Genomic DNA, 138,154 nt, shown 5'->3' with positions numbered 1-138,154 from the left:
GGTGTAAAATTGCCTTGTACAATATAGGAACAACCTAATTCGCTAGAAAAACAGGATAACAAAGGGCAGGTCAAAAGGATTACAATAAAAAATAGTCACAATCGGTGAAAAATGCTATGAAAAAAGAATGCATGGCATCCTTTCAAAATTTTCAAGTTTGGAAACTAAATGTTAAGCCTTCCTCTTTGAGTGCCAGATACAAGGGTTTAAGATACACGCAATGATATCTTTAAAAAGTGGAAATCAAAATTCGGTCCATAAAGAATATATGATAAATGTATTTGAAGGGTACATGATAATGTCTGAAGGGTACAAAGTGGAAAAAGAAAGTGGAATGCAATTGATGGAATACATTTTAACTCTGCACATTATCAAAGGAAATAATACCATCTATGTTTCATTCAAAGTTACTTTTCCACATTTTCCGAAATAATAAGTTTAGGAATTCATGGAATATATATTAATTCCTATCAAAGCCCCACTGTCCCTATTAGTGATCTTATTGGCAGGAATACATTTACATTTGCTGCAATTGTTCTGACAAATTTAATATCAGTGTACAATTACAGTAGGTCATCTGTAGTTTAAATCGAGGGGTCAAACATTTTTGTGGTGGTCTTATTTTAATCACTTTATCTTCTACTAATTAATGTGCTTAACACAGTACAGTACATTAAAAAATATGGTAACATAGTAAGCCTGTGCTTGATAGTTGATCAATTAGGCAGATGGTGGGAAATGTAATTCTAAATGTAAGTCAGTATTACCGTGTACTGTGCCCAAATTTGAGCTGCTTTGTTTTTCGATAATCCAGAAACAAGTTCTCTAGGTTCCTTTGTAAACAAACCATTACAATGAGATTGCAATAATGACTAAGGGATAGGATTCACTGCATGACCTGAGCATATCCATACATATGTCTGCATAGTCCTTCACATATTCTTCTATTTAATATAGAGCAGTTGTTTGCAACCCCTAAATTGTGAATGAATCATCCATACGATCTGTACATGCTGGATAAATTTGTCATCTGTAACAAATCCTTCATCTTGTCCAAACCTTTCCTCTAATTTCAGATTTTAAGCAGAACTAGGGGACACATTCAAAATTCAGGTACAACTCAGTGCTGTAACTTACAAGGTAGTCGCTGTTGTTATCTACAAATTGCTCCTGTGTGTACGTATCTTGTACCCCCTTGTACAAAACATACCTAATTCAGATTACTGTGATTATCTGGATTTGTTAGTTTTCATTTAAAATATTCAGTATTAGCTTGAAATGTCAAAGGACACTGTATGGCAAAAATGTGTCCTCAAGAGGTATGAATTTTAAAAGCAGAGTAAGTGGGTTTTAGGTAATTACAACGTTTGGAGTGCAGTCTGTTTTGTTAAACGCAGTTTTGTTCAGAGAGCTGCAGCACATGCTTATATTGTTTGGAATTGGAACCCGCCAGTCTGACACTTGGTTAATTAAGAAAGGATTACACTTAATCTTACTGAAAAACAGTGCATACCTACACATCTAGAATGCCTGTCTTTTGTATCATAGAATTAGGCTTTCAATCTATGTAGCCAATGTTTAACTACTGTGTAGTTACCATGGTCTTAATGTACCTGTATTTTGAGTGTATTATGGTATGTTTTTTTATTGCTCTTTGAATTTCCTATAAATTCCTTTTAGTTCTATTAATTTCTAAGTGTTGCATGCCACCGCCACTCCCCTGCCCCCATGAATTTATTTTATTTTTATTTATGAGAATTTATAGCAATGAATATATAAATGCTAAAACAAATGAACTTTTTGACATGTAATTTCATTATTTTTGATTCTACTTTCAGATTCATATGTATATTTTTTTATAGAGACAGTACGGAGTGAGTCCTCCATAATGTTACTTTAAGAAAACCTTGTAAGACTCCCTGAAAAGGGGACTTGTGTCAACTTCATTTTCTTGCCCAATCTCCTTACTTGGTTCCTATCCTATGGTGTGATCATTCTCTAGTATTGTTATTCTTATTTATGCCCACAAGGCTCAAGAATAGGAGAAACAACAGGGGATGGCCATTCCTTTTGGTACATACATCAATACATACTGTAATACTAAGCCGTTTCAGAAAGCAAAATTGCTTCTCTATTAAACTTCCTGGCAATCAACTTTGGACAACCTTTTCAGATTTTATTTTCCTGGATGTTTTTTTTAACTTGGCCAATGGCAATCTTAATAGAACCTACAACAGAGATTGTACTGTACATTGTAGGATATGGAACCAGGGAGAAATGAAACAACAGGAATGGGCAGATAATGGAAATTAGTCCTCAGAGATGGTACAGTATACTTAGTGTGAGGCCCTTTTCATAAAGCATTGGCATGTACTGAAATTTAGTGCATCCCAGCTCTTTATGAAGATCTGCCCAATATGATACTACCAAGTACACTAATTTAAATTCCAACGCAGAAGAGATTAGGCAAACCTTATTAGCTAAGATTTCTACATTTGTGAGTGCATCTCTAGGTACCATCTCACCTTTGTTATGACTATTAATATTATATTGTTCTTAGCATTTTATACTGTTCCTATTTATACCAAAATGAACTCTTTTTTGCTTAAGTAATATAAATCCCAATAGCCATGCTGTAAAAATATTGAAACACTGTAAGATCAAGGTATATATGTGTATATGTTTAGTAAAAAAAAAAACAAAAACAAAAAATACATTTTTTAAAGACTCGCTTGTTGAGCTTGATTATTTTCTTCATTACAGATCGTCGTAGGGGTCCTCATCAAAAGCCATAACAGCTTACTGACAAGCCAGTTTTACTGATATGTACAATCAGAACATTAGAAAGACCACAGATAAGAAGAGACCTTTCAGCTCACTTTGTGCTCAATTATTTCTCTTTCTTTACCACCACCACCACCTCCAAAACAGGAGAATTTAGAGCAGTCAGTCAAACCTAAACTTGTATATCTTTGGAAGGTGGGAGGAAGCCAAGCATCTGATGGAAACCCACGCAAACCTCTCTTCTTCTAGTTTGATTTGTACAATGAAAAAATGTTGAGGTGAGTATTTTAAAACAAGCTCACACTGGGTAGCTTGCTTGAGGTGGCAGTGAAGGAGCTGGACTTTAACTGAACCTCTGATGCCACAGCTTTTTTTTACATCTGTAGCACACAGGCGATTTATTTCCACTTCTGAACTGTCAACGTGCTGTAACATCTCCCTCTGCTCATTGGAGCAGCTACATCAGGGAACTGAGATTGCAGAGTGTTGCCTCCCTAACCCTCCCCTCAGGTATAACAACACATTTCACGCCTTGGAGCTGAGAAAGGACTCATTACTCACCAGAAATAACCTCTTTTGTGCAGCCTGTGGAATTTTACAGACAAAATGTGAAACTAAGAAAATTGCAGTTCATGTGCGATATTCACTACAATGCCAATTAATCACAAATAATGATAAAAATAGCAACCTGCAGACAGAGAAAGCACTTGCCAAGAATGTGTTTAAATGTTTTGAGAGTGTTTTAAAGTTATCGTGAAAAACCAACCCTTGTACAACAAATTTTAACAGGGAACTTCAGCCATACAGTATATTGGTAGAGGCACCAGCACATACAGTAGATAGATGAACAAATAAATTAGCAGATATTCTTAGATAGGTAGCCATCCATTCATTTTGTAACCATATTTGTCCAATTCTGGTCCAGGGCAGAGACAAGGCCTATCGCGCCAAGCAACGGCCATGGGATGGGGGATGGGGTACATCCCTGGATGGGATGCTGTTACCATGGCAGGGCACAGACACACTCACTCCAGGTCCAATCAATCTGCTGTACCAGTGTGGCTTTGATCTGTGGGAGCAAACCAGGGCACCATGACAAAACCCATGCGAACATAGGGAAAACATACAAACTCCATGCCGATAGCACCCCAGGTCTGGAATTGAACCCTCGGCCCCTGCGCTGGGAGAGATCAATGCTAACCACTGCATCACTGTGCTGCCAATAGATTAATACACCCTACTTAAATACACTTGACAAATGCTTATGGGATTTAACATTCCATAGGGGTCACCATCTGTCATTGAGACAGAAACTCTTTAATGAAGCAACCTCTTTCAAGATTAGCAGATTGTGAATCTGTGCTGATAATCAATCAGCGATGTGCAATGCTTATAAGGTATTGAAAGGCAACTATAAATACCTCCCTTAGAGCTGCATCTAGAAGTTGCCTATCAGCCAGTTGAATTCATACATTTTCCCAAAATGTGGTTTGCTTCCCACTTTGCGATTTCTCAGGGTGAAATTAACCTTTACATTGTAGCTCGTGCAAGCTTACTTGAACCTCATGAGTGAGAATAATTAATCAAAATCACTGGTGGAATACTATATATATCACTGTCTTAATAAGATTGAGTTGCTCTAAAAACTCCCAGAGTCTCATTTGATTTTTTCTTATTAAAGGGAATGATGAGAAGAGAGTAAAATCCCAAATGGCAAACAATCATGTCTGGGATATTAAGACACCATCTTGCTTGATTTGGCAGTGTCTATGAAGAAGGATTCCCCTTCCAGCTTCCCTTAAGCATATCCAATGCCATTTACAAGCAAAATGCACACAGCCCTACAACATCTGCAAACAGTATTTTTTTTTCATTTCCCTTCTGTGCCTTTGAGCCTAATTTGTTTTACAGGGACTGAAAATCAACAGTCAGCTGTGGAGCCTGCTGAGAGGCTCTCTCAAATTCACTTGGAGAGCTCTTCCATTTATAACGAACAATGCTAATAGCTCCTAGATTTCATGCATCACAGTTGAAGAGTTGTCGTAGTACTACCCATTGAGATATGTCACCTAACATTAAGGTCAAGGAGGGCAGACCATGACCTAGAAGGTGACTGAAATATATTTCTTCCATGTTTGACATTTAGATTTCCCTGCTTCAGGCACGTCTTAGTAGTCATTGGCAACCCAAGCCAGTCTCTTTGTGGAAAGCCCGGGTTAAATATGCGTTTTGTTCCTTGTTGTTTAAAAGAGAAAAAGCCACTCAACATGAATGGTGGTGCTTTGAGTTATAGGACTGAGCAGGAGACGTGAGGAATCTGCCCACCTACAGTACAGTAGGTGCCTGTGGCATGAGATAATCTGGCAGGAGTGTTTCTAGGTCACATGTCCTTTGCATGCAAGGTACGTTACTTTACGATATCTGAGTCCTTGATGGGATTGCTTTGTGATACCTAAAGCATCTAAAATGAACTTCTTGATTTTACTTTTAAATGCTGGATGCAAATTATGTTGAAACATCTTTTAGTAATTATTGCCTGAAATCTGCCACAAGAACAAGGACAGTACAATTAGTTTTGCACCCCTCCCCATACACACATACTGTAGGACACAGGCACCACACTTATTACTTTCTCTGCAGATATATTCCCTTTTAGGGTTCAGTGAAAGGGGCAAAAAGGTAAGTATATGTCAATGTCTATCTTTAGATCTTTTTCAGTTTTCATTCTTTCAGAGAAAAAAAAATTGTAAAATCAAGTACACTTCATTTCTGTTCTTTACATTTAAAAAAATGCTTTGGTAATCGCTGAGATGGTAATAAATGCTTAACATAACTTAAAATGTTGCTAGGCGCTTTGAACAAAGATAATGTCCACAGGATTATTTGCAGAAAAAAATATTAAATACTGTTTTGTATGTCAATACATTACACCCCCATATCCTACTGTATGGACCATATGCTGCATATGTTAATATGTTGATATATGAATCGATACTATTGTACAATTGTGTTGTGTTATATGAAACAAAACGAGAAATACCCACCCCCAGACCCCACACAAATAAATTAAGATTCAGTACATTTATCTAGAAATAAAAAATGGGAGCATGTAAAAAAGGAAGGGTCAAAGGATTTAAGCATTTTAAAACAAGAATGTAGTGTATATGACAAGACGGCAAAGCTCGTAAAAATTTGTGTAAAGCATGCACAGTATCTCTGAATTGAAGGAGCAATATACATCATTTATATTTGTGTCCTAATTACTGAAATTAAAATGTAAATCCTAACCTTTAAAGCAGGCACAGTGGCAGAAAGGTACACAGATTTCACACCACAGTATACACACTACTGTTAAATCCTTACATTGTCACTTCATTTCAATGTCTCCCCTTCTCTACAAAGAAGGCAAAGCAGAAGAGAAATCAGTACATAATCACAGTTTATTCTCTGTGAAGACTTGTAAACTGCCAATGTAGTTTTTAACATACAAGTGAATTGTAAAGCAGACAGGCAATCCTTAGTAGGCTCTCATGTCTTAAAAGAAGCATGAAATACTCAAAGGCCCATAAGGCAAAAACACATAAAACCATCGTATTGCAAAGGCCTGCTGCAGATGACCCTTGAGAAGAAAAAGGGCAAGCCATAACAAACAATTTTCTACATATTGCCTTGTCATACTATTGTAAAGGCAGACAGACAGGAAAGAAACAACAATAAAAAACAGAGAGCAAGGATTCTCCTTCCATCCATTTACCTCGTGCTGTCACCATGGTTACGCTGCCAGAGGCTTGGTGCTCTGTCAGGCCAAAATGGCACTGCAGTAGGGAGAGCACAGTGAGCTCACAACATGAATGTGTTGTTGTGCTCTCCCGGCATTGTCAAGACATGGCATTTTCTGACTGCGTGGCCCAGCATGTTTAGTCTGCCAGCATTCAAAAAGCCTTCTCAAATGTGTGAAAATAATTATGCTGCATTCGGTAATGCAGGGTAGGACTCTAATTGGAGTGTGATGCTGCTGTACATCTCGAGTTTTGTTTCTCTGTACAGTACATCAGCTGTGACCTGCAATTAGAACACAGTATTCTAACACGCTATCATCAGCTGTGCTGTCCGTCCCTTCGTACAGTATTTGCCAGTGTTACTGACCTCTAATCTCTTACTCTCTGTCTTTCCCACTCTCTCAGTACAATAAGGCAGAATGAGCATTTTCCACATTTAGATTAAAGGCTCACTGTGCTAAAGTGATCTTGTACAGTGATTACCTATTTGTGTGGATTAAAACTAAACTCTAATACTGCCAAAATTATATGCATTGACTTTCTATGCACACTAATCACACACATCTTGTTTGAAATACCATAATGATACAACTCATTCTTAGTCTTAAGTATACTATTGTGCACAGGACCTTTAGTGTGTTAGTATTGCATAGATGGAAAGACTTTGCATATGTCATTTTTTTTGCACGATGGTGCAAAAGAAAAACAATTAATCATGATTACTGAGTCCAATAATCTTACAAAATGCTTTCAGTCTCAGTTACTGTCATTAGAGCTTGATGAATAAAAGTTTAAGCAGTTTAGAGCACTGCACATTGCACATTAGCGGGAAAGTGGTATGGCTGTTAAGACTGCTGCCACATGGCTCTTGGGTCCTGGGCTCCATTCCAGCCTGTTTCTTCTTCTGTGACGAGTGTGCATGTTCTCCCTATAGCTCTTCCAAATTGTCCGTGGCCCTGTGTTGGGCTGATGTCTTGTTCAAGTTTATAGCATTCTTGTACTCTCAGTCCAGCCTTGTACCCTGTAATTCCATTATAGGCTCCAGGTTGCTGCATTTCTCTACGGCATGAGACACTTTCTGATTGGAAGTTAATAAACATGCCCCCTGACCTGTCTGCCCTCTCACACCTTATCAGGAAAATAAAGGTTTCAATAATAGTAAGAACTTGTTAAGGTAATTATGTTCCTTCACCTTGTCACTCCTCTTTGCTAAAATGTCCAGAGTTAAAAGTTGTATTTGTTGCTGGTGCTGAGTTCCTCACCAGAATGGAAGAATACTTTCTGTTAATATCAAAAGTCAAATTAATTCCAGATACTGGGGTGTGTTGGTCACTTTTTTGTTTTTGTGGGCCAAATTATTAATGTACAAGTTTATGAAACAGGCGGCTCTGTTAGGTGCACTGTTTGGCAGTAGCCATTTGGCAGCACACTGTTTCAACTCAAACATAATTTGTTTGTGATTGATAAATCATTCGATGACCAATCAACTGAATTGTAATTAACAAACAGTCAGGTAAGGTGATTAAGGAGAACCAGAAAAAACAATAGTTATCTAGCATTGTGTATGCACAATCCTATGGTAATCTCCCAGGTTTTTACAAAGTAAAAGTGCACCCCTGCTTTAACAATAATCTGATCAAAATAAGTGGGGGTGCTTGAGCACTTACAGGTACAGCACACACAGAGCTGGTGCATATGATTCGAGGTATGAGCGTGTGTTCAGCAGAGCAAGTCACTGTAAAAAGCAAAGCAAGTGAACTGAACACCATAGAAATGCAATCACAGGTTATTGTACACACTGCTAAATTAGAATAAATTAGGGTATCTGCTACAACAGTCATGTTCTTTTCTTTTCATACATCTGGAGTTTTTGAAGACCTTAATGCCTCAGAGCTGGTCACGTAATGTATGAACTCACTAAAGAAGGCCTTACAAGTGGGACAGGAAGTAATGCTACACCTTAATAGATGAGTATGAATAATTGCGCAGAGGCTCAAGGAAAGAGTTGGGGTGAAAGGGTTAGATTTCAGTGTAACACGAGTAGCATTGGGCTGGGTGCTAGCTTCCATTCAGGCCAGTTGGAAAGCAATCAACTTGACATTCAATTCAGTAACAAAGTAACTGATCTAAAATTGGGCCAGGTTCAGGAGGGAGAAATGTTATTGCACAAGACCACAACCCTGGAAACTGAGGGCTCAAACCCAGGCTAATGCAGTTTATAGGATACATTTTACAGCCCTTGGGGATGTTTAACAAAGATTTCTTTTATAAAATAATTAATTAATAATAATAATAATAATTGCTTACACTTATATAGCGCTTTTCTGGACACTCCACTCAAAGCGCTTTACAGGTAATGGGGACTCCCCTCCACCACCACCAAGGTGCAGCATCCAAAATTTGATTCTACACATCTCCTCTTTCCATAATAGGTACTCCATCAAACATCTCCTCTTACACCTTTGTTTTGAAGGTTTAGCAGATGATGTTAAGCTAGGTAATGCAATTTTAGCAAAGCAGAGAAATAAAATATACAATTCCCTGGCAGAATAAAAATAGCACCTATTACGTATACACTGTACTGTATTTTACAAAAGGCTCGGGTTTGTGCTGTTACTGTATGAATTGCTTATTAAGTATTTCGCATGAATCTGAAAGTGGAAATGATTGTTTTTGAAAATATATTTAGCGAGATTTAAAATATATTTAGCGAGCAAGCACTATCAGGCTGGTGAAATGGGTGACAGGGGAATTGATCTATTGTGAATGTTAGAAGAGGGATAAAGTCTGGGTTGGCATCACATTTTAAATACTTAATTTATCCACCTACCTCTGCTTTCTCACTAAATATCTGGGTATAGTATGAAACACAAGTGTCCCCTCTTTCTCATGAGCAAGTCCTACCACATTCGCCTTAACAGTATAAATAAGTTAGCTGTGTTATATGTATAATTATATATCATGAGTGCTCAATTTATTCTACAGTTCCAGTGCACCACTGTAGGCAAAAATAACAATAAAAATGTCTAAAATAAGTTTTAGGTTCAGTATGGTGAATTAAGTTTTTCAACATTTAAAAACATTTCCTCGGTTTGGAACTACAGTATTTTTCAGCTGCTTGCATTGAAAGCTTCTGCAGGCCGGTGGACACATTAGAACCTGTAGCTGATGTTAATGATAACAATTTTTATTTAAAGCCAAGCACAGGGAACTTGGGACCTGTTTTATCAGCCATGCACGACCATGTAATAGACAATTATCATAATTTTCCTGTTTTCCACTTGAACTTTTTTTCTCTTCGCTTACACTGCCAGTATAATAATTTCTCACTAGGCCCCCTGTTGATAACTGTATTTCTAGGACATATGCAGTGTCCTCTGAATTTATTCATATCCTAGATGAAATAGGAACACCAAACAAATCAAATAGCAGAAGGATTTACAGATTGGATAATACGTTTTCTTTAAAAAATCAAAAAATGTTCTACGGTAACTTTAACAGAATTACAGAGAACTTATCAGTATTACTACAAGTCATATTTGGCATAACGTCCAGAAACACAAAGGTTACATTTGCCTACACAAAGCTCATCTGACCTCAAGACATTATGCCAGTTGTCATTTAAATGATGTTTATTGAGTCTCAGTCCCTTCTTTTTGATGTTCGACCCCGAAGAGGCCTTTTCCTTGCAACCTAGATAAGAATGTCACATTCATGTAAGTGAAATTGAATGGTATTTTTGACACTTTGTATACTGAACATGGTACTGTGTATTGGGGATTTTCATCTATTGTCTTTGGATTTCTGATTGCCTAGTAAAACAGTTGTTTTATAACCTCTATTGGCAAAATACACTTGCGTCCTCTTTCTGGCATAGAGACCACTATACCAGTAGCTTAAAAAGTTTTAATAATGGACACAAAAGTGGAAAGTGATAGAAACAGCCATTCTCCAGCTTGTGGACTGTCATTTGTCTGCTGTCTTTGAAGTTCTCACTGGCCTTAGCCATATGATGCATGCTACTAGTGAGTGTGTTACCTCCTTTTTTTAACCCAGGGAAACAGGAAGCCTTTTGCATTCCAAATGCTTCCATTCTATTTCCACAGAACAGATTGTTACTATGGATTTGTTTTTCTTTATTTTTATTTCAAAGAATGCATAGATGATTTTCATGATCTATATTGCTTTGCTTTGTACAGCGTTAGCATGATTACAATTTAAAGACACATTAACCATTCATTAACTATTTCTGCTATTTTACATCATATTATTTAATCCTATTTCCCTGGTGGTATGAAGAAACCTGTAGGGCACTGTAGAATGTCAGTTTTATATTTTTATTTGATAAGCAAAGTGTGCGATATAAAGTGAAGGCACAGAATAGGTTTAAGGATGTTTAAGACTACAGTTGGTCTGAGTGCAGGACAAGGTGGTAATTCCAAAGAAACTGCCAAGAATCTACCAAGGTAAACTTGGATGACTAACTGGATTAACATTGTTGGCTAATTATTAGGTTCTACTAAATAAATTGTGAGAATGTATTTGTGAAGTGTCCTCTTTTAATTATTTTACAATTGATGATACAGCTACGATGACACTCCTAATGTTTAGGCATGGCGCCAGCATGTGTCATTCATTAGCTTATGGTGTTTTAGATCCACAAAGGCACCTCAGTGTCCTCTGGAAAAACACCTTCAATTAATTAATGAAACACTGCCAAGTATGGTCATTTTAGTGCCTGCTCTGCATTGTTCATTAGTTTCCAGAAAAGCTGAACTGAAATGCAAAAAAAGTTACAAAAATAAACTTACACTCTGCAGTAACAAACAAAAGCAACTCAGATTGAGGCAGAAACTGGAACAATTTCTGGGTTTTTCTTTGTAGTTTAACCCCTGTTCTAGTTTAAGTAATCACAATCTGATTAGTTATCCACAGCCAAGGCATTTTAAAAATTTTTCTGACTGTATTTCTGTGGTATTTGATTAAGTGATATGTTAGTTTCTTGCTGCTGGACAACAGCATGAAAGAATTTAACACATGTACACTAAGTGCCAACAACATTACAAATCACACAAGAATAGCATGCATTCGGTATGCATTCCATATTTAAAATGTTTTCAGCTAATCCCGTCCCATCCTTCTAGTAAGACTGGCATCAATTGAGGCTGTGATGACAGTAAAGTATTCTGGGGTTGCATATGCAGTTCTGTTTGATTATTCTGGATGGGGAAGGTAATGGAAGTCAGTTTCCTGCTCCTCTAGACAGCCAGATGTTGCTACTGAGAGTCTATTCAATTAACAGTGGGTTCCTAATATACTGTCCAGTGTCCATCTACAACATGTCCATAGGACAATTTAAACATTTTCACATTTTTTAATAAAATATTTAGTCATATTCTAATGTACATGTGTTTTATCAAAATGTACTTTAGTAAAAGGTAAAAAGTATAGTTTCAGCATCATTTATTGTCATTGATCCTATATAATTTAAATGTTTGACATATTCTCTCTGATTACTTTTATGGCGATAGAGTTACCAGGTTCCGTGACCACAAAATGATTAACAGCCTCTTAGATGTGGGCTGCCATGTCATAACATGCTTTTTATGCATCTATCCATTTTCTAACTGCTTCTCCCAATTCAGGGTTTGCAAGTGACCCAGAGACAAGCAATGGGCGCAAGGCAGGGTACACCCTGGATGGGACACCAGTGGATCGCAGGGCAGACGCATAGACACAGACAAGCACACATTCACATCTAGGGAAACTTTCCCAGGGGCCAATTAACCTACTAATTTGTTTTATGACTGTGGAGGGAAACCAGAACACTCTGAGGAAATCCACATGAACATGGGAGAACTCCACTCCAGGATTTCAGGTCTAGAACTGAACACTGGGCCCCAGCACCACAACACTGCAACACAGGGCTGCCTACATGATAATGATGATTAACACTACAAGGGAGGCTTCTAGATATGCAAAGGTAGTGAATGAATTCATGGTGTCACCAAAAATCATCTTTAAAACTCACAAGAGAGTAACATTTATGTTCTAATCACTACATTGACATTCGACATTGAAATATTTATAATTTTCTAATTAGACAGCTACAATTCTTTATATTTTCTTTTTATTTACATGGAAAACTATTGTCTTTTATAAAAGGAGGTAAGTAATTATGACTAAACGAGTTTCATATTTATGTACATTTTAGTCTAATTACAGCTAAAAATGGACGTACCATGTGATTGGATGAACCGCACCAGTTCTCCTTTTATTGCTGCTACAAATTGTTAATTCCTGAAGTTGATTGAATTTCTTAATGAATATCGGATCTTCTGTGATTCATGCTTGTTCTAATATGATACAGCTGCAATGCAGTGACCTTAAAATCACAACAGTAATTATGACTGATAATTATTATAATCTGGTTTGGAAGATTAAATAATATAGTATCAAAGGATAAGAAGGAAGTTCAAATACATTACTGAGAGTCCATAAAGAAATTAGAGTCCACAATCATGAGAAAATGGTGGGTGCAAATTATTCGTTATGATGCCCGGTAATGATCACTTTAAATTATAATGCATCATCATTGCTGCAGCAGAGTTTAGACAGCCCAGACATGGCCAGCTGAAGTCACATGGTCAGATTCATTGTAAGAGTTCAATTTATCAGAGTTCAATTTATTTGTCATATGCACAAGTACAATGAAATGCTTACTTGCACGTATGCTCATAGGCATTCCTTTATTGCTATAACACTTTGATGCACATAAGACAAAACAACAAAAAGCATAACCGATTTTTTATTTTAACACACAGATGTCATGCTTGCTTTGCAGAAAATCGACCTGTTTCATGGATTTTGGATGAAAACAGATTAGAGACACAGACAGTGTAATGCTTTAAATCTGGAGTGCAAGTACATTGCTGCACTTATACCACATCTCTCTTTGTGAAGGCCAACAAGGCAGAATGTAATAAAATATCTTATTAAATAAAAGCAGAAATAAGAGAAATTGGGTTTTTTAAAACAAACAATTATCCCATCATTTATATATAACATTCAATCTCTGCATTCGGGCCCCTCATTACCGACTGATCTCTGAGGTCTTAATCTGCACAGTCCAGCCTTTTAATGTGGGGAGTAACTGTAAAAGTATGAGCCCCCTCTTAGCTCTGCACCAAACAGACATTGGTCTTTTACTTCCAAGTCACGACATTACTGAGACATATGCTATTGTGCTACAGATTCAGGCTGCCTTTGCTGGCTCAACTCAGATAATGAGGTCCTTAGCAAGGGAGATCTTAATACCCTATACTTAGAGTAGTAATACCATAACAGTTACCATAACAAACTAATTCTACCTTATGGAACCTGTTACACTTGTAATGGCTTATAACAAATTCACGAAATTCCTTTCTCTTTCTCAAAATAAAATACTCTTTGAGAAATAAGAGTAAATAACAAGCTGTTTTATTTTAAGACCTTAATTTAAGAAATTTAAGGCCTTGTTGATATTGCAATAATTGTTATTTCTTCTTTGTGATTAAACACACAAAAAAACCTAGACCTGTCAGGAACATGGAATCTCTCTCTGAAGGGGAGCTGTAAAGGATTTGGGTTGAAGAGAATCCGTCAGAACAAAGTGGTCTGTCGGATTCTGCTTGTCTCCTCATACTAGCGTGCAGGAGCCTTAACCAGGATGGCTGGATTCGTAGTGACGGATGTCTCAGTCCTAAACCAGGGAGAGAATGCAAGTATTGTGCTCTGGGGTAGAGTCTGTCTTTTCTCTTCTGCCTCTCCAATTCAGTTTGGGTCTACAGTTCGTCTGTGTGGAGCACCCCAGGGCAGTCAGCCTGCCCTCTCACTCCTGCTAATAAAGTACTGGGTGGATCATTAATCCTATCATGCACAATACTACCAGACAGCAACTTCACCATTAACAGAATGTGAGTGTGGCCTCTTATTATCCTGTCCTTAAATGGATCCTTCTATTTAATGATAATAATTTCTTCCACTTATATAACGCTGTTCTGGACACTCCACTCAAAGCGCTTTACAGGTAATGGGGACTCCCCTCCACCACCACCAATGTGCAGCCCCCACCTTGATAAGGCGACAGCAGCCATAGTGCGCCAGAACACTCACCACACATCAGCTCTCAGTGGGGAGGAGAGCAGAGTAATGAAGACAATTCATAGATGGGGATTATTAAGAGGCCATGAATGGTAAGGGCCAATGGGAAATTTGGCCGGGACGCCGGGGTTTCACCCCTACTCTTTTCGAAAACGCCCTGGAATTTTTAATGACCACGGAGAGTCAGGACCTCAGTTTTACATCTCATCCGAAGGACGGCGCCTGTTTACAGTATAGTGTCCCCGTCACTATACTGGGGCATTAGGACCCACACAGACCGGAGACCGCAGGGTGAGCGCCCCCTGCTGGCCCCACTAACACCTCTTCCAGCAGCAACCTTAGTTTTTCCCCAGGAGGTCTCCCATCCAGGTACTGACCAGGCTCACACCTGCTTAGCTTCAATGGGTTGCCAGTTGTGTTTATCCTCCTTAAAATGCAGACAGGAAAGGTTTTCTTATGTCCACCATCATAATATCACTAAGCTAAAGCCAATCCTTTCTTTAGATCTATATACAGAACTTACATATCTTTTCAGTTTTGGAATGACCATACTACAGGGAGTGTGAGTGTTAAAGGAGGACATTCTGACATCATACACTTCTTTTGCCAAAGTCTGTATGATTGCTTATTGAATCATTTTACCTTTTTAAAAACGTGCAAATTAATTATGGAATTTGGAATCCTCTACAAATGTTACCAGTTGCAGCTAACTTTTTAATGTTCATTTTTTTGTGCTTTGATCAAGTATTGGAAGGAAGAAAATACTTAAAGATGTACTTATTTTATTTCTGCGAGTTAGTTAAGCTTGGCATGTCCTCCGTTTTATATAAAATAATGAAATGTTAATCAAGCCCAGATATCCAGGTCTTTTTTTCTTTTCTGGCAGTAATAACGTCAATGGGTTGTTGGAGACTGGACTTTCCAGACTATGTTGACATGCCTAGTGATAGAGTTCTCTGGACTGAAGCAAAAGCAATGGAACTTTATCCTAATGGAAGAGTCTGTTCTGCAGCAGTGTTGACAGACAAGTGCATTCACCCAAAGTTCAGCAAACATCGAAATCTGGATTGATGAGAGATGGACATTCAAAGGGTTTCTCACAGTAACGTTCTCCATGGCAGCTGCCCCCTTTCCATTCAGTGGGAAAGCACGACAGCGCTAGCCTGTTAAAGGTCATCTCTGTTTGCTGCTCTTTGTTGTCATCAGTGCCGTGGATTAATGCTTTATTGATTGTTTGATTTAAAAAACATGTGACCCAGGGGTTGTGGACGTAAATTGAAGAACAGGACACAAAGTCATTCAAACTTTTGAGTGAATACAATTACCAACTGTGGGGATCATTTCTGAAAGCACCTTGCAAGTGCTTTTAAAACTTATCACAGCAGGAACATTTTTCACATGTGGTGTTGTAGAAGCCTAGAGTAAATGCCAAGGTATGTGCTCAGCTGGAACTAGCTTGGTTAGGTCAATCTTCAGCTGTAGCATTTTTAATAGTTGCTAATTGGGCTCAATTAAACAAATACCATTGTTGTCATATCTCAGCCTTTATGCAGAAATAAAGACATTACTGAAACTCCAGCTGTTAAATCCCCCAAATGTGACATAGAAATTTAGTTTCGCATATAAACACCTTTAAACTACTGAAAATACTGCATTTATAGATTAATAACTGTACAGTATGTACGTGTACACTAGACTGTGAATTATAATAAAGGTTTTCAGACTGGAATGCAAACAGTTATTGTATGTGCAAAAGACTAAATGGTTAGGCCCAACAGAAAAAAAATTGAGAAGCAAAAAAAAACATTGGGAAGCCTTTATGTTGCAGGGATATACTTGCAGTACATAGTCATCAGATACTGGCTACTGCTGTGTTCTGAGCATTTTCACCATTTTCAACATTTCGAACTAACAAAATAAAAACACACAACATAGGAATGTAAGAAACAAACTTCAAATTCTGACCACAAATTTCTCTTTTCTGTAATGTGATGCAGACGTATGCTAAAAGGTTACGTTAACAGCTGAGAGAGAGCATCACAAATCCTGTGCCTTGGAAGAGTCCAGATGTGAAGGCTGGTGGTGAGCACGGATCAGGGTGATGGAGCAGATGGCCTTCTTTGTCACTCCAGGCATGAATCCTCAGCTTGTATCATGGGTACAGGCCTGGGACCCGAAGCTGATTGGCTACTGTTTCGATGCCGAGATTAATATCTGACAGGCTCTGTAGAACAGCAGTCTGTTTGCTTATGAGTTAAAGGTGACGAATGGAGAGGAACATCGCCTGGTGGTCTTTTTTATGCATTTATGTGCAACAGGGAAAGATAATTGTGCTGTGTTTAACTCGGGGAGACCGGGAAGCACTGCCAGTAAAGGTTACTGTAGTTCACGGGAAGACTGGAAGGCATTTTACTTAGTGGGATTAACCAGGAAGGCACTTTTAAGAACTAAAGGTTCTCTGATTAGAGCTTGAGGATTGGAACACATTTTGCCTTCATTGTTAGATTTGCAAGATGGAGAGGCAATATGGTATAGGGGTTCCTGTTGTGGTACTAAGAGGTAATACTGTTTAACTGTAAAGGTGGTTGGAGATACATTTTGGATGATCTTCAGAGAGACCATCAGTAGAGATTACATCTCATCAATTATGCATGTGGATCAGGGACATAACAAATCAAAGTGTTTTAGGACAGTAGATTATCTGCTGTAGGATGTTGGGAGGGGTGACAGATGACAACTAGAGGCGTCTCAAGGACCGAGATGAGAGATTAAAATACAAGGCTTGTCTTTTTTTTCTCCACAGATTGATTGGCGGGTTAACTGCAGCTTGGATTAACTGCAGAACTTCAAATGTCTTTAAAGGTTACGTCGCAATCTCCCTCAGTCACTGTGAATAAAAAGCTTGTTCTTTTTAATACGTGCAATCGAGAACTGTGACGCAAATATAAAGGTACTTTTAAACTGCCGGTCATCAGGTTTGACATTAGACATCAGACACCAGACACACGTGCATTACAGGTTATCACAGTATGTTGTCTGCAATTAAAAACCCAAAGTTGTTGGGAGAAAAATCAGTCAAGGCCTCTCTGGCAGAATTTGTAAGCTTTAATGGCAGACTTCATTACAGATGTTCCAGATGTTGCAGAGTTTAGCTTTTTTTCCTATGATGATAAGGTTTCCTTCTGCACAAAATTACATTCTGCCTGCCAGACAGAGAGTAATGGGAAGACTGTTTGATAAGCTCCTTCATATCAGTCATCACATTCTTTTTAAAAATAACTCATTTACATTTAAAAAGAAAAGAGGATTATTTATGAATTGTCCACATAAAATGAACTACAAGATAAGAAGTGAATACATCACTCTATATACTCCTTAATACTAGTACAATAATGTGAAGTTAGAAATGGTTTCTCAGTCTTTTCTCAAAACACTTGCTACAGCACTGCTGCAACCATCAAAACACTTTCCAGTAAACTTTTCTAAACTTTCGCTATTTCATACTTTTTTACATCTTACTTGGGGAAAAGAAGTCATCAAAAATGGGAAAAACACAGTTCAGAGAAAACTGTTTTTATGATTGCAAGAAGGACTTAGATTTAGGATTGCCATCAGAAATAATGGACACCTTTAGATAGAAAAGGATTTTGAAATTTCTCTGATACTGAAAAAAACAACTGCTAATCCTCAGTTAAATTGGTTGATGGTTGTCTTGAAGCGTCCTGACAATAAAACAGTCAATAAAAATAAGTAAACATAATTAACATCACTTGTTTGTCATTATTGTTTACATTTTATTTTACATGTTATATTAATAAGAATTAATTACCTTGGCTCTTGCCCCTGATCAGACTGAGAGACACTGTTCAGTACAAATTACAGCAATAGATTACTATGCAGCCCATAATAAGAAGGAAACTTTAAGAAATGGTGACATCGTAAGTCATTGGTCAATAATTGCAAAGGGGCAGTTTAATTTTTGAATTTTATAAATGAACAATATCATAATGACACATAACGATTAATTTGCAAAAATCAAGTGCTTGTTTTTTTCGTTGATGACCTCCAGTTTCAGAGCAACTTGAAAATTCCAACTTGGCTCAAGGTATCTGAAGAGTATTCACTGCTCTGACTAAAAGGTGGTAAGGAATGGTCAAAAGAAACAAATGCATTGTGGGATTAGACAAAAGATAATCCATGAGTTGGCATTGATCAAACAATGCTTACAACTGTCTTCTGTCTTCCCATGCCCTATGAAAAACTGGACACAGCTCTGAATAAACATTAGGGTACTGTATATCATGTGAACCAGACCTAGGTCATAAGCACCCAACTTATTTTAGTTTCTGAGATCCCCAGAATCTCCACATCATTATAATGAAAGGCTTTAATGAACTGTAGCTGTGTTTTTTAGCCAAATTCTGCGGTAGCCTTAAAGCCCCCAGAGAACTGCATGTGAATGGAACATGAACAAGATGGTAACTGACTTCATCTTATCACAGGAGACACCCAGCTGTGTAAATTAACACCAAAGTTGTCTAGTTGATAAGACAACTCCACAAATGTGTCAATCTTTGTTTTGCTTTTGATGGTTTAGCAATCAGTCCAAATACTCAGCTGAACAATCTCAAGGTCAATTTTGACTCAAACATTTGCATTCAAAGGTATTGTTCACAGTGCTCTGAATGTGTCAATTTTCATCTTTGCAACACTGTGCATACCTATACACTTCTCTCCCAGGATGATGCAGAAAGGCTAATGTATGCTTTTGTCTTGTCCAGGTTTGATCATTGTAATGCAGCGCTTACTGGCGTAGCCCAGTGTTTTTAACAAGTTGCAGCTGAATTCAGCTGTTTGGATTTTAACGAAAACTAAAACACATACACATGCATTGCCTCTTTTAAGCTTTTAGGTAAGCTTAAGATTCAAATACTGTAATTGCATCAGAGAACTGTTAACCCACTAACTGTTAACTGTCATATTTACAGTACATGTCTTTTGCACTTTTTGACCTTCTTCTTTCAATTCCCAATATAAGGCACTTAACATTTGAAGATGGTACTTTCTGTTCTGTTGCTTCAAGATTAAGGACTCTCAGCCCATATCAGATTTTGTCATTAGTCAGCACTTTCAAATCTTGTCTCAAAACTCAATACTCAACCTTTTAAATCTGTTGAATTTTGTTATTTGGGGATCTTTTGTCTTGAGATGAATGAAAGGCACTATTTAAAACACAGGCTGTTTTTAATATAAGTAGTTGCTTTATTGAACCCAGTTGTGGGTTAGGCAATGGAAGGAGTGAAAATTCAGTCTGTAGCTTTCTATATATTGACCACTGCAGCATGCAGCCAGGCATGCTGACTCACAGAGCTGTAACTCCAGCGATATGCCACTTTCAACACTTTCTGCTTCTGGCATCTTGTTGCCCTTTTTTTTTATCAAAATCCCCACACTGCATGCATGTTTTGACTCAAAACTATCTGACTGCCCTATCAGCATTCCTACTTTCTCCTTCCTTTCAACACTTCAAAAGATCTTTCAACTCTGCATGTGTTTTAATTAGTAAAACATGCAACATTCCACTTCATCACAGAATGCCTGCGGGTTGCTGGAATTGTGAAATTCATGCTATATGTGCAATAAAGGCCCTGATGTACTGAAAAGAACAGTGCAACTAAATAACCAGAGTGGCAAAAAAGAAATAAACCTTAAACATTATTGCTACTTGTTTCATGTAAGAAACCCTAGGCTCAAAATAACATCACCTTCTTTGCTACTGCTAATATAATAGCTAATTATAATTTCTTCAGCATTACCTTTTAGCTATGATTACTGCATGCTGTGAGCTGTTACCTACACATGTTAACAAGATATATATAATAGGAGATATATAAAATATTCTGCTATAGTCCTGTTCGCACTATTAATGTCTACAGAAAGAAAGTAATTACTGTACACTTTATTCCTAGTGATGTGTTTAAATAAAAATGTAATCCAGTGAAATTAGTATTGTATTAATGAAGTCCATTATCTGTATTTTATTTTCAGTACATACAGTATCATGCTAATTGCATGCGCTCTATGTCAGTTTTTGATCCTTGTTATTCTAATAGCTTTTTTTCAACCTCTGTATAGGTCAAAACCTATTTTTGTATATGCTGACGAACAGAAGCAAACACAGCAACAGAGAAGGAAAAAGGTGAAGAGATCAGTGTTGCATAAATGGAAAGAAAGGACAGTTCAAATTAAGCTTATTAAGCAATTAACATAATTTAACAGCCCTTAAGAAAGTCAGAAAGCCATCTTTCCTTACGTGTTGCGAGCCTTTTGGTTTTAAAATAGCATGTGATATCTGATAGCAGATTGGTATCTGTTTGGAGGTTTTCAGATTTTTTCAGGGATTCTCAAGGGATTTCTATTTCCATGCAGTCAGGCTAACTGAATTAAATACAATTACACTGCATGCAGCATTAACAGAAAATGTCGCAAGAGATGATTGGAGTCTGTCTCCAGTATTGCCAGCTCTCTGAAGTGTTACAAGGTAAAAGAACATTAAACAGCTTTTAATATAATATTGACCTGGCCATGTATTTGTGAAGTCAAAAATAAATGCAAAAGTCATAATTTAATAGGACAGACAGAACACAGAAAAATAATAATTTTGTGTAGAATTTATATGAGGCTCTGTTTCTGGAAACACTACATTTCTTCAGGGAGTCTTGTGAAAATGATCAGTGACGGTCTTCTGTATTAAAGTAGTTGTTTCTTGTCCTTTTAAAAAAACACACACACAGTCACCATGACACAGGGCTTCATGTCCTTGCGCTGGCGCATTCATGGATGAAGCTGAATTTCTTTTCGTCACTTGTAGGCTTTTATTGCTTTAGAGGAATGACAAACTGAACAAGCTTAGCTTGACCTTAATACAATTTGTATTCCTTCAGGATCCCAGTTTTACTTGGTAATGCAATAACTAAGTATCTCAGGAAATAATTTAAATGCAGAAAGAAACCACAGTAACAGACACACCACATATGGTATATCCATCCAAGGCAGGATATACCCTGGACAAAATACCAGTCCATGACAGGGCACACACTGACAGAAACACAAACGGGCGCAGACTCACAGTAGGGCCAGCTTTCCCAGAAGCCAATTAACGCACCAGTACTGTATGTCTTTGAACTATGGAAGAAACACACACAAACATGAGGGAGAGTATACAAAACTCTTTGTGGATGGCACCCCAGGAAATGAATTTGAGCTCTCCACTGTTTGCATTTTACTTTTTGTATTTCCAGAATGTTCAAAACTGAGACTTTAACAAGAATTGGTTATTTAAATATTAAGTGAGAACATGTATGGGTCCTGGGCAAAAATGTTACCTGAAAAAAACAGAACAAATAAAAGAACAAAGTGAAAAATAAGTAATTCTTCCTTTATTGTTTCTTTACATAACTATTATTGCTTTTCCTTGGGTCTTTTTTTTCAGATTTAAAAATGTTTCTGACTCTGGAAAAATACTTGGAAATACTCTGGGAAATTATCCCCTCTTGTGGTAAGAGTGATAATTACAACTTTCATCCCTATGACAGAGGGGTTAAGTAAAAGTATGATTTTTAATAGTTATAAAAGTATTAGCTCTGACAAGTAACTAAACAAAAAAAAATCGTGTCACACACAGATACAACATTCTTATATGACGAATTAAAAAAAAGGAATTCTTGAGTTAACTTCATTGACCTAAACTGCTATTCGATAATAAGACATTTAAATCCCATATAACAGAATAAAAAATATAAAATTGTATCAGAACGAGCATTAAATTAACAGATCAGCAGGGTGCACAAAGCACTTTATTAATGTCTGTTTTACGTGCAGTTCATTCTGTATAATATGCCCGATTAAAATAGATTTCAGAAACTTCAGATTCGGTGTTTTAGAATGTCGGTAAATCACAAGGCGATGCAATTATCTGGGATTGTGCAGTTGGTAATTCGAAACGTTATATCCCATAACTTTATAAGTTTATATCCTCATTAATCATGCATAGCACTAGAGCTGTGTGTATAGCAAGACTAGCGAGAAGTCTTCACTCAACTGTCACCTGGTTGGGACCCAACTTTTACCCAGACCCTGACCTGAAAATGCACGGAGAGAATTCACCCCTAAAAACGAGTGCATTTTGACCTCCGGACACTAGGTGTCCCCAGAGGAGATTAACATCTTTATAAGGCGATTCCCTATGTTTTGGTCATGTGCTTTGAGGTTGACAGGAAGCCTTGTTGGAAGTTCACAGGCACAAGGAAGCGCATATGCGTGCTGCTGTTTGCTAGTAATGCCGACATCTAAGGGAGGAGAACACCGTGAAACAGAAAGCTGAAAAAAAACAAACACTGAGGATTCAGACACCCCGCTGACAGCTAGCTGCCATTTAGCTCTGACAAAAAGCCAAGGACAGCAGCCCGATGTCAGACCATGTTGGTTGCCTAATTCACCTTACGTGACAGTTTCAGTGACAACCTTGTCTAAACCGCTGTGCACTGCCTGTGCGTGAAATTGAACTCCCTTCTTGTGGAAAGTAGTTAAAGGGCGGACCATTGGCTGAATCCCAAAGAGAAAAGGTTTTTTTTTTCTTTACCTGAGCTGGCGTGTCCTGACAGTTTGCCTGCTCTGTCCTCTCGGGACTCATGTTTCTCCCCATCCACGGGTGATCTTAAGAGCTACGCCTGAAGGAAACGCTCACCAAAATGGTAAGTTTCACATTCGTTTGTTGGGACAGTTCATTGAACCCGGCGGACGGCAGAAACTTGGCGTCTCTGGCCGTGCTTGCGTTTTTCAAAACGTACGTTTATTTAACGATCATGTTGCTACCAAGACGGGTTTCGGGTTTTACGAGTATGTTATAACGTTAGAAAATGCTGTTGACGTCTGGTGTCTTTGCTTATTTACATGGTAGCAAATACTAACGCAATTACCCACGTGTAGAACAGCCGTTTATTTTTGTTGGAAGCCATACTCGGATAAGATTTATGGGCTCCTATAGTTAAGGAAAACGAACATACCAGTTCTCACGTTTATGTTCCAGACATGCTTGCGTAAGATCGGGACAGCCTAGTTTTTCTACATCTGGCGTTTGAACACGCTAGTCGAGTACTGCCCATTTTGCTCTCTAAAGTTCAAAACTGTCGTATTACAATAGTCAAGGAATTCAGTCCAGCAACATACATGACTGCCTACGAAGTGAGCAACAAGTAATTGTCACCTCAGAGTTCCAGAAAAATCCGGGAGGTGTATTGAAATTGCATTAATTTGTCTCCAGGGTTGCAAAGCTTGACCATCATCCCAATACAAGTAATTCTGCTCAGCTGTAGCTATTGAGAGTTACTAGCCAATATCAGCATTTGCAAGAGGCTTATGCACGTACAGTAGTGTACTGTATATCTGGATAAGAAAACGAGGCAACCGTGCAAAAAAGTGACAGGCATACCAAATATACAAGTTAGAGGCAGTTTTGTAAAGAAAAGATTTTAAATCATCCGAACTTGCACAGTTCATAAAAAATGATTTGTGAAAAGTTGTGAAGGTTAATGAAAACGCTATGTAAGGACAAAGGTGCTGAATTCACTCTTTTTGTTTAACAGGTTGTTTTGCAGAACACTGGAGGGTATCCTGTAGTGTTTTTGTATGTTCACATTGCTGCACATTTCTTGAGAAAAGCTTAGCTGTAGCACACACTTTCCTCTTAACCTGGGTGCTTTGTAACAGGCTTGAGTTTAACATTGCATTAGGAACTGAGGACGAAGGTGGCGTGTCTTGGCCCAGGGAGAAGTAAAACGTCTCTCTAACTTGTTTAGAAATCCATAGAAACTGAAATATGACACTCAGGGCTGTTTGTGATCTTAAGTGTCTCTTCTATTCCTAGATTTTAGAGGGTGACTTGGAGAGCGATCGCTGAATCCCTGCTCTTCTACCTCCCATCACCCACACACCCCTTTTTCCAGTCCCTGGAATCTCACCATGTTGGAAGGTTTGGTTGCCTGGGTACTCAACACCTACTTGGGCAAATATGTCAGCAACCTAAACACTGACCAGCTCTCCATTGCTCTACTCAAAGGTACAGTTGTTTTCAGCTTTGTATTTTTGAGTTAACACAAAAAAAAATGTCAGAGTTTTCTTTTTAGGTGGCTCTTGTTATAAGCTGGTCCTCTATGTCTTAGTCAATTACTTGTCTTAATTTATGTATTATTTACTGAAATCAAAATTGTTAAAAAAAGCAAAATAATTCCATAATAAAAATGAGTTTTATATGTTTGCATGTGCATTGCTCCACTAGGTAAATTAGGTAAATTGCAATGTTAAACCATTTAGATTGTAGGGTGTGATTGGATTGCTTCCTGTTTTTATGTCTGGTACTGTATGTTTCTTCTTGTTTCTGTTTCTTTCAAGTTAATAACTCACAAAAAGCAATGGTGTGATGTGGTATATCAAAGACCTGTTTTCTGTTTCCATGTTTTCTCTAAAGAAATCCCAACTCTAATAAATATGATTCAGTCGATAATGGAATCTGGTATGTGGAGGTTTAAGGCCTCATTAGAAGAGATTACTTAAAAAATGGAGTACTACAGTTTTTGAAACCTGTTACAACATAAAGTGTTTAAATAGTGTGTTGTAAAAGCTATATCTAAATCTCTAGTTACAAACAGGTATGGTCATGTCAGCACTGATGAGTATAGTTGATTTGCAGTGGTGCAGTCACACTGTGGTGAATGTTTGTATGGATCATAGTTTCTTTTTTTTAATCACTTCAAATGTAATTTTAATGGACCAGCAAAGAGAGGTTATGAGAGACTGGACATTCAGGAAGGAAACCAGGTCACTGTTGAAAGTGTTCAGCTTAAGTGTGTGGTGCTTAGTCCAGGTTGTGGGTGTCTGCTTTTGACACAGCTGGTGTAAGGAAGAGTTCAGGTGTGGCTCCGCAGTTGTCTGTGAGAGCCTGTATTTGCATTTGCTGAGAGTGTTGCTTGAATCTTTCTTTTATCTTGCAGGGGCAGTTGAATTGGAAAACCTTCCCCTTCGAAAGGATGCTCTTAGAGAGTTTGATCTACCTTTCGAGGTCAAAGCAGGTATGTTGATCTTTAATTTACCCCCCCCCCCCACTTCATACTGCTTCCAGCGATTCATAAATCAGGCTGATAGTGATCGTCTTGTTCAGTTCAGTTTAGTGATAATGTTTCAAGTGCAGCAGCTGACCTCAGATAGGTTACAAAAACCGTTAAGTTTTTCTAGGGAAGTACAGTAGCTGTGTGGCCTAGCAATGAATGCCTAGGATTCAGTAAATCATTTATCATCTGTGCCTAAAACATCAAGCGATGAGAACAGGAAAACAATCAATAAGATATTTCCTACCAAACAGAGAAAAAATGAAAAATTGCAGTAAAATGAGTTGAATGTTTTATATGTTTCCTTTTGTATTGTCAATTTTTAGTATGTTCTATTTAATATTTCACTATTACTGGACTAGCAGAACATGTAAAATTGTCTGTGCAGATAATTAAAATCTCACAGGTCAGCTTGGCAGCATTGTTATACACTCAGGAGTGTGCCTGCCTGGATGCTTTAGAAAGACCAATAATTGAGATTTGGTCTTCTTTAACTAATAGACCTCTAATAGGTTCTTTGTTTCTCATTGATGGTATGGCACATCATTTTATAGGTCTCTGGGTGTATTTACTGTAATTAATCATTCTGATTTGTGCCCTTAACTTTAAGCCCTAATTGTAGATCCTCATCACTCACACTCCTAAACACACAAAAACAAACTGACAGATGTTGTATTTCAGAAATTTGTGGAGGCATTAAGCAAAAATATTCCCAAAGCATGATGTTTTCTCATGTTTAAGCAAAGCCAGAACAGGAGACCAGTAATACATTATCTTTAAGGAAGTTTTGCAATACTGAAAAGTGAAAATTGTGCTGCTTTCCTAACGCATGAGAGGCAGGTGAGAGCTACAGGCAGTTATAAAACTGTAACACAAGTAAGCAGGGCACTTGATTTCTAAAACCCTCCCTGTGCTTCTTGCATGACATTCTTCTGGACTACACTAGTGATAGTTTTCTATCTGGTTTGTACTGTGGTACAAAGTTAATCGTCCAGAAGAAATGACACAGAATGTGTGTCTACTATTCTCCTAGGCTCTTGTAAAAGGCTGTTTCAGATTTGAATTTAGCATGAGCGTATCTGTAGCTGTCAACAAATCACAGTTTTGAGATTTTGAATCTGTAATGGTATTCTCACCCTGGGTGTCCTACAGGTTTCATTGGGAAGATCACCCTCCAGATCCCATTCTACCGCCCTCACAGTGACCCCTGGGTCATCTGCATGTCCCAGCTGCACCTGATCGTTGGCCCAGCCCACCCACAGGAGTATGATGAGGAGAGGGAGCGAGAGGCTGAGCGGGAGTACAAGAGGAAGCTGCTCCAGGCCCTGGAGGAGAAATGGAAGGTGAGAAGAGACCCAACACAAGGGGAAAGCGAGCAGGAAGGGCTGACAGGCAGGGATTAGACAATGAACAAAATTAAATGAAACAGTACAGAAACTAAATGTATTCTAAAAAATATCTGACCTTTCCCCTTTTGAATATGTGACCAGTTCCGTCATGTTGAATGTAGCAAGGCATGGTTTTATTTGGGAAAAACCCTTGGTTCTGGGGACAGTCTGGTTTAAATTGAGATTAGGTGGACTGAAATAATGATGCAAGTGTAGTTTCCATTTTACATGTGTATATATATATAGTATGTACTGTCTGATACATTCTGTGATTTGTTCAAGCCGTTTCATTCATGTCAGCAGCATGCTTTTGCTTCCTGATGGTCTAGTAGAAATCTGAACTTTGGGGCTGAAGCTGGAGGGCATTGGTGGGGACTGGCATGCTATAAATGCAAAAGAAACAGAAGACATTGTTTGGTAATGAGGGCATTCAGTGAAAGAGCAACTGGGAAATGATCAAGGTGAAATTTGTCAAGAAGCACTGATTTTATCATCTCAAGTAATACACTTTGTGTCCTATGCCAACAGAGCGAATGCCAACAGAAAGGAGAGTCCTACTGGTATTCAGTCACTGCATCTGTGGTTACTAGAATTGTGGAGAACATTGAGGTATGTAATGAGAGGCACTGCTGTATCATAATCACTAACATAACAAAGCAAAAGTGAAAATGGACCTCAATTAATTTTGTATTATTAGTGAGGTGTAGTTTGTACTTTATCACATGCGTGGTCATTATTAATGAGGTTTGGTATATAAAGGCCTTTCAAAGTGTTAGTGGGAGTTAGTGGGAGGATTTAGGAAGAAGCCTGGGAGAGACTACTTTCTTGAGTTGAGTATTAATAGAGAAGGGAGGATCTTTTTCAAGAGTCTTTTAAGTGACACATCCAGCATTAATTGTGTGATAAAGCCTCCTGCACTGACATATGAACTCATATCCATACAGTCACCTTATTGAAGGGTTGGTTTGTCACACAGTGTATTTACATTTTATCTTTATAGCTGAAGATACAAGGTGTTCACCTGAGATTTGAGGATGAGTCTTCCAACCCAGAGAAACCTTTTGCCTTTGGTGTGTGCATTAAGAGTGTATCAGCACAGAATGCAACCAAAGAACCGGTAAGAGGGGAGTGCTGGACTCAGAGCCTGGGCTTGCCAGAACTCTAGTTCCAAAGTTAATGATTTGATCTTAATTTCTCAATTTGCAAATGCGACATTAAAGTTTTTCAAATGTAATTGAGCAAATAAGCTGACAGAAGCACACACATTAAAATAGAACATTCTTTATGAAAAACAATTCTTTGAGTGTGATTCCAAGGCAGCAATTAATTTTTATGAAAGATTAGATTAGCATAGTACTTTCAGACAGTGGATAAAATTATAGAAGTTAAAGTGCAGTGCTGATGTCATTAAACGTAGCAGTTTATGATGATAAATTATCATGTGGATCAAGGTAAATTTAAACTATTTTTAACATTTAAAAATTGGATGTTTATAGATACTGTATATCATAAGCAAGAGAGGTGACTCAACAGACTTATCCCTTCTCTTCTCATACAAACATGCTGAGCATGAGATACTCAGACTGGTAGCTGTAGCTAACATTCCATAGTGCTCCGGTCTAACAGGCCATTCAACAATGTGAAGCACCATGCTTATTGAATGCACCCTTGTATTTTGTAGAAAAAACTCAACACGGTAAAGATTCTAGCACTGTTTATGCTGGTTTGCGCTAATATTTGATGTGATAAGGTCACAATTGTGGTTGTCCATGAAAGTATTTTTTAAAGCCACTGACATTGAAAAAAATGTCTAAAATCGACTTAGCGTGGTAGAGCTATGCATCAGTGCTTCATTCATACCTTTTTTAACAGTGTTATTTTCCATACAGTAGCAGAAAGAACACACAATGTCAACATACAAAAAGAGAAAAGTGTCAAAATAAATAGGTTTTTAAGATAAGACGTCTGACTATTCTGTTACCCTTTCTGTAATATCACTGATGATAAACAGTTGTGAGTTTATCAGTGGTCAAACCTGAACAAGAGCACATTTGTGATAGAGGGGGTCTGGAGCAGTCTTTTGGAACTGCTGATACAGTATCACTTACTCTTTTTACAAATTTAAGGAAATTTAGCTGGCAAGCTGGGTTTTTAGTGAATTGAAAATAAAGATCCCAGATTCCAGTCAGGACTGTAACCAAATTTCTCTGATTATGTGTCCTATATAATGATAACTGGGAGGGAACTGAAAGACCTTGTAGTCAGTGGTGAAGTAGGTCAGCTACAAGGTAAGAGCAGTGTCCTCAGGCACCCAGAAGATTCTGCGATTATAAAATTGGATGCGATGATAAAAAAGGATGATGGAAATCCAGGGAGTGCACAGGCCCAAATCATAAGCATTTATTGCAGACCACTTTGAATGAAGTACTGAATTATTAGTGTTGCTGAGGAGGTACTGATTGAGGCCAAGCTCTGGAGATTGATTAGATCTGTACTCACCTTATTCCTTTCATTCTCATTGATTTGTGTGGTGGTTATAAAAGAAAGTTGAATTATAAATTATAATGACCAAAATGTATTTCAACTAAAATATCTTGAAATGGTTGTCACTGTTATTGCCTTCTTTTCTCTTAGGCCCAGAAGTTGCTGCGACAGAAGCGGCTGGAGATTGAGGAGTTCAGTGTGTACTGGGACACCGAATGCGTCATGCTGGGTGACCTGCCTCCATCAGAGATTCAGGTAGAACATGCAGCTTTAGGCATTGAGCTGGCATGACAAGAACCTTGCCACTGCATAGTTTTGACTACAGCTTGAAATGCTTAAAAGCAAGACGTGGTGTTCATGTGAAGGTTCGTGTGTCTTGCTCCTGGTGATATGGAATGTGACTGTGCGACCTTTAGCCATGCGAAATGAGATTTTGCCCCATTTACCATCCAGGAGGCGATGGCCAAATGCATGCAGAGCCGTGAGCACCAGTACGTCTTTGAGCCTGTGTGTGCCTCAGCTCTGCTTAGAAGAAATGCTTCCAAAGAACCCCTGCGTTCCCGTCACAACCCACGCATCGAAGGCCAGGTCCAGCTGGAACCTCTGTCCCTCCGTCTTTCGCAGGTAGGCGGCATTCCCTAAAGGGCTGGGTTCCAGTCCTCTTTCTCTTCTGTGTGTTGGTTTGGATTTTCTCCACTGTAACTAGTTGTGACTGGACTCTAGTCTCCAGATGGTGCTGTGAAGTCAGTGACAGTGTTATTCCTTCTCTGTATGCCCTCCCCACCAGTTTTCAGCTGGGTCTTGGGGTCAGTTTGAACAGTGAGCATCTACATAAACAGTGGTCAGATCTAGTTCTTGAAAGCTACTGGATCTTAAATACCAAATTTTGCTTTTTTACTTGGTCTTTGTGCAGCTGAGCATTTAAAGAGCCTTGTAAAAGCTGTAAGATTCATGTCTTCGATGCTAAATTTTAGACACTCCTGAAGTAAGTAAAACAAGATCAACAAGATGAAGTATTATCACTGAGAGTGTGTTGTGACCAAAAGTGAAACATAAAATAATGTAATTTAGGGAAGTAGATTCCAGTTAGAGGGTCTAGGAATTACTCAGTCACCTCAGTTGCATGCATAAGGAGGCCCATGTTTCTCTTCTTAGGTACAATACCAGCACCAAAAGTAAAACATAAAATAATGTAATTTAGGGAAGTAGATTCCAGTTAGAGGGTCTAGGTATTACTCAGATCACCTCAGTTGCATGCATAAGGAGGCACATGTTTCTTTTTTTAGGTGCAATACCAGCAGATCATGGCTTTCCTCAAGGAACTTGACCGGAGAGAAAGAGAGGTGCTGTTTCGCAAATGGAAGCCTAAAGTCCCAGTGATGGGGAAGTGAGTTCATCCTTTCAATTTAGTATTTTCTGTAGCACTATCTGTACATATAAAACATAAACAGTCAGCCCATAAACATTTTATCGTTGTGTTAAGGATCTGACTAAGTAAGCCTCATGAAGTCTAAATTTGTGTTTATTTTCTGCTTTTACTCATTCTGTATTTCTTTGTTGCGTAAGACGGCTAAACGTATTTCTGTCACTGAAGTATTCTGTGAAAGATGTTTTAGTGACACGAAAAGGCATTAATTGGGAAAAATATATTGTCATCAGCACAAAATGAACATTTTCTTTCATCTTATCACAATAAATGCCCTTATCAGTGCAGTGCATTTAAGATCACTTTACTGGCCATATACAATTTCTTGTATTAGGAATTTGTCTTTTCGGATACCCCAACCTGCTCTCCATGAGACACACAGACAGGGAGAGAAGCTTGGGGTCAGAGCGCAGGGTCAGACATTTATACAGTGTCCCTGGAGCAGCTGGGGTGAAGGGCCTTGCTCAGGGGCCCAACGGAGTAGGATTCCTCTGCTGGCGGGATACAAACTGGCAACCTTCCAGCCACAGGCGCAGATCCTTAGCCACTGAGCCACCGCACTGCCCTTTGCAGTATACTATAGCATTACAACAACAGATAAGGGATTTATATGCAAAATATTTAACATCCAGGAAGCCAGGCTGTTCCAGGTGATGTCAATAATGACTTCATTTGTATTGTCGGGGTACATTATAATTGTCTGTGTGCAGCTGCCGGGAATGGTGGTTGTTTGCCATCAATGCCAACTTAAGTGAGATCCGGGAACAAAGGCGTCGCAGTAACTGGGACTTCGCCCTGCGGCGGGCACGGGATGCCCAGCTGTACACCAACCTGTACTTCCAGAGGCTGAAGGGAGTCAGTCTGAGCACCGAGGAGGAGGTATGATTCCAGAGCTTGGGTCCCTTATATAGGGTGAGTCAGCTAATGTAGCCACTTGTTTCAAAATAAACAACAAAACCAAAAGGTTTTCTATTGATAGCAGTGTGGGTTGCTTTCATTTGATGCTTTCATCCAAAACTACTTACATTTCTACCAGTTCATACAAGTGGGCATTTTACTGAAGCTACCTTTACTAATGTAAAGGAAAAAGTAACAGGTTTGTTCCATGCTGAAATGAGAAGAAAGGAAATACAATGTTTCGGCTGTGGAGCTTTCTTCAGGAGCCTTCACACACCTGAAGAAGGCTCCACTGCCGAAACATTGTGTTTCCTTTCTTCTCTTTTCAGCATGGAATAAACCTATTACTTGTTCCTTTGCAGCCTACGCATGCTGATGCAGCTACCCACCTGAACTACCTTTACTGATGTATGTTGCTTAAGCATCCAACATCAGTTCTCCACCCAGGATTTGAACTTACACCCTCCTAATTCTGAGTCTAGAGTGCTATCCCATTCTCCAGAATGCATAAACTCAACAGTGTTATTCACACATGCACACATAGCATGATATTTTCCTCAAGTGGTTACGTTTTGCTGACTCAACCCTGCATTAGAGGAGCTGAAGGAGGTGCAAGCTTGCATGCTTATATTGTTGGTCTGTTCAGATATTTTTCCCATTAAATCTGCACTATGTGACCATGGGGTTTGTGTTTGTGGTGAATGACAGTTCACATAAAAGATTGCATCAGTGAGGTTAGTGGTGACATAATGCTTCCATGTTCTGATTTGTAAGTATGCAAGTTTTTTTTTTTCTTAACACTGGTGCATTCTTTTCATGATGTATTTGACTGAACAGGCCAGATTACTTCACATGCAGCATTCATGTAAAAAGCATAGCAGGACTTTTTATGGTAAATATTGAAGACTGGTGCACAGTTTGTTCTAAATCATGTGCACTGACTTGTCATTGTGCAGGAGGAATTGGAGCGGGTGGAGAATGAGCAGAGCCTGGAAGAGCTTAAGTGCTTGCGAGAGATTGTCCATGACCGCTTCCGCAAGCAAGAAGAGATAGCAGAGGCAAGCTGGAATACATTGGGTACTTTGGTGATTCAGGGAGTATGTCCATCATGGACTTTGAGCCAAGTTCTGTAAATGGAAAATCTAATAATATAGTTTGTAGCATAAAATGTGGACATAATGTGGACAAAATGTGGACATAGGGCTACAGGAATTGCCAAGTTGAGAAAACAGCTTATAATTATTTCTTACTAATAATTATTATTAAGCACAAGCCTCGAATATGCATAATTGTGTCTTTTTATGTTTACAATATAATCCCAACTACATAGGGAATGCAATTTTGATTTATGTGAATTAACAATTTAAGCATTAACCATTTCAAATTGGGAACTGACTTCGAAAGCAATTATGATGTATAGATTATGTACTGTGTAGTTAGCTTCCAGAATACAGGGAACAAATCACAACATTATAGCTGAACAGCAGGGGAGAAGTGACATGGAGTGCTACTAACCATGTTTTTCCTTTCAACACAGAGCGTGCGGGAGTCCATCTCTGAGCCTCCCAGCCGGTCTCCTTCTGGATCCATCCCCAAGAGTGGCAGCACAGGCATGATCCAGTACCTGCAGTCCTGGTTTCCAGGGTGGGGTGGCTGGTATGGCGAGTCTCAGAGTCCTGAGCCAGGCGTGGAGGGCCAGGGCGTGGTGCCTGAAGGGCTGCTTCCTGGCCAAGAGACGTGGGACATATTGGGTGAGAGATAGCATTGGGTACAGGGGTGTAAAATCTGGCTGGGGTAACCTCTTTTCAGTGTTCCATTTGCTTTATTGATAGCACAATTGCTGAATCCATTTTGAATTAACTGACCAAATAAATGTTTGAGTTTTTAATATAGATGCTTTTTTTTATTTTCAAGCACATAAGAACAGTTTCAAACGATATTAAGCCCTTCGTTGCATACAGTTTCTAGTAGATAATGAGACAATTTAAACACTTGGCCCTTTCAGAAGTATCCTCTTCTATGCCAGTGTTTCTAATTGTGTAGTTTATAGTTTGTTCTTTTGATACCAAAATCCTTCACTTGACTAAATTAAACATCTGCCATATATTTGCACAATCAAATTTTATTGAGATATTTCTGATTTTGTTTGCTGCTTCTACAGTACTTACCAGTCCTCCTAATATATCATTAGAAAATTTGAGTTTACGAACCAGGAACTTGGTTCAGTTGCAAATTATATTTTTCAGCAGATACAGAAGAACTCTTTGACCCTCTCGAAGACTCCCAAACCCTGAACAGTGTCACTCGGAGGGACCATCTCTTTGCACGGTTGGACTTCCTGCTGGAGAAGGGAGAGATAACCCTTCTCCACCGGGACAGGAGGAGCCTCTTGCCCCAGGAAACTGGATTCATCCAGTTGGAGTTTTCAGGTATACAGCTGAAACTGAAGCTCCGTTTCAAACATGCACCCTAATCCTGTAAACTGATATCTTTGTCTCACAGCCCCAGTAGACTCCTCAATCGCTAGAACCCTGCTTCAGTCCAGTTGCATATGGCTTCTCTGACAATCCCATCTCAATCCTTGCAACCAAAGCTTATCAGGGTCTAGAACCCTATATGTTCATAATGCCTAAAAGTAGTACTATTTTCTAAAGAATATCTTATTTGTATGATTAATGTGTGGCCAGCAGGCCAGTGTGGCCTCATGTACTCATTGTGCCCATGTTTGAGAAATATGAACCCTGAACCATTTTAAATGTTCCCCGAAGTGCTTACTAATATGCATTTTTAACTAATTCAGAGTACTCAATTCACATTTTTATGATTGCACATGGTGCATTTGAGAGCTTGACAGATTGTGTCCTTTCAGGGGTGAAGATTGGAGTGGAGTCTCTTCCTCGCACTGAGTCCTCACTGCTTTCCGTTAAGCTTGAGGGGCTGTTTCTCAGAGACCTTGCCACTCAGGGCACCATCTTCCCTTTCCTCGTGTCCCCTAAGCAGGTGAGAGCAGTGAGCAGGAGGAAGGTGGCATGCTAGCTAATTATTTGTAGAGCTATGCTCGGTCCACAGTACATTGCATTATAACTATGCGTTAATTACGGTGCATCTTCATGGAGATTACAGAATAGTATCAGATGAGCTATAGTATCTGCCAGTGAGTAAAAGTATCACTTTGCATCTTTCATTACACAAAGATGTAATTCCATAAGTATTCGGTCTAGTTACACACAGCTTCTCATTGTTTTTTATTCTAATTAATTTTTATTTTTATGCTTTGTTATTTATTCTTGCTCAACATGTTCTTCAGAAGAAATCCAAGGGAACATTTAAGAATCTGAACAAAGGAGGTGTTCATTCACATTTCTGAGTTAAAGTACATGAGGCATGCCAAATCTGAAAAACATGTTCAATGTTATTTGTGTGCCAAATGTCTTGATAGTTCAAAACATGATTGAATAATCCTTATATATAGTCCTCAATCAGTTTAAAACCGGCTTAAGAATATATGACTGATTCCATATACTCTGTTAGTTTTAAAAATATGAAGTAATTCTTTATATTTTCAGGCGTTTTTTAATATTTTTCTAAAACTACTAAAATATTTTAGTATGATTATAAATGTTACTGCTTATAACAATAAAAAACTTTAACAGCATTTTTGAGGTTTATTTTAAATTGAAGTTCTTTTGACCATTTTTACCATTCTTAGAACAAGGTTGTTGGGGCATTCAATCAACCGTTTGGCCCAGCTAGTGGTTCAGATGTTTCTGTGTCAGGTAAGACTGTTATGTTGTATTCATTGCAAAGCACATTCATTTTTTCTTCCTGAAGTCAAATTAGTTGCAGTGAGGTAGTTGCAGGACTTCATATCTAATTCTTCCTTGCAGAACAAGTCCATGATAGCTAAAATATTCTTGTTATTCATAAAATTGGAAATTTGAAAGTGCTTAAAAGAAGAGACCCCGTAGACCTAAAAAACGTTTTGAAACTTGGACGTGACTCGTTGTGTAGATTTGACATGACATTCTCCTTTATCCTTGCATTTTATTTTATTTTATTTTATATGGAGTTACTTTTGCAAGAAAAATCTTTAACATTGTGTTACTTACCATTGCAGTTTGCAAATCTCACAGTTTTCCTTGAAATGAAAAAATAAACTTTCTGTAAAGTTAACATTCCGGTACGGTTCACACGGAGAACACAAGAAGTCACACTTTTTTCAATTTTATTTGCTGTGTTTACAAAGAAAGATACACTCTTCCAAACAATGATGTGCTTGTGAAGAAAAGGAAATCGAGATTAAATTGTAGGTAAGCCACTGATGTTAACCGTTTCCTTATCCCATTCTATAGTTTGATTCATTGCCTGCTTTATTCTGTTATGTTCTCAGCCCCAGATGTGGAGACTGCAACGCCCCCTGTCTTTGAAATGATTTATGAGCGCAACCCAGCAAGAAACAACTTTGAGAGGCGCCTTGAGGTCACCACTAGTCCTCTTAACATCATCTACAACCCACAGGCAATCAAGAAGGTTGCTGACTTTTTCTACAAAGGTCGAGTCCACACTTCAGGTACAGTAGGTCCATACGCTAAGGCTCGGGATGAGATACCAGAAATTCTGGATTTAAGTCCTTATAAAATGTTTCAAATAAATAATTGCATTTATATATGGTTTCCCCATCACTGTGTTTTATCCCAAAATGTGCTGAAGAAGATGACAACAAAGTAATGGTACTTTCAGGGAAAGACATTTCTTTCTCACATAGAACATTGCAACCATTCATATCAAGAAGTGAAACACATGCAAGAAAATAAATGTCGATTGACTTACATTTTCATTCAGACATGTAGAGGCAGCACTTCTAGAATTTGGATTAAAATGTATTATGTATCATGTAAGATGCCTGTCTGTCCTGTAATGCAATTTTCTTTAACTAGTTAACTTCCTATTGTATCAAGAGGTCCTCTGATCATTTTAGTGCCTCACAGGTAATGCACTATGCATCATAAACTTGGACATTTTCTATAAAGACATAAGGCATTTGTTTCTTATTGTTTGCATGATAGCTACTCGTTTTACTCTTCCCAGGATTTGGATATCAGTCTGAGTTGGAGCTCAGAGTAGCAGAGGCAGCCAGGAGGCAGTACAACAAGCTGAAAATGCAAACAAAAGCTGAGATCCGGCAGACAATTGATCAACTCCTTGTGGGAGAGTTTATCGTAAGGCAGCTCTCCTAATTGTATTTTACTTAAACAGGATAATATTTATTCCTTGCATTTATATAGATTGATATGGCTTCTTTATAGAGCTCTGTTTTGATTTTGGACAGTTCTTTGGATAAGCGCAGAGACACATCTGTTTTTCTGGGTATAAAAGTATTTATAAGATGCTGCTTACAACAGACCTTCAGTGCAGTCAAGTATGAGTTCATTCATTTAATGCTGGATACAAAAAAATAATTTAGCTACAAATGTAATTTGTAGACAAATTTGATGTTTTTGACAAGTGGGTCAGCAGCTTGCAGGTATTTTTCCTTTGATTATGCTGTAATTCTAGGGAATAATAAATTTGGCTTTCAAGATATGACTAATTAGATGTACTGTGTTAAACTGCAGCAGCTCTGTGCTTTTGTGACTAAAAAAATAGAAATGAATGAGCATAATGCCACAACTAAAATATGTAAGAACAAAAGACTTAAACAAAACAAATCTCATAATAGTAACTGCACATCTCTCGGGTGAGTGCTATGCTTCCGTGGTAAATTAAGGGGTCTCCTTCTGTTTGATGTATTAATTTGTTTTGGGGGTTAGCTTAAGGCTGTTGCTGTCTAATTAAGAGAGAGTGTTACACCCACAGTGTATACTTCTCCTTTATAGTTCTAGCAGTTATCTTCAGGTTCACTGTATCTGTTTAATTTTAATGATCGAGGTGGTAGTTCAATCCTCATTCATCAGCCACCAAGGTTTCAGCAAGTAAGCAGAGTACTCTCAGTTGAGTTTTTTACAGAAGCAATTAAGGCGAGACCACTAATAAATCTTGTATGTTTAGAGTCTCCTTTGGCTTTGACATTTTATCATTTAGTGCTGCTGTTTTGTACCTCTGCCTCATCAAACACACACACATTTATGGCCTTAACCCTGAATTGATTGGGCTTTGCATAGTATGTTGTGGCTGTTCTGATTTCTGATCTTATTTCTCCTTGTAGGAAAATAGTAAGCGCTGGACCCTGAAGCTGGATATATGTGCTCCTCAGGTGATCTTTCCTGATGATTTCCAGTCCAAAGACCCCATGTTGGTTGTAGTGGATTTGGGGAGAATTCTTCTCACCAACTCACAAGGTACCAGACTGTTAGCTTTTCTTTTCTTTTTGTAGTGTGTATTTTAGGTACTGCTTTTACACATCACTCAGAATTGTAAAATCTCTTTTCTAGTCATTTAAAAAAGATGAGTAGAAAGTACAGTGCCTTGCAAAAGTATTCAGATACTTGCAGTCTTTACATTTTGTTGCTTTAAAGCTTGACACTTTGAAATTAGCCATTTATGTTTGTTACATCAACAACACACTTCCAAGCAAAACAAAAAAAGACAAGTATATACTTAACTAATATGAACGAAAAATGGATTACATCAGTATTCAAACCCTGTACTGTGACAAACCTAAATTAGTGGTTCTTATGATTTAATAATAAAAACAGTTGTTTCTGTTAGATTCTTTAGTTGAGTAGTAAATTTCAAGCAAAAATGAATGAATACTAGAGAGCTTTCAAAGAAAGTCAAGGATAAGGTTATTGAAAAACACAGATCAAGAGAAGCTTACAATAAAGTCTCTGAATACATGAACACAGTCTTCTTAATTATCTAGGAATGGGAGGTGCATTATACCACCCAGACACTGCCTACATCAGACCTGAGCAACCTCCAACCTAAGCAACTGGGCGGGAACATTGAACTATAGAGCTTAATGTTTGAGTTGGGAGAAAATATGGATCATTTAACTATTGAGGACACTTACACTTATTCAGGAAACTTACCTCAATTTCCTCATAGAGATTGCAAAAAGTATTTAGGTGATATTGCAGATGTATAGTAAGGAGTTTTCTTGCCAGATGAGACAGAATTTTGTAACCCCTGGAAGTCTTCAGTTTGATCATTTAGGTGTTGAATATAAAAATTAAGTTATAAAATGTGTATGCAGCATTTTGAGATTTCTCAGAATGGAACACCATAGAAAGAGCTTGAATGCTTTTTCAAGGCACTGTATTCTGTTTTGATTTTATAAAGCATAGCTATATAATAATGGAAAAGAAGAGCATTTGCAAGGTTTATTCTTTCTGCTGCTTTTCTTTCCCTTTTTTCCCCCATATAGAAGACCTCAAAACAAAGTCGAGGACAACCCCAATGGAAGGAGAGGAGTTTAGTGACGATGAGTACCAGACACCTTTAGCTACACCCCCAGGATCTCCTCCCCCTGAGCCAGAAATAGAGGTCAAAGATGAAGACAAAAGTCCTGACCACTCCACGTTGGAACTGGCTGAGAAAATTCCTCCATATTGTTGGAACCTGTATGAGAAATACTCCCTGTCTTTTTTAGACCTTCAAATTATGGTTGGTCATTACAAGGACAATTGGAAGCACCTACAGGAGAGTGAGGTAGGGCCCACACATGTGGTGGAGAAATTCAACGTCTTACTACAGCTTGAACAGCGGCTTCGCTACACTTCAGATCCTCAGCTTCCTGGGGCTGTGCTATCAGGAACCCTCCCTGATCTCAAAGTGCATATCAACCTGGAGAAGGTGGCAGCCCTTCGGAGTTGTCTGGCCCGTTTGAACAGTCCAGAGACACACGAAATAGGTTCAGCAAAGACTGGAGACAGCAATAAGTCTTCCGATCCTTTGTTTTTGCGTCACGAGAGAATCTTCCAGAAGGATGAAAACCAGTGGAAGATGCAGGGATCAACCAAGAACCTTACCCAGAGCGTCATGACTCTTGAGCAGCACACCAGAGAAGTCCTGGTGGAGTCTAGACTTCTCCTTGCTGAGTTCAACATCAACTATATGCAGCTAGGTGTGGAGAGTGGTGGCCGTTACATCTCTGTTTTAAAAGTCTTTGGAACTAATGCCCACTTTGTGAAGCGGCCCTATGATGCTGAAGTCTCTCTCACTGTCCATGGACTCCTCTTGGTGGACACCCTCCAAACATACGGCTCTGATTTTGACCTCTTGGTGGCTTCTCACAAACATCTCAGCTTTGATGTCCCCACTGGCATCCTCCGGGAGAGTCAGCCACAGTCCCCTGTTACCCCTGACTCAAAAGCACCTGATTCATCTGCTTTTCATGGTAGCTTCCCTCCTAGCGTCTCCTTTGATAAGATCTCTCCTCTTCCTTCTGTCTTTAAGAACGAGGAAGCTCTCATCAAATTGGAGTACCAATTTGTTAGTTCCGACTGCCCATCTATGAACCTGGACAGTTCCCTTCAAGTGACCACCGTGCAAGTAAACAACCTTGATATCATCTTAAATCCAGAGACGATGGTGGAGCTTCTTAAATTCCTCCAGAAGTCGTTTCCCAGAGAGAAGGAGGAAAACAACTGGAGTTCTTCTGCTCAGCAACAGTTACCTCAGCCTCATATTGATGGTATGTGTCCAGAAGAGGTCTTCCAGTCTACATATGACCAGAACACAGAGGTGACTGTGGAGATTCACAGGCTGAATGTACTGCTCCTCCGTACTGTGATCACGGGTGCCGTGTTAGGTGGAGAGAAGAAAGGGATGAAGATTGCCACAGCTAGTGTGAATGGGACAAAAGTGAATGTCTCCATGGGAGGCCGACTAGATGTCAATGGGTCCCTTGGATCCCTGCAGCTGGTGGATTTGACTCAGGAAGGTGGCAAAAGTCAATTTGTAATCAGCATTGGAAATGTGGAAAATGCTTCTAATTTGCCAGCGATGGATTTCATTGACGTTGCTGGCACACCCTCGGAAGCCTTGAGGTTTCATCTTCTGGAAAGGACACGGGAAGAGTGCTCACTTGAGCTTCAGATGGCATCCTTGCACTACAACCATTCTGCCAAGTTCCTCAAGGAGCTCAGTCTGTCTGCCAATGAGGTGGAGGACAACTTCCGCTCCATGTTGAAGAGTGCAGCCTCTAAAGTGTCCACTGTGCTAGTCTCCAAAACTGCAGAGTACAGTGGCATGGTCTCTCTTTTTGAGACCCCGTTGAAGAAGACCAGAGGGAGCTTCCCTTTTGAAGACGATGAACTTGAGGAAACCGAGGAGGAGCCCAAATTGGATGCCTTCACTGTCAAGCTTATTCTCAATGTCAGTATTGATTCCCCTGTGGTTTCCATTCCACGAAAGCCGGGCCACTCAGAGCTTTTGGTGGGACACTTAGGGAGCATCACCATCCGGAACTTTGTGGCTGGTCAAGACAGCTCAGAGGGAAACAGGCTACAGGTAGAAGTTAGAGACATTAGGCTTTACTCTCTTAACACCAGCCACCTGGACTTGCGTAAGGCTCCTTGTGGTGACCGAAGCCTGTCTTCCAGCTCACCTTCCCACAATGGCAGTATCAATCAGGAGGAGCCTCAGTTCACCCGCCATGACTTTTTTGAGTCACTGAACCGTGGAAAAGGTGAGCAATCTGATACAGATATATATCTGAGATATATCACACACACCAAGTGCTATGTGATTGATTGATATTACACAGATAACATAGAATACATTAATAATGTATGGGTAGAAATGCTTTATGATGGAATGCGAGAGATTTAATTTGCATTGATCCTGTCTAAATTGCTTTGCAGCCTTTCACATATTGAAAGACACCACCATCCAATTCACCCTAGAGAAAGTCCCCATTGATGAAGACTCGCAACTTTCCTTCCTGTCCTCTGAAGAGTCCTTTCGTAGCACAGGCCTGCTAAAAATAGAGGGGAAATTTGTCAATACTGTGCAGGTAAACTGGCATTTCCCTCTATAAGTGGATGTATTATTTGTTTTTCTTGCTCAGTGTACCTTTTCCATTTCATGAAAGTCTGTTACTTCTGTAAACTTAGCTTTGATAGTTTTCTATAACATATTACACGTAAGAGCTGAGGAGAGCTCTGTCTGTACCTAATGACTGACAGTAGTTTTTTGTAATTTGTAATGCCTTGCTGTGATGTCACCCATACGTACTGCATTTCTGTCTTCAGGGATCAACTAAAGTGCATTCTTGACATTTTTCACTTTAAAAAGTAAATTAGCAATTTTGGATTCCTTCCATTTTATCATTGGTCTATTCTACTTATCCTCACTTTTGTAAAATTAATGAGCATTGAGATTCCACATCTCAGAGGGGGTCTCTGTTCGGTATATGTTTCAGTCTATTTCTACTGTATTTAATGTGTCTTTATTACTGGAATTCACTTAAACCCTACTGCTTCATTTTTATTGTCTTTCCTCTTTAAAGACCTGATTTAGTCTCAGCAGTCTGTTGCTGATACTTGCCACTAATAGCGCCAATCATCTGAGAATAGAAATTATGTGCAGGTGTGTTTGATAAGCATATCTTTTTCTACCAAATTAAATTAAGCTCGAAACTGTAGCATGTTACAGCCATGCACATCTTCTTGTTGGTATTATTGAAATGTATCTTGTAATGTTAATCAATTCCTTTCTCTCTCACAAGGTGGCACTAATGCATTGCTCTTCTGATTTCCAAGCTGTGCTTGGCAGTCAAAGCTGATTTGTAGGAAAGCATGAGGCTCTTAATTTTATTCCCTTCAGGTCTGAAAGATAGTATTGATTAGTCCAGCATTGTGTAGTATTGTTGTGAAATAGCTGTGTGCTCATTAAATATTTTAATGACAGCAAATATACATAAATCATATTCAACATGTTTTGTAAATGGAGAACAGTGATTAGGCCATTCCTACCATTCCATAAATGAGGTAAATATGTGACATAATTCTTTTCTCTTAAACGTTTTGAGGTACTTTTGAATTAGCTCTACAAGTTTAAAGAGAATCCTAGTTTCTAGTCCATCTGACTACATGCTGGTCTTTTTTCTGTGCACCTGAGTTTCTGCTTTGCAAAATACAAAGCAGCTGCATAGTACTGGTGTGCAAATGAAGTGAATGGAACCAGTCAAAAGTATTCTGTACAGCTGAATACATATTTCCATGTTTTAACAAAAAGGCGAGGGTCACCCAGCAAGTAATGTAAATTATTTTTTAAATAATTAAAGGAAATGGATGCAACTTGTGGTGCTGTAAGATTAAACTTCCCCACTTCTTGTTGCTGAGTGTTGAAATATTCCTTCAGAGTCCTTCAAAAATTGTTAGTTGTCGTATTTTGAAACCTTTCTGAGTGACCCTCGTGTTACTAATCTACATCAGTGATTCGTAATTCATTCTCGAGAGCAGAGGAACCTATAGATACTAATCCACAAAAGCTTAACTGAGTTTATTCGTCTCCTATTAATTCCTTCAGCATTTTTCCAGGTGCAAAGTCCCAAATCACGATATTTGTTTGGTAAAGAGGGAGATTTTATGTTGCGAGGTCACGTCACAATAATATTCTTCCATATCCTCCTACCAGGTGTCACTTGCGAAGCCTGTTTACGAGCAGGTCCTCCAGACCTTGGACAATCTCACCTTCACTGAGGACCATCGAGCGACGCCCAGCCAGCCCCCCACCCCTCCGCCCCCCACGCCTTCCTGCTCCAAACCGCTTCGCTTTCCTGACCCCCAAGGGGGGCTCTTTGCACGAGACCCCCCCTCCACAGGCCTATCCTATTCCTCCTTGTCCACCCCCACGCCTCTCCGACCTCTCTCGCCTCCCAGGCAGCCCCCCTCCTTCACACAGATCAGGGCCACCTTCCGGGTGGCACAACTCCAAGTGCAGCTGAGCGCCGACCTCAGTCGGGGATCCCAGGGGCTAGTCAGCCTCCGCTTTCAGGACTTGGAAGGAGAGTTTACTAAAGATCACCCCCAATCCTTGGCTGTGCAGCTGACCTTACGCTCTCTGCTGATGGAAGATCTTTTGGAACCCAACCCCGATTCCAAATACAAACATCTCATGGTATCCCGGGGAGCCCCAAAACCCTCTACCTTCAGTCCCAAGGAGTACCTCTCGCAGTCTTGCCCATCACCTTCCAATGCTCAGTTCCCAGACATGCCGCGCTCCCTTCCAGCCCAGATGGAAGAGGCCCAGAATGTGTTCCAGTTCTACCAGAGGCACCCCAGCACCCCAGCCTCTGGGACAAGAAAGAATAAGGAGACTCGGGCTTGTCCGTGCACCCCACCACCCTCCCCCTCCCGCAACACTCCTTCCCCCCATCCTGAGCCTCCCTTTGATGACTCGCTGGTCCACATTAACATCCTTCTGGTGGACAGGCACCATCCAGAGTTCCAGAGCCGCTATGGGAGCATTGGTCGCAGTGTGGACGTGGACTTCAACTGCTTGGACGTCCTCATCACCCTGCAGACCTGGGTGGTCATCCTGGATTTCTTTGGTATCGGCTCCACCGCCAACAACCACGCCCTGAAAGTGCCAGCTTTTTCCCCCCAGCCCATGCCTGGGCATCCTCTGTTCTGCCCCTACTCTACAGCTCCCTGCGAGGAAGTATCCACTGATGATGAGGAGGAAGTGGAGAAGAAGATTAACACCAAGGTGGATCTAAAGGTAATGAACTGAATCCAACTTAAAAGATGAGAATTTGGTCACACATTAAGAAATATTGATTACCTCCGGGTTTCTTGTTTAGGTCCACGCACTCTCACTTGTCCTGAACAAGAAGACCAATGAGCTTGCCAAGGCCAGTGTCTCCAAACTGTCTGCCCACCTGGAAATGATTGGTACATAATTTATTTCTGCTGTTTTCTTATATTCATTACAGTTGATTACAGTTGATTTTGTTCTGAAACACTCAAGGAAACAAGATCTTTTTACTTTTGTTGTTTTTATTTGCAGTAATATCCTGCCTGAAGAGAACTTTGTAGTTTGCTTATGCAGACTACAAATACCAAATACGGTGTAGTCTTGACATTCATGAGGTTCCATTGCAGAAAACCTTCCTGAATATCCAAATTTGCACATCAACAAGTCCACTCCTATACCGTTGCATTATGTACTAAAGTATATAATATGTGCGTAAAAGACATAACTCACCCTTATGGGATTATTGAAGCAATAATATGTTTGTTTTGTGTTAATTTAAATAACTTTGATTCGAGGAAACAATAGTAATCAAAAACTCATAGTAATCAGCTGAAATAAAAATGAATCCTTTCTCTACATCCAGCCTGCACTTTTTTGCTCTGCCTCCATGATTATACACTGCACTGAAATGAAACGGGCAATAAAACTGTCAGAGAGCCTGTAAAGTTGTCTCCAGCCTGTCGTTCCCCATAACACTGACGCAATCGGGAGTGTTTGTTGAAAGATAAAAACGAGACCGTGCTGAGCTGCGAATGCTGGGGTAGTGGGTACTTGGGCAGGGGGCAGGGAGATGCTCACTCACTAGTTGGGTTCGTCTTATAATCCTAGTCTGTTGTGCCACTAATTCAAAAGATGTACGATAAGATCACTTTATTGGCCATATACAATTTCCTGTATTAGGAATTTGTCTTTTCGCATACCCCAACTTGCTCTACATGAGACACACAGACAGGGAGAGAAGCTTGGGGTCAGAACGCAGGGTCAGCCATTTATATGGTGCCCCTGGAGCAGTTAGGGTTAAGGGCCTTGCTCAGGGGCCCAACGCAGCAGGATTCCTCTGCCGGCCGCTGGATACGCAGATCCTTAGCCAACCTTCAGCTCAGTTTCATCCCGCTCTCTTCTTCATCCATTCAAGACCCGTCGGCTTATTTGAATTGCAAATAAGTAAATTTGAGAATGTTAAATTTGCAGATGTCGAGGCCCTACTGTATATAAATACTCACATACAGCACATATGTAGCTTTCAATTGCATTATCAAAGGACAGCGAGTTACTCCTGCCAGTTACTCTCGTTTTGCCTTAGGACGGATGACACATGGCACAAGTTAAGCTTAAACTGATATCCGATTTGATGTCTCTGTTGTCCTCCATGCCCCAGGCCTGAGGACACCTTGTGGTAGCAGCCCTATTTTGTATGTTGCAGATGGAGACCTGGTGCTGCAGGGGAGTCTGGGAAGCCTGTCTCTGAGTGACTTGACTCCTCATGGGGATTTGTACAGGGAGCGCTTCACTACGCGAGGGGGCGAGGCACTCGTCTTCGACATCTACAAGTAATTCTCTCGAACTTGCATTTAATAATGGTTTGCAGTTAAGAACTAACACAGTCATGATGCTCCTAATATCTGACTGTTCTTTTAAACTTTGGGTGTGAGTTGTTATGAGTTGGATATGAGTTCCCACAACACAGGGGAATATTTGCCTATAACATTATTCAAAATCTTTGAATATGGGGAAGCGACACTGCCCTTTTTTATCCCAGTCTTTCCATAATTTTTCCTCTATGTTTTAACTGATTTGTACCATATGGTGCAGAAGCACTATTCTTTCTCTCTTAAGCAATTCGGAAGGCTGGGATTCTTGACTTTGAAAGAACTTTAAATCCGACTGGGGCTCGACAATTAAAAAAATGCAAAGAGTTAGTTCAAGTTTATTTTTTCTCCAAGAAGCTTCTGTGTGCAAAAGTGTTATTATTTTGGAGAAAATCACAAAAACAAAATTAGCAGCAATCCTCATGAATTTTTACAGCTGGAATTTGCATGTGTTGATTGAAGAGCAGATTGTGTTTATTCCATGTCGAGTACAGATGGGTAACAAACATGAGTTTCGGCAGTTGTTAACATGGGGGTGTGTGGTGAAGCTTAGTTAAATAAGAGGCCTTTTCAACAGAGATCCAAGGATCTCCTAGGCTGGCTGATGGGTTTGCACTGGTGGATACTGAGAAAATGCTACTCTTTGTTTCATAGGTATGGAGATCCCGACCCCTATCTGCAGCGAGAGTGTGATATGAAAGTGTGCTTGCAGATGGCATCAGTACAGTACGTCCACACCCAGCGCTTCCAGGCTGAGGTGGTGGCTTTCATCCAACACTTCACTCAGCTGCAAGATGTCCTTGGCAGGCAGAGAGCAGCAGTGGAAGGCCAGGCTGTACGTACCCACACCACAGGATTCTATTTAGAATCAAATGCGTTTTGCAAAGACCAGTTCCTACATGAAGAAGCTCAGTTCTGGGTCAGCATAGTGAAAAGATTTTTTTTTAAAGAAAATATATTTAAGCTCTTCTCCAGCACGGGTACGCCCAATGCAGATTTGATTATGCACGGAAAAATCAATAGGAAAAAATATCCGTTGAATGGGAAAAATCTGGCTACGTGCAGTCATGTGCACTAATGTGCATTAATGTTTATTAATTTGCCATATGAACAGTATGTGTTTTATGCTTTTATTATACAATATTTTTATTACATTTTTATTTCCTTTACTGTTCAGTATAGGTAGTGCCAAAAATCGTATGTGTTTATGTTGGAATTGACGGATGACTTTACATGGCTTCATTTCTGTATCCCTATTAATTACATCAGGTCAAGTTTCTCCAACACAGATTTGACTTACAATACACTTCGGAGGAACATAAGCCCTGTGTTGGACACGGGTCAACTGTATTTACGATCTCCAGTTATGAGCCGTGTCCCTCTTTAACAGTACCATTGTGCCTGCAAGAGCACAGAGGAGGCCTTAATGGTCAGTGTTGCTAGGACTTGAGAGAGCGATGACTGACTAATCCCAACCAACCCTCTACTGCACGTAGCCAATTGTATCACTCAGAAGTCTGAGGAAACTGGGATGAGCTCTGGCTTGATGAGTTGTTATGATTCTGATATAAATTTACCTTTACCGATAGCCTAGCTCAGGCTCCAACTGGTGCTGCCTGGATTAAAGGTGCAATCAATATTCCAAATGTGTGCTTTTGCTAATGGAAGCATTTGGGATGTTGTTTTTTCCACCTTGTCACTTCTCTTCTGCTCTATCTAAGACTGTCGGTCTCTCATACATACTGTAGGCAAACAGCATAAACTGAGCTCAGAGCCATGTCAAACACTTCTTTAATATGAGCTAAGCTTGTTGCATATTTCTAAAGTGGACATAGGGCTTAATATTTCACAGGCTTATTATTTATAGGGATGGGATTAATCCCCAGTCACTGCGTGAAACGGTGATTTATAGTCATTCAGTTCCAGCTTTATATGGGGTCTATAAACCTCAAGTAATGTGGAAGATTTAGAGTGAGGAATTAGCTTGTTGATATAAGTCCTTTCTCCCTTTAGTAACATGTGAATGAGACGGTTATCCATGAAGACAGATAAATCTTACCAGGAGCTCTCAGAGTGAAATATTACTAACAGGCCAAAGTCTGGAGTAACCATTTATATGTGTACCCCAAAATCTTCTACTGACAGTACTAAAGACCTGGCTTTAAGCAGTTCAGCACTGTCCCCTGTTAAACATACATCAGTTCACCCTCCTACAGACACACAACAAAAGTGTTAACCCTTTAAAAAGCAGCTTGTCTCATTAAAATGTTATTTTTTAATTTGATTGTAATTTGCAACTTAGTAGCTTTGTATTTTCAAGTATGAAAGAGAAGATGTAAAGACGTGATGTACATTAAGGAAACAGTTTTTTTTTCCATAAAAATATGCTGTAGTTTTAATATCTGTGCAAGACTGAAAGCTTTCTATGGTACATTTCCTGTGAGTCAGCTATAAGGCGCTTACCACAAGATTTACTGTAGCATATTTTCTGCCTGCATAAGATCTTACAACTTAGGATTGCACAGCAAAATGTTTCCTAATTCCTTGTTATCATAATGTCTGTTTATTTTTTACACTTTTACTGATATGATTTGTATACTGTCCCTTAAAACCAAATTCCGATGACACAGAGCCTCTTGCTTAATAGTTTTGAATTTGTGCATTATGGTCTTTCCGGAAGGTAATCTGTATATATTATTTTCAACAAAAGCTTTAATTATTCCCTTCTAGCCTTGGTTTGGTTTTTAAGAGTTTCAGATGTGATTGAAACTAAATCGCAGTTGGAATGTTCAGTCCTCACTTAGTTGATGCAGTTCTGAAACATGAGAAGATTAGGCAGGCTTATGTCCTGAAAGCAATCCAGGCTGATCTGTGAAATGGGTCACTTTCCCGGCCTTTGACAAGGCTTTTTAATATCTGTGCTCCAGATTTTAATGTGCTTTGACCTAAAAAACAAATTATGCTATCTGTAAAAACAAAAACAGTCTTATAAATGCTTAAGCAGATGCATGACCATGAGAGTCATCAGACATCAAGTCATGGTTGTAATGGTCATGGTCAAGTCAAGAGCAAAATGAGATAAGAAAACTAGATTTTACCAAATGTAAAGCTGTTTACCAGTTTGTCCTGGATATTTTGAATTGCATATTTCATTTTTTGAGGAAGGAAAGTGGCAGTGTTTTGTAGCGTTGGTCCAAACAGGCTTTTTATTATAATGGCACAGTGATGCATTGAATGTCATGAAAATACCATATTCTTGTGTATTTCTTTCATAACTGCAGTTGTGCAGGCCTTCTCTGGCTTGTACTAACATACTTGATTGGCATGGTGAGGAAAACATCTATTGCATGCTTATAACACAAAGAGGAAAGCATCAGATCACAGATAACTGGTTTGATTCCAGAGAAGCTTATTGCGCCATGAAACCCACGGCTTTTTAAAGGAATCTCATCAACTCCGTTTTAACCATTTTCAGCCATCGGGGTTTGAAGATTTGTCTTTGATTTTTAGTTTCAAAGCCGATGGTAGTTCATCTTCTGCCTTTCTTCTTCTGAAAAAAAGAAACCCCCCTTTCTCCCCGTCTGTCCCCGTGCCAGGTGCGCGAGCGGCCGCAGCGTGCCAGCCGGGTGCTGCTGGACATTCAGGCAGGCGCCCCCGTGCTCCTGATCCCGGAGAGTGCCCGCTCACCCCGGCTCATCGTGGCCAACCTGGGCCAGCTGCGGGTGCGCAACCGCTTCCTCCGGGCCGGCTCCCGGGGCACCTTCTCCCTGCGAGACAAGGTAGAGAAACTGACCATGGTCCATGCCTTTTTCCCCTCTCTGGTGAGTCCTGCCTTCCTCCTTCCTGCTCGGCGGCTTGTCCGCACCTCCGCTGCCTGGCGTGCTGTGCCTCTGCATCTTCCTCTTGGATTAGCAAGCTTCTGGCCTCACTCACCAGTTCTCTGTGAAAGCTCTTATCTGTGATTAAGCCTCTCTGGATCGCCAGGTTTGGTGTTCCTGTTGAGGCAGCAGAGAAATGTGTGTTGTTGAAATTAGAACGGCAAGGAGAGAACATTAAGGACAGATGGTTCCTTCCTGTGTAGGGAATAACAGTAACAGTTTTTATTTCAAATTCTTATTTTAGTTCAGATGCTCTGACCTCATTTTTATTAGAACATTTCTGTATTGGAACACAAGTAAAACATTCTTTGTCATTCAAAGATTTGTATAAATCATGCATATCTGGAGTCATGTCAAAACTGATTGGTACAGAATGCTTTTTGGTTTTAAGTTACATTTTGATTGTGGCTACTTTTTTATTTTTTCATTTATTTTCCTTATATATTTTACTTCCATTCTTGTATCAGTTGGTGCCAGGTATCATGTTATTCTCCCCTCTCAAAAGTAAATTCGTTTTTTTCAAATACATATATCAACCATGTACGGAATGACAATAAGTGATCCCTTGTTATGTTTTTTTTTTTTCATTTCTAACCATGACAACACCATTTTTGTTGAAGAATTTGATTTTGCATGCACATTCCTACAAGGATCCTGTCCATTTCAAGGTACCAGGGCATGGTTTAGTGTGTAATATTTGACATTTGTGGTGTCACTTTTGATTTCTGAATGAAAGGCATTGTATCGTGGTCACCTTCCTTCAGAAGAGTGGGTTTCTTCTTGCTTTCCATGTGAAATACACTCAGTTAGTGTGGCTTATGGCTGCCGTTGTTCCAACTTCTGCAACAGTGATCTCCTTGGTATTGGACTGCCAGATGTACATCATGAAAAACCCCACTGACATATGCAATGGGATGTATAGAACAGTAAATTATAAACACCGCATTTCACCTCTTCCATTAAGTGTTCTGTGTATTGTTTTCTTTTATAAGTCATTTTCAGTCCTATTCTTACTATTCCAATAGGTATAAGTCATTGATTGCAAATATATTTTTCAAATTTACTCCATACAGAAGCTCCAAGGCCTATTAGTAAAGCTTGTACATGTTTATAACGTTGATGTACTTCTGTAGCTCATTTATCTTAGTCTTATTACAGAGGTTATTTCATTTTTCTTTTTGCTGGGATAGTTGTCAAGGATAGTAATCATCCGATTCATAAGGAAGAACCTTGCAGAACACACATTTTAGCCAAATGCAGCAGGCAAGAATTGAAATCGCTAGGAAACACGAAACACATTTCCTTCGATACTGTGAGACAGTATGATTCTTGCTAATGATTTGTTGAGAGTATTTACTTCCTTGTGACAAAAGCTGCACATATCGTAAAAAGACAGAAACAAGTTTCTTCTTCTACGTTAATCTTAGTATGAGGTATGTTGTTAGCATAGAGAAAACAAATGGTTTCAAAACAGTTGAAAATTATTTCATCACTTACATTTTAAATGCCTTGACATTTTTGCTTATTTATTATTTCCAAAATTCATCACAGGGTTTGTCAGGCTTTTTCAAGAATCCCAGATGGTATAGGTTTTATTTTAATAAACTGCTTTATTTTCAGCTAAGTATTGTTTGCCTAGCCATACAGCATAATTCAGTATTGATTTAAATACAAAATAAATAGCTACTGAAGTTCTGCATGGTGTGTATTTGTTTTGATTTTGCATTTCTGGAATGGTTTTGTCATTTAACAGCAGAACTGATCTGTAAAACTACAGGATTAAAATGTAATATTCTGCTTTCATTGAGTCTTCTGATACAGTACTTCACCAGATTTAGAGAGGATGTACAGTACATCAACATAATTTCTCTAACTGCATATAAACGTTGCTGTGCAGAGGCACAGCATGGTATTGGGTATGATAAATATAATTTTGGAAGGTTGATGTGTTCTCATCTGGTGTTCTTTGGGGAGTGACACTAATGAACTGTACATAGGATAACTGCAGTGTTTCCTGATACTTCATTTTATTTTCAGTTACTTTTTTATTTGATTATATATTATCGACCAAGATGTCACCCAGATTCCTCTATTAAATAAAATAAGTATTTTATATATAAATGAAAGAGTATTTAATAAACGAGCACTCTTCAGCTCCTCATTGTTGAGGCTTTTTTTTTGGTTGAATAAAGGGTTAAAGTATAAATTTAAACAGTCTTCCTAAATTCATAGCTAACTAAGTCTACACAAAAAAAAAGCATCTTATAACTTGGTAAATGATATTGGCTGCTGAATTGCGTTGGTGCTCTCGTGGAGGGCGTGCTATGGTGAGTTAGGAGTGTCTGTCTGTGGCGCAGGATCGAGAGAAGAACCCTGAGAAGGCGGGTAGTGAGGAGGGCCCCGCCAGCAAGGCTGGAGGGCCACGCAGCTACAGTAGTGTGGGCTCCAGCTTCTCACTGGGCCTGGGGCGAATGCCTGAGGTTGAAGTTCCAGAGAGTCCGGGTGAGTTCTGTGCATGTTCCTTTTTTGTGTTTGCTACTAATATCATAATGACAGCGAGTACTAATACAAAATGCTTAGTTCTCTGACTACTGTTCTTATTAGAGAGTTGGTCAGTCCTGTTTTAGTGACTTACAGTTCAGGGTGCAAATGTTTTCTATTTATGTCTTGTCATATTAAGTCAGGAATGTAAAATTTTACCCTAGGAGCTTGTTAAGATCATGCTTTCATTCAAAAAGGTCTCTGTTTTTTTCCTTAAATAAGTGACATGAAGAAGTAGTAAACTGGTTTGTGACTTTTGGGACCTGATGATTCAACGATGCCTAGTAAATTCTACTGTACTGTGGTCTTCCAGAATCAGGCCTGGTCACTGCTTATCTACACGTGTTGGCCAAAATATTGGGAGTCTTTGCAAGCAGCAGAAACAGTTTGAGTTGGATATAACATGTAATTCATAAGATTCTGAAATGTTTGCCCAGTCTCATTCCATTATTCAGTCATGGTCATAGTCATTTAATTAAGGTTAAATGACGGTGTGTGGAAAACAATTTCCCTTAGACTTGAGAGGCTTGAGATCTGGAGGTGTTTTGGTGTCGGAATGTGTCTGATAGGCTTAATGCCAGCCATCCATTGCCTGCCTCTACGAATCAGTTCATTTGACTGGGAAGTATGCTGACCAGTGAGCGTGTGATTATAACAGCTGTAAACTGTAAAACTAGTTTGCTCCCTTTTAATAGAAGATTCATCTAAGTCTTATACTCTCTTGTGAATTAACAGTTGTCCCTGGTTTCCTCCTGTTTGTTCTCAGAGGACTATGTCTGTCTGTTGGACTGTATTGCGCTGGACCTGCAAGAGATGGACATCTTTGCAGCAGAGCGTCTGTCTCGAGAGGTGTGGGAGAGCAAGGAGCACCCAGACACTGACCTGCTCTTCCATTCCTACGCTGTGCGCCGCACCGGGGGCAACCTGCTGAAGGACCGCTGCCAGCTGAAGCTGCAAGTGGAGAGAAACCTGGACAAGTGAGTGGCCAGCCTCCTCAGCTCTAGAACTCCTAGAGCCAGGTGTCCCCCGACATCCATGCACACCATTTCATCAAAGGGTGCAGATAGATGTCAGAACTTTGGCCTGTGATGATCTAAACAACTTCTGCTCTCTTCTTTGCCATGTGGCAGGGAGCTAAGCCATGCTGTGCCAGACATGTCCATCCACGGCAGTCTGTCCTCTGTCCACTGCTCCCTTGACCTGGAGAGATACCGGCTTATCCGTGGACTGCTGGAGAACAACCTCGGAGAGCCTGTGGAGGAGTTCCTCAGACCCTACAACCTGCAGGACCCTAGCACCTATGTAAGAAAGCTGTTCAAGCCTCTATGCACAAATCTGCTGCCTCTCAAAGAAACAAGGTGCAAGTAGAGATCTATAGACATGCCTGTACACAGTTAGAGGGGATAGGTGTCAAAGTGTTAAAAGGTGATGTTTTCTCATGTTCCCCTGCAGCAGGACAGAGTAGGTTTGTTGTCTATCTGGACTGTCAGTTGAACCTGGGTCCTAACTGTGTACACTACGTAAACGCACACAAGTTATAGCACAAGGAGAAGCAGCTCATCATACACACTAGGAGACTTTAATACAACCTCTGTCCTTAGTTCCCTTACATCTGTCTTCCAGGTGTGACCCTCTAGCCATACCAGAACCCACCCATACAGGGTACAACAAAGAGTTAGCCTCTTCATAATCACCACATGACCCCAGGCCACTGTTCTTCGTTGTGGTAGTAAAACAGAAATTTAATTTTAGAGGGTTTAAAGCAGTTGATTTAAACTAATTAAGTGTTTAACAGAAAGGAAACCTACCCTTGCAGATTAGCTGTAACAATATATTAGCCTACTAACCTCTTTCTTACTTCTTATTGCAGACAAAGACATCCTTGTTAGATATTTTTCTCTTTTGTAAGTGGTGGCCACAAAGAGGTCATAAGATGTCAACCACAGGAGTCTTGATATAAAGGCTACTATTGATTTACCAAGCTTTTCAGCATGCCTAATAAAATTGCTAGGACTTCACGTCTTATCCTTCCCAGTATTTAATTATGTGATCTCACTGTATCACTTGATTAGAATCTGAGATGTCCAAGCTCAGTTTTGCTAGGAAGCTTTAAAATTAGGATTTTGTGCATTTAAGTGCTGTAGCAAAATAGAAAGAACTAGTAGTACCTAGAATCAGGTGTAGAGAAGTGCATTTTTTATTTTGGATTTAATTAAATGTACATTAGTCTATGCTGTACATAACAAAGATCTTTAAGCTCTTCATAAACACCGAGGCCTTCTGATATAATACACCAACGTACCAAATCTTTAGAGAATACCCTTAATAGCAGGCCAACACCCCTCCAGCTGTGGCTTGAGCTACAACGTTTTGTATCTGAAAGGACATAAGGAGCCACACTGGTTTTCTCAAAAGATATCAAATATGTTCATGTGGTTTAGCATTAGTGTCTTGTGCTGCAGGTTGCTGGATGCTTTTAATTTGTCACCAACTGCCCGAAAACCCTTGGGGCTCTCTGAATTGACACATTAGCTAGGCATGCTGATGTCTTACAAGAGCCTCATTATTCATCAGGCAGGCCCCTTGTGAAATCTTCTCTGTTAGTCTTCTTTCCCATAAGGTGTCAAAAGCAAGTACTGTCATGCAGACTGATATTGAAAGAAAGCAACAATTCATGTTGTAAAACAGTGCGTTTAAATCTAAATATAAATCAGAATAGTAATAACTAAAAACTAAAGTATTTGATTAATTCAGTCTGTTCCCTGCTCAGATTCTCTCTCTCTATGTCTGCCTCTTTTCTTCCCTCCCTTCTGTCGCCTAGACGGTGCTTAGCGGAGAAGTGTTTACTGGGTTGTCACTTCTAGTCGACATGATGAACGTCAGTCTGGAGTTGCTTGATACATCTGATAGTGCTGGCAACACCCGCCCACTCGCCAGGTACCTTGTTCTTCATTTTTATTATTAGACAACAGAACTGTGCCTCTTTTTTTCCCCATTGGGTTCATGTTTTAAAGTGTGTACAGTAATTCCTGATATCTTATGAGCTCAATAATGTCCAGATCCCACATTAAATATTTTTTAAATTTGTAGGGTACTTGGTGAAAATCAGGTTTAGTTGTAAAATGTGTACTTCACATTTTAGTTCATAAAATGCATGTGACATTGTCATTTGTTCTTTTTGGCCTTGCTCTCAGTATTTGCTCCGTCAAGCAAAGAAACACCTGTCTGTTAGGAATCATATGCTGGAAGTAAATTATTATTTAAAATCAGTGACCAAAAATCGTTATTTTCTTAAGACCAGTGTTGAAGAGTCTTCTGAAAATCTGTTCCTGTTGGCTTGAATAGAAACAGTAGTGTAAGTTGAAACAAGTCTAACATAATATAAAGATGTCAAATAATTAATACTGGGAGAAAGAGATATGTTGGCTATTGTGTAACTTTTTTATAAGTTTTATACAAAGTCAGTCTTCTGATTGGCATGTTCTGCAGGTTTGACTTCATGAAATCCAAGCTGCTCTTTGAAAGCTTCTCCAATGGGACCAAGTCTGTGAACTTGGTGTCTCACTCTCTCTTGGCGTACGACACACGCTGCAGAGGGCACGGCACCAGCACAGCTCAGAAACAAAACGTCTTTGAATGCATCCTCCAGCCCTCCAAAGCTGGCACCAACCGAGCCTCCCTTCAGATGGAACTGCACTTCAGGTGCTCTGGGCACTTTGATTAGATTATTTGAGCAACATTAAAGTTTTCAACGAATGCTCTCAATATTTCAAGAATACGTAAGACCATGAACAACATCTCTTATGCATAACATATGTGGAAGACCATGTAAGACAGAAGCCTCTCAATATAATATGATTTAGGAAAATTAAAAAGAATAATTGCATTGCTTTGGTTCAATATTTTGAATTCAGTGATCGTTTTAAACCTTATGCTTTAAAGTAGTGTCTGAAAATATTTTGTTAAAGATACTGGAAGATTAACACAGTCCATTATAAATAAATACAAAGAAATGTTTGTTTTAGAGCAAGATAATTTAGTATTAAAAATGGCCAATAAAATTAACAGCAGTCTGTTTAAATATGTTATGATATCTATTTGGAACATTACATTCTTTTAGTTTTTAAATCACGGGTTGCTGCTTTCTTAGTTTGGTTATATTATTTTTCCATTGAAGCAGTGGGTTTTTAATATTTTTATTACATTTTATTATATTGTTTATTTTATTGAAAAGGAGGCTTTGCAAACTTTCTCTCCAGGTCTACCCGAGACTCCTCCTGTTTCACAGTGGTCCTCAACAACCTGCGCGTCTTCCTCATCTTTGACTGGTTGAAGCTGGTCAGGGACTTCCTGCGCACCCCTGGGGAGAAAAGTGCCGCTCCCCCCCGCCAGCGCTGGCCCAGCGGCAGCAGTGACCCCGGAGGAGCAGGTGCCGTCATGCCCAAGACGGTGAAGACTGGGGTGGTGACCAAGCGCTCCACCGTGCCCATCACTCAGGAGCACTACTTTGAGGTCAAGATCAATGTGACAGGTAGGATAGGAGCCCTGGAACACAGCTCAGCCCATTGCATTACAATTCAGTCCTCACCTTCCCTGTACAGGCAGAGGTGAAGAAATGAATTGGGTGACAATGAATTCTGATTAAATTGTGCCATAAATTACAGATCCTGACATAAAGAGGACTGCATGGACCTGCATGTTTTTGCTTTTTTGTTCATGTGCAACTACAACTACAGCTGAATTCTTGTGTCTGGAATCTGAGATTTCTAGTGCTTTGGTATTTAAAAGATAAATTGGTTAGGTCACTACAAGTTCGGTTCGCATTGCTAATGTTGTGATAACTTTTAATCTTTGTTGGTGCTGAGAATCACCTCAGTCTTTCCTATAAAATATCCATCTATATAAATGGGTGAAAATTTATATTTTCCCCCATTTTTCACCCATAAATTATGACAGAAGCATCAGACAAATGAAATGATTAATGACTAAATGAATTAGTAGTATGTTTTTTTAGCAAGGATGGTTTAACCTCAATCTAAAAACCAAAGAACATTTTTTTAATTTGTAAATATCAGAAGAACTTATGTTTTTCAGATCCTAGCTGCATCTGGATATTGTGCAACTTAAGAATATTTATGTTTCAGGGACGGAGTTTGTGGTAGTGGAGGACTCCTCTTGCCTGGACACCAATGCCATTATCCTGAAAGGCACAACTGTCCTGACTTATAAGCCCCGGCTGTCTGATCGCCCCTTCTCTGGCAGCCTGGCAGGTATTGAGGTGAGTTGGTTTGACAGTAGAAAGTGCCTAATGAATAAACTAATCAATTCATTAACTAATTATTGATGAGGTGTGCTGTCAAGGTTCCTAATGCTCCTACAGTGACTCTGACCATGAAAAGCTAAATACCTTCGTTAGGAACTTGCGTTTGGATTTTTGCATCAAGAATCAATAGTAAAGATAAATGACTTGTTGTTGTACAAATTTCAAACATATTCTCCGTCATAATAAATACTAGACTTATACTAAACATGATATTTCACGTTAACAATATTCCTGCTGTGCTTATATGTGATTATGAGTTATCACAGCAAAAGAGCAATAATAAATCATAGAAAAATAGCTTGGCAGTTATTGGCAGAGGTTCAGGAGGTATGTGCTATGGCGTAGTTTTAACACAGGGACAGTACTGTTCCTCATCAAAACAGGCCCTTTGTATGATAATATCTACTTCTGCGGATCCCTGCATGGCCCTGTCCCTCCCCCTGTGCAGGTGTTCTCATGTCGGCTGGGCAGCGAGCAGGAGACGGCGCTGTCAATCATAGACCCCGTCAATGTGCAGGTAGAGCTGTCTGGAAGCCCCAACTATCAGAGCAGCTCGGGGCTCCTGGATGCTTTCAACACGGACGACTTCCCTCCACTGCTCGAGGTCAGAGGGTTATCTAGGCTTGTGGGTCATGCCAGGCTTCTCGGCTTTTAGTGTTTTGCGGTTTTCATCTTTCTTTCTCTCTCTCTTTTTCCTTGGTGATGCATGGTTAAATTTTTAAATTTTCCCTCTGCTGAGTGTTGGTTAGAAGAACAAAAAAATCTAAATGATATAAAAGAGGGAAACGTGAAGAAAATATGACAAATGTTGATAAAATCAGGTCTGTTTTTTTGCATGCTTTTGTTTTATCTGCAGTGGATTCCAGGTGGGATTTAATAGTGCAGTAGAACTTACTGCTTCATTGGAAGAAAATCAGAAACAAAACGTTCCCAGCACTGCATTACCCCTTTAACACTGCCCCGTTGTTTTAATCTTTTTTACTTAGTTGCTTTTGTTTTTTTGACTATTCGTGTCAGCAGTTGTCATTGTGATGCTTCTGCGATGTTAAAGAAAAACATTAAAAAAATGTTTTTTGAGCAATACAAAATGAAGACAAATATTGAAAACATTTAAGCAATATATACTTTCATAATCCTAACTTAGTTACTGAGTACTCCATATTTTTCACTCATTTCATGTTACTTCTTGATTTCCCAAAGATCCAGTTCCCAGCCCTTGATATCCGACTCTCCTATAATGACGTCCAGCTGTTTCTGGCCATTGCCAAATCTATCCCCACCTCCGGCTCGTCAGATTCCAATGATCCTGCCCTCACCTCCAAGACGGAGACAGCCAAGGCCAGCCCGGGCCCAGCCACAAGCCAGAAGGACCTCTTCAGACACAAGACAGAGGCTTTAATTGGTATGTTTGCCGTCAGACACAACAGCGTACAGCACAACCAAGGTAAATTTACAGCATATAGGTGTTATATTGCATACAAAGCTTTATTATTCTCATTTGCTAAATTTTCAATTTGTCATTCATAATGTATGCTGCAAAACTGTTATATAGAAAGCATGACTGTGACGATATTCTCAGTAGCCAGAAAGCAGCTGCCGAGGTTTCATAAGGTGAGCTATACAGCATAATTTTTGAAAGCGTTACTGAGTGCTTGGTTAAGAGCCCTGCTTTTCTTTTTACAGAGGGCCAGCTGGCACGTTTACAGGATCTGGGCTTTAGAAGAGAAGATTGTAGGCGTGCACTCATCCAGAGTAAAGGTGAGGCCAACCTTTCTTGAAAAGACAAAGTGGGAAAGAAACTGTAGAACCAATAATTTAGTTGAGGATGTAACCCTTCAGCACATAGATTACTGTATTGCACAAAGAAATATGGTCTGATAATGCGATTCTGTTATTAGATCTTTCGTCTGGTTTAGCTTTTTTTCTCATTTTAAATGTATTTGAAAATGAGAGTGCTTGTTTTGTTTTCAGCAGTATCATTCAGTATAAACACTCTTGAGCCACAATATTCTTTAGTTATCTGTGATTTATTTGTATTTCTGAACTTAGTTAAGACTGTTGCATGTATCAGAATCGGTCGTTAAGATGTATAGGAAAAACAAAAGCTAAACAGGTGCAGTTTGTATGAATCATATGCTCTAAAAAGAATATAATGGATTTAATACAATGTGTTTTCCCATTTCAGTCAGACACAAGTTGATAATTAATGTCATAGCAACAATTATGAAAAATTGTATAATTTAATGAAGCAAAACTGAACAAAATGGAAAAGAAATCCAACTGCTATAACAAAATGGTGGAACAAAAAAAACACTAAAAATGATCGGGTGGCACAGTCTCAGATGCTGTGGATAGTCTGATTTAACTCTGCTCTAATTGGTTCCCCATGTACAGGACAGCTGGACCAGGCCGCCACATGGCTCTTGGAGAACGCAGAGGTGGTGACATCACGGCAAGGGGGCGGGGCTGACTGCGACTCTTCCAGCCACGTCGCACCGCCCCTCTCTGGGCTGGAGGTGAAGGCGGAGAGCGTGTGTATCTGCTTCATCGACGACTGTCTGGACTGCGACGTTCCGCTGGCCGAACTCACCTTCTCACGTGAGTGTGTGCTATACGGTCTATGCCTCAGTGCCTTTCGTGTCAACGAAGGACTGATCAGCACTGCGCGCATTGTCACTCGCGTCCAAATGTTTGTTGTGCAAGACGTGATTGTTGTTTGACGGACTCTTTTATTCAGTCTGTAACTAGTTAGCAAGGCACCTTGGTGAAAATAAGCTCTGAAAGCATTTCATAGCTTGTTACCAGAAGCTATGGAAGAGAAGTAAGCTTATTGTAGTAGAGAAATCACCTTAATTAAATACTTTCCCACACCATTACCTCTTACTAATATCTTCAGAATTTTTTTGAGTAGTTACCTAAGAACTTGTGAACAGATATAACAGATGAGATATACAGAAAGTTCGCTGGGCTTTGCTGTGGTGTGGATAAGAGTACAATAGGATCTGTAGCTTACAGGATTTTGGTTTATGTAAGTGGAGAATTTCTGTATCTGATTGGTTACAGCTGTGCTTTGCCATTCGCGTTACTCTTCTCTTCCCTGCAGGGCTGTATGTGTTGCAGCGTATCGGATCCAATCCTGAAGGTAGCGCCAGTTTCACAGTGTCTGGAGATTACTACAACCGTGAGCTCTCTGGTGAGACCTGTGTTGCCTTCTCTCTAATTCTGCCTAATACACAAGTCCAGACACAGACCAGTGGTCTCCGTCCTGCTGCCCACTACCCGAACCTCCTACCCTTCACAAAGCAGCTCAGTACTCTTACCATTAAGCATCACAGATCTGGTACATGTATATCTGTAGTGCAGGCCAGTAATCTTACCTCTTACCTGCCCAAGTGAACCTTTATTACACTGAAGTTGAGCATTTCTGATTACCTTTGCATCCAGATTAATGATATTAATAAACAATTACTGCGAAAATTACAGTAAAGAAATCTTACAACAATACAGCTATGATTATTAAAAGAAGAAGTGTCATTCCTATTGAAATAACTGCTAGATTTGGAAGGGGGCAAAACATTTACATGTTAAATGATCATGCTTTTAAGCTAGCCTTTTCAGAGTCCCAGTGCTTTACAGCTCTGTTGTAAATGAGATTTTGTTTCTCAGATGCTTTCCTGAACTTTTATAGCTCCCTGGTCTTCAGTCTGCAGTATATGTCTCACATCTATACTAATCTTTGCTTCCCAGGCTGGGAACCATTCATTGAACCTTGGCCTTGCTTTCTTACCTGGCAACAACAGGCTGCAGGACGCTTGCATCCATCCCGTCTGAAACTGGGAATCAGAGCCAAACCGCGACTGGACATCAACATCACCTCAGTCTTGTTAGGTATCAGGTATTCTTATCAGATCTCAGAAGTTAAACAAGGTTGTTCAGTGCAGGAATGGGAGACATCTACAGATAATCATTTTGCTGCTGTGGATCAGTAGGTAGCATCATTCCCTTTAGACCAGAATTTACAAACCAATGAAACTGTGTGGTGACAGGGGACACTATACTGTACAGAGGTGCTGTCCTTCCAATGGTTTGTAAATGCAGTAAACCAAGGCGCTGACTACTTGGCCATTAAAAGGTCTTGTGCCATTGTATGTAGGAGTAGGGGTGTTCATCCTGGTGTCCTGGCTGAACTGAACTTTGTTTTTGCACTATCCAGCATCTCCCCTTTAGTTCTACTGGTAAAGCAATTTCTCATTTCCCAAACTAATCTGCTGTACAGTGGATCTGCTGGTATAGAATGTTAGCTGTGTGTCTCCCAGGTAGAAACTGGGTCCCCAATTATATATAAAGTGATTTGGAATGAAAGGTGCTATTTAAATGCAGGGAATTATTATGTTTATTAATAATAACATTTCAGCGTCTTTCTGAAATTCAAAAGTTACATTTAAGCCTACCTTTTTCTAAAAGAAAATCATTTTAGATTAGTTTGAGGTTGTGGTGTTTTTAAACTGAAACATTAATGAGCTAGTATTTTGTACATTGGTAGTAGAGTATACTGTGAAGGACCTTTACCAGTAGTAAATAATATATTAGTTGAATTGATCTATTTAAAAATTTACTAGAAGACTTGCACTTTATAAATTTCATATGACTACCCGGGAAGACTGTATTTCCAATGAATAATTGATGCAAAGGCAGTTGTAAAATGCTAATGCTTTTATTTTCCATGAATATCAAAAATATCAAGCAAGCTGTTGAGAACCTAACCTTCTTTTTCTTAAACTAATTCATGGGGTGCATTCAGTTCTTTTCTGAAACAGAGAGCATTCAATTAAGATGTTTTGCTTTTAGACGCTGAAACTTTGACTGTTTTGTGCAGATCTGACCATAAGCTTCGCACACGTCTGTTTTATACCTCAAGCAGTGTGAAATGATACAAAGTTATTAAGTGAACGTGGCATCCATGTTTTTGTTCTGCTCTATTTTTAAAATGCTGAATCATTTTTTATCTCTTTTGTTTGTTTGATAGACCAACTGCCCTTTATAGTTAAGAGAGTATTTCAGATTTAAAAAGTTTCCCAGGTCATCTGCAGGGAGTCAAAATTAGCAACTTTCTTCTAAAATCTGGAAATGGAGTTTTTATCCCTTAAATAAACCTAAACCTACTAAAATCATTAATAGAGTAATGAATGATTATGCAGATTACTTTTCTTCGTTTGTATTATTTTCTTCCCAATGTCTTTTGTTGTTTTGCCCTTAGAGCAATACAGGACCACTAAGACTTCCTGGCTGGCTGATTACTGTAAAGAGGAAGAGAAGGGGCAGTCGGCCCAGAACTCTGCGGCCTTGTCCTGGATGGGCTCATCAGTGGACCCCCCTTCCTTCAGACAGAGTGAGTCCAAGGGATTGGAGATTGCAGGAACATTCTTGGTCTCCAAACAGCGTCCTGATGGGAGCAATGCAGTTCTCAGGTTCCATTAAAATGTTTTTTCAGCAGTAGCATTTACAATTACTGGGACAGTGCAAATGGTTGGTAGATCAAACCAGTTATGACCATCGCAGATAAATTCGATAATGGCAGTGTTGAAGTTGAACAGCTTCCAGTTGTCAGATTCTTTGTTATGTACTACATGGTAGGTTTTATTTTCTTTATGTGGGCAAGGTGGACATACCCATAAAGAATTGTGAAAGAGGTTGTGAATGAAATTTCATTCATTTGTAAACAATACCATCAGACCATTATGAAAGAAGTCAATTCATGTTTGTTCTTAAATGCTTAAAATTTCAATTTTAGTGCATGTCTTAACAATGAAGTGAGAATCATCATTCTACTGCTATACTGTACTCATATACTTAAATTATACTCTTGGGCTGTGTTCAATATGCAGAGCATAAGGCAAATATTTGAGCCTTTTCGGCAGTCTTGGGACTATTTCAGGCAATTGTGAAGAAATGGTGGCGAAAAGAAAAGATTTTGGAAAAATTGTCCTGAAAAGGAGGTGTATATCCTACTACATTAGCACCAAGGCATAATTAAAAAAGGTTGTATGGGTCAAGGTAACTTAAAATAACATCATGGGCCAGTTGAAGATATACAAGTCTTATTGTGTATATTCTTTTAGAAATATGGAAGCCAATGGCGTAGTCCTGCGTCTTATCTGACACACCTATCAAGGCAACTCTTAAGTCTGATGGTTTGAGCTGTTAAGTACCCTCAGCCCATATGCCATCCACTGGAAACTGTTTCATAATGCTCTACGCATTGAACACACCCATGGTAATTAATTTACTCATACAGCAGTGCATGGGTAAGAAAATTACCAGGTATAAATGGGTGTGGTGGGAAGGATCAATGTGTTAAATACCTACAAATTGAAAATTTTATTTTTCTGCTGACCATACGATGGATCCCTGAATTGAGTTGAAGAAAACATTTGATGCTCTAAATACAACCGTGCGTTGCTGAATTTATCTGCTTTCTTTGCTAGTGGTACTTTCTGCTAGAAACAATAATAAAACATTTGAATGATTAATCCTGCTCTAAAAACTAAAACCTCTTTCCTGCTTTTGTCCCTTTAGCCTCTAACGCTTTAACTCATGCACTACCCTGCAGGTCTTCCTCTGTGCTGACTCTGTCTTTCTCTGCTATCAGGTCTTCCACTTGTCTACCTTAGAACTAGGAGCACAGCCAGCTTGACTAACCTTGAGCAGCAGATTCATGCCAGAGGTACAGTACTGAGGACTGGCTGAGAGTCCCTTGCTCTTTAGGCATACTGTACACCCCCCCCCCAAGCTGAAAATGGTACTGAAATTCCTCAGCTGGTACAAAAAAGGAAAACATTTTCTTTATGTCTAAACCAATTCATACAAGTCAGCAAATCACCATAATAATGGGTGGTTTTAGAATTGTTATGTACTGTGGTAAAAATTTCATCCTGTGCTAACTCTTTGCAACCCATAGCATTTTTCTTAGAGGTCTCCTTTCCAAAGATGATGTAACAGTGCTACAACTCACATAACATCTGAGGTTTTCCACTCAGATCCATTTCTGAGAAAAGGCAGGAAGTACTGCACTTACTGATGTACAAATTAATGATTTGTATATTGTTTAAATATATCTCACAACAATCTATGGCGGTACACATCAGACTAGGGAAAATTTGTATTTGTCTTTAGGATAGTGGCGCACTTTAAAAAGGAACACAGGATGAAATTGAATGGCACTTTCATTCTCCTCTATAATGTGTTCAAGAAATGGTATTTCACTAAATTCAGTTTAATAGTTTCTTTTAATCTTTTTCTAGCATTTGGGTTATGGGATTTTTTTTTTTTAAGTTTCTTAACAGTTTTCGTATGCTCTGAAGTCCTTACTTTTTAATATATGTTAGAGCAGTTCTTCACCTCATCACCAAGTGCAGTTATTCATGTTGTTTGTCACATTCAAGGAGAATCCAGGTTGGTTTATGTATTGATTCCAGCATGTGGACATTTTCTGCAGTAGAAACATAATGAGGTGTGTTATAACAGTTGTGCATTCTTAATACTTGACTAAAAAATGTATATATATATATTTTAAATTAGCTAAGGTTAATTTGAAATACAATTTATGAATGTTTATTGAGGGACTTTGCCTCATATTTAGCTACACTTAATTTTAAATATCTGAGCATGAGTGGGTTAGGTGTGAGTCCTGAAGGATTGTGGGTATAGAGCTGAACAACTGTAGGTCAGAACGGAAGTTTTCTTCCTGATCATAGTTCTAGTCTTTGTAGTACAGCTTTTATTGAAAACAGATGTGATACCTTGGGCTAGGAACTTAATTTTGTATATGAACTATGATTCAAACAATTGGTACACAACACAGTGTTTTCCTGTTCTTTGATTGTGCCTTTAATCTAGGAATTCGTTGGAGCAGGCTTGGCATTATGTCATTAACCTCGTATTTTGTTTCATAACAAAGTTGGAGAATTAGATCATGTTGGGTTTTCAGATTCTTTTGACATTTTTTCTGTTGTTTTTTATTTCATTTACATTCTGAATTGGAAGGAGGGTATACCAAAGTTTGTTAATGTGAAATAAATTTGTATTTTGATGTTGATGTGAATCTATATAGTACTCCTTGTTGTTCGTTTGTAGAGCACACCGTGTTGATGTGTCCCTTGTGTCTTGATTGGATTTTCAGCGGATGTGAAAATGTCAAAGAGGAGGCAGCCATTCGTACCCTATGCTCTGCGGAACAACACTGGCTGCACCATGTGGTTCGCCACCCTCACAACCACCCCTACGAGGTGAGCCAGCATCGCATCACGGCGATGTCCTTCCTTAATCCTGATCAATGCAGTGCCCTTATTTCTCGTGTTCGCCTCCAGGGTGGCGCTGTCTCACAGTGGGAGTGTGGATTCCATCTCTGATGCACATGGGACAGGCTCAGATGACACCCATAATGTGAGCCAGTGGCGCGAAGTCCTGCCAGGAGAGGAGATTCCTTTTGTGTTTCAGGCCCGAGAAAAACTGAGACACAGGTGTGTGTGGGCAGGGACTGAACAATCGATGTGTTATTGGCATTGGGATGACAGCAGTAGGATCAGAGAGAGGGCTATGGGTGGGTGACTGGGGACAAGACTGACTGTATTTGTCCCCCTGCTCTTTCCTCCAGACACACCCATGAGCTGAAGTTGCACCAGCTGCTGGTTCGAGTTGGGGGATGGGAGCAGGTGAAGCCGGTGTCTGTGGACAAAGTCGGGGTGTTTTTCCGATATGCTGCTCCTGATCGCAACAATCCCTCCAATACGGTGAGTGTGTTGGAGTTGGATTTGAAGACGTGTTCTTAGTTTACGCACTGCAGTGCCATACTTCAGATTTTTACCTGATTTCTGCAATTCACCAATATGCTTGCTTGATTGAGCATCCATACAATATCAGTTAGAAAGCCCCAGTTCTGTATACTTTAGTTTAACTAGAGCACAGCTCGGTCTATTTTGATTTAACCTTAATACCTGCAGTTTGTACTGAATGCTCATTTTACTTAAAAGTTTATCTTTTAACCATTTAATTCAAAACTGTTAATCATTCCTAAATGGCAGCAAATTTCAATCTGCTTGTTGGAAATTTCCTTTTAAAATACTATGGCATCTGTTTCAGGTCTTACTGATTTAATAACACCTCAATTGTGCCGCGTGCCGACTCTTGTTCTTTTGCTTAATGTGAGTTATGGTTAATCTTAAGCAATTTGAGTCACATGCAATTGTCAGTTGTCAGGCTCTTGAATCGCTGCTGGTATTGAAAATCCAATAACCCAGCAATTATATATCACTTAGAATTAATTTGACAGCTTCCAGCATGCAGATGACATTGTTAGCGGATTGTGCTACAAGATGTATGGAGTCATTTGTGTCTTGGCTTTCAGAGCACCCAGCAGATAGACTGCTGCATGGAGCAGTCTTTCTATCCTGTTCAGTTCTCCTTATTGTAGGGCTGTCCTTTCTCTTCCAGGTTGGGAGCCCTGTCAGTCGAACCAATATCATTCACCCCCATGTCTACGTAAGTCCATTGTCCATCATTTACATTGCATCAGAGTGTTTCAAGAAGCCTAAGGAGAGTTATTATTCTGTATGAGTTCTGTAAATTTACACAAATGTCAGTATGGAATTGATAGTTTTTCAGGTAAAGATTTACTGAAACAAATTCTGTGCTTTTACCTAAAATAGATTTAGCCAGATGTGCGTTTTAAAGTATGTTAGTGCCCTGGTGCCACCTTCATTAGTAGAGTGTATATGGATATTAATGTATGTGGTCTGTGTCTAGTTCTCAGCTCTGCCCCCAGTGAGAGTGGTCTTCTCAATCACTATGGAAGGCAGCGCTCGCAAGGTGATCACTGTACGCTCTGCACTGATGGTTAAGAACCGACTGGAGGTTCCTATGGAGGTCCGTCTGGATAGTCCGTCAGCGCCAGATAGTGAGTTTTTGTATTACGCTTTAATGGGAGCACTTCAAGAATATGGATACTTCAAAATCCTAACAAATTCCAACATATAGGAATAACATCTAAGCATCTCGTATAGTACATTTCATTTTAGTCCAAATTACGAACACATGTATTGCCTTTTATCAAGAGAATTGTCCAAATGATATGGGTTGAATAATATATATAATCATGACAGAGCCTGTGGTGCTTCCACCCATCCTGCCTGGTGACTCCCTGGCTGTGCCTCTGCATCTGACCTCCTGGAGGCTGCAGGCCCGTCCCAAAGGCCTGGGTCTCTTCTTCTGCAAGGTGCCCATCCACTGGACCAGCGTGGAGCGGCCTGGTGAAGTCAGCAGCACCAAGAGGGAATGCCACTCTGCTGACTTTGAGGAGCACCTCAAACGTAGTTTCAGGTAAAGGCGCAGATCCTGGCTGGGCAGGGAGCTGCAGGCTTTGAACGCACACTGATGAACTGATGGATTGCCCTTGTTGGTAGGGGACAGAATTGTCCTGGGCAAGTTTGTACAAGAGAATGTTCTTCCCTCTTAGAGGGAACTGTTGATCTGTTTGCCCTAAATGTGAAGAATTTTCTCTTCTTAATGGCATGCTCAGATGTGTGTATTCTCCAGTTTTACTTGTTCAGTTTGATTTTACAACATGGTAACTTTCAGCTCTTTTTTTTGTAGTTTGAAGATCTCTTTTCCCACCGTTCTTTTTCAGGATGCCATGTAAAAAGACTTTTTTTTCCTTCTTTAAATAAACTGGTCTCACGTTCGTTCAGCTCCAGTGGGAGAATGTCTTCAAGAGTCACTTAAAGACAAAAGCGTTCCAGGTTTTAATTTTTTACGCCCACTTTCATCTGACGATTTTTCCTTCCTTCTCAGGTTCTGTGTCGTAATAAAGAAGGACAACTACCCTGACCAGCAACCTGCCAAGACGGCGTCAGGTGGCGCCAAGCAGATCTATCGCCAGCCAGGCCACACAATCTACCTGCTCCCCACTTTAGTGCTGGTAAACCTGCTGCCCTGTGATCTCATCTACTACATTAAGGGCACGCCCATCAAGGGCTCCATGAAACCTGGCAAGGAAGCTGTCCTGCATGCTGCCGACACCTCTCAGAACATTGAACTGGGTGAGGGCACTGTCCTCCTTTGGGCAATCCACAGAGCGCTCTCTAACTTGTAACCCCATGAAAGTTCTTAAATTATTCCGGTTGTGTACAATAATTTGAGCATACTGTAAAAGTTGCATTATGAGCAATAATGCTGTATCAAAGGATTTGCAAAACATACGTTTATTATTCTCTGCAAAACAGAAATGTGACTTTTTATACCCAAAGAACTGAGTCGGAGCTGTGTAGTTTTGCTATTTTAAGTATTTGTTTAACATTGGACTTTGTTGGAGAAAACATGAAACATGGTGAAAAAGATGTGTCATTGACTTTCAGATCCTAGTATATGTCTGTATGAGTTGCACATAGCTGGGTCTGCTTGGATTGTGTGCTTTGACTTTGATCTTCCAAACTGGTCTTATCATTTAGTAGTACAGTAGCTGTATGCCATCTGATACTTGCTTCACAGCTGCTAACCTCACTGTCCTCTGTCTGTTTTCAGGGGTGTTGCTGGAGAATTTTCCTGTGTGTAAGGAGTTACTGATACCTCCTGGCACCCAGAACTATGTGGTGCGAATGCGGCTGTATGATACCAGCAAACGGCTGCTGTGTCTGACCATTCGCATAGTCTTCCGTGCACAGGGGGCGCTCAAGATCCTCATATCTGCACCCTACTGGCTCATCAATAAGACTGGTATGCCACCCTTGGTGCCTCTGCAGCCTTGCCTTTAAACTACCAGCCCTAATAGAGAAATTCCATGTAACGTCGCTGTTCTTAAATTTCTGACTCATTTATGCTTCTTATGTTATTCACAAAGCTAAGAAGAATTATAAGAACCTATGCTGTTCACATAGGTGTTCTGTTTTCATAATTTGTATCTTTTGGTCTTGCTCATGCCTTACTTTGTTCTTACAATGTTTCACTCTTCAGTTTCACCTAGAACTATTTAGTTTCAGATGTTTTGAATTTCTTTCATTGCTAGGCACTGCACGGATACCTGATATGAGAGCACTGTTATTGATGCTATTGATATTTTTGTAAGATGTTAATAATAATAGCTCTTTACACTTATATAGCACTTTTCTGGGCACGCCACTTAAAGTGCTTTATGGATAATGGGGACTCCCCTCCATCACCACCAATGTGTAGCGTCCATCTGGATGATGCAGTGGCAGCCGTAGTGCTCTAGTAAACTCAACACACACCTGCTATCGGTGGGGAGGAGGACATCTCGGTCCTCTTACTGCTACTTTCTTTATTCTCCCAGGACTGCCACTCATTTTTCGCCAGGACAACGGAAAGACAGACGCAGCTGGGCAGTTTGAAGAGCATGAGATGGCACGCAGCCTCAGCCCACTACTGTTCTGTTATACTGACAAAGAGCAGCCCAGCATGTGAGTGCCCGACGCTGCTTCTCTTACAGTCTTTCTGTTGTCACCGTACTGTTTCCCTGTGTTTCTACAGAGAATGGAGCAATCTCTCATCTTTTACATGGATGTATCTGAATGTCAGTGTCTCTCTCGTGGTCACGCAGGTGTACCATGCGCATCGGGAAGGGTATTCACCCTGAAGGTGTGCCAGGATGGTGCCAGGGCTTCTCTCTGGATGGGGGAAGTGGAGTTAGAGCTGTCAAGGTTATCCAGCATGGGAACCGACCAGGACTCATCTACAACATTGGCAAGTCCCTGGGGAGCCGCTTGGCTCCATCCTATTCAGCTTTTGGTTGTGTTCTGGGCCTATAATACAAAATGGACATCCATCTGTCCAGTTCAGAACTTGCAGCAACAGGGGTTCTTATAGATGAATCGTGAAAGTCATTGGAAAGGCAATTATGAATACTCCCTGGCTGTGCCTATGCATCTGATGTCCTGGAGGCTGTGGGGCTGTTCCAAAGGCCTTGGGATTCTTCTTCTGCAAGGTGCCCATCTATTGGACCAGTGTGGAGCGGCCTGGTGAAATCAGTGTATAACAGAAATTGATGCAATTTTCATTCTGTTCCTTGATTCATTCCATTGCATTCGATAGGTCTGTAAAATTGCACGTTAACCACTTGAGACAAACAACACATCTCTGTTTAAAATATATATTGTCAAATATGGTAGGTGTAGTTTATCAAACAGTAATTATTTCGTTCAGTACATAGTAAAATAACATTGCTATAGATTTGGGGTGCCCTATTGTTACGGATACAAATGCATCTCTCGTTGTTTTTTGTTATTGAAAAAGTCTACGACCATCTTTTAAAATAGTTGTAATAATATTGAAATTCCTACACTGTAATACATTACAGTTCTCTAATAACTGAGCCTGCTGATTTTGTTGATAGAGCATCGATTGTTGGCCTTTGACACTAAGGATGTGATTTGCAGGTATCAATGTGAGGAAGGGTAAAGGTCGCTACAGAGACACCCATATTGTGACCTTTGCCCCTCGCTACCTGCTCGACAACAAGTCCTCCCACAAGCTGGCCTTCTCTCAGCGCGAGTTTGCCCGAGGAAAGGTGAGCCTTCTTAATTGAATAGGTATTTTAATAGCCTCAGGGACAAGTACTCTACAGTAGGTTTCAAGCGCAGACATTGTTTTGAGTTCTGTTTGACATTGTGTTTTGTAGGGCACCGTCAATCCCGATGGCTATATCTCTACACTTCCAGGCTCTAGCGTAGTCTTTCACTGGCCCAGGAACGACTATGACCAGCTCTTGTGCGTGCGGCTGATGGACGTCCCAAACTGCACCTGGTCTGGAGGGTTTGAAGTTAACAAACCCAAATCTTTCCATGTCAACATGAGGTAAATGCTGATTTCTCACTTAATGCACAGCACTATAGTGGTAGGCAACCTAGGCTCTTCCACTCCATTCAATGACAGAACTATTATTCAGTCATAATGTTAATTACTTAATTGATTCTTAATGACTAAATTACTGCCAATAAGAATGAAATACAAAACCTTAACCAGCCCCCTAGGTCAGCATTTTCATTTTTTAACATCCAAATGTGAACACTGACATCGCTCATTTCTCCAGTTTTGAACTGCATTTGGGATGCTCATGAATGATACTGACTGAGTGTGTAATGTATTGTGGAAATATAGCTGCTCAAAGAGGATTTTGATTTGTATTGTTTTCCATTTGGAGCAAAAGCTGACTAGCACTGATAGGATTCAGAGCTATAATTTTAAATGAATAGCGTGTGGCACTGTGGTAATCTCTGCACGTTTTTTAATCTTTTTATTTCGAAGGGACACTCTGGGAAACTGCTTCTTCCTGCGAGCAGAGATCACCCTGAAGGGGGCGACGTACCGCATCTCCTTCAGTGACACAGACCAGCTGCCCCCACCTTTTCGCATTGACAACTCATCTGAGGTCAGTTCTCCAGTTATGATGTCCCTTTCGTAGGCTACTGAAATGCAGTTTCCATATCAGCATGCTACTACAGTAAGGATTTGATCGAAATCGGTGATGTATCTGCCTGATCGACATCTGTCTATTCTGTACAAAATTCAAAAAGTTGGTTATGGTATGAAAATAGTATAGTTATCCCGGAAGTAAGTAATTAGTAATTAAAAGTATTATGTATTAGAAGTACATACACAAAAACTTCTCATTTTGAATACATTGAATGACAGAATGTAAATGTTACTGTCCCAGATGTGAATGGTGTCAAGAACAGTTTTCAGGAGTGCTCTGAACCTGTTTATAGGTGCCTATCCAGTTCTGGCAGCATGGGGTGGCTGACCTGCGCTTGCACACCGAGGTTAAGGCTGGGGCAAAGCTGGACTACGCCTGTGACGAGCCCACCCTGCCTCCCTTCCTCAGCCTCACTGTCAAGGGGGCTGGATCCTCCGAGGTCACTGCCGACATGAACAGTTTCCGGGAGTACAACAAGCTGTACTATGAGAACTTCATCTACATTGCTGCAGCCTACACGTTTTCCAAGTACGCGTCTCCTACCTTGTCATGGGACCACCCCTCCTCCACCATCTGCTAGTTATAGTGTCTAGTTGTTTGAGCAAACTTCATTAAGTTCACAGTTATGTGATGTATTACTGTACTTAGGATAAATGCATTACTCATATCTAAAGAGCAGTACTGTATGTACAGAATGATGTTGTGTTGTAATAGTATGGTTCAGGCTGGCTTCTACATTAAGCTCTTAAATCCAGAGATTGATGGGTCTATCATTCGCTGACTGTGCTGGAATCAGTGGTGCCTATTTAAAAGGAAATGGGTGGTTTTGATCAAGTATTTTGTAACAGTGAATTGATGATCCATGTTAATCTTTAAGAATTCATTTAGCCCCCAGATTATAGCAGAATCACTTCACTACTGTTAACTTCTAGCAAAGTAAATCTAAAAGAGTAATATCTGCTTTGGGTATGGCCAATGAGTCAATAGTCTGTGTCCAGTGCTTAGATGCACACTACATGTTTGTGAATGCACAGGGTTGTTTGTAACAAGCTGACATTTGGATCTTAAGGAGCCCAGAGGAAGGAAAAAGACCAGTGGGGATGAAAAGGGATATTCGCTGTGCTGAACTGGTGCTTGATGTTGAAACAAAGACCCAGAGAGTCATTCTCAAGAAAAAGGTAAAGTCCTGCACTATCCGTCTCTCTGTTTTCACACTTTGAATAACATGGTGCAGTTTTGTATTGCATATTTGTTTCTTTTGATTTTATGTCAGATTTATGTTGCCGCAGAACGTAAACACAGAAAGAGCACATTTCAAGTAGTTGCAGGAAGTCACAAACAATTTCATTCTCTCATTTATTGTCTCTCATATGCGTGCACATTCTTTCTGTCTCTCAGGAGCCTGGGAAGCGATCTCAGCTGTGGCGCATGACCGGTACCGGAATGCTGTGTCATGAAGGCTCCTCCCCCCCCCAGAGTAAACCCGCCCAGCCACGCCCCCTCGAGTCCTCCCTTGTTCTAGACATCGCCGGATTGGCCGCCGTCACCGACAACAGGTGAGGACCTACTTTACATCACCTCTCTTCGGATCTGCCTTCTCTCTTGGGTCGCACTGCGTTTCTGTGCCTTCACTTAATGCCAGGAATTGTTCAGGGTGGAAAATGGGGACAACTCCCAACTCTCGGGAGTTTTCAGATCCCGAAGAATGGGGCTCGTGAAACGTTAGTCTACCTCACCGCACTGAAAGAACCCTATCTTCTAATCTGTAATTTAAGAAGTGGAGCTTTGCAATTGTCTGCTTCATAAGGGAATGATGAAGATAAAGCTTGTTTTTACTAACCAAGTGAAATGAATAAACATGCCGGACAAGCTGTGAACAGCCTGGCTGTCTCTGTGAGAGGACTGGTATTTGGCTGCCATGGATATGGGAGAGATAAGAATGTCCCCTGTGTCCCCTGTCTCTTGGCTGTTCCAGTTACGAGCCTCTCATGTTGAGGAGACCGGATTCTCGGCGCAGCACCACCCAGACGTGGCACTTTAGCTCAGGGATGTTGACCTGTGGGCTTCCCAGACTGGTAGTGCAGGTAAGTCTCGGACCCCACCCGGCGTTTTTTTTGTCTGTCACTCTAGGCAGTCCAGATCATCTCCTTTCCCGCCCCCCAGCACAGTCACAGATTTCCGATTTTCTAGTATCTGTGGCCTTTTCTGTCTTGTCCGTGCTTTGACTGCTCTCATCTGTCTCTCAGTCTGTTCCTTTCTAACGGGTTGACTTCCGTAGGAAGTAGAGTGAATCAGAAAGGAGTGGAAACTAAGAGGGAATGCTTTTAAAATTGAGTACAAGGGGCACCTTTCCACAAAGGAATTGGAACTGGAAGAAGTTACCCAGATTCCCATATCATTTAGCTGTTAGTAGCCAAATAAGCCAGGTGAACGGCCTGCTAGTATTTCGGCCCTTTCTTCCATTATTATGCGGATCCTGTTGTCTCTCGACATCTGCATAAATTACTCCTTCCTCACTCGATCTGTAGATATTTCACCTACAGTATATACGGTATCTTGTTTGAAAAAATAGATGGGTATTTCACTGTGGAAAATAGCCAAGGAAATCGACAGAGGAAGACTGGAAATAATCATAAAATAATTTAAGTGTTAATTCACTCATATTTGAATGCTGGACATTTAGGTGTATGATATTTAATCTTTTAATGTAATATTTTCCATTTTTAGTTTTAGATTTTTATGTTTATTTAACAATGTTTTTCAGCAATATTATTTTTCAACGGAATGTGTTTTCAAGTTAAACTTTTACATTTCTGTTCCGTGAGGATGGGGAAAAAAATTAACATTAATAAAATACCTTGAAATAAGAGAAAACAATGTGTATGTGTATGCAATGTGTTGAGGAGGCCAAAGTTTCTGGTGAGCATGGAAACAGAATTAACTTTACATTAACTAAAATTAGAGCAGTTAAAGTATTACATAAATGGTTTTCACATAATGAAGGCCATAAAAATTAATATTATGTAAATATGCGATTGCCGAGTGTAGGACAATATTTTAAGGTATTTTCAACATTTTGTCACAGGTTACACATTTCATTTCTAAAGAATATTTCTGAACATTTTGAAGTAACGTTTCTCTAAAGGACATATTTGCTAAATCAATATCCTGTATTTCCCATGGATGCTGGAAAAACAAAGCTATAATTGTACTGAATTGAAATAAAACATGTTAGCGTTCTGCTTCAACAGGTTTGATCTTTTTTATCTACTCAGGTTAAGGCTGGGGTGTCAGGGCTGTATGATGGGGCAGAGGTGGTCCTGGGCCCTGATTCAGGTCTCCTTAATTTGGCCCCAGAACAGCAATTCATTAATCAGAAAATGCGACCTGGATCAGGGGTGCTGTCTGTGCAGGTTCTTCCAGATGGACCAACTCAAGTATTGCAGGTAAGTTTTAGTACTGCTGAAGTTCTGTATTAAATAAATTAAGTGGTAATGCTGTATAATTTCAGAAATAATGTTTCCAGATGACTCTTGGATTATGTTTTGTTCCAATTGTATTACATAGCTCCGTACTGAAAGCATGCATGCGTTTCGAAAATGTTCTTAATTGATGAAAATACAAGAATTACAGTATATTTTCCTGTGTATTACATGTTCAGTCTCATATTTAGTGAAATTTCAAGCATTTTGTGTGATTGTAGCTAAATCATATTTATTGTTATTTTCTTTTAACGGTCTGAACTAATAGTGTCATCGGATGTCTAACCATTAATGATATGAATATCAAACTTGCAGGTCTGTGTCTTTTAAAGCCCAGAGTTTGAATGTTTCATTTCCTTTTCAGAAATCATCCAAAAATCAGAATGTGGCCAGAAGTACCTAGTAATTAACACATTTTTCAACACAGTTCAAGTTTTGGTGATTTAATATTTGGGACAAAAGATCAGATATATGGCAGAAGAAATGCCCTGAAGGGCAGACTGAAGTGGGCTCAGCTTGATCTCTGTGGCACTGTGGTCCTAACAGCATCGATGCTGCTTTGCAGATCAGCGACTTCAACCAGCGCAGAGCAAACCGCACGCCCCCTGGTCTAGAGGAAGGTCTGGAGAGAGATACTGAGCAGCGGAGGCCCACCGAGCAGGAACTGGAGGTACAGATCACTCGGGGTGCAGCCAGTGTGCGCTCTGGGGCAGTGGTTTTGTTCTGTGTGTGTATACTTTATTTTCATACTATAAGATGAAAATAACCTAATACATATATTTGTCAAATTTCAGAGACCACTACTTGAATACTTAAATAATCCATTCACTTTGTCCTAACGAATTGCCGTATATCTCCTTTGTATATTTTTTACTGTTTAATCAAAGACAGAGTCTACGGTCATACAGTAACAGAACAGACTGGGTTAGCATGCATTTTTCCAGAGTGGCGTGAGAGTGCTTTTCTTAGTTTGTCTATGTAATCCAAAGTTGCTGTTTCCCTAGGTGGAGGTGAAGTTAGAGGAAGGGGTGGGTCTCTCTTTGGTCAACAAGCTGCCAGAGGAGCTGGTATTTGCCACATTGTCAGGCATCGATGTCCATTTCACTCGCACCACTGCAAGCCAAGTGCTGGAGCTCAATATAAATAATATCCAGGTAATAATAAATCTACTGCAGAGCTGTGATGAACATAACAAGCCTGTATCATCTCTGTATGTACTTACCTGTAAGAACTAAGTGGCTGGATACACAACACACCTTGCACTACTCAAGCAAATAATCCAGGAATATAAACACAGGATCGTAGCTCTAATCGCCTACCAATTGCAATAACATTATAACCTTGGACACATTGTGTCAACCTCACACATATTAATTTGAATTGCTATGACAGCAGTTAAGCACAGTCCTCCCTTTGATTATCAACTTGCTATGCATATCAGTTTTAAGAATGTAGATCAAGTTAACCAGTCATGCTTTTGAAGCTGGGATCTTTTAAGAATGGACTGAATATGATCCTTGGATCAATCGTCTACTGAAAACAAACAGAATAGATACGCTGACTGGCCTCCTGTCATTTTTTATATGTCTTGTGTTTCTATATTCTCATTATATGAGCAAGCCTATAGATTATATTAACATATTTCTTCCAATACTGGTGTATAGGTGTATAATACTGGCAGTAGTTTGGAAAAATGTTAACAATAACGTAAGATCGAGTTTGCCTTCACCACACAATATCCAAATATTTAAATGGCTAATACTCACATACTGCTCCACCGACACATTAAAACAAATAAAGTCTAGCTATGCTTTAGTAACTATTTTCACATATATACCAAGCGAACTCGGGCTGTGTTCCGCAAAAACAATAACTCACCAGTGGTAGTCTAGGATTCATACCATAATACCATAAGATCCTGCATTCGAAGAAAATCGACAGTATGCAATGCCACAACGTAATAGAGTGATCTATAGAAACCGTTATATTGATTTACCAGTATGTGATGTTAGAATATGTGAGCTTTTTTGAATCCTATCAGTGGTGCCTTAGAGTTTTTTTTTTATATATAGGTGGACAACCAGTTGTTGGGAACGACCCACACAGTGATATTGTGCGTCACTCCGACTCCCAGTGATATTGTAACCACCGACACTGGACCAGCCTTGCAGATTAATGCCATGAAAGTTCCAAGTAAACTACAGCTCACAGAGCTCTTCAAGGTAAAGCATGACATGAATTACATGAATTACACATGTAACTGAATAATTAATCAACAGGACGAGCTATTAAAAATACAGTGATGATGCATCCATTATAGTAATTACTGTACCTGGATGAAAAAGGTATGGATTTTTAGACATCAGTTTTACTTTTTTGAGGAATGCTTAGTTGTACCAAAATGGACATCACAAGTAAGCATTAAGTCAGTAATGAACAAGAAAAGATCCATATTAAACCCGTTTCTTAATTGTTAACTACCTCCCCCAGCATCTGATGGTGACAGCCCGCCGTTTTACAGTCATAATTGAAGAGAAACTCTTGCTGAAGTTGCTCAGTTTCTTCGGTTATGGACAGTCTGAATCAGGTATGTGGATGTCTTTTACATATGATTTTAACACAGCCTTCATTGTACACATCTCAAACTTGCAGGCACAACTAAGATTTTGTTTTTGTTTTTCCACATCTGGACAATTCCTTTGTCTTTGTGGAATAATACACAGACCTGCAGAGTCACGCAGTTAGCTTTACATTACTAAAACTGAAATAACCTTTGTCAACTTTTGACAAGGCTGTGTCTGTGCGGGGCAAGCTATCATTGATGTGACAGCTGGCCACTGCTCCATCCACCTGTCACAGTGTTGATTGCTTCAGTCACCAATTTGAAAGGAGATCTGGATCACCTGGAGACTATTTACTATATTGTTCATTTCAGGTGGTTCAGAGAGTTCTTTGCCTCTCAAGCTTTGTATTCTCTTGAGTCCCTGGCTTTGTTTTTCTCCCATGCTTAGTTACTACCTCGTTTCCGTAACACCCCTTGGCTTGGACCTCTGTGGAGTTATCTGGGTTTGGACCCTGGCTTGCCTCGATCTTGTATCGCAGACTTTCTCTTTGTGCTTGCCTGCTGTATCTTCCCTGGATCTGACCCTGTCTTTGCCCTGACTATGTTCATCAGATTTTCCCCCCTTCTGCTATGAACTGTGTCTCTTGGATTCATCTGTTTAACCCCTGCCTGCTCAAGGACTAAGTTGAACAGCACCACTTCCCTGAGCCCCTAGCCTGCTGCAGCACCTATCTGTCTGCGTAACTGTACCGCTGCTTCCCTAAGTCCCTAGACTGCTGCAGAACCCATCTGCCTTTGTGCAGCACTGCTGTGCTCTCTGTCAGCTCACTGCCTACAGTTCCCCGGTCTCATTCTTTTGTCCAGCTTTTGATTCAAGATCTTCTGCTCATCTCATTTCTCAACTGTGAAATGCATTTACGTTCAAGGCAGAATACACAGCTTTATTTTTTGAAGAATGTTTGAATGCTTGCTTCCATTTTGCAGCAGAACGTAGTCCCTTCAGAAATGAGGCTCAGGCAATACATCATTTCATGTACCTGTGAAGGAGTATACCAGCACACAGACCCCATTTTCAGGGCTTATATTCATTCACGCTTATTTTGTCTATACCACACAGAAGTGGAGAAGCTGGATGAGAATCTGTATGACAAGACAACTGAGGATGAAGGGGCTAAAAAGCACTACTACTTTGAGAACCTGAAGATCAGTCTGCCACAAGTCAAGCTGAGTGTCTTCACCTCCCACAAACTATCTCCAGAGCTTAAGGTATTTTCATTTCTGCTGGTACGGTTGATGACCGAATAGAATCCTGCTCCAATTAAAAGGAAATCCATTGTTTAACTGCAGTTTTTGCTTTTCCATTTTTTTTCCAGTTACAACTGGTAAGGCTTTATGCCTGCCACAAGGTGGTGCAAGGATTTGGTTTTCTCATTAAATCAATTTGTGAGCATGCATCATCACAATGTTTTATTTAAATATGGATGACAGTCATTTTTTGTCACTATTCCAGTTTGTAATTTATTTGTAATATTTGCTTTTTTTCTTTAAGGTCACTTGAAAATGAGTAGTGTGTTTACTTCAATTAATACTTCAGTCATACAATCCTAAGGAAGAATATTTTATGCATGTTCTGAGAGAATATTTGGTACCATTGTGATTCATTTATTTTTTCTTTATCAGTGTTCTGGAGTGTAGTAGAACACAGATTCAACCAGGGAGTGCCTGGTTCTCATAAATGAAGTTAGCACCAGTGTAAATATAAATGACTAACATTTTCAGTAGTTTTTTCAGACAGCATTTACCCATTATACCTTTTTATCAAAGCTTAAGTTTTTGCTTAATTGACTTAATGTTTGCAAGCCCTTTGGCTTTTTCTTGCAGTTTTAGCAGTATTTTATTGAAAAGAAGTACATTGTGCAAACACAGATAAAAGTGAAAGAGAAAAAAATATTTCAAAGAAGACATTTTTCAATATCACAGCAGCAAAAGAGCAGAACAGGATGGTGTCTCAGAGATAATAACAGTAAATGTTTTAGATAAAAAAAGGGAAACGGCTGATAAAGTTAGTGAATGTTTTATGCCAGTGTTTACCGAGGAAGAAATTGACAATATATTGTACCAGTTAAAGTAGTAGTAGTAAATGAGAACATTTCCGATATAGCACTCATCAATATAAGGGCAGCTAATATTTAAGTAATTATCTAGCCTAAATGATTTCCATAATATAATTCTAACTCACTTTTGTGGCAGTAAGATTCAAGGGGATAGTCTTCATGGATTTGGAAATGGCAGGGTTTATCTAAACATGTACAAGCAACAGCAATAATGGATAGGAATGTAATATGTGGTAGACTTCCAAGGTGATGCATGTGTTTGGATTATGAACAAGTTAATGGACAGGAAACAGTACAAACAAGGGGAGAATGGAGAATAGTTAAATTGGAGTGATGCCATCTGTGTCAGGACCACTGGTATTTCTAATTTATTTCAATTGCCTATATTCTTGTAATGCAGTGATGTTTGCAGATCATTCCGAAATAGGCTGATTGGCAAGCACTGTTGAGCTATAAAGGAAATCTAAAATGACTTATTTAAAACTCAAGAGTGCGCAAACAGCTGGCAGATGATCATTACAGTATAGAAGTGTAGAGTATTATATGCAGGTAGCAAAAACATAAACTATCGATTTAAGATGAATAACACAGAAACTCAAACTGTGAAAACAAACGTTTTTGTGTTGATCTAACGTTTTCCTCTCCAGCAATGTGAGGAAACAATTACAGTAAAAGGTAAAAATAGTGTTAGGATACATAGATTTAAATCAGTCATTAAGACTTATTCTGAACTAACAGTGAAATAGGAACCTGAGAATGCAAATGGACACAATGGGAAAAGTGCATTTAAAACTGAAACCAGGAAACATTTTTTACACAAATGGTTGTGAGAGGGTGGAACAGGCTACCCAGCCTTGTTACTGAAGCAGTTACCTTTTCCTTTTTTTTTCCAAAATGTGGAAAAATGAGAGTCTTAAACAATCGGCTACTAGCTGCCAGACGAGTTAGATAGACCATTGGTCCTCCTCTTATTTGTAAGTTTTATTTTATCTGCAGGCACTGAAGGGCACCCTTGGGTTCCCACTGATCCGTTTTGAAGATGCAATCATCAATATGGATCCCTACACTAGAGTGCACCCTTACGAAACCCAGGAGATCATCATCAATGACATCCTCAAACACTTCAAAGAGGTGAGTGTGGCAAGCCAGAGCTTGACAGTTCTGTGTATACATAGTTTCACTGCTTTTTGTGAATTAATTGCATTGCAATGACTTTGTGCCACACGTTTTCATTTTTGTAAGATTGAAGAAACCTAAAATAGAATTAGATCATACTGCAAAAATGTAAATTATATTTTTTTCACTGCTTAATTTGCAGTGCTGTTTGTGAACACTAGACAGTGTACCCCTATAAGACTGACTTTACACCAAGCAACACTTTCATGGCAATAAATCAGCAAGGCAAAACCAAACAATACATTTGAATTTTTAAATTATGATGTGTCTGCAGATGCTGTGCGTTTCAGTGTTTGTATATTCTATGCTGTTACATGTCAGTAGCTCTTTCCCTTGTTAACATGTGTCCTTGCATTTCATTTCTTTCTTCTCAGGAGCTGATTGGCCAGGCAGCTCAGATCCTGGGCTCCGTGGATTTCTTGGGGAACCCCATGGGCCTACTCAATGACGTCTCCGAAGGCGTCTCCGAGCTCATCAAGTACGGCAACGTGGGAGGTCTGATTCGCAACGTCACACATGGGGTCTCCAACTCTGCTGCCAAGGTAGGAGCCCCAGCGAGCAGCCCCTCACAGCTGTCCACAGAGATATCAGACGGGGAAGAGACGGCTTCCTTTCCTACTGTGCGATTATGACATGTACCATTGTAGCTGTGAGCGGAAAGAAATGGAAAAGAAATATAGCCAGTGCTCTGTAGTGGAATAGGGTGGTTGTGGTCAATTATATACAATAAGGTACTGATGCAGTTGCTGCTATTTGATGATTTACTAGGATTTTGTTTTTTACTTCCCTGATGGCGCTCATTGATGTCAATGAATCTGGTGCTGAGAACAGAGGGAAAAGCTGTGCCTTATAGAAGCAGCATAAACAACAATAGTTGCTAAAGAGTTTAGGTGCCTGTGATTGCCATGGCAAATGCTCTGAGCCTGACAGAATTTATTGCAAGACCAAACACCCAGGGGTGGATTGTAGTCAGGTCTTTGCTGTGGTTAGGCCATCACCCCCAGCCCCAGAGAGCTCGGCTCCAGCAGGACTTTTTGAAGTTGAGGACACAGCTCTGTGTGCCTTGAAAATCCCTCTCTTTCAAGAGAAGCCTGCTTAGTGTCAGCTCTGTTTTTTTGTTTGTTTTGTTTCCGTTTTCTTTCTCTTCATGGTAATTTATTCCTCATTACAGGGAGAGTAGATGGAATTGGCCACAGTCAGCCTGGCAGACAAAATGAGGGATTCTTTTTCTACCTCCCGACTGAAACAAGCCAAGCGGTACGGTTTCTGGCCAGGCCAGACTCCGAACTTGTTGTTGTGCGATTGATCAAGCTCCTTTAAACATTAAATTAATTTCCCAGTATTGTTAATCAGGTTCATATCTGAAAGCCAGAGAAAATGCAGAGTTATTATAATTCTTTTTATAAGCCTTTGCCTTTGTTTGCTTTGCTGTTTGTTTTTCCATCCATGACAAAATAAGTGTATTGCACCACTTGTTGGTTAAGTAACATTTAATGTTAAAACACTTTTCCAGTCCTGGAGTGTTGCTAATTACTTTATGGGTAAATAAGTCAGTTATAAGCTATGCTAAAAGAGCTTTAAGATGTTTTCTGATTTAGTGTGATCACGTTTTTATTTTTGCTTCACATGTACACGTTACAAGATCAATATTAATTTTGAATTGAAGCACAATTGGTAGTTGGCCTTTTTGTCGGGAAAATGGTTTTGCTTGTCTAATGAAACTGTAATCAAATATCTCCAATTTCATCCTCCGCATTCAATGCAAATATGAGAAAAGGAGAAGAGGCCTTGTAAGGAAAAAAAGCTTGTTGTTTTTTTTTAAACGTGGCCCCCAGCAGGGTTTTGCAAGGCTGGAAAATTCTACCCTCTGGGGACTCCTGTAGTGTCCACCATGCTGTCTGCAAAACAAAAGTGGTTCCACAACCAAGACTCTTTTTAAATACCACTGTTCTGCATTGTAAAAATTCCATGCAGCAAAGTTTAATGGGAAACCAGTTTGAAAAGGTATTCTGAGGTATCTTAATTAAATAGCATACCCAGTAGTGCCTTGAAGGGCCACTTTTGGGGAGTAAATATCTCCGTATCTTTACACATCCCTAAAGAATACTTAGTATTTTTGCATCTCCTCGTATTGCATTGATTGGACAAGGCTGCTCAGTCCCAGGGAGCTCCATTTATTTTTATAACCTTGGACAGTCCTCTGTTGGCCTTGCTTCTGCAGGCCTTTTTGTTGAAGTTAATTATATTTTCACGACCCGACTGGGGAAAGTCAGCCTCTTTATGAGCGGGTCTGCTGTGCTCATTCTGTGGTCAGTGGCTCTGCTCTGCTTAATACCTTTCCCAGGTTTCTTATGCAGTTTAGTTTAAGTAGTGTTCCTTGTTAACTATTTCATTGCACACACTTGTTTTTTTTATTGGACGTCATTAATTGGACATTTTTAAATGTTTTCCGTGTCGTAAAAGTGGCAGTTTTCAAGTTACATATATTTCTCGGTATGTGTAAAATATCTTGTTAGAAAATTGTTAGTTGATGATTCAATTAAATTATCAAGAACTCACAAAAACTAGAGGGTATTAGGGCCCAAGACCCAGGATGGCAAAGTTCTTCCTTAAATTCTGAGTTCTCATCTCTGATAGCATTTTTTATTGGATGGTTTATGTTTTTGTTTTTTGCACCAAAAATATCTCCACCAAAGGGTTCTCAATCCTTGTGCAGTCATCAGTTCAGTTGTCTAAGAACTTCTGAGCTTTTTTTCGTGTAGATTTGCTTCATCACCAATACTTCATTGCAGTCAGCTCTAATGAATCATTTCAGGAATGGTATATTCTACTTAATTCATATACGTATATAAAATATGTGCAAATTTATGTGTAGGGCTTCTATCTTTAAGTGTGTATTTTCAAGTAACACACCACCTCCCTTTAAACTGTAACCACTGCTTTTTAAGCAATCTCAGTTTCCTAATGAGGAAAAAACCCTAAACATTGCCTGATTTTAGATACTTCTTGCAAATCATTAAAACTGTAAGCTCTGCTATTTTGTGTTTCAGGTCCCAGATATAAAGTAAGTACATACGGTAGGTACTTAATACTGAAATATTATTTGTCAGCAGATCTCTTGTGCAATGTCTGACAAAGAGGTACAAATACATACTGAAGTCTTAATGAGGTTACAACACAAGATAAACTGATTTGGAAATGAGCTATCAGTATCACCCATCAGGCAGGTTCCAATTACAAATAAAGGAGAAACAATCGGCAGTTCTGCCAAAATATGAACTTAAAAGGAACTAACCTTGTTTTAGAATTATTGAACATTTGTGGTTTTAGTTTGAAACCCAAAATATTATATCACAGCCATTTTAAAGGAGGTGTCGCGCGATGATAAGACCAAAAATCAGATGCCCTTATTATAAGGTATCTTTTCATTATCTCTTTGAGTTTATCTTATTGCAAATGAAGTGTTTACGGACTTCCCACACTTCAAGATGCTTTTGTAATGGAGCACATTCTATACAAATAAGAAACATAAAGTGTACATCCCAAAAAATAATAGTTTCTAATTGCTCATGAGTGTTTTTGTTTGAAGTTTGAAACTTTTAGAAATACTTTGACAACAAGAAGATACTTTGAGAAGGAGGGGAAAACCATTTCATCTAGGCAGAAAATGATTGATTAATGTGCATAAATCGCAAAAACAAAACATTCCGGTACGGAAGAGAACATTAAATAAACATTTGGTTTTTTTCTCAGCTCCCCAGTATGGTCACATTAACAATGGGCCTGGAAAATCCCTGAACTTTACAGAACTGCTGCTTCAACAACGATCCCCAGAGAAACCCATCTTTTCCAGCTTTCTGTTTCCTTTCCCCTAAATAATAACGCTCCCGTTTTCACCTCTGCAGTAGTTATGATATGTGACCTCTGAAATGTTCCATGTTCAGCCTCACTTTAATGAACATCCTTACCATCTGTTCTCAGTCCGCCATACGTTCACCTTAAGAAATTACCACCCCAGCAAGGGCATTCTTGAGGTCTGCAGTGCCTTTCCCCTCATAAAGGATTTACCTCATCAACTATCTGTGGAAAGTTCACCTTAATCTCCCCCTTTAACTTTTATGAGCAATAAACCAGTCCTCCTGTCCCTCTGATCTGTCACTGCCCTACTTTAATGAGTCACTAAACTCCTCCAGCTATGCCCTAGTCCTACATGTACACGCCATGCCCTCTGTGAAGACATGGTAAAGCTGTAAACTTGAAAGCACTCTCATCCCCCAGTTCTCCTTCCCCCTGAGAGAAGGAGGATGAAGGAGTGGATGGGGGTGGGGGGTGGGGGGGGTGGCTGGTCTCAGATCTGGAAAGTGTATTGGTTTAGTTTTAAAAAAAAGTGCTGGCCTCCGGATGAACTCAACAGGGACTTTGCTTGCTGGGGTCATCCCAAGTTCAGGCCTTGCTCTTACTGACTCTCTCTAGTGCTCGCTGTTTATACAGGACTCCGAGCTCCAGCAGGGATTTTACAGGGCTGGTAACACAAACCCAGTTCCATCAGGCACCTGCTGGAGTCCGTTCCAGGGGGGTCTTTTTGTTGTTTTTTTGGGGGGGGAGTGTTTCTCTGAGCAAGATCAGGTCAGCTTGTGGGAAGAAGAGGGATGTCCTCTGAGACAGACCAATTAGACGCTGATATATTAGGCAGATGGGGAAGATACATGATAAGGATCTTGGAGTTCAAAAAGTTTGTGAGCTTAATATGGAACAGTGGAGGCGGGAGGGGTATTTTTTTATTTTAAACTCTTGTTCCTTTTCAACTTTCTGTAACCCCCTGCACCATCATAAGCTCCCTTTAGAGGGTCACTGTGAGAAATAAATGGAACTCTTAAAAAAACAAGCTTTAAAGCCCCTGAGTGTTTTGTGTGGTATCAGTATGGAATAGCGAGTACTGAATACTTCCTTTTTGCCATGTGGGGGATTGAAGTTTGATTTAATTTGGACATATTGTTTTCAGGCATTGTCATAGTAGCACTCAATAAATAATACCTCTTTAAATGCAAGCCTGACGTGTTTCTGCCTGGCTTATGCTGTCGTAATTGTTTTAACAAATACTGTGGATACTTATGTGCTCTGGGATATTTATTTCGTGTGTCCAGGAAAGCTCCCCTCCATACACTCACCAGAACAAATGTGTCAGATCAGAGGAATCTATTCTTCCACACTTGTTTATCCAGTTGTTCAAACCTTGTATTGATCCCAGAACTTCATAAAGCTGTTTTTGTTATTTGTTATCGCCGTTTACTTCTACTACTTCTAGGTTCTTTAGTATTTACTTCTCAGCCTTTTCAACAAACCCAATCCACTGAAACGTCAGAGCCTTAAACATTTACACTTGCTATGTTAAATGTGTGTAGCTTCTATTTTCATAGCAAGGCCAACGCATTTTAAAGAGAACAAATATAATTTTGTACTGAACAGTGGTAGCTCCATTTTCCTTGCAGATGCAGCCACTTGTGGTCACCAGTTGGACTAGCATGGCATTAAACAGCATTTTGTATTTCAGTGGATATTTACAAACCTTTGTCTGATTAGCTGCTTGATGTTCAAAATGCTTCCCTAACTGTATAGGAAGGCTGTTGGCTTTCAGAGAGGAAGGTGTGTAGATAGTTGAGGCCAGGAGACAGACAGAGCCTTTGATTGAGACAAATGAGAGGTAATCAGTCAGTCGGCACACGGGCTTGGGGTTTGGGGTGGCTAGCTAATCGGGCAGTTCACACAAACGGCCCTGCAGGGGTTCTTTGGCAGGTTAAGTGGTCTGGCCATTCGTGTCAGGAAGGAGGTTGGGACAAGAAGTTAATGAGTTGAGTGGAGACCTAATTAGGAGGCAGGGTTCCAGGGTTGTAACAGGCTAGAGTTATGGCAGGAAATGCAAATGGAAAGTCCCACAGACACACTGACTGTCTCGGCCTTGATCACAAAAGACAGCTGCCAGTTAGGCAGGCTCCAGGTGGATTCCACTAGGACAGTGGCCTCAGCAGCTCAACACAAGGATATTTATGTGAACTGGGCTGTCCATAGGGAATAAGAAACCACACTTCAAAGCACTTTAGGTTTCAGTTGGTCTTCATCATGAATATTTGCTGTACTACAGTAACCTCATTGAGTTTGTGACTCATTGTGACTTCATTGGTTGACAATTAAGATGATCTGAGCCAAATCATTGTCTGAGTATAGTATAAAGGTATACAACTGTTATAAACAGTTCATTTTACAAGCACTAGAGCTTTCTGCATGCTGCATGTCCAGCCTATTTTTTTGGATCTTGAACTTTTGATCAGTTATTAGATTGTCACTGACATTTGGTTCATTTCTATAGTTTTAGTTTTAATTAGTTTTAACATTGGCACACAGTGGAGCGGACTGAAATATCCAGAAGTTAGAAAACACAGATTGAGATCAATACCAATTTGTAATTGCTATTTGTTAATCAGCAATAGTAGAGCAAGAACTGTACCTGAATTCCACAAACATCCTTACCATCTTAGGCGCATTATAGTTGGATAGTTATTGGAAAATATCTTAGTCACTGTGTGGCATTGTTCAGGCTCAAAATGGTGAGATCTGGATATCTGGACCTTTGCTCTGAAAGTTGCCTTTACTAGTTGTACACTCCGTTCACTGTAGACCTGCCCCATAGTCTGTGACCCAGTTTGCAGTGGAAGCTGTGATTACCCATCCAAAGTGTTCATCATGTGGTTTAAAGACAGATCTTTACTGAAGAAACCACAGAGGAGATTTTTTTTATGATGTAGAACAGTGGATGTGTGAATATGGAATAAACTACCCAGCCAAGTTGAAGAATATACAATAGACAATATAGATTAAATCTCCTCTTTTATTCCCAGCTATTTCAGCTCCAGGCGCTGTCCAGACACCTGTGAGCCCAAAATTATCTTTCTAGACTTATAAGGCTAGGTATTTAAGATATTCCCTGAAAAAAAGCAGTGTGGCAGTGTTCCGAATTCCTGGGATAAGAGTTCTCACTTTTATCTGGAATGGCGGCAGAGCCCAGAGTTCATGATAACCTGGGTCATTCTAATGAATTCATGATGAATTATGTGATTTCCAAGAAAAATAACAATACTGAGACTGAGGCTTTCTTGGCCACACTGGAAATTAAATGAACCTTTGAAAAAATATGGCAGTGTGCAGAAACGAAATATCAGCAATATTTCTTTCAAGTTAATCAGAACTGATTGTTCAATTTGCCAGTAAATGAATCTCATATTTGCTGTCAAAATGCAGTTCTCTCTCCTGCCCTGGCTGATGTGTTTCCTTATTTTTCTGTGATTTACTTTGGAAAGTCTAGACCTTTACATGGCAAAATATCTTTTTGCCTTTTAATAATATTTTCTGTAGATTTCGTGTACAATTTAAGAATCTGTGTAGGTCATCACATGCATTTGAATTGTATCAGTGTTCATATCACATGTTTCGAATGGCAGTTATTGAGCACAAGGCTGGATTTATCTTTTCATTTAACGCATAGAACTCTCTCTACTGAGATTATACTGTTCATTAATTACAAAAACATATTGCAACACACATGCTGTGAAAGTCGCTTTTTTGTCTCTCATATCTGATGAAATTCAAATGCATTTTTACTATTCCCATAGAAAAGAGGTGATTAAAGACAGAAAACCACAGTAGTTCTTGAGACTAACTCAGTTAAATTATTTACCTTACAGACCAATTGATACAACATCCATACAATCTCCGGTATGTCAGGTTTACATAGATAAGCTTAAACAATGCATGGATCAGCTGGAAAGCTGGAATTGGTGATGTACTGATGTGATTGCATGGTATTATTGTTGACTGGAGGTTCTGGTCACAAAGTACTTGGCTGTTTGGTGTTAGTGTGTATGTGAAGTATTCATCCCTCTGGGGAAAGAGCTAAAATATTTAGCTTTTATAGGGGAAATGTATGTTTGTAGTATTTTAACAAGGGGAGTTCACTTTTTTGCAGAGGGGACCATCCTTTGTAACAAGAAGGCTGCTAATTTTAACAAGGGGGATTGAGATTTCTCTTTAGTTTGATCTCAGGATAACTTCCAAGTAGGACCACTGTTTGCCAGGATAAGGGAGTGTTCAATAGTTCAATAGAAGAAGTATTGGTAATAAGTAATTTGACATATTTCATTGAATAACTACTAAGCTTTCTTCACAAAGGGATATCATTTACATGTGCAACTGTAGATACTTTGATCTGTGGGTCTTTTTTATTTAAAACTAGAACAAATTAACACATCCTTGTTTGCTTTCCAGTCATGACTTTCCTATTTGACAAAAAGCCGAAACTGTATTCAAAAGCATCACGATAATACGATTCAGGTGTAGTGAAAATCTGTGGCTCAGATGTACTAAAGGTTTGCTTTACAAGTAATAAACCTGTCACAGATCAATCGGTAGCATGATTATATGAAACAGAACTAGCACAATGTTTAAGAATAGGTTCGCAAAGGTAAGTCATCGGTGTTTCTCATTGCCAGTGGCAATTATGATAATTACATTTGCATCAGTCATTTTTAAGAACTCTGAAAAGCACATCTCCTGCTGTCCTGCTTCCTGTTCCTGATTCTCTAGTCCTGGCCACTGTAATTGCCACAGTGGATAAGGAGACAAGTGAACCAACTTTTTCCAGCCTGGACTATGAATGCCATAGTTAAGAAGTCCCTGTTGTTTCACCATTCTGTCATTTGATTTGAGAATGCACAGTTTTAAATCGGCTCTTTAAAAAACAATATTGGACTTCCAGATCCAATTTTCATTTCCTGCCTGCTGCTTCATTGCTGGTGCTGGGATGTGGTCCCTGTGAGGCAAACAAACATATGGGCTGGAGTATAATATACAGACGCTGTTTATTCGGAAAACTGTTAAAATGTTAAGCTTGCTCAAGTGTCACGAAATATATTTCAATTAGTATATAACGTGTTTCGGCACTTTGATGCATCTCAACTTTAAACAGCATTATGTTCATGCTTAGTGCATCTGGAAAACATTGTCTTTTTCTGCTGCAGTTTGCAGGGACCCTGTCAGATGGGCTGGGTAAGACCATGGACAACCGCCATCAGACAGAGCGAGAGTACATCCGTTACCATGGCGCCACGAGTGGAGAGCACCTCGTGGCAGGGATTCATGGGCTAGCTCACGGTAAGTGGCAGACCAGAGAGATGGCACGTCTGGATCGTTTCGCCCAAGATCAGTGCAGTCATTTAAAAGACTTTGTTTTGTTTTAACACGAACCTCTCTATGTACTTTGTAGTCAGTGTTACAAAGAGGGTGCAACAAAAAATAAAATGGAGGAATAGCACAAGAACACAAGAATAACACAAGAAGCATTGTATTGAAACAATTAAGAATAGTCAGGCAGTAAGGAATATATGTAATGTGAAGTACCAAAATGAATGGAGGTATTAAAGAAATTAATCATACTGAGAAGTGGTGGGGTGGTTTCAGTAATGGAAAGCAAAAGAACTGTAGAAAGTCTAATTTGTCCTGTTGCTAAGGTAAAAAAAATTATGACTTGGAGTTTATCAGTTCTAGGCCTGGTTCTGTCACTTAGTCATTGTTTGTTACTTGAGAAAGCTACTTAACCTTGTTGTTCTTGGTTCTTTGGATGAGACATAGCAACTAGCATCCAGGAGAAGATGCAGCAGTATTGGTTGAGCAGATCAACCACTTGTGTTTTGTGTTCTGCAGGTATCATTGGCGGTTTGACCAGTGTCATTACCTCAACTGTGGAGGGGGTGAAGACCGAGGGTGGTGTTAGTGGCTTTTTTTCTGGCCTGGGCAAGGGGCTTGTTGGCACAGTCACCAAGCCTGTGGCAGGAGCCCTGGACTTCGCTTCAGAAACAGCCCAGACTGTGCGTGACATGGCCAGCCTCAGTAATCACAGGTACGTACATAGTGCATTTTCTTTTCTAAATTTGTATTTCTTTGTAGGACATTTGTAAAAGAATTCAGCAATGCTTTCTATCTACAAGCGTTTGTTTTGTTTTTAATTAAAACACTGCACTGCAGTAGAACACATGACAAAAGTACAAACAAATCTCCCAGTAAATTGGCCAAAGAAAACAAACTGCTGATTCAAAAAGTACAGTAAAAAGATATTTAAGCATGGTTTAAAAATGTCCTGTCGGAATCTCTAATGGATTAGGACAATGACAGTGTTCCACAATTGTGGAGATGAACAAGAGAAGGCTGTGTCACCCATTGTGTGGAACCTGTTTTTGGCAGAGTAAAAAGGCCTGAATCAGCAGATCTCAGGTCATTTAGGACTATACTCATGGAGTAAGTCTTTAAGGTAGCTAGGAGCTAGACTTTTCTTATGCTGTAAGTTCTTAAGGTAGCTTTCAGTTAGGCTCTTCAGTACCGTAGATGTATGTAAGCAGCAGAACCTCAAATTCTTAATTTAACAGGGATCCAGTGCACTTTTCACATGACAGGAGTTGTGTATATACTGAGGCGGAGTAGTTTTAGTTAACACATGAGCTGTGGATTTCTCAACATACTTAAGTGTCTTATTTTCTTTTAGATATCCCATTAATTAAAATGTTAAAGTAGTCTAACTGTGCTAAAATAAGACATGTCTAATTTTTTCAGCATCAGATAGAATAAGGACCTTACCGGCACTGTGTTATGTAAATGGGGGAAAAATAATACCCTTATGATTAACACCAGCTCTTCGTGGTTATGAGCATGCTTGTGAAATTACGCTTAACTGATTTTTAAATATAATTCACAAAATATGAGCCAAATGAATAAATGTTAAGCAGCTGCTTATAGGGCATAAAATTTGAAGATTGAAGCAAATTCTGCGGAATGAAGAATGAAATAACATTCTTGTTTAGCTCTTTATATTCCAATCCCAGTTTTCATTATATGCTTTTAGTTACGGCTGTTTATAAGAACATATGTAAGTTACAAATAAAAATTCCTCCTAAATCTGTATTGCATCTTGGCTGCTCATAGGTGCCTCAGTATCTTAAATGTACCGTTCAGTAACGTAAGAGAACATACAGGAAGTCTGTTTTTACGACAATCTACCTATAGTAGATTGTCTAAACCAATCCAAATTCACTTTAAACCATACATATTCTAGTTTAGTGGTATAATCGTGGACCCTATTGTATGACATGAATGAGAATGCTACATGAATGAGCTCAATCAAAATAGATGGATTTTATTATTCTGGTAGGTTCTGATAAAACATCAGTGAGTATTGAAGAAGTTCGAGTAGGTAGCTGTGTCAGCATGCATAGCCTGCCAAACTACAGGTTTGTTCCATTCTGAAAGGTGTGTGCTCCACAGCCAAAACATTCTCTTTCCTTTTCCTTTCATCAGTGAGTATTGCCTAACCTATGAAGCAAGACTTGTTGGTTAACCTGGTATTTTGCACAGACATCTTGCGTTGGCACAGTAACTAGGCACGCTATGCTTTTCTTATAATAACCAAGCATCCCTCACCGCCATGTGCTTTTAGCAGGTATTTCTAAAACGTGTAACAGTCAGACTCAAATTTTAGTTCAAATAAAAACTCTAGCGATACCTTAAAACACTGCAGCACAACAGAGATCTATGTTATATGCACTGCTTCCTTTCCAAGCTTCTTTTTGACCTTCATTAAAGAACATTGAGCTTGGTGAACTTTTATTATCAGCTTGAACTACAGGTTGTATTTGCAAAAGGTGTCTGGTATGTAAAGTGTATCTGTAAAGAAGCCAGGAGTCCTTACTTGCTACTTCAATGGGGTCGCTTTCAAAAATTAAAATTGCAGGGCAGGACCCGGAGTGAGGTGGTGTGCAGTTTTCTGGGCCAGCAGAAAGAATGAATTACTTTCCTGTCCTCCCAAGTCACACAGGCTGATAGCGCAGTGGAGGGAGGGAGAGGTGTGTGAAAGGATGAGACCTCCGGGTGAACTGTGTTCCCGTGAGCTCGGTGATCAGAGGGAGGTTGTCGGAGCGTGCCTGAAGCAGTGTGCCCGTGGGTTCAGCCAGAGTTCACACAGGAAACGTACGTGATGTGCTGCCCTCAGCGGGCACAGCCTGCCTTACCAAGGCAGTGTGACACAAAAACAAACACCCACATGTACAAAGCAAGGGCTTCGTATTAAAGAAAAAAATGCAGCCCTCAGGACCTCTTCACTGCTGTTTGCAGCTCTGATATTGCCAACACGCAGCTCTGCACAGCAATATCTCTTCAAGGCAAGAGTGGCATTGAGGTTTCTGCTCTCCGATTGTACTACTGTGCAATAATAGGCAAACCATACAGTAGGAGTAAGAGGGATGGAAATATATTTACACCCATTCTGATACTTATGACAGATAACTGTTTAAAAGCTATAGAGTTTTATCAGTTTGTTTTTTAGTTTATAACAGGTGTGATTAAATATAAGTGATGTTATGATTTCACAGAAATTAATGTAATAAATAATGAGCAAAAACATTCAGGAGAATTTCTCTCTTCTCATATTGGAGCTGTGGTTAGAGATTACAATAGTTTCACATTATCGTAGCGTACACCAGCACACCTCAACTGTTCATATCATCAGTTGTGTTCCAGTTGACTTTAAATAACCATGAGAGATTTTGTTTTTCGAACACAGGCAATAATTCGTTTTGTCTCGGAAATAACACACTTGATTGTATAACCACTCAGATGGGCTGCAGTTCCTTCTGCTTTCATCTGATAGCCGAATTCTCCCGGCAGCGCTCACTACAGTACTACATAGGGATTCAGATCACAACCAAAAAATGTAATGCAAATTTGCATGCTTAGATCGCAAACAGGAAACAAACAAGTAAATGAAAAGCAGACGGCAACTGTGAGCTTGTGTATCTGTGCTGAAGGGATTGTGGGATTGTCCGCACTCGTTGTGCTCTCCTGGCCTCCCAGTGAACTCTCCCCCCCTTCCCCACCCCACCCCTCTCTAGTCTCACATGCATACGCTCCTTAGAGCATACTCCAGGCACAGATCCAGGGCCATCTCGGTTACAATCCCAAAACAAGCAGGGGGGTGTAATTTAGAGGGGGGGGGGTGCAAGATTTTGATCTGATTTCAGCATTTTTTTCTGTCACTTTAGATTGCATTGCATAGCTGCTCTTCTTCAGTAAAGAGCTTTCTTTCTTCTGGTACACAGTGTGTCATGTTTGTTACAGCCATTGAAGTTAGTGAAGGCAATTCCAAAAGTCTCTTTAAAAATTAATCCAAAGGGATTGCACATTACATAGTGTTTAGATAATGAAATACTGTATATAGCTGTACCAAAACATTGCAGAGTAACAACCACAACACAGAAGGCTGCTGATGTGTCTCATTCATTAGACTATATGAAAGTATTCTGGAGCCCTTCATTTGTTTTTCATGAAGGAAGTAGGAAATTCAGGGTGGTCCCATGCAGGTATGGTCTTACAGCAATAAACTGAAGTCAGTATTTTTTGCTTTGGTCCTCCGGTTAAAACATAAGCTCTAATGTTCCTTGCAAGTCTCCTTAATTAACCATGCTTTTCCACACAACTTATATAGCTGGTGATACCGGGAAAAAAAAACGTAGAGCACACTATAGAAAAGAGTTAGAAAACTTAAATCTTAACAGTAATTAAAATAGATTAGTTTGATTATATGTTGTACTGTAGACAAGATTAGTAAATGATGCCTGGAGGAAAACAAATGTTTAGAAACATTTTAGGCTTCATAACCTTTGGCTGGAAAATTTTATTCTATAACATCTTACTGGACATGAAGTCATCATATTTTGGGAATTGTTCTTATTAATATGAAGGAAAAGTTTTAGTTTCCATCAAGACTCATCCTGAGGGTGAATGTGAAAGGGGGAGTTTTGTTTCTGACTTTTTCAGGAACAATACAAAAAATTAAACTTTGCTGTCAGCAATTAAGCAATTATTGTACATCGAAAAGAGATGTCTGACCACACAGACTATCAGGGCTGTATTACTAACTCACTTTAAATGATGATGGAATTAATCAAATCCAAATAAAAAATATGTACTGTTTTTTGCATGCAAAGAGACCTTTCTTCTGGTAGATATTTCTGTCCTGTGCAGAAAAACAATATTAGATTCAGTGCTTTCAGTCATTAATACAAATACTTCAACTCACAGCAGTTTCATGTACGAGAAACAAAGCAATCGTGACAGTGACATCCCTCTAGTTTTTGCACCCTTTGCTAGTTTTGCAAATAGGGCTTGGAGAGATTTCTGTGTCCTGTTAACTCTTTCCTGTGTTTTTTTTCTTGTGCTAATCGTATTAGATAAGATAAGATCACTTTATTAGCCATATATTATTTCTTGAATTAGGAATTTGTCTTTTCGCATGCCCCAGCTTGCTCTCCATGTGACACACAGGCATGCAGACGGGGAGAGAGAAGCTTTTGGTCAGAGCGTATGATGGCCATTGGGTATTTTCTCTTAATGCTTATTCAGCAGCGATTCCCCACTTTCTCACAAAACAAACCCTGACTTTAACTCTTTCTTATGGGGATAAAAACAGCCCAGTTTAGAAGGAAGGGATGTTTTTGTGACTGTCCATTCAAAGAAGAACCTTGTGCTTTAGCCATCCAGCTCTTGTCTGAGTCGTTCCGTTTCCGCTGGGAGATCAGGGATGAAAAATGGGGCGAGTTTCTGCAGTGCTTCAGGAAGCTCTCATTGAGGTGTGGGTAAGGATGGATGTGTGCGAACCACGGTTTACTGGCTCACAGGGCCTGAATGAAAGGGCTGCTAAGCCAAGAAAAGAGCTGAGCTAATGCCCCCCCAGTGTGTACTGAAGCTCTCTGGGAAGGGAACGAGAGGGAAAGGCTCTTTCTTTGGTCCCATTGACGGCTGGTTGGCCTAACGCCAACCCTAGAGGCTGACCTGGAGTTGAACTCTATTGTTAAAGCACAGAGCGGAGTGTGGAGCATAGTGTGAGAGTTGAAGCGTGGGGTGGTGGATAGGCTGGGGGGGGGGGGAGTTGATGAAAAAGTGAAAAAAAGTAAAAGTCTTTCAGAAAAAACTTGAATCACTAAAAGCATAGATGAAAGATCTGTGTTTGTTGGCTTTAAAAAACAACCATTTAGGGGGTGATTCTGACTTCGAGTCAGTCGTCGTCTCCCGGATGGTAGCTTCACATCATTGGCTCATCAATCAAGCACATACACTGGAAATAATAGTCACCCATTTGTGTCAGACATGCTGGGAAAGCTGAATTATTGTTCATGTATTGACATGTGTTGGAGCTTCGTGTGTAGAATACATGGAATTTTGGCACTGCTAATAAGAAAGATTTCTAAGCTGGTTAAATGTAGTGCATGGAAGAGAGGGGTAAAGTAATGTAGATAAATGGGGTGGATTTTACACTTAACGTCTACAATAACGTCCCTTTCATCTGAGGAATAAGATCTTGTTTGGTTTGATCAAATAAGTTGCTTCAAAAAATGCTACATGTTTTCAAGCCTCTTGCTTCCTGAAGCCATTGGCTTTGCATCCCCTCTTTCATCACTCGCCCATCCTAGGCTAGTCCGGCTACGAGCTCGGGGCACCGTCTGCCTGGAGCTGGATGGACAGCAACAGCTGTTGGTGCCTGGCCCCCGGTTGCAAAAACAGGCCAGAAGGAAAGCAAACCTCAGTACAGTACCGTCTTTGTGAATCAACTGGAAACCATCAGCTATAATCAAATGACCGCAGCAAAAGATTCAAGCCAGATGTAGGAATTCCAGTGTTCTGTACCGCAGCTCAGCCGAGCCGTGGCAGCCAGCAATAAGGTCATCGGCAGGAGAAATGAGAGTTGAGCTCTTTTTGGAAACCTGGGCTCAATTCTCTTGGCAGTACAATATACCTGCGTGATCTATCAAACTGATAGAAGACAGTTTGACCTTTTCACCCTGTATGGTCCTAAGCAAGTGAGAGATTAGGGAGATTTTGTGACGTCTGTAGATTTAACACATTGTCAGGCAGTTCTTTTCGTTAACCAGTATGGGTATGACTCAGAATGTTTCCTACTGGTGGAATCTCTTAAATAAAATATGAGGTTATTTTTTTTAATTCTGTTCTTAAACAGTTGTGAACAAATGCTCATTTTCAATTATGACGTGGAGGATGCCGGCATATATAGTAGTGCATTAATTGAGTGAAGTAGCTTTCTCAAAGGTACAAGGAGCAATCTCCCACCTAGAATTGGAACTCATATTTTTCCAGTCCTTAGCTCAGATCCCTGAGATCTGCTCGACACCACTGCAGTTTATGCTGGTTCCCAAAATACTCCATTAGGAAGTGAGACTTTCATTGGAGAAATCTCCTGGTCCTTTGGAAAAACATAAAGGAAGATTTTTTATATAGCTTCGTTCATTTGCAGAGTGTTGTTTTCAAACTAGTACTGGTGTTACTTTTTAAATTGATTTTTTGATTGGTAATTGGAGTATTTTCTGTATTTATCTCTTTCATAATTGACACATCCAGTTTCCAAATGGATTATGCTGTAGCGGGTGATGTCATACTGTATTTCCATGGACGATATCAGTATGAGTCAGGATTTCTAGATCAAAAGACAATGAATTCTCCTTGCAGCACTTCTTAGAAGTGCGAGCACAATACCTCTTGAATGTTTTGTCTGCCAGGTATATGATATTCCTGAGATGATAAAGGGCTTTATTAAAGTCAGAATATAGAACGTTTAACAGGCCTTACAGATGTAAAAAGGTTTAATTAATATATAACTTATCAAAAGGGAAAGGTGTAGTTAAACATGGGTTAATGTCATCTGACATAATCCAATTTTTGGATTATGCTCTTTAGTATACCTTTGCTGACTGTTTTGGTTGTGTGTTTTCACGCTAGAATGGATGTAGTTCTGCACTACTTTTCTTAAGGAAGCTTCAACAGGCATCAAAACCAAGGCTATGCCTTTTAAGCACCAAAGCAACCAATGACACTGCAGTCTCATCATTGTTTTATAGAGTAATTTAGATGTATCTGATCTGACTCAGAAAGTGGCATACTGTGGAATATCAGTGAACCGTGAACCTTTTCAATAACACAGGTCACACTGACTTTGGTACAGTTCTATAACTTACATCAATACATGCTAGTATCTCTTCTCTAATTGAAGTAATAAGCAGTAATATACATATAAAGTAATAAACCTTCTAGCCTGGAAAAATCTGCATCACTACAGTGTGGCAATCCCCCATCCTGCAAGAAAGTGAAGTAGATTTTTTAAAGTATATTATTACTATTTTTCCCCTTCAGCTGTCTCGCTAAGCAGCGAGAATGTGAAGTAACACATGGGCTGCTTTTATGGCCAGTGTCAAGCTCCAGGCAGTATTACACAATTAATCCCCTTTAATTTCTCTTATGTTTTTGAGGCCTTGGAACTGCATAGCCGCATTGAAATAAAAACAGCCCCTAATCTCTGCCAAGATGTGTGGGATCGTTTTCCCTGCACAGCCTGCAAGAAATGGCAGAACAAAATGAAATGTTTCAGAAGGAAAACATTGTGCACTTTTTGGGGGTTAAAAATTGTCTACAAAAGACAAATCAAACTAATGCTGTGCATGGAGGTAATATGTGAAAAAATGATGCCATTACTTAAAAGCAGACTACTGCCAAATATGTAATTCATTTCCCTCTTATTTTCAAAATGCCTTTACCAGATTTAGACACGTATCGTGAATCAGGATGCTCAAGGTATAGTTACGATGTGAAAATGTGTTACATTCATTTTGCCCTTATTCCTTTATTCCATTGAAATTTAAAACCAGTGCATCTCGGAACCAAAAGTCTTTGTGAATTAATTTAATATAACTTCAGTGAGCTTCTTCATGCTCTGGCAGGTTGTGATACTTTGTAGCATTGAAAGATGTATTCACAGGAGGCCTAGTGAAATGTTTTTGGTGGAAGTGATTGGTTTTCATCCATTGATTTGGTTTTGAAAACCATAGTAATTTTTTACAATTTAAAAATAAATGACTTGTGCTTGAGTTGCTTTCAACTTATGTGAGTTCCAAAGTTTTGCGTTCATTGTGCTTGTGTTTTTGATCATCAGATGTCAGAGAAGAGTTTCAAAAGGTGAAAATATCACTTGAAAAAACAGACATTTGGACCAAAATGACTTTTAAAATAGATACTTTTAGATAATAATAGATACTTAGAGGAGGGACTGTATATTGAAGTTTATGAATGTATGCACTGTATACATCTGCCTATTATATTGGAAATGAATGAAACAGAAAACCATTAAACTCTAATCGCAATTAAACACTTTAGGTCTAACCAGTTAACAGATCTGTGTTAGCCACTGTAATTGACCATTGAAGGGTAATTCCCTGATTTGACATCCAATATAAAATGTATAGAAAGGATTGTTATAAGCCAGTTTTTATGTAACATTTTTGTGTTTTGTGTTTCCAAATAAATACAATAATGTACTGTTTCCTACTGCATTCTGTGCCAGGAACATTATTACTGACTTGCGGAATGAAAGCCTTGATTTAGTGACATGCAGCATTTTTGGAAGGTTTTTGAAAAAGGGAACGAGGCAGTGTGAACAAAGTGGAAATGAAATTCACGACTTTTCCCTTTTTACACAAGCATGGTGAAAAGCTGTTTTGAAAACATCTCCTGTAAGCTTTGCCAGCCAAACGAAGGCAGCAGGGGGGGGGTTCATTGCCTGAAACGGGCAAACAGGAAGAAAACGTTTGGAAGATGAGGACTGGACAGGACAGGCCAGAGAAAACAATAAGGCAGTTTTGTTGTGTTGGTTCTTTGCATCTCACCAAATTAAATATGTTGAGTAACTGCTGGTAAAGGTTTCCTTCCTTGGTTTTAGAGTATGCTCTTCTCCAGAATTTGTATTTTTGCTTTCTGTCTCCAAAATAATGCAAATGTGTGCTTGCCTTATACCATTTATAAAGGCTACAGGTCCTGTGCGTTTTCTCAACTCGCTGGATAGCAGGGACCTAGACTCATCCAAGTTGCAGTGCACTGTTGAACCCTATTGTTAAAGCACAGAGGGGAGTGTGGAGCATAGTGTGAAAGTTGATGTGTGCTTCTTGGATAGGGTGCTCTGAGAGGTGGGTGTACTGGAGAAGTCTTGGTGAATAATTCTCTCCATGTAAGTACAAGAGCAGTCATTGTGAGCCAGGACCTTGAAACAATTGTCGATTCCCAGTTGCATGATGTAATAAGAATAGTAATCAGACTAAATGTCTATAAAGCTCCTCCAAGCTCACGGACAACCTAAGGATGACCACATTTTCTCTGTTTTCTGACTGGGAAAGGGGAAGACTTTACTTGTTCAATTTCCAGCCTGGGGCAGGTCTTCACAAACCTCTGGCTTAAGGAGGACCCCATTTCAAACCATAACTGATTGTTCCTCCCACTGAAAACACACATGAAAGCTAATACGAATATATATATATATTTTAGATGTGAATTCTGAAATCTGATGATTGATAAGGCCTGGAAGGATCTTTAGCTCAAGTGTGGAGGCTTGTGCTGTGTGTGCCTGCAGGCTCAGCGTGCAGCGTGTGAGAAAGCCACGATGCTGTAAGGGCGCTCGGGGACTCCTGCCTCGTTTCTCTGCCACACAGGCCGATGGACAGGAGCAGCTCTTTCGTCTCACCGACAACATCCACTCTGAATTGTGAGTACCCACTCTTTTTCCACTCTAGGAAAGGAAGCAAAACCTCTGTAGTTGGTATCTTTTTTTTAAGTTTTCAAAGGGTCGTACAATTTTCTTGGCATCAGCAATAACATTTGTCGGTGTGTGGAAAGCTGACAAGCGAGAAAATCCGAAGAAAGACATATTTTAAGCGAGAAGCACAAAACTTTGTAACAAGGTGGTCTCCATTAGAGATGATAATGAAAGTTTAACACAGCTGTTTTATTCCTTGCTTTTCTTCATGCACAATAAAAAATACAGAGAGAGCAGAATTGTATTAAGGTTTTTGTTGCTTTGCATATTCTTCATCAAAATTTCAAAATAGTGGCACAGGTGAGATTGAGTTCTGCCCTGTTTCAGTCAGCACAGTAATTACTATTGCATTTACTTCTGGGGAAAAGTGATCATTTTGTCATTGTAAATTTCCAACGTCAAAGGTCAGCTTGTGTTAGCACAGTGAAGGGTGCCCAAGGGACGTTCAGACATTCATTCTCTTATAATTTATTGCTTGAGTTTAATATTCTGATTCTGCTTAATGCATGTCTAAATTTTCCAAATTCAGCCATGGCATGTTCCTAAGCTGCTATATTCAAAAAGATGCTTAAATCAAATTGCTGTGCCTGCATAACATTTCCCTGGCATTAAAATGCAACATTATATTTCTATTTCTGAATCTGCTGCAGAATTCTTTATAAAGCAATAAGAAATTAGGTGCAGTGATGCCTACTTTTTGGTCTTCCTAACCGATTTTTTTTAAAATAATGAATATGTAGTAGACATGTTACATCTAAAAAGATATTGTGGACAATTTTTAAAATTGTTTCAGTCAAGTCCTGTATAAAATCTGCCAGTTAGCTATTCAGATAAATCTGTTCCGTTTTATATTAGAAAGTACATGGACCCTGTTTAAAAACATCTAGGATTAAACATTCTAGGTTCTTTTAGTGTTTACATGAAAGAAGTAACTTTAGGAAATCTACCTGTATAGCAAAATCCCAAATGTCTCAAGACGAGATTTCTTTTTAAAAAATCAGGGGGGGAAATCTGAGAGAAGAGAGGCTGATGGGAGTCATCAGTCATTAGCGCATTGTTTGGCTTGCCCTGCACACTCCCAGACATCCTCAGTGCCGAGCCTGAGAAAGCTCATTTGTCACCTCGCAAGCTAATTAATCCAGATAGGCAAGCCCCCTGCTTCCCCGCTGACCTTTCACCCTTTAGGTGTTAAACAGGCAATTACTCTTTAGCTTCTGTGCGTGCAGCCTGCTGCCGTGAGCCGGCCGTGTGTGTGGCAGTGCACATGGCGTGGCGGCCGCGTGTTCCCGGGCACGCGTGCCTGCCCACAGCTGTACGGTGTCGGAGGGCTGCGCGGGCGGCTTGCATCGGCCTGTGAGGCGGCGCCCGTGTCCTCGTTGCTCCTTCCGACGCTGCTTACTGCGCTCGACCATTAGCGTGTGACCATCTGGACCTCGCTGATTAACAGGAAGAGAGCCAGAGAGGAAGTGTCATTGATTCACTCATCATAGGATCACAGAGAGCCATTCCCAGTGCGGGTCTGGATGCCTCTCGTATATGCAGCAAGAAACACCTGATTGCCTTTGTCACATTGCAGCTTACACATATTATATCGGGAACTAAATATTCTAAAAGACGCTTTAAAATTCACATATTGATGCAAGCCTTTTCTTGTGACTCCTAATGGTTTGTATTCATACATGAGCCAAACCAATGATCCAAAACCAAAGGCATGTCTCCACTGTGATGGAATGCGTTGGCGGTTCTGGAGAAAAGTGGACAGGAAATCGTTTATTTAGAATTAATCACAGAAGTTTGACCTTATTATAACATCTTACACCTGCGTTTTCATATTTTCTTTCCTATGTAATATATTTTGCTTTTGATCTTGCTGTCCTCTGCTGTCAGTTCAACGTCCACTATTTGCCGTGTTATTGCTGCAGTGAATTACTGGCTCTGCAGAGTGAATGGTGCACTTTCAGGAAGCCTGCTTCAGGAAACCCAGTTAGAAGCTGTTTTTAACAAAGTAGTCAAGATGGTAAATTACCTATCACCCCAATAAGAAGTGACAGAGAATAAGAATACAATGGATATAGTAGTCTACACAACAAAAAATGAAAAAGGCTGATGCAAATGGCTCGTTTAATGGGATGCAGCCATAAATTCCAGATTAGAAGCCTCATTTTATTTCATAATTATTTCCTGACTTGACTGAATCTCTTTATGCCTTGACCATATCTTGTATATTAACATAGCTATCATATTAAATTTCCTAGGAACTAAAATTTATATTGTGCATGCAAATGGTTAGAGAACACATTGCTTTTGTAAGGTTTAACAGACTCTGAATGCTATTATGTGCTTTATTTGTAACCAGTCAGAAGCTTTAGAGGCTTTAACCCCTCTTTCATCTATCTAGCTTCATAGCCGTGGAGCCCATTGATACGTACTGCGTCCTCATTTCCTCCAAAATGGTGTACTTCCTGAAGCCAGGAGACTATGTGGAACGTGAGGCCATCTTCCTGGAAGTCAAGTATGATGACCTCTATCACTGCCTGGTCTCAAAGGATCATGGGAAGGTTTACATACAGCTCACCAAGAAAGCAGAGAACACCAGCAGTGGTGTGGCTATCCCTGGACCCTCACACCAAAAGCCAATGGTGAGTTTTAAAGGCTTATGTCAGTGTGCTATATTTGCAGTGACTATTTTTAGCTTAAATTTGTCTCTTTAGCAACTGATATTTGTGCAGGAGAGCTGGGTTTGAAATGTGTAGAAAGAAACATGCATCCTTACGTAAATGAAGATGAACTCTGTGTAGAGTCTGATATTAAGGCAATTAACAGCAATGCAAAATTTGCCAGAAAACTGATTGTGAAATTTGTCTTTACAGACATCACACATTTGTCACTTAATAAACACAGCACAGCTTTTCCCTCCTTCTTATTTACTTTTAAATCTGTTTTACAACTGAAATGTATTAAATGTTACCTTGCAATCCGTATTATTAATTTCTTCCCTGAGCTGCTTAAGATAAATCCTTCTTTCTCTCACAGGTTCATGTGAAGAGTGAAAGCCTAGCAATTAAAATCTCTCAAGAAATTAATTACGCCAAGAGCCTTTACTACGAGCAGCAGCTAATGCTGCCACCCAATGAAAATGAAGAATACCTAGAGTTGGATTCTTAAAAGACCAATCAGTGGGCAGGCAAGTTTGTTTGGGACATGACTGGAAGTAACCAATCAGTGGTAAGGCCATCCTGAAGGCATCCAATCATGAGAGAGAACCCAGATAAAACACAGGACCTCCAGAACAATGGCCGGGAGGGGCTGGAGGGGATAATGGCACCATTTTTCATCCCAAGTGTCATTGTTTTTTCAAACTCTGTTTAGCTCTCTTGCACAGACTGAACGCAAAATCTGAGAAGCACAGCTGAAGAAGTTGAAATCAAAGATTATGCAAAGAGTATTATTTTATTGTATTCTGTGTTTTGCAGAAGAAAGGGAGATTAGGAAAGAGATCATAGATATTTTATTTTACTAAACATTGTTTATAAGATAAAGATATTATAACACTATCAGCTTTGTAAATATCTGTGAAAAAGTGATGGAAATATGTATGAAGTACTGAAATTCAGGAATGCTGTATAAAGCTGCCTTTTGAAGTTTTTTCTTGGTGTACAGTCAAAGTGAGATGATTGGAGATGTTAATATCAACTTCTTATTGGGGGAAAAAATAATTGCACTGATATTGTACTGGTGTATGTGGGAGAACCTGTGCTAAGTGATGCCACACTTCCTAGTGCTAGGATAGGGTTTTTTTTTTAGAAATGAAGAATCGGGCCAGAATTGAACAAGACGTAGATCAATGACAAAATGTTTGTGGTCATGCAGCAGGGGTATGGTGAGATGAGACCACACCCCAGGGACTAGGTATCTGCCCTGTGCTGTCTGCTGGAAGAGCTTTGTCAGGGCAGCCCAGGCTGTGCTGGGCTCATTTGCAGCTGGAACTTGCAAGTTCTTGACTGGGTTCCACAGATTTTAGAACTCTTTCATTTTTTTGCCTTGTTTTTTTTTTTAGTTTTTTTTTTTAATAAAACATTTTTTTTCTGTTGCAGAGTACTCTGCTGTTCTAGCAGAGTCTGTCTTTCCAAAAACATTTTCAAGAATCTTATTTTTACATAGTCATGCACCTTGTTCCTTAGACATTGTAGAACATGAATGAAGTCACTTCTGTACTCTTTACTGAAGCTGTAGTAACTGCCATGAAAAAAGCAAATCAGTGATTAGCCTGAACCAAGATCTGTTTTTTGTTGCCAGGATATGACTTGCATTCTTTTTTAGACTTGAATTTAAGAGTTTTCCTGGTGACATTTTCTGTGGCACGGTCTCACTCATTTCTCTTTTAGCTGTTCTAGTCAAAGTCTCTTGAATTATGTATTGTTGTGTTGACTCAAAAAATGAAAGAAACTATACTGACAGCTTAGAAAATGGTATGAGGTCATCTCTTGTCTGATACTTCCATTCCATGGACATTGTAGAAGACCAAAGTAATTTCTCTTGTATACAGTATTGAAACACTACACTGTATTTAGTTTAATCCAACAATATTGAGTCCCAGTCTGCAGCCCACAAATACAAAGCAGTATGATGTTACAGCACTAGTCATCACGGTATCTCTTAGAAATGTACATACCAGGTACTTTTTCCTTAAGAATAAAACAAAACAGAATGACAATTCAGTGTTTTCCTAATGCTCACGAGAGCAGTCAGTGGTGTTAAGCAAACATAATTATTTTTCTTTGTAAAAAAAAACGCGGTGGAAATACCTTTGTGTTTCAGTAATCTACACCAGCGTTTTTCAGTGTGCTGTGATTAGTGCAGGAACAGCAAAAGACTGACGCCTCTTGTCAGTTGTACTCCTTTAGCTGGAAGTCTTACAGGTCTTTGGCTTTGGGTGCAAAAAGACCACATAAAGAAAATGTAAAGTTCCATGTTTCAGTCATTGTTTTCATTGTTGTTTTGTTTAATGTGGCAAATGACCATGGCCTTGGTAATTATTGGGTTTGAATTGATTATAATTAATAGGATGAAATGGAGGCAACATCTGGCATCCACTTTAGTAGTAACAGGAATTACAGATGTTTTGAAAAACCTAATGTGCAGCCCTGAAACCATTAGCTCAGACTCTTTCGTAGGACCACAACAAATAAAAAACGTTACATCTTTTCCATTAACTGCTTAGGTTAAATTCAGCTTACAGTTTGCTGGAAGGGGGGAAAAAAGCATTGGGTTAGCTGGAGGCTAGTGGAATTACACAACAAATGCAGAAACAATTTAGCAATAAATAACATGCTAGAGATCACAGAGAATTTGACTTGTTTAAAATCATCCAAGTCCTGATCTGTTGACTGATGTCCCCCCCCCCCCAAATTAATGATGATGTGAAATCCATTGTGTACAAGTTTTTTCCCCACTTTTCTCCTGCTGTTTTCTACTGCAGCTTGTTTTCCTGTTCATTCTGTGTGTGTTGGCTTCCCTGTTCCCATACCAGCCTCCTACTAAAGAGGCTGTTTCACACAGCAATTCAGTGTCACGATTCTTGCAGCCTACATACTAAAAATTCCTTTGTAAATATTAAAGCAAACACATACACTAATTTCACTAGTTGGCCCACAGTGCACAAGGCCTGCATTTTCATCCTTCCTGCTATAGGTAGAATTGCTTGGCAGTAAAAGAGAAGCAATGTGCATTCAGGCTTTGAATTACGAAGAGGCCGTTCATTACTGCATGCTATTGCAAAAATATTCTTTTAGGTGCAGGTTTTCCTGTGATCTGGTCTTCCAATAGAGCTTAGTAAAAGAAATGTACACGCTTCAATCATCTGTTTTGAAAATTGGTGTATTTCTGTCACATGTTTGCGTCAGCGCCTTGATAGAGTGCATTCTAAAATAAGCAAAGCATCTGACACAAGGAGTTCTTCCTGTGTTCTTTCTTTTATCCTTTCTCCTATATCATTTTTCTAAATTTCTGGAATCTGCTTAATATTGTTGTTTCTTCTGCAGCTGCTTATTCCATAGACCTGCTATAGTATATAGTTTCTGAAGAAAAAAAACATGAAAAACCAAGGCAGAGAGATGAGGCGCAGGGCAAAGTACAGAGGCACACACCAGACAAAATGGATGAACCCTTCGTTACTGGGTTAAGATCTGAATTACTGGCACTGAATTACATCCCCAATAACTTGCTCAGCAATAGTAGTGGAGGTTTTGATAGAAACCGCAGTCTTTCTGGAAAGTCTTTCCTTGCACACCCCTTAGAAACCGGAACAAAAAGCAGTTGAGGAGTATCATCCAGATCGTGTATCACAGCAAAAATTACACAAGGATCCTGTCACATGTGCGAGTGATGTCAATTCCTAGTTCAATTTTGTTTTAAAAAGCTTAGAAGTCAGATCTTGCGGAATTGGTATGCAACATGAGCTATTGCATTCACAATCACTTTACAAGTTGATTTTTCCTTCTAATGATCAAATAAGGAGGTCTATCTTAGAATATTTAAAGTGCACTCAATTTCTTGGCTGTTCTACAAAGTAAACATTTAGAGAAACATTGTCAAGTAGACTACCCATGTACTCACCTAAAAGAAAAAAGATAGTGATCGATTCTGGTGCAAAGCTGAACTGCAGTTTCCTAGGAACATACACTGTACTACTGTATGTAGGCTTTATTTGAACAGAAGTTTTACTTTGATGTATGTCACTACTGAACCATCCACCTTGTATAGCTCAAACCACTGATTTAAATAAATACGTTTTCTACTCTTATCAAATGTACAGACTATAAAACTTAATAATAAAATGAAGTATTTAAAACTGCAGGTTTGTGACTTGTCACTCTGTGTATGCCTGATATACGATTAACCACTTTTAAATCTTTATTCTCCCACAGATTAGTTAGCCTGTTGAAACTACCATATACTGAAAGTGTGCAGATTAGCACAGTGAACTTTGGTACACATGAAAAGGATGGCACAAAATACATTTCTAGGAGAAGTGACAGTGATCTGCAAGCAGCTCTCTACAGTTTACCACATCCTTCCATGTGTGAAAGCCAGAAGGGAGCCAGTGTAGCTCTCTGTTGTGTACTACAGTATCATTGTATATGGTCCCATTAACGTGTATCAAATGACAGTATTCCAGCACACTTTATCCTGCGGTGAATCATCAGCAGTCTTCCTGGGGAAGTTCCACTTCAGCATGGACTGTGTTTGTCTTCACAAAGATCTTCTGCGTAATTCATTTACCAGGGTTATTTTTGGTAATCTTGAACCGTGCCAACAGACAATTAATTTCGAATTGCCCACTTTGTGTTCAATCTAATTGCATGTCAGCGTGGGTTCAAAAGCAGTCCTAATTGCATGGTCCACAAAGGCAGGAAAGGCAGGGCAGAGCTCTGTGGGCTTTGCAGCAGTCAAAGAAACAATGATGCCAGTGTCAGCGACAGCCAATTTTTGGTTCAAGCGGCACTGCATTATGAAAAATGACAAAATTTGTTCCTCTGCAAAAGCACTGCTTTCTATTCAGCCCTTATTCTGTTCCTTGTAGCGAGCAGTTCTTTTCAGTTGTTTTTAATCAGCGTTCTTGGTCTAAATTAGATAAGCTGATACATTTTATTAATGAGTTACAGTATTTTTTGCAAAATTTAGTACTTTGCCATGTGGTCATGGTTAAACCTACCATTACATCATATCTGGAAACAATAGAACTACGTTTTTTTTAGAAAATATCTGGTTTTAAAACACAGATGATTTTTGTACGTTTCTCAGAATGGATTTCTTTCGAGCCTTTCCTTTACAGGTGTGTTGCATGTACGTGTATGTTCGTGCGTGCTGTTTTCCAGTCTACTGTTGACTGAATGCAACACTGACAGTTATAAGACAAGAAAAGAATTTGATTCATCATCAATTGCGTTAGCCCAAGACTAGTAGTTGGTTACTAAATTTAATTCCTTGGGAATTCAGTGAAAGTAACTGTAGCTGACAAATTCTGGCTTGTGTTGACCAGCTGTACTCTCTTTTCAGACATGGAGGGCATGAATGTCTTCCACTCCTCCCCTGCCTAATTTCTCTTTTTGATTGACAGTTTAATGAGGCCAAAAGAGGTCGCCCCCTAACTGGGGGGCAGCTCAGGGCCCGTTTGTCTCCCAGGACTGAACCACACGTGCTGCCCAGTGATGAATGAGCCCCGTGCCCTTTGTTGACTGGCCGTTAGGATAGCTAATTCAAACAGATGTGGTAAGAAAAGGAGGTTCTTCTATTTAGTTGATGTAGAGACACAGGAAAGAACACACCTCCCTGATGAGCCTTGGAGGATCTTAGGGCAGCAGACTGTACAATATTATGAGGAAAAACAAAACTGGTTTAACCACATTGGTAACCAGATTAAGATAAGGAAGCTTCAGGAGGAAGTTAAAAGACCACAAATCTGGCAGAAGTTTAATGCCGAGACCAGAGATTAAGAGATGTTGTTAGTAGTTGTTTGGCAATGGCTGCAAGTTATATTTAAGCAACTTAACTTTATACATGGTCAATACTGCCACTGGATAATTTTATAAAGTCACATTTATCTCTTTAGATTTGTTGAAAAGTGGTTTGTTTTAAAAAATCACTAGGATTAGTGCATATTGCCATATGTGAATTTAGTATGCTATCATAACAACATTTCTCAGTTTTGAAAAAAAGAAGACCAGAAGAATTTATGATTTTATTTCTCTTAGAAATACATAGTCTAAAGCAAAAGTGTGGGAGCCAGCATGCCTACTGTTGGAGGCGTTTGTTAAATTACTTCCATCTTCTCATCAGCTGCAGGCACTTTTCCACAGATGACATCATTTCCATTCTGAGATTGAAATAAGTGGATTGCTGGGTATTGGAGAGTTTGGTGTGCAGAGCAGGGCTAAACTTTCTGGATCTGACAGCCAGGAAATTTAGTGTCAAAGGAATCCCAGGACTGGAGAATATGAGAGCCAAAAAACCCTGTCCAGTTGGGATTTCATTTCTCAGTAACTGAGACTTAAAACTAAGCAAATTAACTCCAGCATAGAGCTCACAATCTGTGTGCCAGATAATTGAGCGCAGATATTGTAAGCCTCTGTTGTAGATCCAGGAGCTAAGAAAATGTAAAGAACTGGGGATATGCGCAATTCAATACCCTTATAATTTTCTCCATATAAAGCGATTTTTTCAGATAGAAAGGCCAGCATTGAACTGCGCCAATGCCTTATTGTGTATTTTATTCTTTACCTTTCAGCACAGAATTAACCTTTATTTGTTCCATTAATTGGTTGACCTTTATAGCAGTTATACTCTTAAATCATTCATATTAAGTTCTCTAATCCTGTACTTCTCAATGGAGGTGCTAGTTGTGGGACACAAAAAAAACTTTTGTATGCATGTTCAAAATACAATCGCCAAATGATTCTTGACATTTTGATTCGTTGCAATAGCTCCTGTGCTGCATGGCAAGTATTAAGATGAGGGAATGAACCCCTTCATATACCCACCCTTTGAGACATTTATTTAATGTTTGAAAGTTGAATCTCTCTGTGATGACACTGCAAGCCTGCAAGCAGGATTGTCCAGTCTTGATCCCAGAGAGCTTGCGTGTTTGTAGGGTTTCAGTGTATTTTTAAACTAGGTGTACCTGAAGAATAAAGTGGACCATTTAAATCACTAACCAGCTGGCTTAGTTCATTAAGAATTGGGTTGGAATGAAAACCTGTAGAAACCTGTAGCACACCAGGCCAGGATTGAACACCTGGAATGTACCTTATGTAAAGATTCCATCTTTGCATTCATCTGTTTTCTACCCACTTCCCCCAATTCAGGGTCACGGGCGAGCCAGAGCCTATCCCAGCAAGCAATGGGCACAAAGCAGGGCACAGCCTAGACAGGGCGCCAGTCTGTCACGGGGCACACACATTCACGGACACACAAACGCTCATGCCAGGGCCAATTTTCCCAGAATCCAATTAACCTACCATCATGTCTTGGGACTGTGGGAAGAAACAGGAGCACTTGGAGGAAATTCGGGTGAACAGGGAGAACTAATTCCACATGGAAAACGCCCCAAATCCAGTAGTTGAATGCTAACCACTGTGCCACTGTGCTGCCCCTAGTGCAAAAGCTTAGATCTCAAAATACAAAGTAACAATTATTTCAGGTATTTTTATTCTTATATCTTTTACTGTTCATAAATATGAGAGTTCCTGTTTATCTGTTACGGACATTATCACTATACCCAAAAAGATCAAATTCACTCACAGAGGGGGCACTGTGTGTAAACCCACTTGTTCTGATAAGACATAAATGCAATCAGTAAAGCTGCATGCAGATACTTAGAGCAGAATAATGAACGTTCTGTGCTGCAATTCCAATTTTTCAATGAACATAAAATATTAAAAGGTTGCCTTGTCTAGACTATATCTTTACAAAAATCTGAATTTACTTTTAATTATATCCATTTCATGAGTTCATAAGTGATGAATATTAAACGTTTGAATGCTTATCAGATGTGTAAGTGGAGGCAGTCTCTCCCTGTGTCTGATGACGTTGAGCGAACATTGACTCGTGATCAAATAGCAGATCTGCCACCGAAGTGCTTATTTAACAGTTTTTTTTAGTTTTTTTAATTGGTATTGTTCACAACAGAAATGGTCAAATTCCCATTCGTACAAGTGGAATAAATGTAATGCTAGGCAATGGCCTGTTAACAGTAGTAGCCTAAAAGGTATTTCTATGTTCTTGTTATAACAGCACTCTTAACTGTAATGTGCCCGGTGGTTGACAACCAAGGGTTGCCATTTATTTTGTACAACAATAACAGGATCATCTCCCTCAATGCCCTCCAGGTGGTCAGCACTATTGTAGATCGCTGTACCATCAGCAAAGAGATTGGTTTTGGGCTTTTCAAGAAGTCCCAGAGCCGACTCACAATATAATCCCTCAGCTTCTAGAGCATCAGGAAGCCTGAGCAGATCCCAGAGACTCATTTCAGGAAAGTGAGGTGGAAAAAGGAGAGCAACAGCTGGATTATTGTCATGCATGCATTCTCACTAAGGCCTTGCCAGTTCTGTCAAGAGAGAAGTTATCTCCTTGTGGATAGCCTCACATCTTCCAAGTCAGCCACAATTCAATTATCATCTCTTCCTCGTAAAGCACTGAAAGCACTTTCCCCTGAAATCATCGTCTTTTGATTTGATTCTGATTTCCAGAATATCATCAAAAATGCACTGGGGGTTTGAAAAGGTAAGCGCCCCCTCATCCCCCACTCCACCCCAGTTTTGGTTAGCAATAAGGTTCATGGGAATGTGTGTCCCAGCCATATGTTCACTCAAACAGTGGGAAACCCAGACTGGAAACTGTATCATGCCCCCACACACACACCAAACCAACACCCCTTTTCCACCTGTGTTTGGGCCCACAAAGCAGCATGTTTCACTGGGTGAAGAGTTCACCACAGGGTGAGCTGTCTGTTGAACATCCTTACCTAATTTATCCACTGTTTGGCTAACCTTGTTCTGAACTCCCCCCAGAGACCTGAGCTGTCTTTCTAAAGCCTTCTCTCTTGCGCACATACACAAACATACACATACTCGGCAACAGACTCCCTGTCACTATCCAATTCGGATACACTTTGGAAAAGTCATCGCCGGCCCAAGATAAGCTCTCTGGGAGAGTTTTTTTCCCCTGATGCATGCTTTCCTTGAAGCTTAAAGACAAATAGCAGTCCGTATCTTCACCGTAACCATCTCCAGGTTTCTGATACAGTTCACATACCGCGCTCAGTGGGAGGCTTGCTTAAAGGCTTTGTAATCACACGGAAAGTATTTTTGGTTCGCTTAACTTCAAATTACGATTACGAGTCTTTCCTTTAATCGCCAAGAGTCGCCTGCTTTCCCCTCAGTTGTTATTGTTTGGCATTGAATCATCTGCACTTGTTATTGAAACATCAAGAAGTGCATAATCAAGGCATTGTTTTCGGTCACCCTCTCTATGTACTGGTATCTTTGCTCCTTGTCAGCCATACATTACGATTTGAGGATATTCATGTCTTCTTCTAAACTTATATCCTCATTTAAGTGTTTTTTCTATTCAAGCTTGTAAAATTTTAAAAGCCCTAACAATTAGGAGAAGAAATACATCCCAGTAATCTGCAGTATAGTCATGCAGGCACCGCTAAAGCAGCATTTCATAACATGAACATCTTAAAAGGCCAAACAAAAGCACTACAGCATGCAAAAAGAATTTGGACTGCGCAGGGTTCACAAGACACTAATTGTTCAACTAAGGGAAAAGCCAAGAAGATCTGAGATTGAAGTGTTTAAAAAATTCAAAGCTTGTTTGTGTTATATCTGTAAGATAAAAGCTTGCCTACACCTGATCTTGAGCAGTTCTGTAGTAACCTAATCCACTTGAACAATTCTATTTAGTGCTTACTACAAAGGTTACTAACAGACCTTCTAACATGCACAGTTAGGAGAAACAGGTTTTTGACATATAAAATTAAGTTAGTTTTTTCATGTAGGTAGCTTATAAAGTTAGCCCATTCAAGAAGCTATTTCATGTGCTGTACACCATGCAGCAATGGTATTTCAACACAAACATGCATCTTTCAATGGGCAATAAAAGTGGACATTTAGCAGCACGTTTCTGGACTTGTGTGCAATGTCCTTCCCCACAATACCAGTTGTACAGTTCGTGCACTGTATTTCACAGCACAATGTGGGGTTCTCTTCATACATCTGTTTGAATAGGCCAACCAACTTTATGTAAACAGCCCTATTTCATTTCTGGTGCCTGAATACATTACACATATTTATATGTCATATATTAATGACATCAATCACACTCCAATTAAGTCTGTTTAAACAACCATGACATAATTTGTTCACTGTACAAATTCAATTTCTATGGTAACCACCCACAGATGTGATTTTTAAGGCAACAGAAAGAAAGCTGTGATTGTTTACTTGAAATGTTGCTTTGGAAGTCATATCAGCTGGAGGATGAATAAGATGTTTGAGAAAAATGTATTCAGAGCAAACCCCATCTAAAATTGAAACAAACTGAGCTGATAAGGAATGTAGCAAGCTGCAGTTCACCACACAAGAAGATAATCCTGAGTGAGATGGCCAAGTAGTGACCTCTGTACCGTGTGGATGACAGCTGAAAGTAACATTTTTCTCCACAATGAGAGAAACAGACCTCATACCGATTTATCCGACCATGTGCTGGATTCAAATTAAATGTCTCGTTCATCCAACACAATGTGAATCTTAAGTTACCTAATGGTCGAGTGATGAGATGGTCACATCAGATCTAAAAGATAAAGATTTTTTGTTGTTGAAGGTCCTGCATTGCCAAGTAATGACTTTATTACTGGACCAGGGAAGGAGAACAGCTGGCTGTAATCATCATGTAAATGAGACTTCATGAGGCTCTGATGCCTTAGATCTCTGTTCCAAATTGACAGATGTAGAGAGACAAAGTCATTGGTGTATTTCACCTCTAATTTGATCTTTCTCTTTCAGCAGCTAAAATGGCTAATTGGGTGACCTTGGTGAAAAAAAGAGGGAGGGTGGGATAGAGTTGGACTCTTAGCCAGAGGCAGTAGTACTAGTGGCTACAAAACCATGCTCCCCCATGCACCCCTGAAGTACAGCATCTTTGCTATCCTTGAAACCTGCCAAACATTTCTGATCCTGGCAAGATTATTGCCGGTTTTGCCATAGTAGTGTAAACAGAGCATTGAACTGGACCTACAACAGCTCTTAACTTGATTTTAATAGCAAACGAATATAAGAAGAGGCAGCGTTCAACTTTTTAAAAACTTTTTTATTTAATTTAGACATACAACACATGTTGAGCTTACCTAATTAAAAACAAAACGAGCAAATTTAAACAATGTGCTTTACAGGGCTGCCCTGCAATAAATCAGAAAGCAAATTTTTTAAAAAAAGCACAAATCTACTTTAAAAAAACGGCACAAGTCCATGTATACAACCCACTGATTTCTGAGTGGGCAGAGTTCTTGTTAGCACAAAGTCAGCATAGATGCCTGCTTTTCAGTTTCTATATTAATTCCATGTTCAGTCACTGGTTCCACAATCCAAAAACTTCAACAGAGCCTGGAAAAAAAATTGAGGGTCTTTTTCTGGGGGTAAAGTAAGTCCAGAAAATAAAATCAATCAGGTAATTTTTTTAAAAAAGACATTGACCTGTAGTAGCATCTAAAGATAATTATGTCACCAAGCATACAGATACTGCCTCAGGACATATAGCCATTCCAGAGAAAAGCCTCTGCAAGTCCAGATTTTTCTCATTGTCCACCATCTTGAGCTTTTCACTTGCAATCAAGTTGCCCAACGTTTCCTTGTCCATTAAGAGTGGATTTCCGTATGTTAATGTCTTCACATTGTTCCAATTCTTGGCTTTTTCCCCCTCCTATGTCCGGCCTTTGAAAGTGTTCATGCAGGTGTAGCTGCCTGAGAACCTGTGAATTTCTTCAAGTGCTTGCTGTGGAATGAAGCTGCAGACAGAGAGAAAACAGATTTTAAGAGTTTTTCAGGTTCAGATGTGCCGCTCAGGGGAACAATGCTTTTAGATAGATAGATAAGACTTTATTAATCCCGTAGGGAAATTGATTAAATTTTTTCCCAGTGGGAACACTTTGTCTTTTATAAAACATGTGCAGTATTTTGACTAAATGAAGAGAATTGAGCAGTTGTCATTTTCTTCACACATTCCCGCAGAGTTGGGCCAGCTTACCTTTTGAGTATGACAAGGGCGTGCATCGTCCAGGGCAGATAGAGAATGGCAGTGTTTGTCCTGACAGCCTCCACAGTGCGTCTGGCCACAGTCTCTGGCTTTAGAGGAGGGAACAGATTTGGGAATCTGCAGCCCAGGAACAAATGAAGTTAGTTTCTCTGCCCAGATTCCTTCTCTGATTCTATATAATATTACACCATGCATTACACAGTTTTCAAAAATGGGATGATTAAAATATGCCTTGTAAAATTTTTTTTTGAACATGCCATTTATATGAGGACTTAATTATACACAGACTCACAACAAATATAAAATTATTATTCAGAATATCGCATTACCCTACCATTTACGTCTCATCTTAATTATGAGTGCCCTTTAAAATAATCATAATATCAAAATCACGGACCTCACGAAAAATGTAACCTAATAAGTTGTGTTCAAAGCAGCTTAAGAATACCTCTTTATAGGAATGTCTCCAAACACTGTTTTCCTACATGTAGCAATCAAACATAAACAATTGAGAAATATTTTGCATGTTTGTGGATTCACTGACATGTTGGAAAGGACTTGGAGAATCTTTTTGTATCTTCCCATCGTGTGCCGTGTCAGAAACCGTTTTGAGAAATCATTATATGAAAGTGAAATCTCGCAAGACATAATCAAAAGCAGAGCAATATCAGATCTAAGGCTTTGCAGAGCACTTTTGCTTCGCCAGCTGCTATGTTATGGTTGGATATCTCCTTCTGCTAGAGGCTCTGCTGACATGCTTACAATTTTAATATGGTTTCTTATGGTGAGGAAAGTTCATTCAAGCAAACAACACTTGGGGCTCTGGGTTCAATTCCTGACCTGGGGTTCTATTTGCATGGAGTTTATATGCCCAAGTGTTCATGCGGGTTTCCTCCCACAGTACAAAGATATACTGGTGGGTTAATTGGCTTTTGGGAAAACTGGCCCTGGTGTCAGTGTGGGCATGTTTGTGTCTGTGAGCCCTGCGATGGACGGAAGTCCCATCCTGTCTAGAATGTCTCCTGGATTGCACCCATTCCTCTCTGGAACAGGCTCCCCTGCGACTCATCCATTTTTTTGCTGGAAGAAGCAGCAAAGAAATGGGATGGATACCTAAACAAGTCTTCCAAAAGATCCATGGGAGTTGCTGATGTAGGTGGGCGACTGGGGGCCTGCCTTAACAACACTGTGCCTTGGTTTTGTTAACCCACCTGACTCTCATGCCCTGGAACATCTCGGTGTTGGTGTGGAAAGGCAGCACGGTGGTCGTGCCAACCCCTGGACAGTCCAGCAGCCCCAGCATTAAGCTCTCCATGAAGGCGAAGGAGGAGGCCTTGGAAGTGCAGTAGTCGATGGCCCCAGGGATGGAGGAGAGCGACAGGACCGAGTTAATGCACACCACGTGGCCGTTCTGCAGCTCCAGCATCCGCGGCAGGAACGCCTTGGTTGTCTGCGGGGAGAAAGAAAGACACGTGGCACTTAGAGGAATTCCCACGGCAGCCTTCCACCCTGGGAAGCAAAACCAAAACGGAGAGGGGCTTTTCAGCCACCTCCTTCTGGTCTTGGCCTGTCAAAACCGCAGTCGAGGTAAGGCTTGAATTTCTTCATCTCATGTCTGGATGACACCGCGGAGAACGGTACTTAAAAAGTCAAACGTTTGATCTCCATTCCAATAATAAATGACAAGATCCCACAGTTATGCAAACTGCAGGTTCAGTCGCATCTGTTCTTTGCGATGTTACAACGGGTCCAGCATTCAGTTTTTAATCTGGAAATCCCCTTCCAGCAAGTAAAGCACAGAATGTTAAGGGCTCCACAGTGATCTTTATAAGATTGTCTATCACACTGCATTAGTAGACGTGACTGAACGCAGAGCCACTGGTTAGCAAAGAGTCTATTATGTACTTTAAAACATCTCACGGCTTCTCTGTTACAGAGGATATGAGATTGCCCTCAGTACTTTTTTATTTTGAATGAGAATTTTGTGGTTTACCGGATTTACTTGAAGTGCAGCCAAGTCGTATTAATGGGTTTCTTTTAGTGACTGTTATGTGTGGTTATGTTTATTTTGCGTTTGGAATTTTTTTTTTAAAGCTATATTTAGTGCAGGTTTTTTATGTCCTGGGAAAATAAAGCTTTGCTCATGGCTAGAATATGTCAACTAAAGAAATGCCAAAATCAAGTTACAGCTGAGCTCTGGCAAAATGAGTCAAAGGGATGTTATGCAACCATTCACCTTTTGTGCTGTTGAATACATGCTCATTTAAATGCATTCTGTCGCAATCCTGCACCTTATGAGCTGTGATTGTCTGTACTGTATTCTGCACTGCACGTTTGTATGTGCAATATCCTGAAGTTTACAAGACCATTCTGCTAAGTTTAATCACATACAGTAGACTTTTATTATTCAAAAACACAAGAAATGAGAGGAAACCATTAACCCCAGCTAACCATTAGTCACTCTGGGTTGCTGATGCAACTGCGACCACAGAAATGTTGCATCAATAACGTGTTGGGTATCTGCATGCAGCAAGAACATCTTAACAGGACGTGATGTGTTCTCTCCCAGGCTTTAAAATACTTGTAGCCCCAACACAACCTCAACTCTCCTTACACTGGCTACTGATTGCATGTCGCTGAGACAGCCTATTCATTTGACTGGGGCCCCTAATATTTTAGCCACTGATCCTACCACTACTTCTACTATTACCAGTAATAATTAGAAGAAGCTGGCTCATATTATTAATAGCAGTAGTAATATACAGGTAATGGGGACTCCCCTCCACTGCAACAACTGTGTAGCACCCACCTGGATGCTGTGATGGCAGCCAGAGTTCACCAGTACTCTAACCACACACCAGCTATCAGTGGGGAGGAGAACAGAGTGATGAAGTCAGTTCATAGATGGGGATTATCAGGAGGCCCCGTTAGCAAGAGCAATATGTGAGAGTGTTATACTGCATCATCAGGCAGAAACAATCATCTTACACCTGATACTGACTAAACATATCCTACTGCTGTGAAACCAGGCCTTTGAAGGGGTCATCTGTTATGTCTTGCACTTACCCAGAACTGTCCCAGTGTGTTGATGTGCTGTGTTTTCAGCAGGGCGTCGTCATCACTGTCTATGAGGCTTTTCCCATGAACCACAGCAGCATTGTTCACAAGAATGGTAACATCACCCACCTAAGCAGCAAGATCAATGGAAACTTATAACTGGTTCTGTCACAACCAGGATCAGAGCTGCAATAGAGGTTTTATCTCATGACTTCATCTCAGTGAAGTGATCAGATTATTAGATCGCCCCGGAATCTTAATATTTGTCTTATCTTATCCAGTCCTGCAAAGCCGGCTTTAGTCTCTGAGCCAGACATGGGTTGAGACATTTATGACAGAACAAAAGTTAAAGAAGAATTACTTCAAAGGAACAGGTAACGGCTTTATTCTGTGCTGAAAAGAAAAGAAAGGAAGCACAACGTTTTGGCCATGAAGCCTTCTTCAGCTGTGTGGCTCCATGTGGCCTTCTTCTTCCACACACCTGAAGAAGAAACGTTGTGTTTCCTTTCTTTTCAGCAGGGAATAAACCCGTAACCTGTTCCTTTGCAGCCTACGCATGCTGACGCAGCTACCTACTTGAAGAATTACTTCAACTGCTTTGTCTGTTAGTAGTCAAGTGTACAACCGAAATTACACAGTACAAAGCCTTCCTGAGTGCTGCAATGCTTAATGTCTTATTCAAACACTTTCTGCTTAGTAGAAGCATAATACTACTTCAGCATCTGTTGTTTGTTACATGATTATTGGGGCATTTCAGATCTGGTAAGCAGCGATTTTAATCTTAGCAACTGAAAAATACAACAGTAAAACATATGCAATGATTTTGTTTTCTTTCTGTGTTGCTGACTTCAATTTACCTGCCACAAAATACTAATGCATTAATTCACCTTGAGGGTACCTAGCTTTAGTGAACACTGACAGCGTTGGGTTTCTGGCACTTACTTTCTCTCGCACCACCTTGGCCTGCTGGTACACCTCTTCCCTGTTGCCCACATCACACACGAAGTAGTGGCACTCTTTTCCCAGGAGCGCAATCTCCTCACTTGTTTCCTTCAGGCATTTCTCCGTACGGCCCCACAGGATCACCTGGCAGGGAAGCAAGGGGACAGAGAACAAGGTAAGCGGACCAGAACACCCCTTTTGAAATCAACCAGCCTAAGAAAGTTTTAATCTAAAACTAAAACTCCGGGCTCTGTCCTTTAAATGGTTGTTTCTATCTTTTGACTACATGCATCATTTTCCCATTTAAAAAAAAAAACTAGACCTACAAAACCTGCTAGGATGTGATCTTTAAAGACCAGAATTAAGGTCTAATTAAAGGGTTATAATTTGTTATGTTCATAAGTGAATGATGTTATCTTGTCTAATCTATATTAGTGGATGTAATTTGTGAAATATACAGTTTATGTTGAGCTGCTATAGCAACACAGTAAGCTTTGTAATTTGGTTGTTTTGAGTACAAAAGGCCCGGTTTAAGTGGCATACAACATTAGCATTGGTTACTCTAACCGATATAACATATTTCAGCAAATCTGAGCCTCTTCATGATTCTGAATGGGTAAAAACAAGAGCAAAAGGCTCATTTTGTATAGGTGTTATGTGTATGTAGGCATTTCTAAAACAAAACCATCACAGCATGAAAAAGTAGTAAACACTTTGGCACAGCATTAATCTAACAAAAAAAAAAGTTATTTGAAATTTACATCACAATGTCATCGCACTTTAACAAACAAAACCCTTCAAAGTACACCTTCCTGTGCCATGCATACATCCAGTAATCTTATCCCAGAATTATTTTATACATATCGGTGTCATTCTACCCTGGCAGACACTGGGTGAAAAGTGGGGTGTTACCTTCGTTGGGATGCATTCTAATCTCAAAGGGCACGCATGCAGGGTACGCAAGTTAATTTAGCCAGCATGCCTTTAGAAGGGGTGAGAAAAGCAGAACAACCAAGAACAAATTCAAGCAAATTCGTGAAGAACATGCAAACTCCACCCCCAATCTGAAGCTGATCCCAGGATCCAAGAACTGTGAGGCAGCAGAATTAAGTATCATGCCATGCTGCCTTTAAACCACTCAGTCAATCGCATATACTCCTCTTAAGGCTATGCCTTCTCTACTAGCATTCCAAAAGAAATAGGCCATTTATCCTCAACTGATCTTTAATAAAGCTCTCCTGGCTTTATTGTTGCATAAAAAGTATGATGCAGCAAATAATTTTCACTTAAATACTTCAGTTTAAAAAAAAGAAACAATAATTCCAATAAAACAGAAGCAGCTGGTACTCAGCTTCAAGTGGTGAAGAAGAGACAAAATGGGAACAGTCTGCTTTTGTAGCTTTTAAACTTGACCGAATACAGTAAAAGAGGGCCTGTTGCTTGAAGACATGTTGCTATACATATATTCCAGACTGTTCTTTCTTGCATATCCCCAAGGAAAGGCATACAAGGTGCCAGTGAAGTGATGGAAGTCTTGCAGTTAAAAGTTAAAAGCCTACGTTAGTGAGCTCTTACATGTATAATCGATATCCATCCCCTGCATTGCGCAAAGCAACCAGCAGCTCTTCTCTCCTATGCTATTTTGAAATGCTGGGCACATGCAGCATGCATTTGGATAGACTTTAAATATATACATGTTTACTCACTTGTGGCTCTTCAGTTCTAGTTTGTAAAACGTCAACAAAGATTTTTTTATTAAACCATTATTTCAAAACCACATCAAACTAGCACAGGACAAACTTCTTGGCTTCAATGGACCCAGAACCACAGATGAATACCACTCATCCAACACTGCTTCAGGCTTTTGTGTAAAGTTTTGTTCTGATTATTTAAGTACAAAGACAGTCAAAAATCACCCATAAACTGACCTTTTCACTTTTTAAATATTTTCGGTGCTCTCCTTTTATCTTAACCCACGAATCCTCGCCCTGTTAATCTACATACCTTTTGCTTATCAGTTCAAAATGTCGGCAAATTAAGACTTAAAAACAGAGTTCCTGTTCTGTGCTACGTGTTCTGTGTAACATATGATAGGGTGGAATTCAAAGGACTTAGAGGTATTCAAAACACACTATCACAGAAGCTTCATGTAAAATAGCATTTACTTCTTCGAAAAGCTATAAAGCTTTTTTGAACTGTCAAGCTAAGTTTGTTTGGATAGGCAGATGAACAATGTGAATTTCACAATCGTGCATGCAATGGAAGACGCGATCCCCATAAAAGGTATAACCAGCAACAAAACCCTTTAAACGAAACCAGATAGAGAAATGGTCCAACTAAGCTGAAAATCTTTTTTCAAATAAAAACTGCACATTGAAATAAAATGTAGGGCATAGGCATAAAAACATCTATTGTATTTATACAATATTTCTCTGAGGTGACTGTAATTGGCTGGAACATGTACTTCAATTGTGCCTTTGAATAGGATTGATGTACATTTACTTACTACAAGCATAATCGTTACAATAAATGTAATCACCAAGTTGTTTTTCCAGTACTGAAGTCCGGTACAAGACTATAAAATCAAGTGGTAGATTAGTTTCCGTTATACTCAGGAAATAATTCATATACTTCAAATGCTTTATTGTTAATTACTAATTTTTTACCAGCTTTAGGTCCAATTTGTGTAGAACAAAAGACTACGCTTGGCATCACCCCCATCCTCACCCCATTTTAACAAAATTCCATAAGAACGGTTACAATGAGTGAAGGCTACTGGACACATCTTGCGCACGGCACCAATTAAGCTTGTGATGGTGGTGAAAAACCCACATGGGCCTGAGTGGAACATGCAAACTCCACACAGAAGACACACAGAGACATAGTCACACACAAACTCTCCACAGGACCAATTTTCCCCCAAAATTTAAAATTAAGCTACCAGTTATGTTTTTGCATGTGGGGAGAAACTGGAGTACCCGGAGGAAAACCCATACCAACACACAGAGAACATACAAACTCCACACAGATAGCACTCTAGGACCATAACTGAACCCTGTGCTACCCAGATCTACGAGGCAGCAATGCAAGCCACTGCACTACTGTGCCAGCACCCCACAATATTATTCTTGAAAATAAATATTTGCAGTAATATTTGAATCACAGACAACGGTGCCGAGTGTAGCCCACTGATGGCCAGCAATTGATTATAGACACGTCAATCACCAATGTCAGAGTAGCAATGATAACCCCGAACACACACACCCTCCTCCTCGTCTCTCAAACACACACTCACAAAGAGATTACACGGCTCACTAGGCAGATGAACCGTGCAATTTTCTGGTCAGGGAGTTTCAAACAGTGCGTGTGTTGAGTGCAGCTGAGGGGGGCAGGACAAGTTTTGGCCAGCGGCCAGTGACCAAGGGTTATCTTCCAGCAGGAGCTCCTCTGGAAAGTGATCCGGTTTTGGTGGGGGGGAGGGAAGTGGGATACAGCAGAGAACACATCCATCAGTCACTTGCCGTCAGTGGACAGGGCTAAACAACACTCAGCAAAGACTCTCAGCGCTGCGGCTGTACTTGAAAATCATCTGTGTCTTAATATCGCAGTGCGGAAGTGGCCCTTTTGTCTTTTATAAACGCTCTATTATTTATGGAAAACACCGACTGCTATGTGAGGTGAAATGGATGATACTTCAGGCCAATGCCTGAAGCTACCAAGTTATTTACACCTGATTGTGCAATTGCTCACCCCGACCCTCCCTGCAAACCCCACCCTTTATGGGAAAGTGGTTTCAGGGCACAGTTACACATATTGGGATTTATACTACTGCTCCTGTCTGTGCAGTTTTACAGATCCTTTGTTCTGTATCCCCATAAACCCCAAATTACTTTTTTTTCACCTATGTTAGGTTTTCTTTATACCACTTCTCAGGTGTTTATTACATGTTTTGTGCTTGCTAAACAATACCCCCTCCCCCCCCCCCCAACAGAAGAAAAAATCCAGATCTTTGGGTATTTGGGGAGAAATACAGCTTTTGGAAAGGTTCAGGAATTTATTGCATCCCTAAATTAGAACACAGTGGCATATTGTTTTATTATTACAAAAATACAGAAAAGCTTGTTGCTAATCACTAAACAATGTAAAGTTGCAGATAATGTATTTTTGTGCTTGACTCCTCTGAGGACCAGTATTAGAAGTGTTTTTTTCCTTCTACATTGTTTGTAAACAAAGAATGTTATAGATTGTTAACATTCTTACAGAAAAATAAATATTTATAGCCAGGGTGGCCTGGTGGTTAATATTATTGCTCTTAGGTACTGCAGTGTGGCACCTTCTGAGAGGAGACTGCATGTCCTTGTATGTGCATGGTTTTTCTGCACATGTTCTTGTTTCCACCCCCTGGGATTCAGACTAATATAGCTCTCCCAATTATCCATATGGGTGCAATGCAATGAGTCTGTCTTCCTCCTGGGTGTAGTCCTGCCTAGTATTCTGTACCTCTAAGGATAGGCTCCATATTACTTTGTCCTTTACCAGAAACACACAACTGTCTGCTTATGAACAGATGAATTCTTATCTTTTTGAACATTCTGCCTTAGTGACCATAAAAAGCTAAATAAGAACCATTCCAGCCATCCTCTTATTTAGCATTATAATTAAGGGGGGAAAAAAAGCTTGAATGTTCATAAGTAAACAAGTTTTCTTTGATCTTCCATGGAAACTTATAAACTTTTATAATTTTAGTGCGTTTTACATGAAAATAATTATAGTTTATTTAATTCATTATTTGATCGAGTTTAAAAGGCTTAGATTTTAACATTATACACAACTTAATTATAGTAAGAATGTAGTATTCAGTATTTACCAAAGGGATTAACTGCCCTAGATTCAGTACAAAGAAGAGATCCTAAACTATTCACAGTGAGAAAGGTATGCTTTAGTCAAGCAGATCCTGGAAACCCAATCATTTCCCTCGTGAATTCTGAAGGAAATCAAAAAGTGCATTGACCAAGTCAGTCAAAGGGACATGTTTAACATACAAGTACACGGGGACACAGATGGTAGTTAAGTTTATTGGGGACATAAAGCATGACTCATTTTTTGTGTAGTTAGTCATGAGATGTGAAACTGACCATTAGCATATTTTAAGAAACAATGGGGGGGGAAGTCTTGAATAATTAAATTACTGATAACCAAATGACAAGTTGGAATGAATGCCCACCTCTCCAATTCACAGGTCTTAACTCAATTGTAGCACCATGGAGTGGTTAAATTAAGGCAGCAGACTCTGGACCAAAAGGTCAGGGGTTCAAAACCTTCCTCTAGTAAATGCCTTGCTGTATTAATGGTTATCGATGTGGAGTAGCACAGGGCCGAAATATTTTTCCCGTTAGCCCAGAAAAGTGAATTCCGGATTGAGTTCAGGGAATCTTCTTGCACGCAACTCTTCAAAAAGCAAGATGCGCACCTGTGAGCAAAATCCAATTGGGATTCTCACCAGTAATTTGATACAGATAGATATCTATCACCTCTCCAAGGAGCACACTTCTTTCATGTAAAAAGGAGCTCCACAAAGAAAATCAAACACAGTATGCCATGAAACCTTAGATCTAGAGAGAACAAAGGTCCTAAAACGTCTGCACATAAAACTGAAATATGATTGCTGAAGAGGTTCATAATGGATAGATCATTCAGATTTAGAAGAAATTGCTTATTGTGTCATTTGTCACACCTGCTAATTACACAATCAGTTTAGCTACTCATTGCTACCCCTGAGCATTAATATGTATTATAATATTTTAGAGTCTGCTGCATACATGTTGGGTTTCTGCTTCATAATCCTAGTCTTAAAGTTTCCATTTAATGTGAGAAAATGACAAAAAGTCTCCATAATGATCTGCTTACAGCCTGCTGTGAAAAACAGGTCCAGGTTAGTCACACTTACCAGCATACTGAGAAACAGGTGTGATCAATAAGCAGTAACAAAATGACCTCAGAACAGCAAACTGAGACAAAAGCATAATACCAGGAAACACAAGCATCTATGTCTCATCTGCATTTCAAACAAGGGTCAAGGAGACACCATCCTGTCCTGCTTCGCACCGACAAATTGCCCTTTTAGGAAAAAAAGTGACTACAGTTGTTGGGTATAAAAAACTTTTTTTTAAAAGACAAAAAAAAAATCAATATCAAGCTTCTAAGCCTTATCTCCCCTCCTTCCCCAATATCATTTAACATGTCACTAATCAGCTTGTATTTTAAAATGACAGGTGTGCAGTTAATTACCAAAAATGACTGCTTTCTCACACATTTTATTAGGTATGGGAAACATTGGGGGAGCCCAAAGGCAATTTAAATTTCACACAAAACAAAAACCCCAAGTATATTCCAGGAAAGATTAAGTCACGCATTTTTCTCAATTCTGCCTCAGCATGTCCATGATTTTGCTGCTCTGCCCCACACCTTCTCTACAAAATAAGGCAAGAGGAACAATACCAGTGCAGTAGGGAATCAGAAGCCTATAAACCACGTCCAACAGGAATAAAGCAATCAACTGTGTGAAAGTGGTAAGTGACAATGACCATTTGTTGCACGAAGAAAATTGAATCCCTCTTTACCTCAACACAGTCATGGAAAAATCAGCAACTGTTCTTTTATCAGTAAATGTTTGTGTGGCAATCTACACAGCCCTCCTCCCAAACTACTCAGTTCTCTCCCGTTGGGGGGGGGGGAGCAGGAGGGAGGAGCATCAGAGAGGGCAGTAGGAGTTCAGGAGGCAGTTGCCTGCCACTGTCCCATTAGCGCTGAGACAGAAGGGTCAGGCTCAGGACAACACCCAGCTGGGAGCCACATGCAGCCTCAACCCCACCTCCCTCACTCAGCAATTTATATAGACTCACTTCCTAATCAAGGCACTGGCGACCTGGGCCCTGCTGGCACTTGACATAGACTTTAAAGTGCTGGTGCAAAGTAGGGCATGTCAGAGCAAGCCGAGGGCACACCAATTCATTGTACTGTACTGTTGCGACATTCACCAAGCCTGCAAATCTCATCCAAGCCATCAAGACTTGCAGCAGGCCTTTTTAATCCAAAGCTACTAAAATCCCATCTGATGAACAGAACAATAAGTGCTACATTTTGCACTGTGGAACAGCCTAGCACATATGAGATCACTGCAATTTACAATACTCTGACAGATTTGTAAAAAGGACACCTTTCAGCTACTATGTATACCACAGATTGCAATTTGAAATGGACCTGCAGTTGTTTCTTCCTTTCATGGCGTAATGTGGGTTAATTCTGCTCCGATTGCTCTGCAGGCTGATGATTGAGGCCTTCTGTGAAATGTTTCTTTTTTTATTAACTTTCAATTAAATGAGGTGCTGTGCTTAAACATGCAAAGTATTATGGTTGCACTGCTGAAAGGAGGGTTATACAAAGTTGTCTGGAATACAAATTATGTGATCTGTAGAACAGTAGCAATAAAAGGCCAATGGCTACAACCTTGATGTTAATTCTGTCTGCCTGTCAGTCTGCCAGGGCTCACTTCAAAAGCCTCCATTTATATCTTCAGGCACTAGCACAGTAGATAAGAATGGGGAAAAAAACACAAATGCACTCAGCCTTTTGTGTAGCTACACTACAAAAAGAACTAAAGCCAAATGCTGCTTTCTGAGACTCCCGCTTAAAGTCAAACTGGAAAATTACCAGACACTACCTGCACAACTACATTATGGTAAAATTTTGCTCTGAGGACATTGTAACAAGGCTAAGGCAAGGAGCACTTACGAAATCAATCAATCATTTAGCTTTTTTTTTTAAAAAAAAGCTTTTAAACATGTACACAACATGTCTCCGGGAGCTTTTACGCAAGAGAAAAATCATGCAGTCAGAAAAAAAAACAGTCCTATCTTTAGTCCTGCTGAGAGATAAATGTTGTGTTTGTTGTAAAAACAAGTCTAAGTGGCACTGCCAATTGGACATGCATTTTCATTAACTTGACTCGTAGGTGGGGTTTGACTCCTTGAGGTAACCCTAACCCCCCAGCCTTCTGCACAAGCCTTCTCTCTCCTGCAGAGTGTGGCTTCACAGGCTTCAATGACCGCACTTCCTTTCGGGGGAAGAAAGCCGCACAAATACACAGCAATGACATCACCAACCTCCTTTGCATTAGTTGGCTGACCTGCAGTTGAACCCAGTGCTGTAAACCATCTACAAGGTGATATGCAGCCACACCCCACCCCCACCAGGCAATCATTCCCACACAGGGACACCAATAGGTCCACCTGGGAAGCAAGCAAGCAAGGAGGTATTCACAGCTAAACTTAAAAGTCAATACAACCCACTCTCTGAATTGAAGCCCATCTACAGAACAAACAAATTCAAGACAAGAGGCTAAATGCTGCCATAGGCATATATTAACTTAACCCTTTCCCTTGGAGTATTTTGTTTTAGTAATCGCATAACACAATCAATAGGGGAGGTGTAAGAGGAACAGATTAAGTGAAGCTTCCCCTATGCTGCAGTTAATTTCAAAAGTAATAACTGAAATGCAAAACGGTTGGTCCAATTTGCTCTCCTTCAAAACTCCCGCACGTTTAAAATTTTAGGCTCACCAAAATAAAGCTGCACCTGTCAGCAGCAGCTAAAAAAAAAATAATAAAGTAATGAATAAAACATTACTTCCAAAGGTTTCCAATAATACAGGAAATTCAGGCTCTTAATTAAATTGGCTCATGCAAAGCTGTCTTTGTATGAATGTTGTGCAAAACTGTGCCATTTTCCTGCACACACCCATGCTCAAGAAGCAGGTTCTAAGTGTGCAGAGTTAGCTTTACTCCCCCCCCCCCCCCACTTCATAAGAACAGCTCCTACAAGTCTCTGCAACTCTCAAGGGCTTGAAATGCATCTTGCATTGAACCACATACACAGTGCACACAGTAGGCGTTTCCTTTAGAAATCACAGAATATCCTCTGTGTTTAAGTCATTGCAATGGCCCACTTTCTTATCCCATTATTCTGGCTGTCATTTTAACAGGGAATGCAGAGCAAACACTAGGTGCTGGACTCCCCCATATGTATTTTGTAACAGCATAGATTTTGTTTTTTCTGGCATTCCCAGCTCAGACCTGCAATGCAGTGGTATCTCTGCATTGCAAACGCAAATTACAGCCATTTAAAATGTAAATGCTACCCCCCCTTTACCTTTTATTGACATCCCCTAGGGGAGGGAGCTAAGCGGAAACCAGGAGGTTCAAAAGCCACACGTAATTGTGTCTTGACAAAGGAAGCCGTCTTGTCTGTCAACACCCCCATTGTTGGGCACTGTCAAGGCGTGAAAGCTAGCTTCGGAAACACCTGTGTTTGTGTGTTTTTTTTCCAAATAGATACAGCTCTTTAAAGCTAAGGCAATGGGGCCCAGAGTGGGTAAAAAAACCCATGAAATCATACACTTTACTGCACTAACTAGCTATACAAACTGGAATTTCTTCATTCGCAGCCAGATTCTACAAAGTGTGGCAAGGGCAATGCACAATTAAAAGGATATTTCAGTGTAATTTCCAGTGTCACAGTGTTAAAGAGAAAAGTTTTTAATCATTTATAAGCAATAAAATGTAAGGTTTCTATATACATGTCTACCCCAGACTTTTAAAGACTTGGCTACATGGAGCATGTCACTGTAATGTGTTTCCCCATACACATACAATGTTTCTTAAGAGTGTTTTTAGATTTAAGACCACGTTTATGATCTCCAGGTACTCCCTCCCACCCACATGCTCCATTTACATCAGGAGCCTTGACATTAGGACCTTAGTTCTGACCACTATCAAAGAGCTTTTATAGCCATCCTAACACCGGAGGTTTTGGTCGGAGCTCTTCGCACATACCCCCTGAAGCGGAAAACATCCCAGGAGACATTGAATTCTCCACCCTAAAACAAGAGCCAAAATCTCCCCAGATCACAAAGGATTATGAGCAGGCATCACAGAAATGGTTCAACTAGGCAGCTGTGTCAGCATGTGTAGGCTGCAAAGGAACAAGCAAAGGTTTATTCCACACTGAAAAGAGAAGGAAACAACGTTTCGGCTGTGGAGCCTCGTTCGGGTGTCAGCCCAAATGCTATTCGTTTGACACCCGAAGAAGGCTCCACAGCCAAAACGTTGTGCTTCTTTTTGTCTCTTTTCAGCATGGAATAAACCTTTACTTGTTCCATCAAAGAAATGTACTTGTTCTGTGAATGTTGGTATCCCAACTGCAATAACCTGTAAAAATGCCGTCGTGCTGCCTTCATCAAATTCACCAAAATAAAGTATCAGAGAGCAAAATGGAGAAATAACACAGCACAGCACCCAAACCTGACAAATTAGCATCTAGCCATGAGCTTTACACCCAGTAATTTAATACAGAAGGTAGTGATTCAGTTTTGTTTGGTCCAGATGCTCCTTCCTCTTCTTTGCATTCCTATAGGCATGCTATGCGACTGTGGGTGGCGTTGCTTCACAATTCCCCCTCAGTGAAACGACCAGCAATACGTCTGCATTATGCTGAAGTTGAGATGGTTCCTAAATGTGGTTATCGTGGCTTTTCTTGGTTTGTCCAAGATGTCTCTGGGCATATTAAACATGAATAGAGCAAAACAAAATACAAGAGATCTACATACAGCCCTAGCACCTACAAATCAATGGTTACAGATGAGAGCGTTCGTTGTTGAATCTAGTTAGAAAGGACATACTTTGAGGGTAAATGTCTCATTGGTTTAATAAACGTCCAACTGTTAAGTGTTGGCAGCTAAATCTACACTAACCACGTTTCCTCCTGCAGTGTTTATGTACAGTACATCCTGGGTCTGTTGCCTGTTCCCACTGTAGTCAATGATGCTATGTACACTTGCACAAGTCTTATTTTAACAAACCATTCGCCATACATTGTCCCAACTGCCCAGTAGCCCCTCCCAAAGTCCCAGGATATTTGTAGGGGTGCTGGATTGCCCAAATGCTATTTGTTTCCATGCTATTATTCAAAATTGAAGTGGGTGTCCAGATGATGAATTGGGGCTCTTCCTACTGAAACCAAAACGCTCCAAAATATTATTTTAATATAAGAGCGCTGAAAAAAAACCAAGACATTTATTGCTTCTGAAACTTAAGTTTGCTGCCTTTCATTAAAAAAAAATCAAACTGCAAGATTTGGCCTATCTTCTTTTCCAATCGTATTCTTTCCAAAAAATACAACAGCGGCTGCTGCTGTCAGGGCTAAGCGCGATTTGGCCAGATGCTTCAGTGTAAAAGTTCAGCTTGCTCCTAGGAGGGAAATATAAAATGTTCATTACTGGAACTGCGGTTGACATGACCGGTAACACCAACAGTACTTGACAAAGAAACTGGGCCGGTGTGCTCTGCCAAGTCCCTGTGCCCCTCGTTAGTCCTGGGGAAGTGTGAAGCTATTTTTACGAGCTTGCTAGCCCAGTTTGCATGTTTTCTGAGGGTGAGGCAGCCGCCACATATTTTTCTCCTCCAGTATCTCCAACAAACATTTTTTCTGAAGTCCAGACTGTACAATCCAGCCCACTGACACTGGGAAAAGTGACAGGAAAAAGATTACAAAATGGCACTGCTTTTAGGGGTTGAGGGGAGGCTAACCCAGTCTATCAGCTTGTCACATCACTCATCATGTTTCAAACACGGGGGGAAAGAAACTTATCTTTAGCATAATACATGTTTAAAATAGCCCATTTTCAGACAAGATCAAGTCCTTTGATAATAAATCTGGTCTTTCTCAAAAAAAGATACTAACAAGCCAAGAGTCTCATTTTTCACCTTATTTTTAGATGTCTTTTTTTGCATTTTGCCCAATACTTTTAATGCCATATCAAGTTTGACAAAGGAAAAGCTGATACCCAACAGAAAACAGGAAAGCACATTAATGAGAGGGATACATATTCACAGAATTTATAAACTGAAAATTGGTAGGCTGATATTTAACAGAGGTTAAGACTCATGCATGTTGTTCTGCTACCAACTAATTATAAAAGGACTATTTCCCTTTTCTTTTCATAGCTTATACAAAATATACAAATCTTTCTTTTATTCAGTGTGAGTATTTTGTATAGACAGCTTCCATTTCATTTTTTCTAAAATTATAACACTGGTGTTAAACGAGATCAGTTTAAAAAAAAATCATAACACAGAAATATGGCTTTTTACTCTTCCTGCAGTTTCTGCTTTCAAAAGAGTTGAAATTTTATATGATTCTGATAAAGCGGTTTTGGTATTAATGCAAGACTACATATTTCAAGACTGGGATTTTAGCCAATGTGGAAGCCTGCAAAGGGAAAAGGGTACAACAGAGGAACTGAGACCTTGTGAACATTAGGATCCAGAAAAAACAGCTGCAACAAGGGATCAGTGTAACTACACAAGCATACCCAGATTGTAAGCGTGCCGGTCCATCAGCATGTCTCAATGCAGGTACTGTTTAGCACACTGTTGCACTTTTTCACAGGTGTGAGAACAGAAGATCCACATGTGGACTACAGGGTAGAGTGTATTGCCCTGTAGAGGAAGGATCGCAAGCTTTCACACCGGGTTAGGGCTAGAAAAACTGAATTATAGCCTACTCTTCACCTGTGCAAACATTCCATAGTACTGTAATCTGTTCTTCAACAACATAGTCAGTCAGTCGCTCTTTCTGCTGAAAGTTTTACAGATCAATCACCACAATAGCTATTTTCCCTAGACTTTTCTTTGAATACAGGCATGTAAAAAAAATCTTGCGATTTGAGTGAGAGGCCCAAAAGCACTGTCAGGGCTTGTCCAGAATGTAACAGACCCTGCTTCATCCCATCAGCGGTCAGATAATCCTGCGTTAATAGCAGCCGAACAAAAAGAGCCTTTTCTTCCTTGAGATCTGCCCTCTGTTTGACCTGCAGTGTTGTGCAACTTGAACCAGAAATAAAAGGAATCTTAATGCAATCTCATTGGCAAGTTTTCCCAAAAAGAAACATGGATTGTGACCCTAATGCTGATATTTATAAAGAATGATTAAAAGGCAGGCCAGGATCCAAACCTGACTTAATGAATAGCACCTAATACTTTTCCAGGACCAGTCTGGAGCACTAAGGCTGCCTGATTATATAGCTACAGGTTCCTCATAATAGATCATTTGGGTACTGTCAGTTTTATTCATTGTTCATATAGGTGGAGATTTGCTCTCTAATAAAAAACAAGTCTGATCAAATGAGCAAAAAGCTTATCTTTTGTTATAAAGTTTTAGAGAGGTCTAACAGAGGTGTTCAGTGCATTTTGGGGACAATTTAAAGCAACATAGCAACTTTTAAACAGCGCATACTGTATACCGTGTAGTATGCCACATTAAAGCTATAATACAGAATTTAAACTGTGGCAATCCGAGGCAAAGCAGCCAGTAAATCTTGATACGGCCTCCCTTCAGTCGTGGGAAATTTAAATATACGGTATAGAAGTACAGAAGAGTGACCAGTGACTGTTTACTTCAGTCAACCGAGAGCAGACTACATAACCGCAGTTCGTACCCGGTTTAAAATTGCTCTGTGCAGCGTTCCGTCTTTCCGTGCGATACCTGCAGGTATGGCGAGTTGCATCTGCGCTTATAACAAGAGGTTCCTTGTATGAAGTCCAACAATTAGTTTCTCACATTAAACTTATCACAAATGATCTACTACATCACAAATGTAGTCGTTATTCTCATGTAGCGAAACCAGAAAGCATCCTTTCAGCTGTTTTCTGAAAAGCTGTTCTAAGGGGAATTTTAAAAGAGCGCCGCTCTTTTCCAAGTGCACGTCAAGGGGCTTAAGCCCACTGCGTTTAATTTGCGAGAAAACGGATACTGAAGGCGTCTATTAGTATGCAATTGTGCTCAGACCTTCATAAAAAAAAATGTCACAGAAAACGTTTCTCAGTCTATCCGCGCTACAAGCGGTGGGATTCTCGCAGGAGTCCCGCTCACGAGTTGCATAATTATAACACGAGTTTTAAGGTTAAAGTCCGATTCTGTTTTCATACACGACTTCGCGACGGAGACGCACAGACGCTTTCAACAGAAAAGTAACGAGTTAAAGTGCGTTGCGTTTTGGTGAAGTTCCTTACCTTCCAGGTCATCTCCTCCGCGAAACCAAAACCGCGGTCATGCCTGTCCCTTTAATGAAACTGAATGCATTTGATAAAAAGCATCAACTTTTGCAAGAGAGCTGCGAGCTTTCCATGTTAACTGGCGTAAGCCCAGGAAAACGTTTTTTGAACGTTGCCCTCCTGCAGAAGTGTGTAAACAAGCATTGCTATGGGGAAACGTTACCTGCAGCATCTCAAACTTCTTGCACAGCATTATCTTTTAACAAGAAACTCAAGTGAGGTTCTTTTCCGATTTTATGTCTTAGGCGCTTCTAGCTCAAACAACTAATGTAGCGATTAAGGGGATGTTTTTTGTTTAATGTAACCATTGTTTTAAGCGCGCATGGAATAGCAACAACGTCCTTTTATTATCAGTTTTGATTTCCCCAATTCTTAGGTAAGGAGGCTTTCTCCATCAGCTGAAATTCTCTTGGTAGGCATGTATTTCAGTGCAAAAGCATCACTTGGGTCACAGCTAAAGGAAGAGTTTACCATTCCTACCTGCTTGTATAACCCTTTACGAAAATAAACCAAAGGACACCGTAGAATTATCGCATCTCTGAAACTGAAACGTATATTTCTACAACCCACCTATGGGTTATTTTCGTCAGGGACAGCAGCAAGCTAACTTACCTAAGCTCCAGTTCAATTCCACGCAAATTCCCCAACAATCAATGGGTTTTAGGTCACGTTATAATTAGCTACATTACAAGAGGGCTGACAAGGTTCGCGTTGTAGCGTGGCCTATCTGATGATAGACGATTCCGTAATGATGCCAATTTAACATCGAGCCATCGCCAGCTACTCGTCCAGCTTTTTCCAATTCGCAGTTTACGTCATTTCCCCTAAAGCACATTAAAATACATGACAAATACGGCAACTCCAGTGCACTGAAGTTTTTTCTTTCTGCTCGGAAGAATTCAAATACAAGGCTTTCTCTCTTTGGCAGTTGAATCATTTTACGATTTAACCATTTATTATGTAAGTGGGTTAAACAAGCGTCGTCCTATTGCATTTACCTTCTTGGCCCCCTGCTTCGCAAACTCCTTAGCCAGGTGACGGCCGATGCCTCGTCCCCCGCCGGTGATCAGCACCACCTCTCCGCTCAGATCTCTGAGTCTGGTCGGCAGGATCACGGACAGGCTTGCCTTTATTATAAAGTACACCATCTGGATTGGGAACAGTATTGCGGATCCCAAAGCCTTCAAATCCATTTTTTTTCCCCTTTCGGTCGCGGGTAAACAAACAAGTGAGGTCGGGGAGAAGATGGGGAGCTCCTCAAAAAAAAAATAAAAATAAAAAAAAATAAACGGAAAGGAGCCCCGATTTCAACAAGTTTAAACGAGGCAGCTCCTGGCTATAAAAACTCGCTCTCCCCCGTGCACAGGCGCTTGCGTCTTCTATTATTTTAAATGGCACAGAAGGGATTTCATCACGAAGCCGCGAAGTTTAGTTTTCAAGCGATGTTAAACCCTTAAAAAAAATCGATTTTATCTTCAGAATCGAACTCATATGAGCAGCCGCGAGAAATCCATTGCTGCGCTGGAGAGTCGCTTGCAAGCTCAGCGAGTGACATAAACTTTGCCCCGTGTCAAGGTAAGGCAAATTCGGCTGCCCGGTGCCACTTTGGTTACGCACCAACGTAGGCTATCACCTTTCCTTTAAGCATGTGTGCCCACAATCTAAAGCAATTAAAAACAGACCGTCAATATACTGGTCATATATGTTATTTTAAAATAATATGCAAAAATAGCGAACGTCCCTGGTATTCGCGCTGCGTAGGAGCTGAACTGTGGCTGAAAGCGATGCCGGGTGCAGGGTGTTTATCCTGAAGACATTATCACCACTCACTAGGTTGCTACTCAGTAGTCCTTTTCCATTCCCTCAGTGTCTGGAAGACTTGGATCTGATGGGAGTTTTTATAGACCATTAATCCTGATTGACAGTTTAAGTGTTCGGGAATATTTCACTACTGTGTTGTCTGTGAGTGGCTGTTTAAGTCTCTCCGTTTCCCCACCCCCAAAAGCGAAGCAGCTACTCGTATTTAAGTGCAGGCACCCCCTTACTTCGGGTGCTAGAGTTCAGTGATGAATATTTTTAAGGCTCTGCGGGCTGGCCACCTCGAAGTAAAATCACCCCCACCTTATTTGAAATAACTCTCACGACGAAATTGCAGCGTTTCTGACAAATGCTTTGCAATATCCCTTTCGTGAAATACCAGCGCTGAGCGAGTCACTTCGTCTGAAGGAGAAAAAAAAAACAGTAGCTGCAAAAGTCTACCTATGACTGATACCTGCAAGTTGCACGTTAGCCAAGTGGATCTCTTGCAGTGCGAGATGTGCTTCCTCTCCCAGCAACCGGAGAGATTGCTGTCGTGTCAAAATCCGCCAGCAGAATCCGGTGAACACGCGTCCAGACTTGATGAAGGGGAGTGATTTTATTATTTCCTTGTCAACGTGCGCTTTGAAAGCGTGTTCCCTTTAAACTGGTATTGATTTATAATGAGACGCGGTGCAGGTTGCGGTCAGTTGCTGTTATTCCCAGACTTATCTCAGCGATTGGGAAAAAGGGAGTCTTAGTTTTTATTTCTACAAAATACTGTTCTTATGTTCAACTTTCATCGTTAAAAAACAATTGCTAAAATGACGATTTCAGATATATTCTTACCTTTTGCCTCTTCATTTGATAAAATACCTCAATGTTTTACAACTGCATACACGCATTTTATTCAAATTTATGTACAGTTTATAGAAATACCACCCTCGCTGTCAAAGCATTCACTCCGTTAACAAATTCTGAAAACACCCAACAACAAGCCCACAATAACAATTTTCTCTCCAGGAAATTAAATGAATTAGTTTAAACTCCTTTTAATTGGTCCTTCAATGAAACTGAAATAGTGGGTGGGCACTTAGAGAAAGTCAAGATTTCCACACCGGGCTGATCCATTGCACATGTGTCCCATAACCCTAAAAACGGTTATGAGGCATAGGAGGTAAGCCAGCCTATATAGCTAGTTTTGTTGCGAGTAGCTAATTGATTCAAGGATACCGTACTCCCATTTCTAAAAAGTAGTTGAGGTATCAGCTTCAATATTCTGTCTCAGTAGGTTGTTCCAGAATCCAACAAATCCTTTCTGCCTTTTGTTCCAACAAGCCATTTTCCATACTGCTTTATCCAATTGAGGATAGCGGGGGTGCCAGACCCTAACCCAGCAAGCAACGGGTACCAGGCAGGATAGTCCCTGGACAGGATGCCAGTCCATCACAGGCCATCCACTTTTACAGAAGTAGTACATTAGCCTCCCAGTACGTTTTCAGACTGTGGGAGAAAACCAGAGCAAGCTCACACAAAGTCAGAAAGAACATACAAACTCCACACAGACAGCACCCCAGCTCTGGAATTGAACCCAGGGCCCCAGCTCAGCGAGGCAACCATGCTAACCACTGCGCCATTGTGCCGCCCATACCTCCTGTTCTCGGTTAGAAAATCATTTCCCTGTAGTTTCCATTCGTTCCCTCTGGTTCATGTTTCACAGTTGTTT

General features: G+C 39.9%; 2 protein-coding genes across 2 annotated transcripts; one reads left to right on the top strand and one right to left on the bottom strand.

The window, feature by feature from the left end:
- The first annotated feature begins 23,022 nt into the window (after window positions 1-23,022).
- Window positions 23,023-108,503, top strand: vps13d (vacuolar protein sorting 13 homolog D). Its single transcript, XM_088938314.1, has 70 exons — window positions 23,023-23,458; window positions 24,631-24,822; window positions 25,754-25,831; window positions 27,020-27,210; window positions 27,784-27,864; window positions 28,256-28,372; window positions 29,890-29,994; window positions 30,193-30,363; window positions 31,026-31,126; window positions 31,876-32,044; window positions 33,019-33,120; window positions 33,600-33,813; window positions 34,309-34,491; window positions 34,932-35,062; window positions 35,772-35,838; window positions 36,453-36,632; window positions 37,151-37,281; window positions 38,268-38,400; window positions 39,429-41,693; window positions 41,869-42,020; window positions 43,646-44,731; window positions 44,814-44,904; window positions 46,191-46,317; window positions 47,011-47,191; window positions 49,953-50,177; window positions 52,592-52,736; window positions 53,542-53,752; window positions 53,906-54,077; window positions 55,597-55,712; window positions 56,265-56,477; window positions 57,035-57,306; window positions 57,920-58,053; window positions 58,547-58,702; window positions 59,299-59,500; window positions 59,782-59,856; window positions 60,493-60,696; window positions 61,202-61,291; window positions 61,846-61,986; window positions 63,356-63,487; window positions 64,748-64,822; window positions 66,278-66,383; window positions 66,465-66,617; window positions 66,752-66,887; window positions 67,588-67,635; window positions 67,900-68,050; window positions 68,256-68,472; window positions 68,944-69,191; window positions 69,673-69,864; window positions 70,439-70,565; window positions 70,706-70,848; window positions 71,541-71,671; window positions 71,783-71,958; window positions 72,409-72,532; window positions 72,870-73,105; window positions 73,647-73,755; window positions 73,976-74,133; window positions 74,553-74,661; window positions 75,853-76,023; window positions 76,625-76,729; window positions 77,064-77,213; window positions 78,132-78,281; window positions 78,550-78,646; window positions 79,740-79,888; window positions 81,733-81,867; window positions 82,287-82,454; window positions 90,981-91,113; window positions 91,663-91,858; window positions 101,468-101,599; window positions 104,049-104,289; window positions 104,684-108,503. Exons 2-70 carry the CDS (start codon window positions 24,726-24,728, stop codon window positions 104,813-104,815), a joined length of 13,239 nt encoding a protein of 4,412 aa, XP_088794440.1. The 5' UTR covers window positions 23,023-23,458; window positions 24,631-24,725; the 3' UTR covers window positions 104,816-108,503.
- Window positions 108,504-115,504: 7,001 nt separating this feature from the next.
- On the bottom strand, window positions 115,505-136,988 carry dhrs3b (dehydrogenase/reductase 3b). The gene is made up of 7 exons (XM_088938022.1): window positions 136,904-136,988; window positions 135,630-135,887; window positions 120,464-120,607; window positions 119,531-119,650; window positions 117,676-117,914; window positions 116,456-116,581; window positions 115,505-116,216 (listed from the first exon to the last, which is right to left on the bottom strand). The coding sequence occupies exons 2-7, from the start codon at window positions 135,822-135,824 to the stop codon at window positions 116,132-116,134; spliced, it is 909 nt and encodes a 302-aa protein (XP_088794148.1). The 5' UTR covers window positions 135,825-135,887; window positions 136,904-136,988; the 3' UTR covers window positions 115,505-116,131.
- Window positions 136,989-138,154: the final 1,166 nt, after the last annotated feature.

Source organism: Atractosteus spatula, chromosome 20, assembly GCF_055471065.1.
Source record: "Atractosteus spatula isolate fAtrSpa1 chromosome 20, fAtrSpa1.hap1, whole genome shotgun sequence".
Taxonomy (NCBI): Eukaryota; Metazoa; Chordata; class Actinopteri; order Semionotiformes; family Lepisosteidae; genus Atractosteus; species Atractosteus spatula.
This window is presented reverse-complemented; position numbering and strand designations above follow the sequence as displayed.

Excerpts from the sequence above, each read along its gene's own strand:
- vps13d (XM_088938314.1), top strand. The coding sequence starts at position 24,726 with ATGTTGGAAGGTTTGGTTGCCTGGGTACTCAACACCTACTTGGGCAAA. Across the intron at positions 35,839-36,452 it reads TTCAGATGTTTCTGTGTCAG|CCCCAGATGTGGAGACTGCA; the intron begins GTAAGACTGTTA and ends TTATGTTCTCAG. Across the intron at positions 91,114-91,662 it reads GATTCATGGGCTAGCTCACG|GTATCATTGGCGGTTTGACC; the intron begins GTAAGTGGCAGA and ends TGTGTTCTGCAG.
- dhrs3b (XM_088938022.1), bottom strand. The coding sequence starts at position 135,824 with ATGGATTTGAAGGCTTTGGGATCCGCAATACTGTTCCCAATCCAGATG. Across the intron at positions 116,582-117,675 it reads TTCCAGGGCATGAGAGTCAG|ATTCCCAAATCTGTTCCCTC; the intron begins GTGGGTTAACAA and ends CCTGGGCTGCAG. Across the intron at positions 116,217-116,455 it reads GCCCTTGTCATACTCAAAAG|CTTCATTCCACAGCAAGCAC; the intron begins GTAAGCTGGCCC and ends CTCTGTCTGCAG.